The 134,919-nt window shown below is 32.2% G+C and overlaps 5 protein-coding genes and 2 long non-coding RNA genes across 13 annotated transcripts; 3 read left to right on the top strand and 4 right to left on the bottom strand.

Moving 5' to 3' along the window:
• Positions 1-2,620: 2,620 nt before the first annotated feature.
• Rab11 (RAS oncogene family member Rab11) lies at positions 2,621-18,005 on the bottom strand. Its single transcript, XM_088232147.1, has 6 exons — positions 17,729-18,005; positions 12,902-13,023; positions 8,602-8,834; positions 6,023-6,138; positions 5,507-5,648; positions 2,621-3,747 (listed from the first exon to the last, which is right to left on the bottom strand). Exons 1-5 carry the CDS (start codon positions 17,766-17,768, stop codon positions 5,515-5,517), a joined length of 645 nt encoding a protein of 214 aa, XP_088088273.1. The 5' UTR covers positions 17,769-18,005; the 3' UTR covers positions 2,621-3,747; positions 5,507-5,514.
• Positions 18,006-26,274: 8,269 nt separating this feature from the next.
• Positions 26,275-75,904, bottom strand: LOC148277950 (uncharacterized). 6 transcript variants are annotated; one of them, XM_088232132.1, is made up of 6 exons: positions 58,453-58,484; positions 47,062-47,268; positions 45,279-45,449; positions 41,220-41,443; positions 29,318-33,911; positions 26,275-28,134 (listed from the first exon to the last, which is right to left on the bottom strand). In XM_088232132.1, the coding sequence occupies exons 2-6, from the start codon at positions 47,198-47,200 to the stop codon at positions 27,230-27,232; spliced, it is 6,033 nt and encodes a 2,010-aa protein (XP_088088258.1). In that variant the 5' UTR covers positions 47,201-47,268; positions 58,453-58,484; the 3' UTR covers positions 26,275-27,229. The 6 variants fall into 6 exon arrangements, with proteins under 6 accessions (XP_088088258.1, XP_088088263.1, XP_088088259.1 ...); XM_088232137.1 differs by having other exon boundaries at positions 33,737-33,911; XM_088232133.1 differs by lacking the exons at positions 47,062-47,268; positions 58,453-58,484 and adding an exon at positions 75,620-75,904.
• A 9,224-nt stretch (positions 75,905-85,128) lies between these two features.
• On the top strand, positions 85,129-113,180 carry LOC148277948 (uncharacterized). Of its 2 annotated transcripts, XR_015823323.1 has the most exons (6): positions 85,129-85,708; positions 111,138-111,231; positions 111,694-111,900; positions 112,137-112,208; positions 112,295-112,363; positions 112,442-113,180. It is a non-coding gene; the product is annotated as an uncharacterized LOC148277948 (long non-coding RNA). The 2 variants fall into 2 exon arrangements; XR_015823324.1 differs by lacking the exons at positions 85,129-85,708; positions 112,137-112,208 and having other exon boundaries at positions 110,529-111,231.
• On the bottom strand, positions 96,092-102,668 carry LOC148277949 (glutathione S-transferase-like). The gene is made up of 4 exons (XM_088232145.1): positions 102,477-102,668; positions 98,943-99,083; positions 97,337-97,476; positions 96,092-96,405 (listed from the first exon to the last, which is right to left on the bottom strand). Exons 1-4 carry the CDS (start codon positions 102,601-102,603, stop codon positions 96,229-96,231), a joined length of 585 nt encoding a protein of 194 aa, XP_088088271.1. The 5' UTR covers positions 102,604-102,668; the 3' UTR covers positions 96,092-96,228.
• LOC148277947 (uncharacterized) lies at positions 108,636-115,335 on the bottom strand. The gene is made up of 2 exons (XR_015823325.1): positions 115,076-115,335; positions 108,636-109,697 (listed from the first exon to the last, which is right to left on the bottom strand). It is a non-coding gene; the product is annotated as an uncharacterized LOC148277947 (long non-coding RNA).
• A 3,671-nt stretch (positions 115,336-119,006) lies between these two features.
• Positions 119,007-121,677, top strand: LOC148277946 (glutathione S-transferase-like). The gene is made up of 4 exons (XM_088232138.1): positions 119,007-119,214; positions 119,746-119,913; positions 120,049-120,188; positions 121,231-121,677. The coding sequence occupies exons 1-4, from the start codon at positions 119,076-119,078 to the stop codon at positions 121,405-121,407; spliced, it is 624 nt and encodes a 207-aa protein (XP_088088264.1). The 5' UTR covers positions 119,007-119,075; the 3' UTR covers positions 121,408-121,677.
• A 1,565-nt stretch (positions 121,678-123,242) lies between these two features.
• On the top strand, positions 123,243-131,808 carry LOC148277945 (glutathione S-transferase-like). Its single transcript, XM_088232142.1, has 4 exons — positions 123,243-123,443; positions 128,773-128,943; positions 129,406-129,524; positions 130,906-131,808. The coding sequence occupies exons 1-4, from the start codon at positions 123,311-123,313 to the stop codon at positions 131,071-131,073; spliced, it is 591 nt and encodes a 196-aa protein (XP_088088268.1). The 5' UTR covers positions 123,243-123,310; the 3' UTR covers positions 131,074-131,808.
• The last annotated feature ends 3,111 nt before the right edge of the window (positions 131,809-134,919 follow it).

Here is a 134,919-nt window from a genome sequence, read left to right as displayed (position 1 = left end):
TGTTTAAGCAAGCGATTTCAATTCGCTGTATTATAATAAAATGTATTGTAATAAAATCTGGTACTAATTAACACGGATAATTTGAGTTTTACTGTACTGTGCGAATTTGTTTGTAAAAAAACAAATGTAATTTTGTTATCTACCATATTATATATTTCTAAAATTTGCTATGAACTGACTAATCAATAATCAATGTATTGACTGTTAAATATTTTTTATAAAAAAAACTTATGTTCATTTATTCCACAAACTGTCACTTTTCAATAAAACTATCGAAATACTGACAATGATGGCGATCTATCCCTAAATACAACCAACAATGAACAAATAGTTACATTTATCATTATCATTTCTGAAAAAAAAAACTTATTTCACAAAATCAAAAAGCACCTAACATTAAAATCACAATCCGTTGAATGTGGTTTTTGGCACTATTATAAACGTGAACGACATTGTTTAATGGGTGGTATTAATTAGTTCATCCAAAAGCTAGTACAAAAAATCTGTTTTAGGCCCTAAAATATACAATAACAAGGAAAATAAGGAGAGTTTAAGATTTTGAAGCGCAGATCTCAGCTCAGCAACAGGCACCAAAATCGACAGTTAAGATCTGCACCCCGGCATTCGAGCGCTTAATCTCTCCTCTTTTACTCATTATTTATTCTCTTTTCCTATTGAAGACGAGTATCGATATGAACACATTGATTACGGTGTGCACACATTTGTGCATTTCAGAAACCTTATCTAGCGGCGGGGTGCAAATGTTTATGCATTTCGGTTACCTTCCAAAAAACATATCTTAAATTTCTAATTTCTTCTGTCATGTTAGCTTTGCTGTGGGTGCGGCATGACACCTATCCGCATATATATATATAATGATATTACAAAAATATTATCGATTCTTTTCTGTTTCAAAACATGACTAAAAGTTATTACAACAAAGATCACTGCAAACAATGGGTTAGTTAATTTATAATACACCGATGAGCCAATAACACAAAAACATATTGACGAAATAACTTATGTTGATAAGAGGAGGTGTAAACTATTTCAACAGATTAATAAAACCAGATTGAGTTCATGAATTCAAATATTTTCATTATAATAGATTTGGCGTAGATACGTCTTTGTGTTATAGATAGACTAATAATCGGAAACATTTCTGTGTACTTAACTTGAAAACACATTTTTGTAGATATGTTTTTGCGTTACCTATTGACACATATTGCAAGTTCTACTTTTGTATCGATTTTTTTTCATTATTTTATTTTTCATCGCATACGTTTTAAAACGCTAATTATATAAATAACACCTTTTATTTTATTGGATGGTATGTGTTGGTGGTTGATGAATTTGGAAATAAACCCGCCGATGTAAAAATATCTATGCAATAGAAGTTGGATAAATAAATAAAATAAACAAGCCAAGAATCTGAAAAGAAAACTTAGTGTTTAGCACATTATCATACATCACCATTTTTGCAGTGTTGATATTTAAAAGATTCTTTACATTCAAATTGATAATAATTCTGAAGTACCTATCATACAAAGTACTAACCTTAATTATTTTTTTACATCCTCTCTCCGCAGCTCGATGATTCTCTTGAATGCCGTCAACAGAAATGCATGTTTGATTTTCAGTAAAATTTATTAAGAAAAATGCTGTTTATATTACACAAAAGCGATAAACTTATGCACCCAGCTGAATTGTGATAAAACTATGTACATACATGAATATTTAATGCATCAGATCCTGGCAACATTAATAACTGGTTTTATATTATTTACAATTATGTTTTTTTTTTCTAACTCGGAAAAAAATAATACATACTTTTCACAAAGCCAATGTACATAATAACATTTATTTAAACTGCATTGTGAAAATGAAATTAAGTCTATTTCCCACCACGAGCACTTTCCCCATCATACCTTAACTCTATTCAAATTATAAGAACTTAAAATAAGATACTTCTTTCAGCAAATTCAATATATCTAAAGATAAAACATTTAAGTAATAAAGTTTTATTAAAATTTTAACACAGTCTGTTAATTTAACTTTGAAATCACAGTTCATTGCGGCAAATTGTAAACATAATGTAAATCACGAGGCATTTAAAATTAAAATATTACGCAAATGGTGGAAATAAATACTAAGAAAACTTACTCAAAGCAGCGGACATTTATATTTGTAAAATAAAGGCAAATTGGAAGTATTTAAGAAGAGTGGATTTTAGACTAAATGTTATATCTGTCTATTGAATTTTCAAATTGAACACAAAAATTAAATTCAGACGGACCAATGATTTGACAGTAGATGGTTGGTCATGTAATGGTGAACTACAGTGGGGCTTTCTTTCTTGTGATATTACAATAATTTGCATTATTTCAATGCTATTCTTAGCTGTTAAATCTATTCAGAGCTGTAATTTTAGTGTTTTAGTACTAAAATCATCCGCACATTTCACGACAACTTTTACGCAGAACAGAAAATATTTTCTTTACTTACAAATCTGCGCAAGACGATAAAGAATAATGTGGTTCAAGGTGTGTTCTAGCATTGAAGCAACGGTGGGTTGTGTTTCGGTGTAAGGGGTGAAATGACAAAATAAAAGATAAAAACGTGACGTTAAAGCTATTGTCAGCTTTAATACTTTTATTTTAATAGTTTCAAATATAAATAGCAATTTACAAATAATATCCCGGCTGTCGTTACTCATCAACGAAATGGCAAAATCTGTACACTGGGTTATGGGTTCCGGGACTCGGTACAAACTGTACATTGGGTCACGGGTATCCGGGTGATAATACAATTTGTACATCGGGTCAAGGTACTTAGGCATCGATACAATATGTACTTGGGTCTAAGGTATATCTAAATCTCAAATTGTACAATCAGTATATTGGGTCTAAAGTGCTCAGAGGCACCAGGCCACTAATACAAGCTGTACATTGGGTCTAAGGAAATCCCAGGCATACAATATAAACTGGGTATTAGGTACCTTAACCAATAATGCATTATGTACACGGGGTCCTGAATACCCCGTCCATAAATACAATATGTACACGGGTCTCGGGTAATCCAACCATAAATAAAATCTTCAAAAAGTGATATTTTGTGGATCTGGCAGTTTGCCTCATGGATAAATTAAAATATAAAGTTTTTAATAATATTATGTTTCAATATAAATTGATATCCTAAAAATAACATAATTACAATAATAATCTTCCATTTCATATCTCCATTGGAACTAGGTTGCATTAGATAAAGTAGATCGAGTAAGGCCAGCGTATTGTTTAACTTTTATGACTAATAATATATAATCACACACTACAGCTGATTGGTGTTGCCATCGCTGTCCCGTTAGTGTACACGAGATGTAAGGCAGAGGAGACGCATGCCAGTACTAGCTCCTAGCGACCAGTAACCAGTAACCAGCTACTAGTGTGGTCAGCAGTGGCACGACCCTGTGTTCACCTGAGCTACTATTGAGTGGAACATGGAGTCACCTATCGGCAGCAACAGAAAGACAATACAATGAAGTGGTCGCCTATGAAATATGCGTGTTTTGAATATACTTCTGGTATTTTAATATAAATATGTCCTCTCACGTGTCACCTTTGAATTAATTTAATATTTGCGTTAGGATAAATGTTATATACTGAATGGATATCTACAGCAAACATCTTCATACTGCCCAGTCCATACGGGCACATCCATTCCTTAGCCCCCCAACACAATATTCCACAGCTGAAACAATTTATCACACAATTCAAACAACAAATTTTATTACTAATCTGAAGAGAGAACAAATTATGAATGATGGTCAGCCAAGAAATAACTTATACATGGTTACGATATAGGAAAGGGGCTATTCAGTTATGTATAAACACATACATGTGTATATTAAATAGTCCAATGTGTTAGTTAGGTCTTTTGAAAACCACACAGCAAATTATTTTAAATATTGTATTACTAATTTATATGCCATATGAACAAAAATAAACGGGAATTTCTCATTTGAAATGCCCGCGCTGCACCAATCGGTATTTTTATTTTGTAGCCACGTTGATAGCACTATTTTTGACAATCTGTCAAAGTTTGACGGCAATCGCATGCTCAGTATTCGGTCAGCGACTGTTCGAGTGAGCCGAAAAATTGCTGTGTGGCGATTTTTACAATGAATAAAAAATTGGCACAACGAGTGCGCCTCAAATTTTGTGTTGCTAATGAAATTTCATGTCAATCATTCAAAATGTTGGATAAAGCCCTTGGAGAATCGTGTATGTCGAATACACGGGCATACGAATGGTATAAGAGGTTTAAATACGTTCGTGAATGCTTAGATGATAATAAACATACTGGACATCCAGCAACGTCAAGTACCGAAGAAAACATCGAATCGGCAAAGCAAATCGTGTCGAAAAATCGATGTGTACCAATCCGAGAGCTTGCTGTGTTATTGAGCATCTCATAATTGAGATATTTTGGGTATGAAACGCGTCACACGCGCGAAACCTTATCCCAAAAACACAGAAGGAATGTGTAAGGACAATTCAATTTGTGGTGTAAACACAATAAAACGCTGTTTCATACAGCGGTGATTGTTTCAGAGTTTTTGGCCGAAAATTCGTATATCTCATCAGCCAAGCACCGTATTCTCTAGACCAGGCCCCTCTGACTTTTTTCTTTTTCCAACACTAAAATTGGCATTAAGAGGAACGCGCTTTGAGACAATTGATGCCATAAAAGAGAATTCGCTGCGAGATCTAAAGGCCATACCTTTGGAGGCCTATGAAAAGTGCATGGACACTTGGATTAAGCGTTGGCATCAATGTATCGTCGCAGATGGCGAGTATTTCGAAGATGAATTACAATTTTGCATTTTTTGGCCAAATTACTGTTTATTTTTTATCACAAGGTAGATATCTAGTTTTCTTTTTTCCCTTAGTTGAAACAAATTTATAAAATCATTAAGTCCCATAGATATATTTTTGTAATTTTTAAAGGTTGACACATGAATGTAAATGAAATTAACAGTTATTTATTTTTATTTCTTAGAATAGATGTATGGTAACAAAAGAAAAAGAAAAAAGGCTAAACTGCAAAACCAGCTTGACAGCAGATATGCTCGCATGATAACCGAGAAATAATCCTTATGCAAATAATATTAGATTATGATGCTCTATGAGCATCTGCTGCTATCAGCATTTACAAGAATTCATTTCCAGAATAGCAGAGTCCCGAAAAGCCATTTTGATTAAGTGTAGAGGCGCTTGAAAATCGGGGATTCAGAATCCTGAACAATCATTTAAAAAACCCCAACATTAAATAACAATTTCAGTAAACCAATTTGATATCGGATAAACGCAGAACTCGTTTCTACTTAACCATATAGTTAATAACTGTGTATTCGTTTATATATCTTTGTTTCATAGATAAGTTAATAAAAATCTAATTTATTGTGATAGGTGAAAATTAATATGGATATTGTAAAGCAAGTTCCTACCTCTTGTCCTACTGGCAACACTGACGCCGTACATTGTCGGCCTGCGTTGGTTTAACATCGATGGGTTCAACTCTTTCAGGTCGAATGACATCACCTTCCGGGGGGTCACGCATCTGCTTCTGCGATACGATCCGGTATATCTCTGGACATAAAAAAAATATATTATACACTAGCCGATATACAGATGAAAAACTTTTTTTTAATCTGACTGAAGATGGTTAAGTTTCTCTAATGACAACAATTATTTTATTTTAAATGGATTAGAAAATATTCTAAAAAGTTGTAAAATTACAACTAAATCGAAACATGTTATTTTGTGGGATGTTTTATTTTTGTGAGATAAGCAACTGGAAAACAAAAATCTAGAACATTGTTTGTATTTTTTGTATGAGTAAAAACAATCATGTCTTGATATAAACAACGAACTAGTCAAAAGTAGAACCCGAACTTTACATAAATGTGTTGTAGGAACATTCTATATGAAAATTGGTATACGTAAGTAAAATAATGGCTTGCCTGTGAGTATATTTTGAAAAGCAGTCTCCACATTAGTAGAATCTAACGCTGAAGTTTCTATAAAACTGAGGCCATTTTTTTCTGCAAAAGTTTTTGCTTCTTCTGTGGGAATTGATCTGTAAACAACAAAAATAAAATCACACAATAATTATCATAATGTTAAAATTGATTTATTTACTACATAGAAGATATTTTGTGGATTTAACAAAAAAAAATTCAGTAATAATAAAAACATTCAAGCTGACAACCTACGGAGAAATGACATCATCTTGTGGTGTATTTGCTAATACCGAATACTTCTTTGTAATATACTTTTTCATGAAGCATTTTATTTTGCAATATGTGTTAAAGGAATAAATAAGTAAATAGTAAATTGAGTCAGACCAAATACACAAAAATAACGACAGAGAAAATAATTCATCAATACTGATAAATATGCCATATTTTGTGATAATAAGTTATGTTGATTAGAACTGAGCCCACCACAAAGTTGTGTCATCACATTTTCGGACTGATCAATCACTATATGTGTATAGCCACAAGCCACACACTTCCTGCAAATAAGGTAAATCCGTAGTCATTGAGAATCAGGTACAACAGGTGATTTCACTCAGTTTACAAATGAAAGTAGCATCAAGTAACCTTTATCCTATTAGTTGTATTATTATTAGGTGAACATTAAAGAGGTAACATTGTTTAAATTGAGGAAATATGAAATCATCAATATACTGATAAAAACCCTCTAAATGAGAAAATTTCGGAAAACAAGTTAAAAATGCAGTTATATGCCATTTTTCAGGATTTATCAACGCAACCTTTAAATCCTCAGAGGCTTAGTTTTACAGGCGGTTCCTTAGTAGGTGCATAAGTGCAGTGCAATGCCGAGATCAACTCTAGCGGACGATTATCTCATATTGTCTACGCATGAGCAATCGCCACCGTGCATATTCTGTTTTGCACGAAATTCTATTATGAATTTGTATGAAGAATATCAGATCTTCTCAAATCGTGGCTTGAGCGAACTAGACTATGCTGCATACCGGTGAATCGTGTGTTAGAGGGAGAAGACAATGTACATACCCATGCACAGTCCGCGTCTGCGCAGAAATAAATTTTGTTTGTAATGTCACTTTAAACATGCGTACGGCCAGAAAGTTAGTGAGAATTTAAGAGACTTAGATGCATATAATGTTGGTGCATATAAAACAGCATGCAAACAAAAACAGGGGTGTATTTTGCATTAACGGCTATCATTGGACATATTCTTATTGCCCGTTAACCATATCAAACTTATCATAAACTAAATATTCCAGTTGACAAAATGTAAGGAAATGCACAGCCAGTGTTTTTGCCAGGAGCCGCCTGTGTTTTATCATGCATAAAAGCTCACTTAAAAAAAGTTCTTTAGCAGATTTTTAAAACATCTTAACCAGTGAAACAATTTAAAGGAATTAAAATGGTTTCATGAGTATGCACCATGTCCAATATAAGTTAGACCAGAAAAGACTTTTGTTGAGTCAAACATTCAAATAGATTTTTCTCAGCACAGGCAATAATGCATTTAGAGGGCTTTACCAGTATACCGAAAAAATAATGTTTTTGTTAGTGTTTTGGGAAGAACTTCAATAATCTTAATTGACTAAGTTTTTATATGGTGGAGGGTGGTTGGATTTCACTAAATTACTTTATTTTTATTTGTTTCCAATAGATTTTATTAAAGGCTATTTATTGTTAACTACATCTACTATGTCCCAATAGAAAAATTGACTTTAAAACACCATAATATATTTTTTATTTTAAGTCGCAATGAAATCAATAAATTCATTTCCACCTTGGTGAATTTATTTTTTTGACACATTTTATTTACTAATTACTTGCCTCACTGGGTAACCCTGTATCGAGGCAGAAATTAGGTACTCTTTTTTCCAGTTGAGTCGGTGGGTATTCAACGTCCTATTCGTATACTGTAAATGAAATCTTCCACTAACTGCTCCAGAACTTACCGGATGTGGATTATGGACTTCCATAATCCATCTTTTCATTTCCATTTTTTTTATTCCACGAGCTTCTGCGGCAAGCCGTTGAAGACTCTTAGCAATATGAACTGTTATTTTTAGCAAAATGTTCAAATTGCTATGAACCATGAAATATCAAATCAACATGGCTGAGCCATGTTAGATGGAGATTATCCTAACCAGAGGACGCTCCGTATTAATTTTCTAATTCACTAGTTTTAATATATTGAGTTTTTCTTCTGATATTTCTTGGTGGAACTGCATTTTAATTATAATAATAAAAATACTTTATAGTTTTATTCCACTTTTATTTATAATTATTTTATAAATTTTTTACCAGTGACCGGGTTTCGTCGTGACCGACATTGTCAGACTGGTCTTTAATTAAGTATTTTTATTATTATCACTAGTTTTAGATAGATTCCCCGGTTTTAAACACGTATTTTTATTTATGCAATAAAATAAGTAAATAGTACTAAATTGGAATTCAATATAACCAGATGATTTTTATAGAAAAATCATAAAGCATATAACTTTCTTTCAAAAACATAGAAAGTATCTGACCTTAGATGGCGCAAGTCAGACTTGTTTCCCACCAGCATGATGACTATGTTCTGATCAGCATGGTCGCGCAGCTCACGCAGCCAACGCTCCACATTCTCGTAAGTGAGGTGCTTGGCTATGTCGTATACCAGCAGTGCCCCCACGGCCCCGCGGTAGTAGGCCGAGGTAATGGCGCGATATCTCTCCTGGCCCGCTGTGTCCCAAATCTGAGCCTTGATGGTCTTCGTGTCCACCTGAAATCACATCTATAGATTAGTTATGTTAAGGAAAATAAATAAAATTAGTTACTTATTGTCACAGATAGAATTTTAGTATAAAAACAGATTTGTTGAATGAATATTAGTTGTTTTAATGAGACGTTCGATGTTATGGGAAATTGAATATAAAAAATATTTTCTAACATGCGTTAAAAATTAGAGCATTTAATTGTACGAGGATGTTTCTCTAAAATGTATGAAAAAATGAACTACTTTGAACGACGTCCGTATTTCTCCGAAATCAACCAATCATAGAGTAATGTGATACATTTCCGGTTTCCAGAAAGCCAACCCTCCAATCAGAACACCTCATTGTAGAGAACTAGTGACGTCACTCGCGAAATAATTAAAAAAATACAAAACATTAAAAAATCATAGCAACGATAATACGATACATAAAATAATTTTTAAAAATCACTGAACTTCCTCATTTACTGGGAAATCTCAACTTGGAGGTCATTACAGTTGTGGTGGTGTAGTTATAACGACAGACCTCTGATCCGTAGTCGGTGAAACTAATATGGCACCACAACCCAACTAAAATTTATATATAGGGATATGCCTTTGTCATATAATATGTGACAAAAATCATTAAAAAGTAATATCATAAACCGATTTAAATTTAGATTGAGGTATTTTTTTTTTTTTTCATAAGAATCACTTCACTTTCACAGATTTGTACTGCTTGTAGATAGTTCTATGCTGAAGGCTTTTAACAATAATATTTATTATAATGCGTTTTATAGTTTTATACTTCCAACCCCTACAAATGCCTTTATCGATGGTTGATCAAAAGACATCTTTCGGGTAATTCGTCTAGTACGTATGACAAGATAATAGACAAAAATAAATAATCAGTTTAATTAAATGTGAATAAAAAAATATCGCCATTATTTTTCAAATGGGTCTAACAGTTAAAAAAGGAATCACATTGTCACAAAACGAAAGAGTAAGTCTCAGACATGTGATCCATGGCCTGCAGCATCACAAACTAAATTCTAAACCTACTTTCAGAGGCTAATTTCATAATCAAAAATAAATCTTAGTCATATAAAACATACAAACTGATAAAGATCTACTTAAATTAGTTGAAATAGAAATTAATTTTCTCACATTCTATTGACCTATATTTTAAAGAGCAGTGTGAGGAAAATGAACTATAAAATAAGTATGCATAGAGAATTGATTACCATTTTATGCGCATATTGATTGGTGTTACGCTCTGTCGGTGTTCATAGGCATATGAAGATAATACACACATAAGTAAGTACCCATTACGCGTCTATTATCTTGAATACCTTGAACTTGGCATTGTGGTAAATACGGTGCATTTCTACACTAATAATGGCTCTTTCCTTTTAGCGGTATATATCCATGCTGCCATGCCGCATTTGTTCCACAAAACACGAATATTTACATTTGAATACCAAAATAAAAAAATAAGTGTTTAATGTAATTAAAAATAATATTCTAAATTTGTTGGAACAGAGGGAAAACGTTTTTGAGAAGGGAGTATGTAAGTCTAGGCATTTACAGGACTTATGATCTGTCATTGGCTGGTCAAAGTGGCCACTTTACACCTGTATAACATTAGCCATTCGGCCCATATTTAAACATTCACATTTCCTCAACTCTTCCACCTTTTGACTTTTGTGAAGTAAAGGAAATGACAAGAAGACAATTAAAATATGAATTAATTACAACTGTGACAATAATGAGACTTCATTCCAATACAATAAAGATTGATGATAAAGAAATCTAACCTCTGTGAATAGTTTATATATTATTGTGTTAGTAAATTACTTCTGAACCATTGTGGGTATAACAGTAAAAATAAATAATTAGCCTAAATCACAATTATAATTACTATAAGCAAATAGTTTTACTTTCTTTAAAATATGATTTCTTCATACTTGGCACACACTGCTCAAAATATCACACTGTAGTCAATCCAATTAGAGGGAGACATGATTATGTGAATGTAAGATGGCCAAATCACCACCAAAAAATAAATAATCCAATAAAATGGAAAATGGTCACAACCGTATAAGGAGTTGGTCATGTTATTCAGTAATGAGGATGTGTGGGTGTGTCAATACTAACACCAGTTTCTGTGTAGTTATTCAAGTAGCCTCCGTATCAGGGTTGTATATGTTGATTCCATAAAACAAAGTTTGCACATACCAAAATAGGGGAAAGAATAAATTAATCATTATTACATAACTGTTCGAGGACTTATTATTAGTGTAACAGTATCTGAAGTAATAAAGGCACGATAATCGTTATGAAATGTTTGGTGAAATGTCATAAATAATGTTATGAGTCAGGGCATTAAGCTGGTTCGTGTACATCTAATGAACTGTATTTTAAAAGTAAAAGGAAAACATTATAAATCGATGTGTTTGTCCAGGCGGTTTTTGAACGCATTAACCGAGAGTGCACTCATTACTTTCCCGGGAAGGCTAATTCATTGCTCCACAACACGGTTTGTCCGGAAGTTCTTTTTGGGGCGAGCTAATGTTTAAATTTAATGAATGATGATTATATTTCATAGTTAACACTGATTTTACTATGTTTATTACCATTATAGTTGCCCCTTTCTGGACTTACTCCATCAACTCTACGTCTTTCTTAAAATAGGGACTCCAGATTTGGTAGGCATATTTCAGAAGTGAACAAACATACCATGAATAAATTCTGAGGAACAAGTCGTGGGTAATGTGGGAGAAAGGTATAGAAGGGAATTGGTATATTTGACAATTTTGATAATATGTGATTCTCATTTAAAACCATAAATTATCACCAACTCTGAATTTTTTTGTGAAGTCTCCGCTGGTACTAGGTTTCCATCCACAGTATTATACTATGTTGGGAATTCTAAGGCCAATGTGTAGAATGGTGCATTTCTCAAGGTTCAGCGTTAGGAGCCATTCTTTAGTCCACTCCGATTAGGGTGGTCTCGAATTTGCTGGTGGCTTCTTGGCGAACAACTTTGTATCGTCAAATCAGTCGAGTAGAATAGGGCCAGTGAGTAATTCCTGAAGCACTCCGCTCAGAACTGTAAGAGGGTCTGAGAGATTCTACCCAACTCTCACTCGAAATGGTCTATTTGTTATCAAATCCTCAATCTAACACAAAAGTAAAATGTTCCAATTTGGACAAGAGTAGTTTTATTGGTACTCAATCAAATGCTTCCTCATAATCAAGCTATATGACATCTATTCTGTAGGATGATGTTTGTTGCACTCTTCAGTCCAAGTATCCATATAGAATAGGAGATTTGTAACCGACGATCGCCTTTTTCGTTTGCTTTTTTCTTTCATCCTGCAGTTGAAGATTCAGGAATATACACATATTTTCAATGGAGATGAAGCTGTTGAGAATATGGAAAACTACTTATAGGCAGAATGGTGTAAAGTGACCGCTTACAGACTTCCATATTCTAAACAGCTTCATCTCTGTTGAAAATATCTAAATATTAATTCATATTAAGTTGGAATAGGAGTGCTTATCTAAGGAAACACATCACAATTCAGCGGTCTAACCACTGGCTTATTGTACAGGGCTTCTGAGTTTGATACCCAGAAGAAGCTCTAGTGTTTACAGTAGTTTATACAAAATTTAAATAGGCTTAATTGTTTAATTAAGACCATTACTTTTCAAATTTCCGTACATTAGGAGTTCACATCTAACTAATACTAGTTTATAGAAAAGAAGATACATAAAGAGTTTGAATATTGCTAATTCATTTTTCAATTGTACAATTGAAGCAACACTATTTATAGGGACATTACTTCGAACAACAAATAATAATACAATACAGAATTCAGAAGTGAACAACGTGGAAAAAATTATAGCAGTTGTACAAATATAGTCCTAAATAAGTAAGGAAATTGCGAAACAAGAACAAGGTAAACATATTTACATATAAAAAGATACGAGACATGGAAATGCTATACATAATTGGATATTTCAGAATAAATGCGTTTTGTGTCATGTGTTATTCATGAAGAACAATATTTCAATATAATTTATAAGCTCACCTCTATACTTCTAGTCGCAAATTCTACTCCTATTGTTGATTTAGATTCTAAGTTGAATTCATTTCTTGTAAACCTAGACAGAAGGTTACTTTTTCCCACTCCGGAATCTCCTATTAGAACAACTGAAACAAAAAAAAAACAATACAATATTATGTAGATGGAATTCTTTGATCAGGGAATGTAAGGTGGAGTGTAGTATGAATATAACATTTACAACGCCAATCACTCGGATTGCCAAATATCCGAATCCTATGCAGGACTTCGCTGCTCGTAAAAGAGTTTCTTCAAGAAATTAACTTAGCTGGACATGTTTAAGTAAGTTTTTAATGTGATCTTAATTCGCTGTATTATTTCAAAAGCAATGAAAAATTTATCTTAGAGTAATTTTTGTGTTTTCTTTCCAAACATTGGCTTGATTTAATGGTTAATCCAATTATCCGGATTCCCGCATATTCATCACATTAGGTAAATTCTGGCACTCGTTAATCTGGATAATTTGTTTTAACAGACCATCTTAACGCATTTTATGCGAGCTTCGCTGCAATGTAACAGGTTAACATAACGAGCAAAAATCGATGAAAAATGTAATAATTACTACTTTTATAAAATCACCCTATCTCCTAATATATCAGTTATTTTTTAGTGAAATTTTGAATGCACACACCATGTATTGCTCATGATAATGTAACAAGAGATAAGAATAGAAGTCGAATATATTTATTACACGACAGTAAAATATATAGGTATTTGTCTATATTCGCAGAACGACGAACAAACAACAATCCATATAATAAAAAATACAATCCAAAAATGTCGCCATTCTGCTCACCATATAATAAAAATGTGTGAGAAGAAGATGGATATAATTTATCAACTCATTGATGAAACAAATCATCTTACGCACAGATTCTCATAAGAGCTGTGCAAGATTATGCGTGTACGTAAAAGAAATGACAGCTTATCTTGCTTTTTATAGATGTATGTGTACTTGGAAAATACTCGGACGAAATAATCGAGTAGATCTACCTTTCCCGCCTTTAAAGTGGAGCCGTAGTGTACCTTTCTCGCATAAAGTGTGTTAAGAAGACTCTAGGCTGATAATAACAATTTGATGAAAAAGAAAATAATTACTGTAAAGAAAAAAAAATAGACAGCAATAAAAAAAACAGCTACTTTGATAAGAATAATTAATCAGAATGTATTTCGTGAGAATTGCAGCAGCAAAACAGTGATAATATTATTTAAATATGTGCCAATAAGAAGTACAACAACAAATAACAGAGTAGTTAATATGTTAAGATAATATAAATATTGAAGCTTGTGAAATTCCATAAAGTATAAAATTTAGAGAGTAAAAATCAGTTAATACATATGGGCCGAACCTTAGACCTCTAATATAGAAGAGTTAATAGGAAATTTTAATCATAATAATAATAATAATAAAACTGTGAATATTTAATGTTTTTCCACAAAGTAAATGCTGAAACAATAAATAATAGAATAAACTTAACTGATATTAGGAGTTTAGCTGAATTGAATAATATCTCACCAGTGATAAGTAAACATTACATCTAACAATATAAACTTAGACTGGACAAAACTTGTAAAAATTATAAATAAAAGTGAAAATTTAGTAAGTCCTTTTTTCTCAAGTTTTATTTTCATTTAGGAAAGGGGTGCTGCGTTGGTTTGGACATGTAGAGCGAATGGACAGCAAATGAATGGCTAAAAGGATCTACGATGCGAATGCTGATAGATGCAGATGGACGAAAAGGAAAAATAGCATTATTTTAAAATGGCTGAATTTTATCAAATTCAAAAATCAGAATACGACCTTTCTCTGCCTATGTTTAAGAACTTGCTGTTTTAAGTCTTCTAACTAGAACTGTTAAAACTTTATTGATTAGTTAGTTTAATTCCAAAATTCTTTTTTTTTAAAACTGCAATGCTACTAAAACCTTCAAATTAGTGAAATTTGAAGTTTGGAAGTTCATTAAAAAAAAAGATTTAACGATAGATTGACACTTTAATATACTTAGTTTTTGTTACTGTTGAATCAATGAACTAAAACAGTACAACTTAGATTAGACTGAAATCAAATTTAAAACATAGTAAGTACTTAATCACTCAATAAAAATCTAAACTCCATAAACACTTAAAAAAATAAACTTTGCAACTTCGTAACTAGATTATAAAATTCACAGCTATTGTCTTCGAAGACAACTCATAACTTTTACATGGTAATTAAAAACAATGAGCCAAATAAAAACTGTGCTAAAATTAACATAAAAATTTAATTATTGCAAGTATTAAAGAGTTTAAAAAAAAACAAAGTTAGTTTCATATAACACAATGGGAACATTGCCACTAGATAACAATGTGGAGAGTAAAGGTCAAATCAATACAACTCCTAGAGAATTATATCTGGGCGGCTTCAATTGGAGACATAACTTTCAAAACAAATTTATTTATTGCGTTCTTAAGTAACCATTTCTTAATCAAATTAGCATACTAAAAAAAATATTAAACAAAAAATTAATTTTCATGTTCGTTTATCGGTATCCAAAAGTGTGAAACCAAATTAACACCAATATAAATAATCTTGCTCAAAAACAAGAGGTCAGTTTATGTTTTTGTCAAACTGAAAGTTGGTCAAAGATAAGTAAGTCAGCTTTAGGTTCCAGCCATAAAATATAAGTAAAAATTGTGTAGCTGACCTCATATAAAAAGTAGGGCAAGTGGAAAGTTTACTGTGAAGGAGAACATTATATTATAAAATAGAATAAATAAATATTTTCAAAGAAACCAAATAGGAAGCGGTGTACCAAAACAATTTTCGTTTATTTTTTTAATCACTAGGATAAAAAAATACACTTATTTATGAAATTTTTAAAGTAAATTCCTGTAAGTAGGTACTAGGTTTTTAATTATTTTCTGTATTATAATGCATAAGTTGTGCATGAATAGATGCATTTAATGATATCTTGATTGAAAAATGAAGGAAATAACAAAAATACTTACAATCTCATCTTATTTATCAAGTTAGAGATTGAAACCGTGACCTTATATATAATATTATGGTAGTATATATTATTTGAAGGGCACACAGAGCCAACGGGCTCATTCATTAACTAATAGAGAATTTTGTAGTAGGACGTGGACGGCCAAAAAAGACATGGCAGGATCAAATAAATCAAAATCTCAAGTCTGGTCAAGTCAAAAGCAGACACAACCGAAGGGCATGCATAACAAGATGTATGAATGTGGAAGAAGCTAGGAATGTATGTCAGGATAGACCTCTTTGCCTACCCCTACAGTAAAATATGGCAGTGGTAGTAGTTATAGTAGTACAAGAGAGCAAAATGAAGAATAAAAGCCATATTTGTGGGATATTGGGTTGGGTATAATAAAAGAGGTTTTCAATTAATGAAATATATATCCTTACATACAATTAAAAAATATACATAATAATAATAAAAAACAAAAACTTCCACTTTATGTATTTAACAAAAAATATATATGAACTAACAAAAACTGATTTGACTGTTTTTCGGCACCCCATGATTATTTCATAAAATTTTATAAGACAAAGGCATCATTTTGTTCATTTGAATGTTCCATTTTATTGAACTCATCCGGGAGAAAAAAATGGCATTGATATCTCGAAAAAAAAAATATGCAATGAGGCTGTTTTAACCGTGTACCCTTCATTTATTTAATTTGAAAATGGAATTTCAAATGTCTCTGTGGCATTTTATCATTAATTTTAGCGCGTGTTTGAGGAAAAAAACTCCTTGTCCATAAATAGATTGTTAGATACCCAATTGGTCCTTCAGAAGCTGTATGATTCATTTGCTCTGTAGTGTAGTGGTAAGTTGGTGTATTACACAAATAATTGGAGACTAATGGCTATATATTATGTATTACATGGCTGTTTTTTCAATACAATACAACTGTGAACCACTAAGTATTACAATAAGGGGAACAGAGTGGTTCATATCTCGAGTTTGTGATATTTTGAATAAATATTAAAGAGTGATACATTGACCTTCAATTTAGCTGCAGATTAAAAACATTTCTGATAGATCAGACCAATATAAAGAATACTTGGTAAATGATTATTAATATAAATTCGGTAGAGCATTATAAAGAATCATGTTACTTATCAGGAAGTCAACAAAATGAATGTTGCAGAAAAGTTTTAAATTACAAAGAAAAAGTCATTATCTTTATTAATACTTACATTTAATGTTTTTAACGTTAAATAACTTAACAATTAAAGAAAATTTGGAAAATGCCATTTATTCCGAAATAAATAAGACGCAAATCGTACATAATAATAAAAGTACCTATGAATTAACTAGATGCGTAGTAAATAAGATTTTTTTGACGCTTAGAGAAAGCAACATCTAAAAAGGTATTTTATAGTTCCAATGGGTCAGTAAAATATGTAGCAAATCAAAGAGAAAATCGAACTGATGACTAACTACATTTATCAGCTGGTGGGAATGACAAGCTAACGATTTTCAAGGTAATAAAATTCAGATGACAGAACGCCATTATAACAAAGAAACTGGTTTTATTTTGCGCAAGAATGCATTAATATGATTAGGACTATATGTGCGAGAAAATTTAACGTCAATGATTTCATTATCGCCGTCTGAAAACTTTTGTGTCCTCTTTGAGTAGTATTGACATTTCTTATAATCAAAGAACAGAGGGATATACTTCCGACGCGCCTTTTAAAATCAGTTGAGACTGTATTGTAGTGTTTATTTACATGTTAAATGGCAGCAAATATTATATTCTGATAATCATTTTACATACCTTTGAATAAATAATCGTATTCGTCATCTCGGGTGCCCATTTTGGATGTTGGAATTTACACCCTATTAGGGTGTTACGATCTTCGACACAAAGCAAATTATCAAATTAAGTAGTGAAAATGAGGAGTAAAATAAAAGCACAAATGTCTTGTTACACTATAAATATCATTTAATGCCACAAACACGAACGGATTCCACGGATGAAACAGAGTTCTCACAAAAATAATTCGTTCCTAAGTATTCGCAATATGGCGGCCGACTTTTACGCCCCTCACAAAGCGCAAGCGTCAACGTAGCGGCGTGATTTTAGTACTGACAAATATGTGTTCGTAAACGGAGCAAAATTTCATTACAAAAAATATAGTTCTGGTACTTCGGTTCATTATAAACAAGAGGGGTAATGAACAAGCAATAATTTTCCCTCTCCAGTATCTATATGTCTATTATAAATAAAGCAATGTTTTGTTTTTGAAATTATTATTGCTTATTAGTTGAGGTATAACTAGAGTCAATATGTATCTTTTTTGGGTGATACAGTGTGTGTTGGATTTGATTTTCTTTTCATTTCAACATCTAAGAATGGAAGAGAGTCGCTATATAGTTTGCTAAAGAAGAACAAGGAAGAAGATATTACCAGAGGAACTGCATACCTACCATATGTACAGAATGTTACTGACAGGATAGCCAAAGTGCTGAAGAAACATAATATTAGAACAACGTTTGGGACTGTAGGAAAAATGAAAAACCATTTATTGAGCCCAAAAAATAAGAATCCCCTGGAAACGGAAGCTGTTTTTTAAACTAAGTTGCCAAGGATGTGATAAAGTGTACAAAGGGCAAACAGGGCCCATAGCAAAGAAAAGGATTGACGAACACAAAACAGCGTGTAAATTCGGGCATCCTGACAAATCTGCAATAGCACACTTTATAAACACCGGACATTTTTTTGCATTTGAACCGAAATTCTTTCATAAACCCAGTAATTACAGTGCGCAAATAATAAAAGAGGCAATTGAAATACACAGACACCCAAATAACATAAACAAAGACGACGGGCTTAAATTAAACTCAACATAGTTCTCAGTTCTATATACTACAAAAATGAATAGAAATTTGCCTACTGCCGACTGCAGCACGGTACAAATTACTAGTACTTAAACACACACTTTCTTCTACAAAACACTCAGTTTACCGTGAAGATGGCTCCTGCAATGGTAGCCGAAACGTCGGAACAAATCCAACTCACACAGTATCAGCCAAAAAAGAAACATATTAATAACAGTGACCGTGAAAACCTTTGCACCTATTGTATAACTAGAGGTTCAAATTTTATTTGTGTAACTGTTATAAATTCTGTGTTAAGTATTTTAATTAAATAATTCATACTCATAAGAACCGAAAAAGCATTTTATGGAAAATCGGAGATAAAGCGACATTGCAATAGAACGTTTACCAATGTATCGCATATCGCGTAGCATGAAGGAAAAGAGTAGCGAATATGTAAGTGTCTTACACACTCTTTACGGCTCACTCTCGATACTATAGGTACACTTAGGAGTAAGAGAAGCAAGTTCACACGTAACATTCGTGATCATCAAAGTTACTAGTACTTTTGTCAGACCCCAGCTGGTAGCTCTCCGGATTTCACCCGTGTTGTGAGCATTTTTCTGAGCTTAGGGTTTTTTCATGTTTTTAGCAATGAGGCTAAAAATATTATCACTTTTGCCTGTTATTTTAAATAATTGAAGTCTATTAATATTCCGATTTAATATCTTTCATTTGCGCACGTATAGTCATTACACAGCTTGGAGACGCGAGAATGTTTTTGGCACAGTAAGAGAAGGGTGAAGGTAGGCAAATAAATAGGAATAGTTTTCATAACAGATTATTATTTTTTAGAAGCATCAATACACTTTAGATTCAAACTCACAAAATATTTTAAACAAGAGTGTTATATAACATTTATGTAATTGATCCCACAAAGTTTCAGTATATTTCGATTTAAAATTGTAACCATTCACATTAAGAATCTTAATTGTGAAATTAAATGTACTTTTGTGAGATTGATTTATCCCTTTTAAAAGTTACTTACCTATTTATTTTTATTCGATTTGCCTATTCTGTCGGATTGCATGTTTGGAAATTATTGGTTAGGTAAATTATTTAACCAAGTAATTTGGATTTTCGATGACAGGCTACCAAAAGAGGCAAATAGAAAAAAAAAGAAAATGTAATAATGTGAAAATAAATGAATAATATAAAATCAATCGACGCTCAGGCATAACGCTCCTTATTTCCCTCTAAAAATTAACACTCTTTTACGAACATGTTTTTGTCTACTGCCACGGATGTCTACTATCTGTCATCTGTTTTGTTTGTCATTACAATTTGTCATCATGGCAAATGAATAATAGTGGATATGAAATGTTCTATATTGTACATCTACTTTCTACAATTATCCGGATGATTATTATTCAAGGAGTAAAAATGTATTAATAATGAACAATATTTTGAGTTTGTCCAAATTTTTGTAGACTGGATCAACCCAAGGGGAGTTATCAATATTAATATATTACAACAGAGATGAAGACCATTTTATAGAAGGGAATATGGAAGTCTAGACATTTACAGGGCTTATAACCTGTCACTTTTTAAATTGAAATTTTAATTATTCATACAAATAAATATATATAATAAAAAAATAACAATGTATCCCAAACTATGAGGCCATGAGCCCTTTCTGCTCACCTATAATAAAAACCAAACTCTATGAGGCCATGAGCCCTGTGTTGAGTTGGGATACAACTTAATGGAAAGTGGAAGCATGTACATTATTAAACAATAGCAAAAATTATTACATAAATATACATTTCAATGAACATCTGGACAACACGCTTTATAGTAAAGTCAAACTTGGTTATCTCTAGGAAAACGGAACCGTCTGAATTAGCTCGTTATAAGCATTACTCGTTATACCAGATAAAGGTTTTTCAAATCTAATCGCCATTGCATATTGTCACTATTGAAAATTATAATAAATGCTTTCAAACATACCACTTTCTAAATTTTATATTCAGATAAAAACATTTGTATTTTTTCACAATGTTGACAGTGTGATAAGGATATAGAAAACTTTTTACACACACATATTTCGCGCCACATTCTATTTTACAAACAATTGCTGCTTTTTTGCAAATTAAAGCACTTCTGCTTGTTAGTAGTCATGTTTAAAATTCTAGGGTTAGGTTTTAACTTATCTGACATCACCCACTCATAATTTTTATTATGCATTGACTGTAGAACAAAGTACAAAAACATTGCAAAAACCCCCGAAACAAGTATATCATTCATAAACTACAAAAGAAGTGGTAAATTGTAATGAGGTGCCAAGTCTGCGCTTATTAAGTTCACAAAGCTTGGATGTTTTACATGCAATTTCAACCATATTTATGTGTGATACTTTGTCAATGTTGTCTGCGAAAACATCAATTATGTACCTTGTCACAAACGTAAACTGACCCCAACGCCCAGCGGCATCGGTAATAAGTTAGTCCCCCATTAGGATTTTATTACTTAGGTTCTTTTTTCGAAAATGATGTTTTTAAACAATTGACGAGTTTTCGCTCAACTGTTGACAATATTTTTGTTCGGTATATCCGAGAAGAAGCTCATTATAAAAGTGAATAGATGTATGGTGAAAATTACAAACTAAAATGTCCACTAAAGTTTCCTCATTATATCCAAGATCTCGCTATTTCTGTGATCTTTATAACCAAGTTCGACTGTTTATAAATCTATGCAATATCTCGCTGCAGTCTCCTGCAATGGTCTCTTCCCTTAGACAAAATCCGAGCTTGTACACTTCTCCTGAAAATGGCTTTCATTTTGGAGAACTTAATTTCTCTGAGCAAAAGTCATATGTGGTTTTGGTATTAAATAATTCAAATTACAGGAAAACCTCGTACGAGCATTGTTGGGATCTTGTAACCGGTGCCTTGTGGCTGGTTTAAGTGGCCACTTTACATACTGTGTAACATTCACCATTTCGGCCTATGTTTTAACATCTATATTCCTTCCTTATAGAGAGTCATAGTTACGAATGCCGAGCGGGGGGTCAGGGGGGTCGCTGAGGCCTCCCTGCGCACAGTCCACAAGAAGTGGTTAGTACACCCTGTCGCAAGGACATCGAATACGGTCACACGGCTATCATTGTACCCAATACATGTCATCTTAAAAAAAACATTTCGCTATCCAAGTGACTTGCTCTTCAAAGAATTCAGAGTACTGAATATTATTCAACAGTATATATTGAGAACGGTAGTGGTTACACACATAAAGAGAGACATTTACCCAAGCGTCAACCACAACCATAATACAAGATACTCTAATAGGGATCTGATACTAAGTGAAAGGGTCAACACTGTTCTGGCATCGAGACAACACTATAACGTAGGCAAAAAGGTCCATAACCTTTTGCCAGAATCGTGGAAAGACGGGAGTGTTGTCAAGTTACGGAAGGTGTTGACCTCGCTCTTTCATGACATTGGTCGTAGGGAGTCAGAAAAGTTGATGCATGCCACGGATTGGAGAACCTTACTGGATGTCAAAAATAAAATATAAAAAATAAAGAATAATTTAAAAAATATATATTTATAGATGACAACCATGAAGTTTCGCATAAATAAATTGTCTATGTTTTTATGAATGTATGTATGTGTATGCGCATGGGTGTATGTACGTGTGTGTGTATGTACATGTGTATATATGTGTATATTTATATTTATTTATTTATTTATTTATTTATTTATTTACGGACAAAGTCCATTATAAACATTACAATTAAAAGAAATTTTTACAAAGGAATAAAAAAATATAAGGAACAGAAATAAGCAGCAAAGACAGATGATAGATTTTTTAGATTAAGTAAAAAGCATAGGCTAACTATACAGATTCTTTAGCTGATTTGTAAAGAAAGACATCCTTACACCATAATAATCAAGATCTTGATGATCGTTCACCCGCCTGATCATTCTGGGCAAAGGCGACTGTGCACCATAATTGGTCCTGTAGTGACCGAGGAAAAGCATTTCATTATTTCTTAGTCTACGGGTGGGAACGTTAAAAAGAATCTTTTGCAAAATTTCAGGGGCATCAATGAGACAGTTCATAATTTTATACATGCAGATTATATCTGCAATGCATCTGCGTTTTTCAAGACTTGATATGCTTAAAAACCTCTCCATATCAGAATATGAATAGTCTCCTCTTTCCAATCCCATCTTCCATGCAATTTTTCTCATAAAACGATGTTGAACTGATTCAAGGCGCTTGATATGAACAGCATAATGAGGGGACCAGATTACAGATGCATATTCAAGAATAGGGCGAACTAAAGAGCAATAAAGTGTTTTAAGTGTAAGCATACTTTGGAAATCAGACGTAGTTCTATTAATAAAGCCTAAAATTTTTAAGGATCTGTTTACTATATTATCAAAGTGTTCCAGAAAAGTTAGTTTATTATCTAGGATCACTCCAAGATCTCTTATAGAGGTGACAATCGAAAGAACTTGGCCATTAAGTTTATAATCAAAAATAAAAGGATGTTTACATTTATGGTATGAAATAATTTTGCATTTATCGATGTTAAGTTCCATGTTATTAGTTTTGCACCAAGTATGAAATGCATTTATGTCTTCTTGGAGTCTGACACAGTCATCAATATTTTTAATTAGCTTAAGTATCTTGTTATCGTCAGCAAAAAGCCAGAATTTTGTAAAAGAAAAAACATTAGCAGCATCATTAACAAACAGATTAAATAGAAGAGGGGCCAAGTGGGCACCCTGTGGTACACCAGAAGTTACTAGGAAGCTATTTGATATGAAGTTATTGATTTTTACACTTTGTTTTCTATGTGAGAGGTAGGATTTTAAAAACGATAAAAAGGGATCTCTAATGCCTACAGCACGAAGTTTAGCACATAAAATGTTGTGATCAACTTTGTCAAAGGCCTTGGAGAAGTCTGTATACAGTACATCAGCTTGAAGATTATTCTCGAACGCTGTAAAAATAGTATCAGTAAAAGAAAGCAAATTGGTCGTCGTTGATTTGGCTGTCCTAAATCCATGCTGCTCCTCAATCAGCACATTTTTAAATATAGGTGTTATTTTTTTTGTAATAATTGATTCGAATAGTTTAGGTACAGGAGATATCATTGAAATGGGTCTATAGTTAGTTACGTTAGATTTATCACCAGATTTGAATATCGGTCTTATTATAGAAATTTTCCAAATATCAGGAAATACACTCGTTGTTAAAGACATATTAAACAGTAAAGACAGAGGCTTAGCAAGACTAGATTTACAATTTGATAGTAGTATTTCAGGAATACCATCTGGACCAATACATTTACCATTACCAAGTTTACTTAGAGCGATTCTGACATCCTCAGCTGACACTTCACAATTATTCAGGTCTACAGTATTAGTATAGCTAAATAAGGAAGACATACACATATATACATGTGTGTATATATGTGTATGTCTATATGTATATGAATCAAAATGTGTATCCGAATAAGTTTATATTTTGTTTGTCTGTGCTCTATATTAATTTGTTAAGTATTATAATATATTAAAATGTAATTGCCTAGCTTGGAACGGGGTATGTACCCTTGTTAGCTGGGCAAAGTGAATATGGAATTGTATTTTGATAAAGAGTGTGAATAAATAAATAAATAAATACTCAGTTTATAAACGGAACGTATAGTAAATCGCTTTACACCGGATGTAATGCCAGACAGCGCTAATCTTTCTCAGGTCCAATTCAACTGTCCTGTAACTAAGGCCCGTATCTTGTAAACCTGGCCAGTTAATAGTCCGACTTTACCGTGTTACTATGCTCGCAAATAGGATCAGTATACCGCTGATCTACCGGACCGTGTAGGCGAATGACCGCCGCGGCGAGGATAGGGATCCGAAGACCCCCCCCCTTCAATAAGAAGTATGCACGCACATGAATGGATGTTAACTGCTCATAGTGTCCTTAGAGTTCCAGCGCCACGCCCCTAAGAGTCCGACGCCAAACGGGGTGGTACGCGTAGCGCACTCATGTAGGGCTCCACCCCCCCTTAGTACTCATGTCGGCCACACTTAGCCACATTGTATGAGTAACTGTCAGGTATAACTACCTTACCTCATATCAAACTCCCGCCGCCGCAGCCTGATGCCCAGAAAATCCTTAGGGTTGGGTATGCTAAGCGGCGGTTTCCAAGGGTAAACCGCATGAGGTACACAGTTTACCCGAAACCACTCAATGACAGGTCATAAGCCCTGTTAATGCCTAGACTTCTATATTCCCTTCCATAAAATGTTCTTCATCTCTGTTTTAATATATTAATATTTGTTAATGGTTGATTTGAAATAACAACAAAATGATTTCATATCATTTTTATTATCAACAATCTAAATTCCGAGTACTTATTACGAAACTCTCAATTTACATAATATATTTTATATTAATACCTATTGTCAATTAATTTTATTTTCCACTTTAGCTTCTTATTAGAGTATCAGACGCTTCTAAGTGATTGTTGGCGTTCTATATTTAAGGCTTTTTCCATTTTAATCCCATCTCTTTTAGCTTTGCCATGTAGAGATAGATGACTGCTTTCTATGTTTTGTTTTATATTAAGTAGAAGCAGGCCTATTGGATTAGATCTGCTTTAAGATATCCTAATCCCGTGTGCCAAACAAGTTTGATACTGCACCCCAGCTTTAGGAGGTCGCTGTATTTGGTTGCGAAGTCTGTCTTTACTTTTTTTGAAAAAAAAGGCTTTATTATTATAAAATAAAGCAATTTTGGTGCAAACTTTGTGACCCTACCACTGGTCCATGACCCAACTCTTATGTCTACTTATTTTTCTCACCTTTAAAACTTAACAGTTGTCCTCAGTGTAACATATACGTCGCACTTAACAAAAGCTTGTTCACACATAATGATGTATATGACGCTGTATTAGAGTATTATGTTTCCCTTTGACAAATTTTAAGACTCGATTTTATGATTAAATTAAATTCTTTTAAAAGTCATGCAGTTAGAACAGTTACTTGAGTAACATGTTTGTTTGACGCGGGTTGTGCCCAGTGATGTGTCCATACAAAAGATAAAAAAATTATATGCATAAATCAATAAAGCAACACCTATTTTTCCAAGCGTCAATAAGTATGTGGGTTTTATACTTAAATCTTATTATGGTCTGAATCTTTGAGGGGCGTTGAAAATAATAAAAACAGCTTTTTTATAATTTTTATTTGCTACCAACGTACAAGGTAATTGCAACAAACTGATATTTTCACTTATTATTAAGTACTTATATTATATAATACTAAATTATTCATACATACATATTTAATATCACATAATACTACACGTTGCACCTCGAGTGTAAAACCGTAGTACGTACAAATAGTGTCGTTTTAGAGATAAGGGGTTTTGAAGATTTCACTTTGCTTAAAAAAAACTGGGTTTTTCAAATGTTATTTTTTAAAATTTTTATGCATTAATGTTTTAATTTAAACTTACTTCCCTTTTACACTTTCAAGCTTGTTACATTTGTGATTGTTTTGCATTTGAACCTCAAAAATAAGGAATTTCCACTTACTTTGGTTTTACTCTTATGGTACAACATTATCATCATATTATTTTCATTATTATAAGAAAAAATATTATTAGCAGTCTCTCATTGTAGGATGCTCGTGCTTATTGAATTTCTTCCATTCAGTAAGATAAAAAAAAACACTTTGGCAACTTTCATATTTTAAAATAAGTCATATTGAAACATAATTTTGGCATTTAATCAAGCTTTCTATCATACTCTTAAATACTTAGGCAGATACTTTGATGTACATTCAATAATACACTCGTTACTCTTATGCTAGCTACATCTATTGTATTATAGAAAATATTGCTATGTACTCAACAATTTGAAAAAAAAAATGACGGCAAATTTAGATACACATTCAATCTTTCATGTAAGAAAGAGCAATCAAAGATTTTTTTCAGACGGTGGCATATTTCTGTGGAGCATTACATCTGATCTTGACAATTTACCACATTTTAAGGTAATTACCACATATTCTTGGGGCTTGTAATGTGTCTATTTAATTATACATCATTTGGTAAATATTAATAATTGCAATTTGAATTTGATAAAATTTATCCAATGCTCATGTTACTTGAGAAATACCAAAAATATTTTTAGTTTTATATTAGTGATTGATATTTTTGAATAGTTATGGTATTAATTAAAAATCAAGATGTTTTTTGTATTGCGCCAATCATATTCTCAGTCTTCAATATGGATTTAATTTTGTTGAATGAAAATGTAGAATACATTCTACATTTTATTTTAAGTACATTTTTCTACTCTATTTTGACAATTATTGTTAAGCCTCAAACTACTTTTGATCTGATTTTAAGCCAAAACATGCGGAAAATTCAAGACTCAGACGCTTGTCATTAAGCCAAGCATAATTTCTGATTTAACTGGTGCACTGTTCCTACGGTTCTTCTGAACTTGTAAGAGATCTTTTCTTTGAATTAGTCCCGAAGCTACTGCATCATATCTTGCTCTGTATTTATCCGGAGCAGTTGTGGGTAGGTAGGGGAAATCACTGAGATACGTTTGGGCATTTACAATACCATTTTTTTTTGCGAAATCTTCCATTTGTGACACTGTATACTCGTAAGATGATAGCTGACTGAGGTTTTCCATGGATCGAAAAGTGGCCAGAACTGCATTTTTGTGAGGAATACCTTTGAAAGAGCCAATGGCTGTTTGATTGGATTTTCCAGCTACATCTTCAAATAATCCTTCAATTTGGAATTTTTCTGATATTTTAATCAGTTTCCCGGCACTTGCTCTAGCCCAGGAATTCCTACGCAATTCACATTCTGTATCGGATGTTGGAGCTGAAAATGCTTTTATTGTTGGTCTTTTGCGCCCTTTTACCATCGGCTGACTTTTGTTTTCCAAAACATTATTTAGATTCTCTTTCGGAATGTTAGGTTCAGTTCTGGATAATTCTTTTAAAAGTTTTTCGCATTCGTTGAGTCTCTTATCATTTTTAAGAATTATTGTTTTTGTTTTATGTTGTTCATCCAGATTTTGAAAAAAATTCTTGGCTTTAAGAAAGCGTTGTTTATACTTATGTGTGTCATTTTGGTCTTCTTTTAGATTACTATTTATAAGATCACTTATCTTATCAGATGGGAATTTAGGAGAGGGGAGTGGTTTAGCATAATCTTGTATTTTATCTTTTAGTTGCAATTCTGCAGGATTCCATTTTGTACTTGGAACATTATTTGAGATTGCCGAAAGAGAAGCCTTTGGGTTTGATTTTTGGGTACCTGAAATAAAAAAATATTAGTATTATTTTCATTTCTAGACATAAGAGACAAAATGCTCAAGTTGAACACTACATACAAGCTTTTTTCTTTTACTAACATAGTATGTTGTTTATTATTATTATTGTAAATATTATTAAAATATGTATAAATATAAAGTTATGTAATGTAGTATAATTATAATATGTATATGTGTGTATTAATATATATTATGTTTGTGTGTGTTTATGTATGTGCATGCACGGGTCATTCTAGTTGTGTCATTATAAGCTGTTTCTCTGTATTTAATAAATATTTGTATTTTTTTTAAACCAAATAAATAAAGAATTTAATTAATTGACATCATGGAATTACGTCTTTTAAAATATGTATCTGATTTTCCCCCTAATTTGTTCTAAAAGTATCTCAAAATAAGTTAATTTAATGTGTTAATAAAGTACTGTATGTCTTTTGATATACCTTCTAAAATATTTTGCTTCTCAAGCTATGCATTTATTAGTTGTCATATAAAATAGAAATCAAACTGTGAACAGATAGGGGTCGAATGTAGATTCACTGATTCAGGTCTGCAATACGGCATAGTCAAACATTAAACGATTGTAATGATGAAATAACTTATATTCACATATAAGATACTGGATAAAAATGCTTGGTACTTTTTACTTATTTATTTGACCAATTAGTGCTTTCACCCTCTAATTGGCATCTTTAGACTGGTCCGAATAAGTGGAAGTGTACCAAGTATTTTTAATTAGTAACTTATATGTAAATATAAGTTATTTCATCATTACAATGGAATTCCATCAAGAATTGTCAATAAATAGTTGAAATCAAATTGAACTATTGTATAAAAACGTATCCAAAAACAAAAATAATTATTTTCTCATTTTATTGTATAAAAATATACAAACATATTAGTCATAGTCATTGTCTCAAACTAAAGTAAAAAAGGCTGTAAAATGATCATCCACTAGATTTATTTTAAGATACGCGTTAATATTCAAATAGGATTCTCTATAACCACCAGCTCAATAAATAAATACAAATATAATACAATAATAATATGAGTTTCCTGGTTTCAATTTTTGCTTTGTAAATTCTTATAAATTTACTTTGCTCAGTTTGTGTTTAGCTAAAGCTACGCTGTAAAATACATATTTTTAACATTCTATGAAACTTAACCAACCTTCCCCGTTTTCGGCATCAGATTTAAAAGTCTCATCACATTCCTCTGCAGTAATAGATGTTTTAAATTCAACTTTCCAAGCATTTTCTCTAAAAGCATCTCTTTTAAATTCACTATTTGATACTCGGTTTTCAAATACTGCAACAATATCTCCAACTGGTTTGAATATTTGAATATCTTCAACATTTTCATTGTTGTCGGTTACCTTTTTTGATATTATTTCATCTGGTGATTTACCTTTTTGGCATGAATAATCTGATATTTTTTCTTGAAGGACTGGCTTTAGTTTTGGTTCAGCTGAAGGATTTTGTCGTTGTTGAAGTATTTGAAGGTGCTTTTCTATTCTTTCTTTTCTTTCTGATAGTGTCGGTATGTCAATTGATTCATCTAAATTAATTGTAGTATCTTCTTCACTGTTTTTATTAAAATCGTAGTTTACAAAAAAATTATCTTTTATCTTTTTCCGTTTGTCAGTTACATTTACCTCTTCCCTATCTATTTTGTCTAAAGAATAATATTTCTTAAGTTTTTTTACTTTTTCTGTATGCGTTAAATCCATTGTTTTGGATTTATGTTTTATAAACTTTTCCCTGGCATCACTTGCAAATCTTTCACTTAAAACTTCAATTTTTGCTTTTATTTCTGACACAGTTTTATAAAGATGGGTATTTTCATATTCAAGTATATTTTTTTCTTTTATGTCTCTGCATGTCTCTTCTGGTAAAATTATCCTTGATTTTTCCTTATTCGATTTAAATTCCTCATCATATTCCAATAAAATTAAATCAGGAGATGGACCGTTTAATATTCTATTTGAAGTTTTTACACAACTTGTTAGTATGTCCTCATCAATTTGTAAACCATCAGAATCATTGAATTTTTCAGTTTCATTATTATTTTTATCACATGGATTTATTTTGTTTGATACTATACCACAAAAAGGAGTTTCTGGGGTGGAAAATCTTGGAGTTTCTATGTCTACAATTGGTAGCGGACTTGAAATACTATCTAAAAATGAATCTATCCTCTCTGTCAATTTATTAAGATTGATAGGGGTCGGTTCATATTTATTACACACTGTTTTGTTTTTTGTCATATTTTTATAGAGTTCATTTGAAGACGTCAAAGCAGGAAAGCAGTCGTCTCCTGAATTGATTTCTCCTAAAAAATTACCTGTTTCTGTTCTAAAATTATTTTTATTTTCCCATGCTTTCTCGTTTATTGAGAATCCTTTATTATGTTTAGTCGGCCTAATGTACTCATGTGATACATTTATAATTTTTTGAGAAATATTACAATCATTTTCAATACTTTTGGTTTTTTCAACTTTATCATTCCAGTATTCTTTCCAGCAAGCTACGAGACTATTATGGCTTGATGCAGTTTGAAAATATTCATTTTCATTGGTTATTTTGGTTTTAGGTTCAAAAGTAGTTTTCCATTTGTCAGTAACGCTAGGTAGTTTTGCTAATACTTGCCGACCTCTTTTTTTACTGAGTGAGTCATTGCGTTTGATTAAAGGTGATGATTTTCTGGATAAAGCTCTATTTTTTTTATCTTCTGCGTTTTGAGAAGTCTTTATTTTATTATCCCAGTAATCCTTCTTTTCAGTCATTAGTTTTGATAATACTAATTTCTTAGCATTTGTATTTTTCCCTTCATCGCGGTGTTTATTGTGATTTTTATTGTTTCTTTTTTCTGTCAAACATTCTTGACCTTTACTAGTAATGTATTGATTAATTTGTTCTTTACATGAATTTATTATTTTCTGATTTCCAAAATTTGACTCATTGTTTGAAATCTGAAAAGATGAAAACAGTTTATTATTCACAACTACACCCTTTTCTAAAGATTTTAATATTGCAGCTTCAGTTGACAGATTCATATCTGCTTTAGTATCAGATGCCGAATCGTCATTAACTGTCAATGTATTTAAAGGCCTTTCTTTATTTTTGTGAAAACCCTGGCTTCTTAAAATATAATTTTTGTTATATAATTTTTCAGATTTACTTGCAGCTGCTGATTTTTCAAAAAATGTTAGTGAACCTTTTTTTTCATCATCCAGTATTGTTTTCGAGCACCTATTTTTAATATTTTTAGATTGATCTAATGTGTGTTGCGAAAAATAATTGACTGTTTCACCGATTAAATTTGTAAATTCAGCATCAGAATTCTTCCGCTTGTTGAAATGCTTGGAGAGCTTGTCTTCTAATTTAATAGGTTCATTTTCTTGATTATCATTATGTTTAATAGATTTCCACATTTCGTACTCTGCAGGGCCTGTTTGATTTATTAGTATTGTATTTTTTACTGGATTGTTATCAATTATTATCGCTTGCTTGTATTCCTGCTCATTTTCTTCTATGCAAAAAAGTTTACCTCTAGGTGAATTTCCATTACTCGAACTAGTTTTGTTTGAGTCTGGAAAACTGTTAACCTCGTCGATGCTGATATAAGCTGAATCCCAAATTTCTGAACTATTATATTGACTTCGAACAGGAGATTCGATTTCACTATCACTCTCAATACTCTCTTGGGTATCTGTTGACTCATTTATTTTTATTAGTCGTCTGATACTTACACCTCCCTTTTCAACATTAAAATCATGAGTACTGTTTTCTCCTAAGTTTATGGAGATATCATTTTTATATTTTACTTCCGATTGGTTACGTTCGTGAAAATCCTGATGAGGTAATGGTTCTTCATACATTTTTAGAATTTCACTGTCTGTCATCTGTTCAAAAGGCGTTTGGCGGAGAGGAGTTGCGAATGTTGATGAACCGCTATCTTCTGACTGATTTTGTTCAATTTCTCTATGTTTTTGCACTTTCATGTCGTATTTGACAAGTGCTTCTTCAAGATTTGAGGCTAATATTATGGAATCCATATCTGGTTCTAGAGGTATAGGTGTATGCAACACCCTAGTTGGCGTTACAGGTTCTCCAATATGAAACTCGATGGATGGTGATATTCTTCCATCAATCAAAAGATTATCTGTTACAGGTAAGAGACTTATATTCAATGCAGTATCAGTTTCTGGACAGTAACTATCAAGGAAACCATCTAAAGAGTTGAATATCTGATCATCGAGTTTATAGAGTTCGAATTCGTTAAATGTTGATGAATCCATGTCGTTGTCAGCATCTGCAAGTATTTTGATCACAGGTGTTTTTGGCCGCTCTGGCAATTCCTCTAACATTGGTAAAATTTCCACCGGGGGTAAACTTGGAACAAAAAGGTTTTCATCGTCCTCAAAAGATGATACAATTATTTCTATTGATGATCCAACTTGATAAAGTTCACAAGCATTGTTTTCAATACATGGACTTTCTTTTCCTCTGTTTATATTGGGGACATAATCAATTTTAGTCGAGGTCTCGTTATTACCGGCTGTTGTACTAAAGCTTGATAGCTTGCTTTTAAATTTCAGCCGAAGATCTTTGGCTGACTCTCGAACCGGTTGTTTATCCATGTTAGAGTTATTTTTAGTAATTCCATCGTTTTTAGTAAAGTTTACGATATCTGGAGTTGGTGTGAGTATTTTTTTACCAAGATTTTTAGTTTTTTTGAGAGATATTTTGTATTGGAATTCCTTACAAACTCGTAGAATAATGACAACTCGTTTTACGATAGCTTTAAAATTGTGTTTCATTTCAGATGGTTTAAGTATTGTAACGCTATTGTCATGTAAATCATTTTTGTATTCTTCTATCAAATCAGGTCGTTGAGTTGGTGAATTACAACTCAATAATCTATATTTATTAGTTAAATCTTCTATTGACCCTTTGGTCTGTATTAAAGCATCAGCATCTTCGTTAGATATTCTTTCGAGCCTTCCATCTTCAGTCAAAATCATTTTTTCTGTTACAAAGTCAACAATTCGGAAAACGACCTTCCTTTCTGGTTTTGGAATAGTCTCAATTACAATATCGTCGTCTAAGCTATCTATACTTTCTTGTTTTTCTATTGACCTGACTTCTACATTGACAGTGAAAGGAGAGCCAATTAGATGACAACCTTTGCTGATAAGTGAAAGTTCGTGGCATCCATCGACCGTCGGGATGAAACAAACTTTTACTCGGTCGTGCCTGATAACAATACTAACATCTATGTCGTTCTTTATTTTTGGCACGAAGTAACTTTTATGAACGTTGAGTTTGTCGTATGTTCTCATGTAAGAGGCGCCTTGGGCTATAGGCAATGGCACCGGTATGAAGTTTTGGCGGTTGCTGAGATTAAGGAATACGTTCCTGATGATATGAGCCTTTCCGTAGATAACTGGTACAACGATAGATCCGTAGCAATTTCCTGGCCCTTTAATCTGCAGGGATATGTCTGAAGGGTCGAGGCCTTGCTGCGCTGTAGGATAGATGTAGAAAGTAGCTTTCTTGTTCTTGGAAGCTGTGGCGAGGCCCATACCTCTGGCTACGTAGTCGAGGGTGTAGGCCTGAGCGTTGAGTAGAGGCGAACCAGTTCTGGACACTGGCGGATTCATGCGGTTGATGGCATCTCTTACGCAACACAGATAGTGCGTCAGTCGGCATTCTTGATACGTGCTCAAGGACTTCTGAGATAAATCCACCTTGGAAAATATCTGCAAATAATAACAAGTATTATGTGAGAACTCGTTTTTAATTAGATTGCATGTCTCCTAATTGTCAAAGTCATTAAACGCAATTGTATTTCACGCGACGAGGTAATAATATGTGAAAATTAGTTAGAAAAAAATGAATTGGATTTAATTTTGTTTTCAAAAGGACAATTGGCTTTAGTAAAAATAATAAGAGCTCACACGAAAAAATATTCAATAGACAGGACAATACTCTCCTGTCCCAGCTCAATACAACAATTTCACCACAGTTCAAATGCGGAGCACTGCGAAATGGATACAAAACATTGAGCGCGTTCATGGGGTTAAGGTTAATTCACAGTCCTACGGAGATAGCCTGCCCGTCTGTCTAGAACAATGTTTTGGTTCATTGTCCTGTCTTCCAAATTTTAGTTCACACTAGGATAATAGGTCCGAAGCTGGGACAAGACAGAATTGTCCTGTCCTAGTTTGGATTCGTGCGGATATTCCCGTATTTGGACTTACCGAGATATTTCAAAAATATCTTTCAAAATTTCCTTGTGGTAGGAGAAGAGGATGGAACGTCACAGACGTCGTGGCGTACCCACATTCATACAATCCTAGCTTTTCTGATATCATATCTCGCATGCTCTTTACTTTATTTTATTTATTTATCAAAAACGTACAAAAATTACAATACAAATTATTAAGTTCTACTGAACTGCATAAAATGCAGTTCGTCAGCAGGTGGTTATAGTTAAGTTCACATAATCTTATCTCTTAAATTCTATAACATATAAAAACTCTTATTGCTATGGAAAAAATAGAAAAATATGTACTCCTATTCAAAATATGTTACACGTACAAAAAAAAAAGAAAAACGCAGAAAAAATCATTGTAAAAAACCACGTTCCAAAAGCCAAATTTTCAGCGGACGTCTTTCTCTTGAGCCTGATAAGTTTTTTTGTTTTTTTAAAAATATATTTAATGGGAGCATATTATGCATTTTTTGTACATTGTACTCTTGTGTTATTTTCCCGTATATATTATTGAATTTAGGGAGAGCTAGTCCATCTACACTAGTGAGCCGAGTATTATATACATGCTCCAATTTATTTCTATATTCAGATAGAGACGCATGCTGAGAAACCAGCTTGGACCATAATAAAGCTCTAACGGATAAAATATTTATAGATTTATACAATAAAGATACTGGAATATCGTGTCGCTGACAGTGGAATTTTTTAAAATTAATAATTTGATCATTGAATTTTTTAAAATTAATTGTGACGATTTTTCACATGAGCTGTTTTTAGGGTTTGCTTTGTCTAATGAGGAATCTGGGTAGTTTTTGTTTTATTTGTTAATAGACAATCAAACTAAGCCAAAATGAGTAAAAAAATGTGTATCGTATAATCAGCGGATTTTTTAAAGCTTAAAATTTTGAAATTACTCCGCGTGTGACGTCGCAAGGTCTCTTCGGCTAGCTCTGCTGATTAGTGAATTGGCTTCCCGTAAACCGGAAATCTATCACAGACCTCTATAATTGGTTGATTCGGAAGAACTAGTAACGTCGTTCAAAGTAGTTCGTTTCTATTATTTTTTACCGCGCCTAGAAATCAATGTTTGTATCTAATTTCCCGTAGCACTGAATTTCCTCATTGGACCGTGTTCCATTCTCGTCCTATGTATGAATGTAAATTCACTGTGCACTCTAACCATATAATTTATTAAATAAATCTCTTTTTATAATAAAATAAAATAAATAAAACAACTTTGTTTTTAACCACTAATTTTTATTTTTCACCGACCGGTTTCAAAGCAAACAAGCTTCTTCGTCAAGGTTTACGTAATTAATAAATTGATTCCTTTTTTATTTTTATCTGTATGTTCACCTATGTAAGGAAAAAACGACTTGATTTATTAGGCCCACGTGTAGTATTTAGTGAACATGATAAAAATAAAAAAGGAATCAATTCATTAGTTACGTAAACCTTGATAAAGAAGCTTGTTTGCTTTGAAACCAGTCGGTGGAAAACTAAAATTTGTGGTTAAAAACAAAGTTGTTTTATTTATTTTATTGTGATGAATAACCACAAACTTAGTGCTTCAAATATAAACTTTATAAATCTCTGTTTACCTAATAAAATATTTCGAATTAAATCATTAGTCAATTTACACAAGTAAAATCGTTGAATGCGACGGCACAAAGGAATTAGATTATCATCTTAAAAAAACATTCAAAAGAAGGGAACTGTTTGGTAAATTAGAACGGTGAATGAAAATGTCAGAAAATGTCGACAGAGAGTAATGGTAGGAGAGAAGATATTGATTCATTAGTAAGTGACGACCTTTGACTTTTGTACTGTTAATCTTTAACGTACCTACTTAGGTAATTTATTGACAGGATAAAGCGGGAAAATGTTCGGAAAAAACCGACGCCGACGAAGCGCAAAAGAGACATTTCAGGGGGAGTTTAAAAATGGACAAATCTGATCGGCATAATTTTATAAATTTTAACACATTTTTGTTTTTAAAATTTACATTCCTCCGTGCTCATTTAGTTTTGTGTTTTGTTTTTCAGTTTGTACGTTGTAATTGAATGACATAACATGAAATCAATAATGTAATGCTGCCGTCAATCTTTAATATTCAATGTCTATTTTTCTTTCATTTGATTCAGACATTATTTTTATATCAGTAATTTTCTTTACTTAGGTTTTTAGTTTTTGGAATTCGAACTGTTAATTGCCGATTTAAAAATAAAATTTATTAATTTACAAATACTTTTTATAAAATACTTTTTTATCATATATTCTTTTATATCTTATATTTAATTTTTTAAATTTTCTTGTCATTGTTTTAAATTTTTTAAGTTGTTCATAAATGTTTTTAGTGTTTTATTTTTGTTATTTCTTCGTTTTTATTACAACGTAGTACTATAATTTTTATTATAATGTGTCAATACTCGTATATATTATAAATGTAGCTTTAAAACAAGTATTTTTATATCTAGTGAAGCTGCTATGATTATTTTCTTGTAATGCTGCTATGTTTAAAATATATATTTAAAAACCAAAATTTATTTACAAGTAATTCAAATAGATCAAGTCAAAGAAGGAATCGTGTGTTAGAAATACCACATTGTAAAACGAGGCTCGCACAGAGACATGCATATTTTATAGGCCCAAAAATGTTTAATTCTTTTTTTACTGATAATATTTCATTGATTCCAAACTTTCAAAATTTTTCTTCTTTTAAAAAACATGCACTATCCTGGATTCAAACTAAAGATATGAACTCTTTTTTTCTATGATTTATTTTGTTGCCCTTTAATAATAAGGAATATTTTGGTGTTTTTTAAAAAATATTTTTTATTTTCTTTTTAAATTACTATAAAAAAAAACAAATTTTCCTTTACAGAATATTTTATTTTTTCTTTCTTATGTTATGGAAAAATATTATAACTGTCCATTATTTATTATAGGAGCAAAAATTCATTAACATTTTCTTGTATACCCACGAACAGGCCATGCCTTTGTGGGATTTTTTGTTTACTATTTTTCTATTAATATTTATTTCGTTGATATGTAATTATGCTTTATTTTTTTAATATTCTGTTTTATTATTATGTTTATTGTAAGAAAACCAAAAAAAATACTAATAATAATTGCTATTATTATTTTCTGTTTTTCTTTATATATCCTATGTTTTTATTACTTTCGTACATAAATATTAATTTTATTTACAGACAGTCAAATATAAGTCCGATTGTAATTGCCCCTGGACCGGTATCTGAAGAGTAAGACTGATCACCTTACTCACGTAACGTGTTATGATCGAACTATGATGCATTTAGTTTAATTTACCTAAATAGTAGTTTTAAATAATAACCTATATTTTTTTTAACGTTCAGTTTTATTCAAAACTGTTTTAACACTTCATTAATATGTATTGTTTTCTTAGTTTTTTTGACATGCTCTAAATATTTCCATTACTATTTTTTTTTCATGACTATTTTTATAGCTGGTAATACAATTTTCATATTGTTTTTCTTTTTTAGACGTCTTAATTTGTAAATAACGGTTTAGTATTAATTTGTTAAATGTTATTAAATATTTGTATATAACCACTTACCGACTTTTCTATGTCTACCGGTTTCGAGACGTACCCGTCTCTTCGTCAGGACACCAATTTAACCAACGAACTATGGTGAAGGTGTATAGTGGGTTTTGCATGTTGGTTTAATTAGTGTCCTGACGAGGAGACGGGTACGTCTCGAAACCGGTAGACATAGAAAAGTGGTTATATACAAATATTTAATAACATTTAGTAAAATGTTTGACCACAAAGTGAATGCTTTAAATATTAATAATATATTAATTTGTTTTAAATGCTATAGGTATATTACTAATAATTTTTCTTACATGTATGTACGAGTATGTGATTGTATTTGCAACTAATATGTAAAAGGCGCTATGTGCCCTTTATTTAAATTAATTAAATAAATAAAACGCAGTACCCTACGCACCACTTAGTGTACAAAGGGAGAAAATGATGATGACGAAATTTGTGAACATATCTTAACAAATTGTTTTCCGCTTGAAGTAATAATTATATTAAAAATAAAGGCAGATTTTTTTCAAAGGACTACGAGTATCTATAGATAATTTCGTTTATCGATTTTAATAGACGAGACCTTTAGATTATTGGTTCGATTTAGAACACGCTAGATGCAAAAATGACCTATTTTAGTGGGTTTTTTTTCACTGTCCGCCTTGTGGTGCCGTGGGTCGGCACGTCGGATTTAGTTGACTACCATCCATGAGCTCTTAGGGTCGATTGTCAGTAAGGTTTATCAAGATTAATATGTACTGCTATTTGCTAATAAAAACAAGCTCATCTTATTCAAAAGAGCAACTTTGGTTTTTATGCCCCAATGTCCAGAATGTGTAGATTAGTCAATTCATCACAAGACTTGGAATTTTTTGGGATAGATCTTCCGGCTTTTCGTAGATCTCTTCGCGACTAAACAGTGTGGGATGAAGTTGGATTGGCATGGTTTAGCTCAAAGTTTTTGATCTTTCGTTTTTTTTAATATATTGTTATACTATTATTGTTTTGCTCTTGTTTGTCTTTGCTAAATAGTTTTATGTTCTTTTTGTTCAGTTTCTTACATTTATGTTTCTTTATGTAACTGTTGTAATTGGCTTAGGCCGTACATATATAATAAATAAATAAATTAATAAGCACTACGTAAATAGCATTTTTTTTGTTAATTGGTATGCTCTGCATAAAATCATTTTTCTTCCATAACTAATAATAAAGTGACCATAGCGAAATGAGATGCGCACTTCTATAATAATATTGATTTATCTCAGTCGTCATATAATCAGACGTCCACATATTAAAGATGCAATTTACATAAAATCACAATTAAAGTTAGACATGCGCTCATTACGACAATATTGACACGACCGTCCGTAATACGGGTTACACGGTCCAAAGCATGGCACAAAAATGCTAAATATCTGTGAATTTTCACAGCTTGAAATTAATTATAATGAGGAAATCTTAATTCCAATCTAAACGTCGCTTCGTAACCCAAATCACATTCGACTTTCCGATACCCAGGATACATTCGAGAAAAAATGATTTTTTCTTTACAGCTTGCCATTATTATTTATATATTTATTTTGAAGAAACAAACAGTCGACAATGAAATAATAACATTTAAAAAAAAATACGGTTTAAAGATAGACCAGCGAAGTTTCTAAATAAAAATTATACATATTATCAAATTGTGTTACAACAAAGGGTGTGTTTGTGTGTATTTGTATGAGAGTAAGTGGAGATGTGTGTTTATGTGTATTAGTGTAGGAGTAAGTGTTCAGGTGCATCATTAAAAAGTAAGTGGAATCGTATCGCAGCCAGAAATAATGAATCTTAATTCATTTTTAAATAAATTAAGGGGCATGTAAAATATATCAATAGATGAAAAAAAAAAAATACCATTCTCTCCGGTCACGCAGACAGTTTTCATCTCATCCATGCCAAATGTTATATAAGATTCCTTATGGGTGTTTATTGTATGCCTGTCTAGTTATACGAGTATGTCAGTAAATATAGGTACTTTTTACGTAAAAAAAATAGTATTGATTTGTTTTGTCATTTTTTTATTCATTACTCATTTGTGACGTATTACATTTTTTTTTATTGTACTTTTTTGATTCGAGATGAAAAATAAATATCCTAATTTGCTTCTCACCTCTCCGGCTCTCTAGGCAAAAAAAGTCAATCGGTAGTTCCGTTGGGACGTAAAAGAAACAAAAACAAAAGTATGGAGTATGGATTAGTATGGAAGTAGAGAGATGGATTTGAAGTCCTTACAGAAAATGACAAAATATCATTTTTGACCATTTGTGGATTTACAAATGAGATTGACGATAATAGCATCATCATAATCATTATTCCCTTTCCGCACCTAATGGTGCATAGGGCACTGCATTGGCACACCAATCGCAGCGTATCTTGATCATTTTTGTTACATAAAGGTAAGGTGATCAGTCTCACGCTTCAGGTACCAGTCCAGGGACTATGAAATATTTTTAGTGTAAAAACACCCTTTTAAATAAATATTTCATATCAGCCATGTCGGGAATCGAACCCGAGACCTCTTGCATGGTAGGCAAACGCGCTGATCATTACACCACGAGGCCGATAATGTAATGAATCAATAACTTATGATATCCACTGTGAAAAATGTGTATATTTTTTTAAACATTTTTTTCATTTATGAAATCATACAGTCTTCATATAAATACAAGGTACAAAATAACAATTAATAAAGTAAGACCAATTACAGATTTCACATTAATTTATTATGAATGCAGGAGGAGAGGGAGGGGAAAAACAAATCAATTATTATAAAAATAATGTTAAATAAAAAGTACATAAAAGGAAGAGGACATTGTATAGTTCCAACTATACTTTCCTCCATCTCTCTCTGCTTCCATGAACATTTATATTTCTTAGTAAAAAATCACAACCAACAATAATTAATTAGATGCAGGTAGTAGATGTTCGTATTAATAAGTAAAAATTAGCAGTTGAAATTATGTTTATATGATTTTTTTATGCTATATGTATGGATTTTATGTAAAAGTTGCTATTTTTTTTCCCAAATAAATAATAAAATGTTGCTAGATAAATGATAAATGAAAAGCTTAAAAATATGAAAAACGTATTATAACGATTACTTCTAAAATACTGATTTATAATAAAATGAATTTGATGTATTTGATCCAACGATTGTATTAAACAAATAATTACCGGAGTAACTCCTAAATATTGCTCTGCAAGCCTTTGCGCGTGTCCTATGTCCATCCCATCCTCATGACCCTCACAGGAGCCCGGGACTACGGACTCTATGACGTCACACAGCACGGATCCTTCCTCCCACACAGAGTCCAGGGAGCTGGTTCTACTGTCGCCGGGGAGTGTTTCTTGCAGCCATTTCAGAACCCCTTCGGCCATATTTGGCGAAGGGAAGAAAACTGGAAAAATAAATGACAAAGATACATTATCCAGCAATGCAAGTCTTTTCCAGTGCAAATAAGTAAGAGTGGTCGATAGCATAAATAAATAGTGTTGCTATTAAATGAAAAAAAGAGGTGTCGAAAATGCTCACTTTTGTCTACTTGACATACCATTTTGAAAGCTTGTAATTAAATATAATAATATATATGACGTAAAAGCAAACACAATACCAAAGCTCTAAGGTATACTGACAGAATGCATTAAGTCAACCGTCTTTATATATTTTAAATATTTTTAAATATAGGTGGAAGATATTGATTTCAAATCTTATGCAAAGCTCAGATTAAAGATTACTCTTTCAAAGCATTAAAAAAATAATAGAAATTGTTGGAGAAATAATGCGTCGAAAGAATAAAAAAAGCTTTTAATGCGATTATCGCGGAACTTGTTTTAATGAATTAATGCATTCTATCAGTAAAGCCTCAATATCTTGTGAAGCAGATTTTTTTTATTTCAAACCTTCAACATTTTGTTTCACATTTAGTGTTCATTTTTTAATAAAAAAAACAGACACTACTTATGTTAATACCTAATATATTTGATGCATATTTAAATAAAACGGTTTCCAATCGCAGCGTATCTAGATCATTTTTGTTACCAGTAAGGTAAGATGTCTTACGTTTCATTTGCCATTTGACAGTGAAATACTGTAGTGTTAAAACACCATTAACTTTTAAGTCTCGCTGGCTCAACAAAATACACGCCTGGCGATGGTGAGTCAGATAAGACCCAGTTTTAAAAGTCACATTTTTTGTCATTTTTGCGAAGTTTACAATATTAATTAACCATTAAAATATGTATTGAATCCATATAAAGACATAGGGTAAATGTATTATATTAAGGAAAATTACGGGCATAAAAATTACTCTTCTCATAATCGAGGATGTTCAATACTGACGTTCAATGATAACGGTATTGATAAGAAAAGGAAGATGGTCCGGACAGGGAAATTGTATTCTTCATCCGCCTAGACGTGAAATGGAAATGGTGGATGCAAAAATTTCGATAAATGAAAATGACAAGGGTGCGGATAGGGAAAGATGGTCCGGATAGGAAAATGATCATGAAAAAAAGGACGATGAATGGAAATGATGAGGATGCGGATAGGGAAATTGTATTTTTCATCCGCCGGGGCATGGAATGGTAATGATGATGACAAAAATTACGATGAATGGAAATTATGATGGTGTGGATAGGGAAACGATAATGGTCCGAATAGGGAAACGATGATGACAAATATGACGATAATGGAAATCATGATGGAGTGGATAGAGAAATGATGATGACAAAGATGACGATGATTGTGAATGATGGTGCTGATAGGGAAATGATGATGCCTTGTAAAGTAGGCAAGCGTGGTTAATGCTTTCAGGAGGCATCCGCAGTACATGGCCATGTCAACCGTATTGTTTTCAGTTGATGACAGCTGTCACCGGAGTTTGCTGCGTCCGTTCTACCACCGTACACCTAAGATTCTTCTGAGATATCTACTCTCGACATTCATAATTTCGCTGTTTTTTTTCAATGAAGAAGTTCAGTGGTTTTTTTTGTTTTTTTATTTGACTATTAAACTAAAAAAAATTATATCGTATTATCAGCGCTACGATTTTTTAAAGTTTTGTATTTCTGAAATAACTCCGCGTGTGACATCAGAGGTTCATTTCCGCTTATTCTCATTCAGTTCTTCCCATTGGTCCAGAAACAACAAGCAGACCGGAAATCTTCCATAGCTCTCAGACCATAGGTTGATTCATATGAACCAGTGATGTCATTCAAAGTAGTGCGTTTTTATTAAAATATTTTTTATTATTTTTTCCGTACATTTTCAAGAAACTTTTTGTTACAATTTAATGCTCTAATTTTTACCCCGCGCAAGAAAACATTTTTTGTATCCAATTTCCCATAGGGCTGAAGTTCCTCATTAGCACCCGTAGAAGAGAATATGTGTTATGCAGGCGTTATGTAGGCGGCGTTTGGTTTTCACTGAGTAAATATCCGATGTCCATGCATCCTTCATACTGTTGAATTTTTAAAAATATTATTTTTTTACATATGAGTTGCATTTTTTTTACCTTGCTTATAATATACAAGGTTTAATTTAATTAATACTGTTAAATGTGGCCCCTCCCAGCTCTTATTAAAAGCTGCCATTTTCCGTTACATATACTTACTCCCGGATATTTGAAACTCCCGACCATTTTGATGACTTGGTTTGACTGATAATATTTATAAAAGTACCTATTTAAAATTGCATTAAGTAAGTACCCCCTGAAATTTAAAGCGTACGTTATTTAAAATGCCATTACTGGTCAGAGATGCACTTGTGTTTAGAGAACCGAATGTAAACATCCAGAGATTGTTCTTCTTACTGTGGTAGATTTTTCAGCAAGATTGTCTTGTTGCCATTTCATATCCCCTCAGGGTATACATTGAATGAGGTGAAGTGAAGCGAGAAGACGATCTTTGGGGGGTGGAAAGGGAGAGAAACATCCCTTACGCCGTATTTGGTTCCCCTTTGTGACATCTCTAGCAGGAAATTGCACTTTTACGTTATTTCATAGTACGGCCGATTAATTCGGTAATGAAAATTGAAACAAAACTTTACTAATGGTTCTAGTAAAATGTTGTTTATTCATTCAAAAGAATCTCGTGTTATTGAAACAAGTGTTAACAAGATAATAAGGTAATTAACAAAACATTTATTTAAAAAATGTTGGTACATAGAAAACCAATCTTAAGTACACACTCCGTATAATTCAAATAAACGTAAATTAATGTAATATTTTTTAGTTCAAATAAAACAAACACGTCTCTCATACGTTTACGCACAAACACCGTCAAATAAAGTGATTTCGAAATATAAAAATTAAAACGAAACAGAATTCAGTAGATATTCACTAAAGTGATTTAATAAAAAGTATACCTAAATCGATTGTAAATAGTCAATTTCTAAACCTTATTTAGTTGATGTATATATCGCAGTCGCAAATTTCAAAAAGGAACTATATTGTAACGGTTCAATCGACAATTAGCCGTTTGGCATTTTGGCTGAAAACCACAGGCCATGGTTTCGGGTGAAAAACTTACAACTATTCAATACTAATAAAAATGACTTGATGAATGAATATAGCCAATGAATATTAAGCCGATTATATCCGAATAATTTTAAAATGATGAATTCGTATTTTTGTAATCTTCAAATTGACATTTTCACACCCGATTTGGAAAGTAAAATTTGTATAGCTGTGCTAAATGTTAATACAAAAAATATTTATACTTGCTACGCGAAGAATGGATGTCCGCTAATTCAACAACACGTCTGTATAAGAGAGAGCACAAAGATACAACCTATTACAAGGAAGACAGAGACTCTGTTCTGTGGCGGATGTTGTGTAAAATAGATTTAGTCTTCATTCGGTTGATGACAGTGATAGGGGACGCGCGCGCGTTATATGAGCGGCGTATTTATGATTTTTAATTTATTTTGCTATAACAGGGTTAAATAATATGTTTATTTGCACAAATTATGGAAAATGATTTATTAAACAGTATGTCTCCATGTTTTTTTTCTTCAAATGTCTGAATTTTTTAATGTTCCGTATTTTACTAGTAGTAACGCGATGATACATAACAGCACGCAAAAGGATTATTTACCACAGTATTTTAAGAGTTAAGAAGAAAATCCCCGAAGATCCAACTAGCTAAAATGACAAAAGTAAATAAATAAAATGGACTAAGTTTGTAATTGGTGGTATCGATTTTTTGTGTTTTAAAATAAATAAATTTTCTTACTGCTTCTGACAGTCTTATCACAGTGCTGCAGCAGCCGCATGATGGGGGAGTCCCTTCCACAGAGCAAGGTCAGCAGTGCAGCGGGCGCCAGAAACCGCAATGTGGCGCCCAACGTTTGTATGAGGGACCACATTCTCCTGCCGCCCTGGGCGGACCCAGCCACCGACAACTCTAAAATCAACAATAAAAACAATTATTAAATATGTAAAATATATTGAACATATTAAAATTTGAGTAGCGATCTTCTTTTGTCCGTTTCAGGGGATGGTTGTTGATTTGTATAATATGTAAGCTTTGTCTTCAAAGGTGCCAAAAATTACAAAAATCCCAATGAACTATTAATACTATCAATCAACTATTAATCAATAAATTCAAAGTAAATTTAAATAAATTTTTTGAACAAGTGTAAACACTGCATTCAATTTTAATTAGCATGAATGCATTTTTTTTGTTTTTCTTTTTATATCCCATGTGTTTTTTTTTCTTATTTACTCGTATATTCAAAATTATTTAAATTCTAATAAATAAATAACTATAACAGTGTAAGTCACTCTCCAAGCACAAGAGTTTTGGAGAGTTACAGTTATAACATTTACTAGATGTATAAAAGTAGATTTGTATAGAATTTAAAAAAACATGTACAATTTATGAAATATATTGGTTAATAATAAAAAGAGTACTAATTATCTTTTTAATAAAGGAGTGTACATGTTAAGTAATGCATTCTAAAAAATTGATAAAACCAAGAATCTATATAAAACTAGTGAATTAAAAAATGAATACGGAGCGTTCTCTAGTTAGAATAGTCTTCATCTAACATGGCTCAGCCTGTTCTAAGATGGAGATTTTTTATGTTTTAAAGTACAAGTAGTTCTATACTAATATAACAAAACAAACAAAAAAACTAAAACTACTTCGTTACAAATGCATTGCTAATGAAATGTAAGAATTTAATAATCATTCTTATATAAATATAAAGTATATATGTGTGTTAAGAATACATGATGTTACCTAAAACATATATAATAAAACATTTAAGTTTGCAAGTGAAAATTGTAATTTATTATATGAAAAAAAGACGAGTCATACTTTAATCGACAAATTTGAAATATCCAGTCACCGGTTTCATCGCTTTCGCGACATCTTCGAGACTGGAATCTTTATTAAGGAGTTCAATGTATTTATACAAAAAAAAAAAAATATCCTTACCTCTGTTTTGTATAAATATATTCGACTCCTTAATAAAGATACCAGTCTCGAAGATGGCGCGAAAGTCACTCGTCTTTTATTTATATAATAAAACATATACATAAAATATTAAAATAGACAATAAAAAAACAAATATAAAGTAATCTTATGCATAAATTAACTAGTGGGTACTCAGGTTTTTTTTACTTATGCATAATAATGTCTGCCTTAAAACAGGTTGTACCTAGTTAGGCAGACTGAACATAATCTCGAGAAATCTGTAACCTAAGTATGTATGTAGTAGATAATGAAATTGTAGTTTTTTGTTAATAAACCATGATTATTATTATTATAAAAATATAAATAATATGTGAACCTATTATATAAATTGATACGTTTATTTATCTACACGTATTTAAAAAAAAATATCTCGCTACACTATTTATGTGTGCAGTTATTTTTATTTGAAATTTTGTTTTACATTTTGAGTCCTTAATATTTGGCATTAAATCATTAAATATTTTTGAAGCAATTACATTATATTGTTTTTTATGAGAGTATTGTAAAAATCTTCAGGCTTTATTTCTGCAAATACCTTGTCCCTCAGCGTAAAGTTGTCTATACTGGAGAATATCATTTAGTGGATTATAATCATCGTCTTCAATTTCATCTTCGTCAGACGTTTCCAGTCCGATTTCTTCACTTTCTAGTTCATTCTCGAGCAAATCCTCCATTTTAAATTCTTCACTTACTCACGAACAATAATTTATCTACACTTTATTTACGTAATTATTGTTTTGCCCTTAGAAATAATAAGTTAAATGGAATTTAAATCTTCCAACATTACCTACAATAAAAAGTAACTAAACTTAAAACTTTTCCTAAAGCTCAATTATAAAATACAAAATAAAGTCCACTTCAACTTTTCGTGCTTGTATTGATCGCGTCAGACGTTTTGACGTTATCTTTCTAACCTTTTTGAGGCGATTTATAAAACGAGCTGGATATTAACGAATACCCCCAAAAAAGTTTAGTTTTAAAAACAAATTGGGACATATCACATACTACGAATATCGATAAAAATAAACAAAATGGGTTTAGAATAATTAATTGTATTTTCAAAATCAATATGGATATTGTGGAGAAATGTTTTCATGTATAAATTTCAAAATGTTTTTTTTTTTTATTTTTTTTTTCTTTAAATACGTCACTAGAAAAACGCGACATGTTTGGCCTAGATAGTTGTGACGCCAAAATTTGTGACAATGTTGTAAACAAATTTAAATGGTCAGGAGCAATTTATTTTTCATACATATATTTACATAGAAATATAATGACAAAAATACACTTTGGAAAAACACATTTTAAAATTAAGCAATAACATAAATTGGAAAAAATGCCCACAAAGACGTCAGCGTCTGAGCGTAGACCATTCTTTTTTAATTATTAAAAAGTTTATAGCATATAAATATGGTATGACAGGAAAAGAAAAACCTAATAAAAATGAATCGTGACGTATTAGGGGCGTGGCCATCGGAATGACCATTTTTGCGGGAATTCAATATTATATATATAAAAATATTTGTTATGCTACTAATAAGTAACATTTTTTTTTACTCGACTTAATAGACTATCAAATCAAGTCAAAAATATTTATTTTAATATGTTTATGTATCGTATTATACACTCATTGATTTTTTTTTTAAAGTTATGTGATTTTGTCCGACCGTGATGTCACAAGTTCTCTTCGGTGAGTTCTGCTGATAGATGAATTGGCTTCCCGTAAACTGGAAATCTATCACAGCACATTACCATTGGTTGATTCGGAAAAACTTGTGATGTAGTTCAAATTAGTTCATTTTTAGTATTTTTTTCATTCATTGTCGGAAATTTCGCTGTACAGTTAAATGCTCTAATTTTCTCGTAACACTGAACTTCCTCATTCCTCCCAAGTTAAGAACCAATGAAATAGGTGAACACATACTTTTCATCCTAAAACACACACAATTTACGAACTAACCCGTAGAAAGAGGTACTAATAATTATTATGTTGTTAACAAATTACAACAGGGATGGAGAATACCTTAAATAAGGGAATATGGAAGTCAAGGCATTTACAGGGCTTATGACCTGTCATTGGCTGGTTTAAGTGGCCACTTTACACACTGTGTAACATTCACAATTTTGCCTATGTTTGAACATCCATATTTCTTCAATTCTTCCATCTATTGATTTTAGTAAAGTCAAAGATGAACATTTGGACAAAATTCAAATATTGTATTATGTTGTTCCTTTATATTTTACACACCAATTGCCCTAGACGTCAATAATTGTGTGATTGGTGATGACTGATGCAAGACACTCAAGTTTTCCAAAAATCACGCATTAATTATCATGATTTGACGGATACTACCAAGTATAAATAAAAGGTTAAATATTCTGTTAAAGCAGAACATAAAATATGACCGATCGTTTCTTTTCAGACTCAAACTCCGCGTAATACTGATTAAATTGAAATAGAGAAATTATTTTTTTGCCAACGTGAAATGAAACGTTTTATCCATTCTCTGTATTGAGAGTCAGGCCAAATAAAAAAGGTCACGTTAATTATTACATAAAAAGTTAATTAAGATTAACTTAAAAACATTTTACAGTTTTAGTTTGTTATGTGATTGTATACTTTTAATATATTCTAAAAATAATGTGTGTGAATGCATAAAAATAATGTTACTATTGTTGTTATGTTTAGTCAAGTCTATGATCAATACTCAGGTCACGTACACGACATAATTAGTACAAATTACATGGTAGCTGTTTATTTTTTGTGATGTAAATAATAAAAAAAACATAAGTACTCAAAATTAATATTGTTAATCTGCATTCTAAAGAAATTAATTTTCAACAAATACTGTAGGTAGTATGTAATGTAAACCATAATTTGTCAGTTAATCATAAGTATTTTAAAAATGGTTGCAACAGAGAGGGAAAACATTTTTAAGAAGGGAATATGTATGATTTTTATAACCCCCTACAGTGGAAATCAAGTCTATCAACAAATATTTGGACATACTAAAAACGTTATTGCCAAGTGTTTTTAAACGTTTTATTTTAATTATCATATTACAACAGAGACTAAGAACATTTTAGAGAAGGTGATATGGAAGTCTAGGCATCTACAGGACTTATGACCTGTGATTGGCTGGTTTAAGTGGCCACTTTACACACTGTGTAACATTCAACATTCTGCCCATATTTGAACATCTATATTCCTTCAATTCTTTCATGTGTCAATGTTTGTGAAGTTAAAGAGCTGGAACATTTATATATGCGGGTGAGATTCATCTAATTGAATTATTTCACCTACATACTAGGCAACGACTGAAACTAACTTCGCAAACATCAACAGATGAAAGAATGGAAATAATATAGATGTTCAAATATTGGCAGAATGGTGAATGTTACACAGTGTGTAAAGTGGCCACTTAAATCAGCCAATGACAGGTCAAACGCCCTGTAGATTCCTGAACTTCTAGATTACCTTACCTAAAATGTTTTTCATCTCTGTGGTAAAATGTTAATACAAACAGCTCCCCAGGGAGTTAAATCCAGTCCTTGTCTACAAAAATTTGGACGAATTCAAAATATTGTTGTTTTATTTGAAATTATCACTTGAAATTTTAGTCTGTGTAATACTTTATAAAGAAAGCTAAATTTCTTTGTGAAAACTGCTTCGTTAAACATTAATCAGTCTCTATGTTATTTTTTAATCCCAGCAGTATTTTGACACTTAAAAACGACAACACGGCATAATTAAATTTTAATCCATAGTTATTATTTTTCTGTTTTAGTACCTAGCTTTAGCTTTTCCAATTATTTAAAATGAAATATAATTATAATAATAGTTTTTATTAAGTGTAGTTGACTTTAGTTAAATATGTCAGTACGCATAAGAAAGGAATAAATGTTTATCAGGAATGAATAACTCGAAACAGGTACAACTCGGCTAGGTTACTGAATCGTGTAGAGATAACGTTCCCTTATACAATCTCTAATCGAGTTTAATTGTATTTTGTTGATAGAATACCAACCAAATTTAACATAAAATCTTGGATTCTCACATAATTATTTCGATTATAACCGGTTTTCAACGCAACAAAAAATTGAGCAGAGCTGTCATAACGATGACGCGAGCGACGCCATTTTTAAATGTGATTTAAACAGAGGAAATACCTATAGCTAACTTTACTGACGGTTTCAATGAGATTTACATATTTTTTTGCGATAATCAGAGATTGTGAAATCGCTTTTTAACTTAAGTGCTATTTAGTAGCACATATAAGCTAATCAAGATTTTCAAAGAGATGGTGAAATGCTAACTAACTTTTATAAAATACTGTGGTAAAAGATCCCTCTGCAAACGGTGCCTCATGTCCAATTTTTTTACGCACAATTATACGATCAAAGATAATTACATATCACGGTGTAGCGATATTAGAGACTTAGGAATTATTCTTGATAATAGAGTGCTGTTCGGGTCTTATATAAATTCTATTGTTAAAAAAGGTAACCAAATGCTGGGCTTCATTTTAAGAATTTCCAAACCTTTTAAAAAACCAAATACATTAAAAAATTTATACAACACTTTTGTACGCAGTAATTTGGAGTTTGCATCTGTTGTGTGGAGCCCACAATACATAACAAACATAGAAAGGATTGAAAATGTTCAACGAAAATTTTTAAAATACCTAGATTATTAAAACAATAAAATGCTTTGTACTTACAGCCAATCTACCAAACAAAATGGGTTTTTACCCTTGAAAATAGACGCACTGTATCTGAATTATGCTATTTAAATAAATTATCAAATAATAAAGTAGACTCTTTTAACCTACTCTCCAAAATTAATCTTAATGTCCCCTTTCGCGTGACAAGAAATAAATATTTGTTCCATCTGCCAGTCTGTAGCACTAACAATGCACAATTCTCTTTCCTCTATCGTTCTTGCTCTAACTATAATGCTTTTTTTTCATCTATTGATATATTTTACATGCCCCTTAATTTATTTAAAAATAAATTAACATTCATTATTTCTGGCTGCGATACGATCCCACTTACTATTTAATGATGCACACTCCTGAACACTTACTCCCACACTAATACACATAAACACACATCTCCACTTACTCTCATACAAATACACATAAACACACCTTTTTGTTGTAAGACTATTGATTAATATGTATGATTCTAATTTTGAAACTTTGTTGGTCTGTCTTTAAACTGATTTTTTTTAAATGTTACTTTATCATTGTCGACTGTTTGTTTCTTTAAAATAAATAAATACATAAATAACGGGTTACAGTGAATCGTTTGCAATATCTTTGTGTGAATTGTACGCACACATTTTTGTTTAGTTGACACATTTTTTTATTTTCTTCTGCTACACTAGTTACCTTCGCGACATTTATTTTTTTACCTGTATTAAAAAATATATTTGTTTTTATATGGATGATATACTTAAAAGGTTAAATTTTTCCATTCGTTAATCAATGTTTAATATTTACTATATTTGAGTTTGTTGGGAGAGCAGCTTGCCATATTTTTTTATTTACGAAAACTGTCATTGAGTTACACTTTGAATCATTTCATCTTGGGTCCCAGTGGATCACTATTTATCATATAAAAAACAAACAACAAGACAGGCGCCGTGGCGCAGTTGGTTAGACGGCTACCTGTGAAACTGGCGTCGCGGGTTCGATTCCCAATAGTCCCATAGTGCAAGAAAATAGGGAGAGTATCAAAGCGGAGAGAGACGTCCATTATTGCAACCCATGCCCCAAATAAACTCGAAAATGTGATTTTTTATCTTCAAAGCCTGGTAGAATTAGGAATTTAAATAAAGCACTGCCAAAAAACAGTTTATTATTTAAATTAACACTTATTTGATTCTAATAGCATTATTAAGTGTATTTTAGTCTGATCCGCTGTAACCGTAAGGTCGATCTATTCTGGCCCATTTCTGGGTCACAGTGGATCAATTACGGTGGAGTGCGGGTATTATCCTTGACTCTACCCGATCAAGTTCCTCCAAGGTATGCTTGGCTACAACAGTTTAGAGACTAGAAGAAATGTGTATTTGACTACATATTTTTATCGATTGTTGCGCGGTATGATCGATAAGTCTGAGATTATGATGAGCATTGGTTTGTATGTTCCTGATAATTACCTATGACAAAGCATAGATTGTTTTATATTCCGATATTCAGGACTAACCTGCCTATGGTTACGCCTGTTGGAAGGGCTACCGCTATGCTGAACAACATCGCTCTGGATATTGATATGTTCCATGTATCCGAAGGGGTTTTCCGGAGCAGGATTCTCCTACTACTTTGACATGAGTCTCTTTTGTGTATTTTTTTTTCTTTTTTATAATATGTACGTATTGAATATATGTTTGTAATGTCAATGTTATTAAAAAACAAAACCATTACTTTGAAAAGTACGAATGCTAGTTTCGATTTTATCAAAGAGACCGGAATTAAATAGTATAAAAAATATTCATTCACTACCCCCCTAATCAAAGCATTTAGTAAAATGTTTTCTCAAAATTATAACAAGTCCATTTCAAATTAAAATTTCGGTCCTCTTATTTTCTTATCTAGGAAACGTGTTTTAAAATAACGGGCGAAGTTTTTTCAGAATGTTCCTCCGTGTAATTCATTCGTAACTTTTGTATGAGATACAAAGTTTTTTAATTTCACCCCGTAGCACATTAAATAATTAAGTTAAGGCAAAAGTTGTCGCAGTATCAAGGCGAAATTCGAAAATTGTGATAAATCACCAACGTGTCACCAAATACACAAGTTGAGGAACTAATGAGTTTTAAAGTGAATTATAGCGATATAAAACCTAAATAAGCTGAATTTTCAATTTGTATCTTATTATCAAAACCGAAACCAAAAAAAAATAAATGCACTGTGTTGGCGGAATAAACCAATCGTTCCTTGGCCTCACTGTCATAGTGTCCATGTTTCCGCCCCATATAAAAAAATAAAAAAAATACTGAAGTTCTGACCAATTTACTTTTTATCGCTTTCGGTATGCCTCTGTCCTTTTATATCTATTCCAAACTTGCCGTTGCACTTTTTGCCATCCCAGGGCCCCGATTACAATGAGAAGTTAACATTTATCTTCAATTTTATCTTCTAAGTAAAATAAAGTTTTTTGTATCAAAAGCAGATTATGCATACAATTTTTTCTTCTAAACATTTATTTATTTATTTTATTTATTTATTCAATTTTACAATACGCCCAAGGGGCATTTACAAAAAATATACAGTTAAGTACAAACAGAGTGCGTAAAAATTTAAAATATAAACAATGCTTTTTTGTATACATTTAGAAACAATAAGAAGCATACTGCCATGCAAAATAAAAAGTGAAACTTTACAATGTAAAAAAGAAAAAAGTAATTTTATATGGATATAATAAAAGTAATTGAATTAAAAAGCAAATTGTAAGTAACTTGTAAAGAATTCAAACAAAAAAAAAAACATTTTCATATACTTATAAGTATAAAAAAAAATATACAGGTAACTACAAACAAAGAAAGTAATAATTTTATAAATACACAACACATTAAAAGAAATAAAAAAAGATTTTATATACATGTAGAAACAATAAAAAGCAAACTGCAATGCAAAATAAAAAGCGAAACTTTGCATAAAAAAAAAGATTAAAAATATGAATATAAGAACAATGTTAAAATTAACATGTTCAATTATAGGTGAACGACAAAGATACTTTAAATGATCATGCAAATATACTCATTTTCGTACACAAATATCGGATTTTCTTCATGGATAATCGAAGATAACTCTGTTAACTTCCCATTTTAATCGGGGCCCTGGGCCTCGAACGCTATCTTCACCTGTATATATCGAGATAGTTACTTAACTTAACTTCTGTACTATCTGTATCTACCTCGGTATGTTCTACTTATTTGTTTTTGTAATCCATACGACATAGAAGAAATCCGCAACAGTTTTATACTAGTTGTCTGATGTTAAAAATTTAAGTCTCAGTAAATGTACATAAAATTATATTGTAAATATATAAGCATTATCACTCGGCCTCGTAGTGTAATGGTCAGCGCGTTAGCCTGCCATGCAAGAGGTCTCGGGTTTGATTCCCGACATGGTTGATGTGAAATATTTATTTGAATGGGTGTTTTCACACTAAAATATTTCACAGTCTCTGAACTGGTACCTGAAGCGTAAGACTGATCATCTTACCTTCATGTAACAAAAAATGATCAAGATACGCTTCGATTGGTGTACCAATGTAGTGCCCTATGCACCATTAGGTGCGGAAAGGGAACGATGATGATGATAATGAAGCATTATCAACAATATTTTGAGTTTGTCCAAATTTTCGTAGATATGGACTGGATTCAACTCCCTGGGAGGTGTTTATACTAAAATATTACAACAGAGATGAAGAATATTCTAGAGAAGGTAATATTTAAGTTTAGGCATCTACAGGACCTATGAGCTGTCATTGGCTGGTTTAAGTGGCCACTTCACACACTGTGTAACATTCACCATTCTGCCCATATTTGAACATCGATATTCCTTTAATTCGGTCATCTATTGATGTTTGAGAAGTTAAAGAGCTGAAACCTTTATTTATGCGGGTGAGATTCATCTAATTGAATTATTTCACCAACATGCTAGGCAACGCCTAAAAAAAAATATATTTTTTTTTCAATTGCTATACTTCTTCAAGGACCAAGTGGATTCATCAACAATATTTTGAGTTTGTCCAAGTTTTTGTAGACAAGGACTGGATTCAACTCCCTGGGGAGCAAAAACAAAACAGGAAATGTATTAACACCTTTTTTAAGAAAGTAAGAATGTGTTTCCATTGCGTTAGCTTGTCAATAAAAATATTCAATTTTGTATTTGAAGCACTAAATTTGTGGTTATTAATTATAATAAAATTAATAAATATAACATAACTTCGTTTTTAACTAAGTATTTTTTTTTCAGTTTTCTAGTATAGGTTAAGTATACCTTGATAAAGAATTGCGTGTAGCTTTGAAACCTGTCGGTAGTAAAAATAAAAAGTGGTTAAAAACAAAGCTGTTATATATTTATTTTATTATATAAATATCAATTATGTCCAATAATAAGAATTAGAAATTAATGTTTTTTTCAAAACTCGTGTAATTTTTTAATTCACCCTACTACTACCATACTATTACGAACATGATACCTTTAGGGTTAGGCAGAGAGGATGGACCCCCACACACGTCTATCCTGACATACATTCCAAGCTTCTCCCAAATTTATACATCTTGTCATATATGCCCTTCGGTTGTGCCTGTTTTTGACATGACCAGACTTCATATTTTATTTATCTGATCATGCAACGTCTTTCTTGGTCGTTTACGTCCCACGTTACCATTAATTCTCGCCATATATATATATCTGTTTTACCATTTTTTCGTCATCCATTTATTCTACACGACCAAACCATCTTAATGACCCTTTTAAATCTTCTCAAATACACCTATCTCAGATTTGCATTTATTTATTTACATACATAAGTTTATTGTACATTATTTGATACAACAAGTCCCAACTCCATGGGACTAAAAGTCCTGTGTTGAGGAGGGACGAGCAATTATATGACACATACACATGAGTATATCACCACAAATATAGGATTAAAAACATATAATATAATTATAAAAGATATTAAAAAATACGTGTATATGGCACATCAATATAGTAAACAGTAAACTCAAGCATCATTTGTAACCTTGTCATACATTGATTTTTCTTACATTCATCTAAGATACCGCATTTTATCATCATTTTTTATTCACTTTCCGCACCTAATGGTGCATAGGGCTCTTCATTGGTACACCAATCACAGCGTAGCTTGATCATTTTCGTTCCATTGACGTAGAAGATCATACTTCCAGGGACTATGAAATATTATTGTGTAAAAACACATTTAAAACTAAATATTTCACGTCAACCCGAACCCGAGACCTTTTGCATGGTAGGCAAACGAACTGACGACTACACCACGAGGTCGACCGCATTTCAACTTATCCATATTATAATAATATTATATCTACATTCCAAGTTGTCAGATACGAAAAAAACCTATTTTAAATCGGATTTTATTTTACATAACAGCCTGTGACGTTACGTAGACAAGTGTTTTTAATGTTAACATATTTTATCAAGTAATTACATATGTTGTGAATTGACATGTATTCAAATGATAAAATCAATACTTGTTTAGTGTTATTATTTAGGAATTTATAATATAGATGTATGTAATTTAAAATATGTTTGAATGTATAATAATCAATAAGAAATAGGTTATTCCGTTCACACACATATATATATATATATATGTAAAGTCAGTACTGAACATTAATTTATTTAAAGTCTTTTGATTTAAGTTTTTATAAGTAATATCTGTTCTAAATAAATTACCCAGGCATATGTGTACAGATACCATATACCCATATCATCATCAAACGGTTATTCGCATCTGATGACGCAAAGAGTACTGCTTTGGTCCTCGATTAGGTTTTGGTATCTGGATTATTTGTTACATGAAGGTAAGGTGATCAGTCTTACGCTGCACGTGCCAGTCCATGGACAGTGAAAATTTTACACCTTAAAAACAAAGGTTTTATATCGATCCTCCCAGGGGCCGTATTACGATGGAAGTTAACATTCATTCTGTATGTTATCTACAAAGTAAAATTATGTTTTCTATATAAAAAATATAATATGTTTACAATTTTTCTTCCGAATATGTTTAATTATAGGTTATCAACGAAGATACTTTAAATTTTTACACAAATATACAGGTTTTTGTACATAAATATCGATTTTATTTTACACCGTCTCGATATGTACCGATGAAGATTAGAATATAACTTAGGACATCAAGCAAAGGCAAACGCGCTAACCACTACAAAACGAGGCGGACTAATCTCTACTTGATTTAGTTTTCAGTATTTTAACCTGAGAGTAGCCATCGAGTAAAAAACATGATACATATATTACGTATGTAAAACACCCCATACCCATTCTTGTCTGAGTTGAGGTTTAGGGCTACGGGAAATGGACAGGAGAATGTTTTCTTACTCGCGGTAAAAATTAAAGCATTAAATTGTACTGCGATGTTTCTGGAAATTTCGTGAAATTTAAAAAAAAAAAAAACGACCTATTTTGAGCGACGTCACTAGTTCTTCCGAATCAACTGATGATAGAGTGTTGTAATAGATATCCAGTTTACGAGAAACCAATTCACCAATCATCAGAACTCACCAAAGAGAATAGAGTAATAATGTTTGGTTCGCGTCATTTTAAAAATGTAAGTGTAACGAATAATAACAGGCACATTACCAATGTACTAGATTACTAAATATCCGTAAAAAAATGGATGAACAATATTCACGAATCAAAAATATCAGACTTTAGATGAGCATTAAAATAGTTTTTTTTTCGTTATCTCTGAAATTGCAAATATGGTGATACAATTGGTCTATTCTAAGAAAATATTTATATGATGTATCCAAATAATTTTTCGAATTTAAACGTTTTTTTTTAGAAGGTTTTTGCAATACACAAAATAACGTTAATGAGATGAATAGTTTACTGTTACAAGCTTTTTTATTTGGCCCTTTCGGACTAGCCTTTGAAGTAAAATAATTTATTTTGTCATCACGTGCTAAGGATTTTGTCGTTTGACACAAGTGTCTCATTAAAGACATTGAAATACAAAAATTGACACTGTTTTGGTCAAATCAATTAAGTCTAAAACTTCGCCGCCAAAAAGGAAGATTTACAAATTCAACAAAATTATTTTTAAATCACGTTAACGGTGCAAAAACACGTAAAACTTGTATTTTAACAATATTTTCGTAAAAACAACACTAAAACACATTTACAGGTATTTTTTTTTGCCACAGCGCTTATTGCAGACTCGTATGAGACTAATATAGTTAGATATTTTTGATACTGATTAGATCAGATAAACGAATAAAGCAAATATGTTCCACTAAAAGAGATGGATTCAGAAAAAGCGGTAGTAAAAACATTAATCAATAATATAACTAAATGTTACTAAATATTTGGATACAACCACTTACCGACTTTTCTATGTATACATGTCTCGAGATGTTTTTATTGATCTCGAAATTTCGAGAGTCTTTAGACATTTTCAATACCGGGACTCTGGAGATGCTAGTATCGAAATTTCGAGCCCGCATGGAGCAGTACGATTCTAAACGCGCTGTAGGAAGTAAATAAAGCGCTGCTACCACATAATTTACAAACTATGATGATACTATATTTATTTAGTTTTACAATACGCCCAAGGGGCATTTACACAAAATATACAGGTAAGTACAAACGTAGTAAGTAATAATTTTAAAAAGTAAACAATGTTTTTTTGTATACGTGTAGGAACAATAAAAAGCATACTGCTATGCAAAATAAAAAGTAAAACTTTACATAGTAAAAAAGAAAAAAATATGGATACATATAAGAAAAGTGATTGAATTAAAAAGCAAATTGTAAATAGCTTGTTAAGAATTTAAACAAAAAAATATATACATATATACGTATAAAAAAATGGTATTAACAAATTAATGTTAAAAACAAATAAAAAAAAGTAGTTAACAGTAAGTATATTATAAGATAATAATGTAATATATGGTACACAAACATATTTGATACATTAATTTCAGAAAGAGATATTACATAATATTATAAAGAAAATGAAGGTAGCAATCACAGCAAAAAACACACTCGCCTTGTCAAAACTGCCTTTTTTTATTGTTGTGATACTGGATCAGTACGACACTGCTCTAATGGATGCTAAAGATGCACATATTTTCTCTTAGCTCTGTTTGGAGCATGATGGCTGCTGGATGCTGGTCGACTTCATCCATAACTAGTTGTTGATCTAAGATGATTTTTCTGTTATGTTATTATAATTAGTCTATTGTGATCTATATTTGGTGGTAAAGGGTTAGTTGGTATATTTTGTATTAATTTTAATAAAAAGTTTTAAAAGTATGCTACGATGTGATTTATTTACTATGTGCACTATTTTTTCATACGAATTATCGTTAATATCGAATAGTCTCGAAGTCTCTAAAAGTCTCAACAACTCGAGGTTTGGTCTTCGAGTCTAGTCGTTTTCTTAGGCTCAAATTTGTGTCCAAACTGGATGCCCCACTCATAAAACACATTAATAGAAAAACTCTGAGAACAAAAAAATAACAAGAACTTGGGATGATAATACTCTGCTCTACCATTGCCAGCCATGTGCCAGTGAATTTAAGAGGAAATGGACTCTGACTTTTCTTCATACAACGTATTCCTGTATTTTGTCCCTGGATTATGGCTCTAGAGCAGTGATTTTTTAACACACTATTAATATTTACCATTGGAAAGTCCACTCCTTTTTGCCTTTTGTTATAAATGATTTATTATGGGAACTAGAAACACAAAAAAACCCTAAAAGTACCGAATTTTATTTGCTTCTTCAGATTATCCCTAAACATTTGGCTACCCAATTTTCATCAGACCATGGAAAATTTAATGAAAAATTAGTTGTTTTTAACGTTGCTTTGATCGATTAATTCCCTTTCGTGCTGCTGTGAATATCCTAATCAATAGGGTCGGCCGATAATTTTTTTTCCGAATTTCGAAATGAAAGGGGTCTAAAAAGTTGCCTTTTGGATTACTCAGAATGCAAAAAATATCAAAAAAATATTCGATACTACTTTTGGTCCTCAATCAGAGCTTGAAGTTTTCGAAAAAGTCGATTTTTTGGAGTAAACCGGCTGTCATTTCGTATTTAAGTAAGAAAATCAGTGTAAATTAAATGTTATAATGTGCATTAAATCTTATTAAATAAGCATCTAAGGGCGAGAGTTGCACTTTGTTTTGTAATAAATAGGTAGCATTGTTTTAATAGGTCATTGTTTTCGTCAATATTAGCCAGGCGCTCGACGGAATTAGTTCCGCGGAGTGTAAACTTTTTCCATTTCGGTAGTTTTAAAGCGCGTTCGAATTTGTAATGTGATTAAGTTACTCCTTTACTAACACAAAATAATTTTATCAATATAGATAATTAACAAAATGTTCAGACAGTGATAAACCTCGGTTGAGGGCCAAAAGTAGTATGGAATATTTTTTTTAATAATTTTTACGTTCAATGTGATCCAAAATGCAACTTTGTAGACCCCTTTCACTTTGATGTCTAAAAAAATAAAAAACCTCATACATCATCGGCCCACTCTACTAATCAATCGTCTGACATCCTGTGATTTTTTCTCTTTCTCTCTATCTATGTATACCGAAAGGAGCTTCTTGCTACTATCCGTGGGCCCTGTTTTAGGTCCTGTCAAGTTCTAGAACCATCTATCAACCACAGATACGGTTATCAATACGACGATAAGGCTGATTTATTTGGTTCTGGACTTGATAGTTATTAAACGAGTCTGATTTATTTTTCTATCTCGCAATATAATTCTCAAACGTTTCTTTATGTTTGAAAACATATTTTTATTTTTCATATTAATGTAAATATTTCGTTAATATTTTTGGTGACTTTGTGTATTTACTTGTAACAATTGTAATCGTTAGGTATGCAACTTTATAATTTTTATTATGTACATATTTATACATGTAAACATATGATTTTTTTTCTTTATATTTATTTTCAATGTCAATTTATGTCAAAATAAATAAATGAGTTCACAGATTTGGTGGCTTCCAAATGTAATTTCAAGGCTTATAAAAAGTTAAAAAATAATTTTGGCAAATTGATTATATCCAATCAATGTAATCACAGTTAGTGAAGAATTCACTTCCTCATTTTCCCAATCTAATGAAGTAAATATTGTATGCCTCTGGATTAAGTTCTTTCAGCACAAAGATGCTAAGGCTGTAAGATTACAGAGAGCTCCCTCGGTCAGCTTTATTGTTTGGTAACGAGCATTTTTTAAATTAATGTACGTGGGCACCGCCATAGATACTCAAGTCCTAAAATGCGGTGTGCTGGTCAAGCTTTCGTCTTTGGATGGACGGTATACAAATATGATAGATACCTATTAATCAAAATTCTCACGACGCATATTCTCTTATGAAGTCGTATTGATTTTTTTTTGGAAATCTAACGCAATTTCCATTTTATTACGGTTGACATATGTTTTCTGTAAGAGAAATAAATATTTTTGTTTTATATTAATCTTTTACCGATGCCAACGCTTATGTCCTATGTTTGCCCCTGTACTTCCTACCACGAAGAACCTGAAAGTATCGATAAGGCTTATCGCAAATCATACAATACATTCGTGGAATAAATATTTGTACAATTCAATAATACAATAAACTCACACACTCTAAGATTAATCTATCGAACAGCTATTATTTTACATGTATAAGAAACAAAACCTTTTATATCCAATTTTATTGATAAAATAACATTAAAATAATCAATCGGTTTCTACGAATACATTATATATATCCAAATGTTACTGTGGTGCATGTCGGTGAACAAAAAAAAACGTATAATAATTACTTGTGTAAGCACATACAATCAGAAAGTTCACTATTTAAAAAAATATATATTTGATTAAGCAAAAAATATTTTTAAATATTTTTTTTTATTGTATTACCAGCGGTATGATTTTTTAAAGTTTGGTAATTTTGAAATTACTTCGCGTGCGACGTCACAAGTTCTCGTCAGTGAATTCTGCTGATTGGTCAGTCGGCTTCCCGTAAACCGGAAATCTATCACAAGACCGTATCATTTATTTATTTAACACTTTATATACATATAAAATTTATTTACATATAAGGGCGGGTATATTGCCTTAAGGAAATTTCTTCCTACCTACCCGAACCGTTCAGTTCGAGAAAATCAATCAGTACATAGACATATTGAATCTTACGATATTATACTAAATTAAAAACAAAGATTAACAAAATAAAAAATATAAAAAATTAACTCTATAAATGAAGAGAGGAGAGGGGATGGGAAGGAAAAAAGAAGGATAAAGGAACAACTTAAATATTTAGATAGTGACATTTCAATCTTGACTTGAATTTAAATAAAAAAGGGGGCGTCTCTAACAATTTTTTTTTTAAAGAAAAAGAAATATTTGCGTTCTTATGATTTACCCAAATATTTAATTTGGAGGGCCATTTTCAACGAGTTGTAAATAACTCACTATTAGAAAATGGGAATCAAGTTGGGGTAGAGTGGGATTCGAACCACAGACCGTTGGTGCGTGAGTCCGAGACACTGGCCACAGGACCACAAACTGATTAGTTAGTCTATTGTGTACATTAGTGGGTATATTATTCCGCAATCGAGCAGCTACTACTGTGAAAGAAGAGGCAAGAAAATTAGAGTAATGAAAGGGTATTAAAAGGGTTCTCGCGTTACTAGACCGAAGAGATAGTCCGTGTTGTGATAGAGGTTGGAAGAGCTCTCTCAGATAAACAGGCGAAGTGGGATTATGTTAAATATTGTGAAGAAGTCATACAATGTGAATGTTTCGTCTATGCCTGATACTTAACCACTGTAGTTGCGTGCGATATTCGGTTGTGTGGTCAAATTTGCGAAGGTCAAAGATATAACGGATACAAACATTCTGCAATCGTTCCAATCATTGATTAACTCGGAAGAACTGGTGGCGTCGTTCAAAGAAGTTCGTTTTTATTATTTGTATCATACATTTTCAAGAAACTTCACTGTTCAATTATATGCTTCAATGTTTACCGAACGCAAAAAAACATATTTTATATCGAATTTCCCGTAGCACTGAATTTCCTTATCGAACGATTTATTTGAAAACATATTGCTAGGCATACGTAAGTTAATTAAAGATTTAAACGAGTGATATCTATCTACATATGAATGCGTCATTGTTTTGGTTCAAAAAATGAAAACAGTTATATTTTGAGTAACCCAAATGTTTGTAGACTTAGCTAAGGAGCTATCAAGATTACACGTTTTTGCGAAGGGTTTCAGCTCTGTTCAGTAAAGGTTTCTTGTACAAAAATTGAGTATTATTACGTTTATATGTAATTTTGGTTTTTAAATATGCAAAAAATTACGATGGTATTGGGGTTAATATTTTTACCATGCGACGTGGGATAATTTATTTTAAAGGTTTAAAGTATGCATATTTTGAATTACCAGAAAACGAGACGTTACGCGCCTTGCGGGGCAAACGGCACGTATGACGTTTTGCTGCTAAACTTACGCAATGTTTATTAAAAGCGTTGTTGGTGGTCGTAACGCGTGACGTCAAAATGATGTTATGCTTATTGGGAGCCCTTTTGAATGTGCTAATTTTTAAACCCGAAAATTATAATTGAAAACTTGTTTTGAATACATTAATAGTTATATCATTACAATCGTGAAAATTCGCTCTGAATACACATTATAATGTTAACGTTATTCCCGGCTTGTAAAAATACCCTATTGTACAAGAAAAGGTTTTATCTATTTTACTCAACAAAAGTCAACAGTAACAAGAATTGAGGAAATGTGGATGTTCAAACATATGCAATGGTGAATATTACGCAATGTGTAAATTCACAACTTAAACTATAAGCCCTGTAATGCATAGAATTCCATTATTTTTTTTCCCTTTTGCAATAAATCTCAACTTTTAGGTAAATGACTTGAATTTCATTTTGCAATTAGCGGAAATCGAACTCGTGACACTAGTATCACAGTAAGCCGTCTAATCAACTGCGCCACAGCGCCAACAGTTGAAGAATGAATGTATTTTTATGGATTTAAAAGGTACCGTGATCAGTTTTACTTCGATGATTGAATCATTGTTTCTTGTCTTGTGTAATTTTTGGAGTCCTTGAATAGTAAAATGATAAAAACATCAACAAACAAATAAAATTACGACAGTTAATGCTCCCAATAAATAATATTATCAGCGGTTTTATAGTTTAGAGGAGATGTACCGAATATGGCATACATCCCTAATATGAGATGACGGTGTTTTTCAAAAACTAAGCAAGAACGCCCCCTATACCCATTTCCCCACCGACCAACCAGAACACATAAGTACCTTTACGCCCGTATGCCAGTCGCACCGCAGACAGTGACTACGTTTTTGTGCCTTTCCGATTTAATATTTAAGCACGTAAGTTTCCGTTTTTTTTTTCAAAAATTTTCTGGACAAATTTGTCAATCTTTTACTGATCGACAATGTGATAGTAGATGTTGAATGATTTCATAATTTTATTTATTTATTTTATTTTTATTTTTACTAGTGTACACGGCACAAATGCCTTTTATAAACATAAACATCAACATAAATACACTTAACATAACAGTGTTCTATTACAAAATTATGAAATTTAAAATAACAATATATCCATATATATTACACAGTTGTGTTGTACATTGTTCCGTATAAAAACTTTGCGATTTTAATATTTAACATACTTACGTAAAAAAAATATATCAATAATAAAAATAAAGATAACGCGGTTTATTCGAAATAGCAAAAATCATATATCATTGATTTGTTAATATTATTGCAATGTATTTTGAATGCCCTATGTATAATACAAACTGTCTCCTGATAAGAGCTCAGGGGTTCTCAATCGTTTTAAAAATAAAATATAAAAATAAATCAATAATAACCCTTAAACGACGACAATGCGACGCGTCAGTATGCTTTTGATTGTGTCTATTGGTGATTTAATTGAAAATTAATTATTTAATAATTAATTATTTCATTCGATACATACATATATAACCGAGGAATAGCGAAAATCTTAATCCAGTTTTAATTTATAATATTAATAGAAACCTATATCAAAGTTATTAAATGCAATGTGTAGGTACTAGCTACATATTACCGGAAAAGGAGGGTTAATAAACATAATTACAAATAATACTTTCAACTCCATGCATATATTATTTTATTTTATATGACGTGCGTGTCATATGTTTGCAATATTCATATTAATGATTACAAAATACTGTAGTACTATATGTAGAAAAAAAAGAAGCGCATGTTACATCACAGATATACGATGGATATGTGCAGAAACATTGTATATCTAGATTTTGCGTAAATTCCGCACCATAGGAAAACCTTTAAAACCACACAATTTTATCTGCGTTTTTTATATTAAAAAAATAACACAGTACTGGATGAACGATGTTTTTGTGTGAATTCTCATATACTTCATAAAAATTTTACAAAATAACCAAAAACTATTTGATTCAAATATATTTTAAGTGGCTTGAGGAATCCGGTTTCAATTCCTAGGTCCTGGTTAAAATGGAAAAAAATAACAGTTATTTTCAATTGTCTATAAAGTAAAATCAAAATATCTATGCGAAAACGTGTTTATATGTATGATTTTTTTTTTGAATTTTCGTCGTACATCTATAATAAAAGACGATAAAAAATATGTTTGACATACATTTTAAATTTTTCATACAAAAAAATAATATTAATTTATAGATAACTCTGTTAACTTCCCACTGTGAAACGAGTCCTGATCGAATATAAATAATCTAAACCAGTTTTTTAGCCTTAATTTTAGAGGTCTCTTGGCAGGTGGGAAAGATGGAAGGAAAGTTATGAAAAATACGCAACACCAATTGAGAAATAATGTTTTTTTATCGCAACTGGCGAGAATCTATCTAGCGATGTCAGATTCACAGTTGGCCGTTTAATGACGCGTGACATAAGAAACTGATGTTAGTGTAATGAATGTCCCGACGAAGAGACAGGAAGTCTCTAAATCGGTAGATAAAGAAGTCAGTAAGTGGTGATACTACAATTTTTTTATAACATTTATCGAAATGTACCAAAACTTGTTATAAATATTAATAATATTTTTTTTTTCCATTTTGATGAAAACTATTATTTACCTTTAAACTATTTTTTTGTGGTTCAACTAGCCTTTAATGATTCTTAGAAGCATTGCTACATTTTATATCATAAATACGTCCCTAAGATGATTATGGTAATATTGATACTGTAATGTGATCTTGTAGAGAAACATCATAATTACCTTGACATTGTGAATAAACTTCACTGTGTCGTACATTACGAAGGATATTGACGTTTACTGCATTATTAAATATTCCTTATGATGATTTTGCTGCATCGAATATAAGTAAGAATAGCACATAAAATACTGAAAAAATGATAGCAAATAACATGTATCTTCCATAGAACTAGAAGCTAATAGGCCAAAACGAAATTTGTTGCAACAGAGAGGGAAAACATTTTTGAGAAGGGAATATGGATGTCTAGGTATTTTATTTTAATATTTTAATAGTATAATTATACATTTTTACAATAAAAAAAAATGAAAAAATCACTTGTTATATTTTTACTAAAACTAAAATGACACCAAGCCACTTTTTGTAGCTTGTTGGTGAAGATTATATTTATACTAACTTAATATTATTATTTACATTTTAAAAACAATGAATAACAGATAAAAATTAACAGCCGGAAAGATCACAATAAACATGTTTATACAAATAATGATATATAATTTATTTTTTTAATTACAAGAAAATATGTGAAAAATTAAAATATTTACACCTAAGCATTCATATACAAACTCTTGATCGAGTAGCCACTCTCTTATTTTGCTCTTGTAACAATGTGAGTTAAATTTAAGTTCTTTTGGTAATAAATTAAAAATTCTAGGTACTAAATATTTGAGAGTTCTATTTCCATACTTATTACATACTTTTGGTACTACCAAGCCATCATTAGACGTGAAGCGTGTATTATGGTTATGTTTGAGAGGAAACTTGAATGTATTACTATTAAATTGTTCCAAAATGATGCAAAGCCACAGTAGTCCTCGAACAGGCAGAGTTTTGATTGTTTTGTACAGGAGATCATTATTACTTCTTTGTTCGTAAATCTCTGCAGGTACAATTCGCTTAAGAGTACTGTAGACCATGTATCATTTTAATATTAGTTTTAGTCGAATGTCCCCACAGGGCTTATGACAATTTGCACATGCTTAAAACATTGTTGATCTCGATTTTTTTACTGAACTTTAAAGAGCGTAACTCCAAAACCATCGAGGATATTATTAAGTTTTGAAACTTAAAGTAAAATAGTTTTCTTAAATATATTGATACAGATTACATAAACATACTCTGATACAAACATGTATTTTTAATCTTTTTTACATTTTTAAATTTTTCTTTTATAGATTATATTATGAATATATCATTTTGGATTAATTTCCATACCTTGAATTATGTTTATTTTGTAATTTTTTAAAACTTTTTTTTACCCTTTTAATTTGTAGTGTGTCATAATTTTTATTCTTCGTTGTAAATAATGTTTTAAATTAATATATAAAAACGTCCGTAAATAAATATTGTTATCTGCAAGTCCAAAAGTCTGCAAAATGAGTTTTATTTACAAAAACTCGTTGGGAATATTATATAAAATGATGTATAGTATGTTTTCAATGTAACTGTTTTTTTTTTTGTGTAAATGTATATCTTTGTTATTAAAGAAATTGCGCGCCCGCCCCCCTCGCTTCTCCCCTGCAGAAGTAAGCAACCATTTGTTCTTTTTAATATTTAATTTTTACAAATTTTCTTCGTTCTAATTATTTTTTTTAATATGCTAATATGTCTTTTTGCCCAAACTGATCATCATGGTTTCAGATGAGATGTTTAAAGAACCCCTGTATATGCATATTTTAAAATTGTATTTACTTTCATTACTTATGTTTATTAGAATTTCAATTCATATTTTTAAACTATTCAATATTTTTATTTAAGTCGTACTTTCGAATCTTATAGGGCACATATTCCTTTGTGTGCTCTGATAATAACATTGAACATTTCTATCGTATATTTAATTTATAAATATTGTTTAACAAATCACTTGTCTTAACCTTAAGTTTGAATTTAGTTTTTTTTTCTTCGTAATTGTTTTTTTCTATTTCATAATATTTTTTCATTGCCTTACATAAAATAGAATTTTAGGACGTCGCCTTTTTTTTTCCTGTTTATATTTCAGTATACACTAGAAGGATATCAGAATTGTCTTGTTTATATGGCTGAAATATTTATTAGTCTACTGAATTCATAATTATATTTATTATTTATTCAACTCAAAATATTTGTTTTTTTTAATATCACTTCTTTCAAACCAACTCACAGAAATTCAAAAAAAATATATATTCAATTTGCACCTATGCTAAAAATTGTACTAGCAAAATGTGAATAAAAATAAATGAATACCGATACCAGTCTTTAACGGGGAAAATGTGATAAGGGAAAATGAATAGAGCAGAGATTAAGGAACAGAAAGGAAATGTTTCTTCAGACGTGATTTAAAAAATGTTTTCGTAGAAATCTTTGATAGTGGAAGGGAGATAATTCCACAGTCGAGCCACATAGACAGTTCGTATATGAGCTTAAAGAGAAGGAGGAATTGTCGATGAAAATTCAGAGAAAGCTTTGAGAATGTAAACGAAGGTGTAAGCCGTGCTCGGATAAGCGTTTTTTTTGGAGCGTTAGGGCTATGAAATACAGCGAACATGGTAATTGCCTACAATAATGTATTAGATTGATTAAATATTTGATTTATTAATTACGTGAGAGAGAAACAAAATTTTACCTTACGATGGCATCAGAGAGCTGCCGTCGAGAAAGTTGAAACTCGGAAATTTTTGCTCCGTGTTTCAGGCAGAACTCTTTGCGATCAGAGAAGCCCTGGTCTATGTTTTGAAGAAGCCACCAAACAGATGGAAGAAAATAACGATATTATTTTTGGTACGTGTATTTTTTTGGACATACAACTTAATTTAACTTGGAAGAGTCTTAAATACATAAAATAAAGTAATATGCTAATTAAAAATATTTAACTTCAATATCAATACATAGATGGCGCTCCAACACGCTAGTGAATGGTTTCTCATTTAATAACATATGTACAAAAATCAAAAAAATGTTACTTGTGTCGATATTCGCTAATAAGCGGAATGGGGAATGTTGTAAAATACGTAAAGTGGCCACTTAACCCAGCCAATGACAGGTCATAAGCCCTGTAAACGCTCGAATATCCATAATCCTGAATTTGAAAAAATTCTACCTCATCTCTGTAGGGATATTAATAAAAAAAAGAAAATAACGATCCTGACAGATTGCAAATCTGGAGTCCATGCAATAACTGACCGAAATTCGGTAAACCCTATTGTAATGGACATAAGAACAGATATCCAGAATCTACGATGCAGACAACAGGACGTGTACATCGGCTGGATACGAGGACACTGCGGAATCCTTGGCAACGAAAAGGCTGACGAAGAGACTCGGGAGGCTACGTTTAAGAAAACAGCCCCCGATTTCGCCGATTTTCCGCTCAGTTTTGCCAAAAATCTATTTTTGCAATCTTTTGCAAGAAATCTAATTTGGCGGCCTCCGTGGTGTAGTGGTCAAGACGCTTGACTCACACACGAAAGGTTCCGGGTTCGATTCCCGGTGAGAACCCAAAAATTAAAACGTGATTTTTCTCAAGCCTGGGCGTTCTGTCATGTAATTCACCACTGTAATTGGGCCTCCTGGCCTGTTGTGGTGCAAAAAATAAAAAATAAATAAATAAATGGAAAATAAGAAGCAGGACCCTTCAACTCTGGAACGATCGCTATTTGAGTGACAACCGGAAGTGTAACTTAAATGTTTTTCCCTACAATTTTTCATGCCTATGATTTCAGAAAAATGCAAAATGCTGGCTACGAGCTCACCCAGATACTTACGGGTCATGGTGGCTTCATGAGCTACCTGCATCGCTTCAAGCTCTCAGAGATCGACAGCTGCCCATGCGACGATGAAACTCCTCAAGATGTCCTTCACCTGTTGATGCATTGCCCCTTTTTCAGCTTTCAAAGACAACAGCTGGAGGCGCGATGCAGAGGCCTGGGTGAAGATCTATGCGACATCCCATCGGTGATAGGTAATAAAGAACTCACACGAGAGGTAGTATCATACATGATAAATATAGCGCAGGAAAATAAAATAAACCAAAGTAGGGAACAAAATGCCGAACACTCCTCTAGTGGAACGGAAGGCCTGTTGACTATTGCCTACAGGCCGGCTTCTCCTGAAGAGTTTTAAGTGGTTTCCTCTCCACGTGAGCAAATGCTGAGAAGTTCCTGATTTTCCAATAGTTTAGATAAATTTTAAGATATTTAATTCCAGAAAAATTTACTTTTTGAAATATAAACCTTGTATATTATAAGCAAGGTAAATAATAAAGCAACTCCCATATAAAAAAAATAATAAAAATAATCTCCTCTACAAAACAAAAATGTAATAATGGAAATAACGAATTGTTGATTTAACTAATGAGTATTGTGTTTGTTGGCTTTTACGTCATGTAGGTAATTCTAAGGCTTCAGATATTTGATATTCGCACATATGACGTCATAGTCACCGGTTATGTTTGAAGGTAAATACGCGGCATATCGTGTTATGTCATAATTATTATAGAATATTGGGTAAACTAAAACTACAAACACATAATACTCGTGTACCTATTTTATGAAAATTTAAATCGTTATTGGATAAAAACACATTTTTAATGTATATGTATGCAGAATATGTAAATATAATGATAAACGTATCTTCATAATTATTAATATGAAATTATATCATTTATGCATAATTGAAATAAGTAAAGAAATTTAACTATTTATGTAGTTCTGAGACACATTTTTTTTAGCTTAATCATTTGCCTAAATTTCTACACAAAACTAAAAAAAATAATTATTTATTTTGAGTAAATCTTTAGTTAAGATTTAAATATATCGGTTTCCACTAGAAAATTAGAATAAATATACAATTTCATAAGGCTTTGATTTGTTCTCCAAAACATATTACAAAACTAAATCTAATATTAATCAAAAACAGTACGAAAAAATATATATGGTTTTGAAAACGACAAATAAAATATTTAATAATATACTTATAGTTTATTTGTATGTTTTGACAAAACAAACTAAGTTATTTATTAAAGTATACGACCAGTGGCCATTTAGAAGAAAGATATCAATTACATTACAGATTTTAAAAAGTAGACAAAACATTATACACTATTTTAATATTATATATAGTTAGCACAGACGTATAGCTTGCACATGGGGGGTGTTCTATATAACTAATACAGGCTCGATCCCATCGATCTTTGTTTTTTAAGTATATCATATTAACATAATGCAACAGAGACGAAGAACACTTTAGAGAGGGGAATATAAAAGTCTAGGCATCTACAGGGCTTATGACCTGTTATTGGCTGGTGTAGGTGGCCGCTTTACACACTGTGCCAAGTAAAAGTGTCGTTGAGTAATAGTATAATGATTAAATGCGTTGAGTTTTTCTACTGACATTTCTTGGTAGGACTGTATTTTAATTATAATAATTTTAGAAATAAAATACTCATATACTTTCCACACTACACTATTCGAATTTATTCAATTAACTGCCGAGAATTTCGCTTTCAGAGGATCACTTAATTACCTTCGGCCCGAGGACATGGCATTCGAAAGAACTACCTTCCACCTATACAATTTAAATATATATGTATAATTCAAATACTTTTTTTATATAAGACTTAAATTAATTATTAAATTATATGTTTGACATCTGTTTTTATTAAATACATTTAAACAAGACGTAAATTCATGCAGTTGTAATTACTTTATCATCATCATTATTATTCTCTTTCCGCACCTAATGGTGCATAAGGCACTGCATCGCTACACGTATCGCAGTGTATCTTGTTCATTTTTGTTACATGAAGGTTAGATGATCAGTTTAACTCTTCAGGTACCCGTCCAGGGACTATGAAATATCCAAGTGTATAAAAACACCTTTTTAAATAAATATTTCATGTCAACCATGTCGGGAATTGCACCCTAGACCTCTTGCATGGTAGACTAACGCGCTGACCGCAACACCACGAGGCCGACTATTACTTTGTACTTAAAACATTTCAATTCAAACTATTTTTTTTATTTACTTATTTATTCAGAATCTTTATCAAAATACAATTCCATGTTCGCTTTGCCCAGCTAACAAGGGTACATACCCCGTTCCAAGCTAGGCAATTACATTTTAATATATTATAATAGTTAACAAATTAATATAGAGCACAGACAAACAAAATATAAACTTATTCGGATACACATTTTGATTCATATACATACAGACATACACATATATACACACATATATATAAATATACACATATATACACATGTACATACACACATACGTACATACACCAATGCGCATACACATACATACATTCATAAAAACATTGACAATTTATTTATGCGAAACTTCATGGTTGTCATCTATAAATATATTTTCTTTTAAATTATTCCTTATTTTTTATATTTTATTTTTGACATCCAGTAAGGTTCTCCAATCCGTGGCATGCATCAACTTTTCTGACTCCCTACGACCAATGTCATGAAAGAGCGAGGTCAACACCTTCCGTAACTTGACAACACTCCCGTCTTTCCACGATTCTGGCAAAAGGTTATGGACCTTTTTGCCTACGTTATAGTGTTGTCTCGATGCCAGAACAGTGTTGACCCCTTCACTTAGTATCAGATCCCTATTAGAGTATCTTGTATTATGGTTGTGGTTGACGCTTGGGTAAATGCCTCTCTTTATGTGTGTAACCACTACCGTTCTCAATATATACTGTTGAATAATATTCAGTACTCTGAATTCTTTGAAGAGCAAGTAAAGAAATGTTTTTTTTTTAATGACTCGGATTAGAGATTTCTGTGCAATTGCTACAGGTTCAAGGGCGGTTTTTGTGCAAGCTGCCCAACCAATTAGACCGTAAGTCAACACAGAATTTGCCAGTGCATGGTATAGGTGTTTCAAGTCCGGGACTTAAAGTATATTTCTAAGTGGGATGAAAAAATGTATTAAGCGCTTAATTTTTGCAGTTATAGTTTCAATTTGTTCATTCCATCTCAAATACTGGTCTATAATTATTCCAAGATATTTTATACTTTGAACACTACTCAGTTTTTTGCAGTTGCAATTTACCATCACTGAACAATTATGTAGTTGAAGTTCGTGAATTTCATTAGGTTGCCCGGCGGAAGTTGCACTAAAACGTATGAACTTTGTTTTATCCGAATTTAAAGTCAACAGGTTTTTATTCTAGGTCTTTTATTCCCATAATTACATAAAACCATGATTTACAACTCTTGTTTGCACTTGTATTTAACATTTGTTTAGTCTTTCACCAGTCTTATGATTAATGGTGGGAAGAATCGAATTAAAATAATCGAAATATTCGATTATTAAAAAGATCGAGACATTTCGAAATGCTTACAACTAATCGAGTTCACTCGTACTAATCGGAAAAATAATCTACATATCTCGAGTGAATTCATTCGAAATGGTTTTTCGAGACAATCGAGATATGAATTCGATCCTGACATTTTGAGACAATCGAAATATGAATTCTGACATGTGGGTAAACATTCACAACTTTTAACATTTTTGTGTGTCGTATCATCAGCACTATGATTTTAATTTTGATTTTATTTTGAAATTACTCTGCGTGTGACGTAAAATCAAAATAAATAAAAAAATCATTCTTTCATATAAAACTTTTAAAAACAATTCATAAAATACTAATAAAACAATAAACAAAATATGCATCGAAACAAAACTACCACTGTAATTCATCAAAATTTAATGTAAAAAAATTATATATCAATATAAAAACTAATTTTGCATACACTACTTAAACCTAAACAATCCAGCGTCAAAAATGTCGATCTGTGGAAAGTACATCTAAGCCTGGTGGTCTTAAATGGCAGAATTAAATAATAAATAAATAGAAAAACAATATTTCGATTTGTCTGAAAACGTCAAATACCTTTGTATTTGAACAATATTACTTTGGGCATTGACATTTTTCACGTCTGTGAGGGAGTATTTCGTTACAAGATTCTATTACTTTTTTTTAACATATTCTCTGGATATTATGTAAACTTATGTGTTATTTTTATATATTCCTAATTTTACCTTTTAATTTCCATTATTTTCATATGTATGAATTTAAATACATATTTCATTTTATAATGTAGGTACATGGTGAATGAATAAATAAAATTATAAAATTAATTAAAGTGAAAATAGTCTAATAAAAATTTTAAAAACTCGATATTTGCGCAGTGTATGGTGAAGATGCTTTTTTTATTGACTTATTTGTTGTAAAATGATGAGAAATAATACTTTATTGACGGTGTCCTGTTGTTTTCTTCATTTGGAAAAAACGGACACCCAAAACAAAAAAAATATATGAAATCGTAGATAAAGTAAATTAAACATCAATGTATTATGTCAAAATGTTTGTAGACAAGGCTCTCTGTAGCGATCCAAACTGAAAGTATTCCAACAAATAGGGAAAAATTTTTGAGAAGGGAATGTGGAAGTCTAGGCATTTATAGGGTTTATGGCATTCATTATTCCGCATGTTTTCATATAACATCCGCATTTCCTCATCTCTTTCATCTATTAAACCAGCCAATTTACAAGTTTATCAAATTACCGTAATGAACATAGGCTATTGTGATTCAAGAAATACAGTTTTTGCTGCCATTCATGTTTGCAATATGGTCATAAGGATGAATGACAATATTCGAAAAAAGCTCTTCATATAATTTGCCAAACACACATAAAAACGGGAGTCAAAGACGTTAAATTAAATGAAAAATTTTAAATTTCGTAAATTTAAAAATTTAAAAGAGTAACTCGTTTACTGTCAAAAAAACATTTTTTTTTTGTATGAGTGAAACTGATAGGAGGACCCTCGGTCTTTAGAACGGTTTCGGGTATGTGAAGGAATAAACTTTCACTATTAAACCAGACAAAGACAGGTCATAAGCCTTATAAATGCCTAGATTTCCACATTCCCTCATCAAAAATGTTTTCTCTGTTACAAAAAATATTCCAACGGAGATCTAGCCTTTTTACAAACATTTGGACGTACAAAAATCATTATTTTAAAAACTCACTTATTAATTGAGTCCGATCATTGCAGGCCACCAAAAGATTTCACACCACTCGTTTCTTCGAATTATTTCTTCTCTAAAACATATACACTTAACTTTGAGCTTAATTTAATTCCGCAAAATTAAAATGTTATTTGTACAAAAACTTGAAATGTTTTCAAGATGAAAACAACACAACTGTTTTGTTTTTCAATGACTTTTTTATGGATAAATATTTTTTATTGAACGTGACAAGGTTAGTAAGAAACCGTTGGCGGTTGTTACTGTGATGAAGTATTGATGTTGACTGGCGTATGTAAAGTAGTTAATATTCCTAGTGATTGGTTTTTTATTGTGTGTTGCAGCTGTCAAGCCATTGACAACAACTTAAAAAGAAGCCTCACAATCTTGGAATGTTTTATGCTTTCCGGAGAACTTATTTTAGAACCTACGTTTGCTATGAAAATCCATTTATTTATATACAGAAATACTTTCAGTTTGTAGCTTTAATTTGATTTATTTTTTTTTATTTTTTTTTATTTGGGAAATCAACAGTTCTACATACATATTTTTAGTAAACAAACAGATATAGTGTATAAACTCAGAACTAATAACAGATTTCCACATAGTATACAAAGTAAGTAAAGAAAATATATTACATATCAAATAAAAACATACAATTTATACATATAAAAATGTTATTTTCATGTACTCAATAATCAAAGATTTTTTAATATTTATTTTAAGAACATTAAGTTACTGTAAATTGGGCGGGATAAGGACAAAAATGCTCGAAGAGAGGATAAGGAGGAGAGGGGAGATGTACATATTTATTATTATAATGTCTACTAAGTTACATAATACATTTTTAGTGTAAATTTTAAATCTGACAGAGTGATGTTTGTGTAATCTATATTTTCAAATTTTGTATTGTACATTGAAAAAGTCCTACGAAAAAAAGCATTTTTAACATACGATGTTGTACTCATTGGTACATGAAACAGGTGGTACCGTCTACAAATCATGGCTGGCACATGTATTATTATTAAACCAAGCAGCTCTGTACAGTCAACCATTCCTGTCATAATTTTGTAAAGCAGTAGTTAGTCCGCACACACTCTGCGGTATTGTAGAGAAATGATTCCATGTAAGGTGGAGGCAGTGAGAGTAGATACATAAGAAATACCGGTTTTGTATTTAAGGTACTTTATAAATTTGTTTGGAATATTTTCTATTCTACTTATATATATGGCATACTGGGGATTCCATATCTGAGAGGCGTATTCCAAATGGCTTCTGACAAATGTATAATATAATGAAATAAGGGCCTTTGGATTGTGAAGTGTTTACTCATTCGAATTATGAAACCTAACATGCTCAATGCTTTGGAGGTAATTTTATTGATATGCGATTCAAAAAGTAGTTTTGAGTCTAAAACAATCCCAAGATCTACTTAGATGTTTCAAAAATAAGCACAGTTCTTAGTTTGCACAGAACAGACGCCGCGCCGGTTGGTTACACGGTCAACTGTGAAACTGGCGTCGCGGGTTCGATTCCGAAAGAAAAAAAAACATGAAAGATTTTTTTCTCAACTGATCAATGTGTTGTGGTGTATTTTCCATAACTTCTTTCCACATTCTCTTTTTCCCACCTTCTGAGAAGTCTTAAAAATAGAAACTTATAAATACTTTATATAAAGCTAAACTGGCAGTGCACAACGCAGTTTTAGTCCCAACACTTATGTATGGAAGAGAAAAACATGGAACTGGCAGAGGAAGGATGAAAGCCAAGTGAACGCGGTTGAAATGTGATCTCTTCAACGAATGTGTGGGAAATCAATGTATCACAGGGTTACGAATGATGAAATCAGGCGAGAGTGTAAATCTGAGTCAAGTATAAATGATAAGATTGAGAAAAGGTCTCTGAGATGGTTTAGTCATGTAGAACGAATGGACGACGAAACAATGGTAAAACAAGTATTTATGGCGAACGGTAACGTGAACGGAGGACGACCAAGGAAGACGTGGCATGATCGGATGAACCAAAATCTTAAGTGTGGTCATGTCAAAAGCAGACAGAATCAAAGGGCATGTATGACAAGATGCATGAATGTGGAAGGAGCTAGAAATATATGCCAGGGGTGCTATTCTGAACCACTCTCGTGGCACGAAAAAACAGTTTTTCTCGTAAACACGAGATAATACGGAGCGTTTGGAATACCAGTCTAGGATAGACGAGTGTGGAAATGGGAAATGGCGTGATGGTAGTAGTATAAGTATTAGTAAATTTATTTTTCAAATGTCCCTTGGGTCTAAATGTACTACTATAATAAAATAATTTGTAATTTTTATTTACGAAGGTATTTTTATTAAGGTACATGTTTTGTAACATAATAACTTATATAAATGCATATATTAAATTTTATAGTTTTTATATTTTTAAATAATGTCACCTCACTAGGAAGTCCGTGCCGAATGATATGTTGGACATATTTATTATTTGTTTTTATTGCATTAAACACATTTTAGTATAATCTGATTACTTAATTTTTTAAGAAAATTCTGTACTATATTTTGAATAATCCCACATCGCCTTTTAATTTGAAAGAGTTCTTTCAACCTCTATCACAACACGGGCTATCACTTTGCTCTAGTAACGAGAGAACCCTTTTAATACGCCTCCACGCTCTAATTTTCTTGCCTCTTCATTCACAGTAGTAGCTGCTATTATAAGATTCTGCACAATTACTTGGAACATGTCAAATTTTCCCAAACTGAACGGTTTGGGTAGGTAGCAAGAAATTGCCTTACGGCAAAATGCCCGCCCTTACATGTATTAATAAATATTGTATATGTATACAAAGTGTTAAAAAAATAAAAAAGATTACATGCCGTCTAAATAAACTCTCGAATACTGGAAACGTATGGAGCAAATAATAAAGAATTATCACCACTGCCTTCAAAGTCAATACTTAATACTGACTTTTGGTTTGGATCTCTTCTAATTACAAGACTCGTTCTTCTTCTTTTTCTTCAGCCTTATTCTCTCCACTGCTGGATAAAGGCCTCTTCTAAACGTCTTTATTCGTTCCTATCACCCGCTTTCATCATCCACGTTTTACCGGCAATGGAGGCAATGTCGTCGACCCACCTTTTCTGTGGCGTTCCAACACTTCTTTTGTTTGCCCATGGTCTCCACTTTATTATTCTAGGTGTCCACCTGCCATCATTTTGTCTCGCCAAGTGTCCTGCCCACTGCCATTTAAATTTCGCTGCAAGATCCATGATATCTACGACTCCGGTTCGACGCCTTATTTCTTCATTTCTTATTATGTCTCTTAGCATCTGTATTTCCATGGATCGTTGCGTGCATTTTAATTTCTGGCTACTTTTTTGTATTATAGACGACCTTATTTCCTTCAACCTTTCTTGGAATGGAATCATCTCCCATTCACCATTAAGAATGTTACCACAGTATCTCTGTTTAAATCACGTCTGAAGAAACATCTCCAGTCTCTTCCTTAATCTCTCCTTCTTTCCTGTTTCCTCTTTTTTACTTTTTACCATTGAGTAATGGTATTGATTTGATATAATTTTTCATAAAAACATTTCTTTCTATTTTTATATACGTATCTTAAGCTTTTTTTTCTTATAAATATCTTTTATTATATTAGTTGGTTGAAATAAATAACCATTTGGGAATAAGCCCGCCAATGTACAATTAATATTATGTACAAAAAGTTTAATAAATAATTAAAAAAGAATGTAAAAGATTTATTCCACAAAGCAAACAGTTGGAATGTAGAGCCTGTGATGGCTGTCTGACTAAGGCCGAGGAGAAAACGAAAGGGATAAAAAACAGCCTTTGTACTTTTTTTTTACAAAATATTGACCTTACCTTATTTTAAAAAGTTGTTTCATTACAAACTTTGAGAAGAGTGTCGTGTTAAATCTGTTATTTAAAAAACACATAACACATAGTATTCAAGTACCTAATATTTCTATTAGCAATTCAAATTCACTTAATTTTATTTCCTTTCGTGACGTATTTGTGTATAACAAACTCATATTTTATTATCATTTTATAAAATATTTTTTCACTGTTTTGACCATAGAATTAATAATAGTCCAGAAACCGCATACGCACATCAAACAAAAGGCGACAAAACTACTCATAAATGGTATACGTTTTGACCCATTGCTTTCTTTGTAGACGTCGCTCACTACGCAACTCCTGATTTGAATTAAACTATGCCGTGTTGTGTCCTTTTATAGTGTAGAAATACTGCTAGGATCTTAAAGAAACAGGATGCAAACACATTTCACGTGTAATTAGCAAATGAATGGGTATATAGCAAATGCATTACTTAAAAATTTAATTATTTTTCCATCTATCAGATTGTCGAAGAAACAAAATGAACATTTCGTTAGTGTTGCCAGGGTACTATTTTTTTTACCCTACTTTGCTCATCTAATGAGGGAACTAATGAAAATTGGATCTCGGATTAAACAACTCTATGGTGGACATTTGACCGACATTATCTTTAAAACATCAAATATTGTTTGATGAAATATTAAATGAATACATGATATAAAAATATTCGTTTAATGTAAAATAAAACTTGTTTTATATTTTATGTTTACAGTTCATTAATTCAATTACTCTTATTAAATGACCCTTTACTTATCTACTATGTTGTGTCAATTAATATTTCCGCGAGCATAATAAAATTTTAGAGAAATTTACGGATGGATTTTTTTTTTACCTTACATTTGTGTTATAAGAAGGAAAAGAGAATAGATTGAGGAAAAGAAAGGGGTCATAAATAACGAATGGAGGACGAAAGAATGGTAAAACAAGTATATATGACAAAAGTAAACGGTAACGTGAGACGAGGACGACCAAGGAGACGTGGCATGATCAGATAAATCAAAATCTCAAGTCTGGTCATATCAAAAGCAGATAGAACCGAAGGGCATGTATGACAAGATGTATCAACGTGGAAGAAGCTAGGAGTATAAGCCAGGATAGACGTGTTTGGCGGACCATTTTGTCTGCCTACCCCTACGGGGAAATGGCGTGATGACAGTAGTAGTAGTAGTAGTAGTAGTAGTAAGGAGATATATTTTTTCAGGCGTAAGTTAAATAGCGATATTGTAAAATCATATTTGATAGTGGATGGGAATTGAATGTCGATCCACAGTAGAGCGGCATGGACACTATATGAGTTAGAGAAGAAAGAAGAGAAGTAAGAGAGTGATAGTCTCTCCGCTGTCTAATTTTGAGCCATTTTAGTTGCCCACGACTATCAGTAATGTGGTCATATTTCCTAATACCAAAAATATACATATGTGTGTATTTTGAAGTCGTTCAAGTTTATCGAGTTGCTTACAGCTTAAATAAGTCTTAGAAACATCAGCGTAATCTGTAAATGCGTAAATGGTTAGTAGTAATGTTTGTACGGGCGAGCGTTTGGTATTAATGGGTAAGAATTTCTGCAACCTTTTAAGTGAGTGTGGACGTAGACTGAAAAATATTTTGTGGCTTTATTCACTAAGTATCGTTAATATTTAGAATCGGATCAAATACTTTCATAATCAACTATTATGATCGTCTAGAGTACTTTCATATCTTTAGTTTAGAATTCTGAAGGATTTTGGCTGGTTTGATATTCTTGCACAAATTAATATCTAACTGTATAGATGCCCATGATATCCTTGCTCAGATAAACCTTAATGTACCTCGCCGTAACTTGCGTACCAATCCTGTCTTTGCTGTGAGAAATTATAAAACTAACATAGGATTCTTTTCCCCTCTGCCAAGGATCCTCAGAAAAGTGAAAGAAATCTCACTAAATGGTACTGTTGATGTGTTCCTACAGCAAAAGCAGGCATTTAAGAAGCAAGCGGTGTTGTCTCTCCTGACTCGCGATGTCAAACTTGCCATACCCGTCTAGATTATGCCATATGCATACCTTTTGTTAATTAAACACTTTGTTAATTTAAGTAGATTTTAAGAATTTTAAGATTAAGTATTACATATTAATGCCAATTTATTAGGGCTTACTTAAGCCTGTTGATTGGCTTAAAAAAAATATGAACTCAGTTGTCTCGTTCTTTCATGTCTTCCTTCCCAGGAATCGAACCCAGGACCTTAATAATGGTAGGCAAACAGGCTAACCACTACACTAGGAGGAGGACTTATGGGCTCTTGATTTTTTTAAAATGATTTTTACCTGAGAGTAGCTATCCATTCAAAAACATTCGTTCAGGTTTTTGGTTTTATTTCACATACAAAACAGTATTCTCAATTCGCCTGAAAAATGAGCCAAATCCTTAATCATAATATTATTATAACATATCTAGTTGTGTTGTTGCAGGGTTGACTAAATTATTTGTTTAAAAGGTGGTTTTACACTGCAATTTTTCACTGGCACCTGAAACGTAAGACTGATCAACTTACCCTCATGTATTTTTTAAATATTTTAAATGTGAGTTGCATCATTCTTTCACCTCGCTTGTAATGTACAAGGTTTATATTTACTTCAAAGGGATAGTTATTTATTTGTTTACTTCAAAAAAAATAAATTATTAAATTAAATTAAATTTACTTCAATGAAAAACTTTGTTTAGTTATTTAGTTGATATATTATGTAAGGATTGGGTGGAAGGTTTCGGCTGTGGCCTGTTTCAGGAGCCTCTCCGCATTTGCTCTAGTGACGAGGAAACCACACAAACCTCGTCAGGAGAAGGCGAACTATTGTAATTCGTCAACAGATCTTCTGATTCACTTGAAGAGTGTCCGGCATTTGGTGTCCTACGATCATTGATACCTTTATTGCCTTTACTATATCTATCATGTATAATGTTACCTCTCTTGACAAGTCCTTATGACTAATTACTACATGAACATCGTGCAAATCCTCATTTAGACTTTTGCATTGCGTCTCTAGTTGCATTCTCTGCAGTCTAAAAAAGTGACAAAGCATCAATAGATGGGATACATCTTGGAGAGTAACATCATCGCATGGGCAAGTGTTGATCTCAGATATCTTGAATCTGTGTAAATAGTTCATAAATCCGCCATGTCCTGTGAGGATTTGTGTAAGTTCGTATCCTGCACGCTGCAGTTTCCTGAATTCAAAAGCATGGTAAATAGATGGAATACCCTCATATATGACAGATGATACGCTGCATCTGTGTACCAACGGAGCGTCCTATTCACCACTAGATGCGTGTGGGAGTAGAAGGGATCAGGGCCGCATGTTTAAAATAAATAATTGTGAACATATTATTCTTTTCGGAGAGAAAACTTAATTTAACTTTGTGGATAAAATTGAAAATAAATGTTAACTTCCCATTGTAATCGGAGCCCAGACCTATTTTAATAAAGAGTAAAGACCAAGAAAATTAAGTTAACAATGTTTGATTATGTCCAAATGCTTGCAGACTGGCTGGATTTCCTCCCTAGGGAGTTGTTCATATTTAAATTCATTTCAACAGAGAGGGAAAAATTTTTGAGAAGGGAATATGGAAGTCTAGGCATTTACAGGGCTTGACCTGTCATTGGCTGGTTTAAGTGGCCACTTTACACACTGTGTAACATTCACCATTCTGCCCATGTTTGAACATCCACATTTCCTCAACTCTTCCATCTGTTGACTTTTGTGAAGTAAAAGAGCTGAAACCTTTATCACGTGGGTGAGATTCATCCGGCTGAACCAAATCACCTACTAGGCAACGCCTGAAAACAATTTTTCAATTTTTATACTCCTTCTTTTACCAGGTTTGATTATGTCCAAATGCTTGCAGACTGGCTGGATTTCCTCCCTAGGGAGTATATATAAATTCATTTCAACAGAGAGGGAAAAATTTTTGAGAAGGGAATATGGAAGTCTAGGTATTCAAACATGGGCAGAATGGTGAATGTTACACAGTGTGTAAAGTGGCCACTTAAACCAGCCAATGACAGGTCATAAGCCCTGTAAATGCCTAGACTTCCATATTCCCTTCTCAAAATTTTTTCCCTCTCTGTTGAAATGAATTTAAAATTAAGTTAAACAAAATGAAAAATTAGGAACTCCCAAATTAGAATACAGGCAAAATTTTACACTTTTTTGGGTGGTTCAGCTTTTTCTCATTTCCCCTACATGTTGAGTGCGGTTCAAGTTTCCCTGAATACCCCTAAGTTTTATAAATTTATGAATCAAAATGGCCCATTCCACATGTATTGTCCCAATCCATACTTATAATTTTCTTTCCTCGTTTTATTTATTTAGTTTCTACTCGCAGGTATTTTTTTTGTAAAAAGAAATAGAATGGAGATCAGTCAACCTCATGGTGTACTGGTTAGTGCGTTTACCTGCCATCAAATAAGTAAAATAATTTTAAAAATTAATTATGATACGATAAAAATCAATCCACCCTATGTCGTTTTATCGTGCCGGTGTAATTTTACTGTGGTGTAAATGTCAAGTGTCTCGCATTACCGAGAAAATGATTGCTTCACTGCATTGTTCTATCAGACAATTATGATCGTTTATGAACGATTTATGCGCCGGTTTTTTCTTTAATTGGCCTTTAAGTGAGAATGAATTTATCTGCAGCTGATGGTGCGAACATCAAATGCAATTTAACTTGATTAAGCTAGCAAGAATTCAAGAAGCAAGCGATGTTATCACTCCAGGGCTCCGATTACAACGGAAAATTAACAGAGTTATCTTCGACTGTCTGTAAAGTAAAATCGACATTTGTGTACGAAAATGAGAATATTTGCATGAATATTTAAAGTATCTTCATCGGTAACCTATAATTAAACATGTTCAAAAGAAAAAAATGAATACATATTTTGCTTTTCATACAGAAAACTAAATTTTACTTTATAGATAAAATTGAAGATACATGTTAACGTCTCATGGTAATCGGAGCCCTGGCTTAAAGATAACACACTTGTAATGTCTGCCTAGACCTTGCCATGACCATGCCTACTGTACTTTTAAATGGTTTCTAAGATTATTATGATACTGTAAATATTGCTTAGGTTAAGTTAAATCATTACACCATTAATGCCAATCCATTATTGTCCATTCCATACTTCCATTGTCCTTAATGACATTTAGTTAATACTATCACTATAAAATCGCTATTTAGAAATGGATAATGGAGATAGGATGCGCACGGATAGATTCACTGTTCAAACCATATTAAATCATGTTTAGTAAGGAAGTACATTAAACTATTTTATTTTTACAAATGATTTTTATTGTAATTAAAAAAAAAATAAAACAAAAATATTGCAAGAATCGACGAATACTGACAGAAGGATGGAACCGGTTTCATAACATGATTTTTTGGTTGGCTTTGAATACTTTTATTTTTCAGAAGGTAAATCAGAAAAAAAAATCCTGCGAAGGAGTATTAAATTAGTGCTGTACTTGCGTTGCATCTATGCACACTTAAATAAAAATGAAATTTTCTAACATATAGATCTTTTTAAATCTTTATTTTTTAAAAATAAATATGTACATGGTAAACACAATTGGACAAATTATTATTGAGATGATATGCGGTGGCAGAGCAGAGGAAACGCAATCTGTCTTATTATTATTGATTTTTTATTTTATTCATACAAACGTATTCCCGTATTTTCTCCCTGGATTATGGCACTAGAGCAACGATTTTTTACACACTGTAAATTTTTATCATATTACGCTTGTTTACATATTTTTTGAATTTATTCATTTTTATTTATTTATTTATTCATACAAAGATACATATTACAAAAAAAATAACGTATTCCTAATTCGATGAGGCCTAGAGTCCTGTGTTGAGTTGGGATACAACATACTCGCGCTCAGCATCCGTACCGGCTGTGCGTGGATTATACGTAGTTTCTCTCTCCAATCGTAGCTTAAAATTCGAAATTAAATTGTTAACTGTTAAACAAACATTGCGTTAGTGTTTATAAGTGGTCGATGTGTAGACAAAAAGTGGAAAAAGAAGACTATTCATTTTAAAGCATTATTTTGCGCTTTATTCTTACTAAAATATGTCACAAGTAGTGAATAACGGAAACTTTTAAACAATAGTGCGCCTACTTTAAAATCATAAAAAAGTATATGAACCCATTAAAATCATATTATCAGTATTAATTTGTGATGCGAATGTACCAAGACCAACTATCTGAAATACTGCCTCCCAAGATAAATTACAACAGTGCTACTAAAAGTGAACTTATTGATAAATACTCAATAGACTGAAAATATTCTTTCCAATATACTCGTACATACAAAATGATACGTCAATCCTCAAACCACTCTCATACACACGTTTGTCTAATAATCATGTAAAAAATAAATAAAATTGAGCGGGAATTTCATACTCATTATAAAACGAAATAATACAGGATAAAATAGATACAAAGTCGTTGGCACATTAGGCCTCTTTCCCACCTCCGGCAATTACACGTGGACCGGACCATCTTCTAGGAATTTAGCAAACAACATGTGTTTGCACTTGTGCGACAGTGACTAGTGACTACCCAAAATCTACGAAAGCTACCCTTCGGATATTTTTATCTGTTATGTTATCATCGAACACTTTACAAATTTACTATTATGCTCAATGTTTGTTTTTGTAAATTTATTGATAATTTTAAGTGGCCAGAATTTCACTCGTCCATGCACTTTGTAGCTGCAAGACAATGAGGAATTTCAGTGGTTTTTTTCAAATGTTTTATTCGTTAATAGACTGTTAAACTAAGTCAATTTTTTTTTTTTTAATTTTTACATATCGTATTATCGGCGCTACGATTTTTTAAAGTTTTGTATTTCTGAAATAACTTCGAGTGTGACGTCAGAGGTTCATTTCCGCTTATTCCCATTCAGTTCTTCCTATTGGTCCAGAAGCGACAAGCAGACCGGAAATCTTTCATAGCTCTCAGATCATAGGTTGATTCACATGAACCAGTGACGTCATTTAAAGTAGTGCGTTTTTATCAAAATATTTTTTATTATTTTTTCTGTACATTTTGAAGAAACTTTGCCTTACAATTTAATGCTCTAATTTTTACCCCGCATAAGAAAACATTTTTTGTATCCAATTTCCCGTAGGGCTGAAGTTCCTCATTAGTAATCTAGCTTTTATAGGTAAATGTTTTCAAATATCCAAATTTAGTAAATTAGGTTCCAGAATTACAACCGTCCATGCGCTCAGTAGCTGCAAGACTTGTTGTAATCTAATATTCTAATTTTTATAAATTTGTTTTTTATTGATTTTTTTTAAATATCACTAAATCTCTAAACTTTATTGTCAAATAAAAAATAAAAAATGTAAATAGGGGCTAGATTTCTTATTGTCTATGCGCTCTGTAGCTGCAAGACGTGCAGTAATCAAGCTCCTGTATATCATAATTGGAAACGAGGAACAAAAATCCCAACCGTCCATGCGCTCTGTAGCTGCAAGACGTGGTGGGATATTTATTTGATGATTGAGATGATTTTCACAAAAAATATCCAAATATATATACTGGATAGTGGAAGCATGCATATTATCAAAGAATACTAAAAATAAAAATTATCACATGAACATAAATTTTAATTAACATCTGGACAATATTCTTAATATAGTATAGTTTATGTTTATTTAATTATATTTTTTTAATAAATTGTTTTTTTTTTTTTTACATTTTTTTTGCACCACAACAGGCCAGGAGGCCTAATTACAGTGGTGAATTACATCACAGAGCACCCAGGCTTGATAAAAATCACATTTTAATTTTTGTGTTCTCACCGGGAATCGAACCCGGAACTTCCCGTGCGTGAGTTAAGCGTCTTGACCACTACATCACGGAGGCCGCCTTATGGGAACTAGGGCCACACCAATACCCACAAAAGCGCCCAGTTTTGTTTGCCATCTTCGGACGTAAAACTTAGATTTTGCCGATTTTAGCTAGGCAAAAAAAGTCAGGCTTGCGGTTATCTTTTACCTATTCATTAAATTTCTCAATCTCCGTATTTTGAGTTTAATGAACACCCTATCTCAAATTGATCTAAATCGACAAAATTCATGGAACGCGTGTAATTATTTTGCAATATTTTGTTTATTCAACTAAATTAGTTTAATTCTGGAGAAATCTTTTAAATTTGCTTTAAATATCATTTAGAAGAAAGACAGGAATTCGCTCCAAAACAAACGAACCAGCCAAAAGCCAGCTAACTTAAAGGGAAACTTTTCTGTGTCCATTACCAACATTATCAGAAAAAAAAGAAACGTACATCACTAATTTAAAAAAAAACTCGCAGCTTTTCAATTTACGTAAGTACCCACGTGAGTAAATATATTAAATTTTGTGTTTATTTGAACACCCAGGCTTATGTTAAATTATGTAAATTTATTTAAAATAAATTTCCTTAAACGGTGATTTGGAATATAAATATATTTATTCGGTTATAAAAGATAAGTGCTGCCATCTAACGGATCAATATAAAATGAATTGTTCGCATTTACAAGTAATCACGACCATCTTTTTTAGATAGCAAATATTTTGAAATTATCTTTATTTCACAGTATTTTAATTTTTGGCTACGTGTAACAGGTGATAGGGATCTGATACTAAGTGAAGGGGTCAACGCTGTTCACTGTAGGCAAAAAAGGTCCATAACCCTTTGCCAGAATCGTGGAAAGACCTCCCGTCTTTGCGTTGTCAAGTTGCGGAAGGTGTTGACCTCGCTCTTTCATGGCATTGGTCGTAGGGAGTCAGAAAGGTTAATGCATGCCGCGGATTGGAGATTCTTACTGGATGTCGAAAATAAAATATGAAAATAAGGAATAATTAAAATATATATATATATATATACAGATGGAAATCATGAAGTTTCGCATTATAAATAAATTGACTATGTTTAATGAATGTATGTATGTGTATGCGCATGGGTGTATGTACGTGTATGTGTATGTACATGTGTATATATGTGTTTATATATATGTGTATATATGTGTATGTGTGTAGTGTATGTATATGTATCAAAATGTGTTTACGAGTAAGTTTATATTTTATTAGTCTGTGCTCTCTATTAATATGTTAAATATTATCATATATTAGAATGTAATTGCCTAGCTTGGAACGGGGTATGTACCCTTGTTAGCTGGGAAAAGTGAACGTAAAATTGTATTTTTGATAAAAGGTGTAAAATAAATGATAAAAATGATTATTTTCGAATTTTAAATGGCTAAAAACTGTATAAGCAATAAAAAAATAATAAATGTAACAAATCTACGCTGTCAATATTTCAACAGAGAAGGAGATTTCGGGAAGGATTTTTTTGTAAATACAGAAAAATGAATATTTGCGTTCTTAGGATTTACCCAAATATTAAAATTTTGGGGGCATTTTCAGCGAGTTGAAATAACTCATAATTGGAAAATGGGAATCAAGTTGGAGTAGAGTGAGGTTCGAACTCGGACTTCTGATCCGCGAGTCCGCAACACTAGCCACGGGATCACAACCCTATTCAGTATGGAAGTCTAAGAGTTTACAAGGATGGCATATATTTATAAATTATAAAATATTACTTTATTCACAATTTCACATCATAATATTTTTTATCTTTATAGCAGTTGAAATATTTTTGATTAGTTCATTCTAGAAACCAACAAAATCACCATTACAATAAACCAGAATTGAATCTTGCAGAATTCGCATCTATTGTCCTTAAAATGTAAAACGATTAGAATGACAGTTGTCAGAAAAACTGACGACATAACTTTGTAGTAACGTCTAAGGAGTGATTTATATTGACACACGAAAAATCATTCGTATTTGGTAAGTTAATTTATTTTTTCAATACAATTCTTGACATATAAATCAACATAAATATTTAAAATCAGTATAATAAAATAAATAGAACAACTTTGTTTTTAACCACTAATTTTTATTTTTCACCGACCGGTTTCAAAACAAACAAGCTTCTTTAGTTAATTAGTTACGCAAACCTTGACAAAGAAGCTTGTTTGCTTTGAAACCGGTCGGTGAAAAATAAAAATTGGTGGTTAAAAACAAAGTTTTTTTATTTATTTTATTATAATGAATAACCACAAAGTTAGTCCTTCAAATATAAACTTTATATTTAAAATCAGCTTTAAAACTTTAAAAAAATATAAATAAACCTAATTATTAACGACGTTCTTACAAGGTCATATCATTTTTCAAAAACGTTAGAGATGGACAAATTGATCAATGTAAATTGATCGAATAAAAAAAAGTTCGTTCGATAATGTTTGCGAAAAAAGTATAAATGTCTTATTTTTGGTGAATATATGTCTTAACACACTATAATAGGCTTGTTTTTGCGTTTCCGAAAATCAATTTTCGGAAACAGAATTTCATGTTCGCATGAAAAAACTGATCAAATCAATTTGATCGGTACATGGTCAGTGATCAGTAATTTCACTTCACTATTGATTTGAGTTCGACAGCTGTCATTCTAATCATTTTACATTTTAAGGACTAAACACACCTGCAACAAAGATTTCGATATAGGCATTTAAATTACTGTTGATTAAATAATCTCTCTCTCAATTTGATATTTTTTTTACCAAATCTGGCCATAAAATATTTTTTACTGGTTTGACTATTACTCACTTAACCGACATTTTGAATCGCATTTCAGCGTTCCACATTAATGATGTAATTTGTGTAACCTTATGTACATAGGAATTGTACCGTGCCACAGTATAATATAACTTATACATCTAAACAGTTGAAGTGCATTGTCGAAATTATGTCACTCATGGGTTCAGGATCACAATATCACACTGTGACCCTCATACATTATTCTGATTTTCTGTGTACTCTATATTTTGCCTACTTTATTTAATGATGGATCGGTTGAGTTTCTAAGATGCCATTTTTTGGCGGTGTTATTTGATGATATATCTTTGCAACCCATTTATACTATTACTACTACTACCATCACGACATTTCCCCGTTGGGTAGGCAGATAAGATGGATCGCCACAGATGTCTATCGTGACATACATTTCTAGCTTTTTTCACATTTATACATCTTGTCATACATGTCCTTTGATTGTTTCTGATTTTCGCACGACCAGACCTTTGATATTTGTTTGTCTGACCAGGCCACGTCTTTCTAGGAATTCTTAGTCCTACGTTATCATTAAAAAACCAGTAAAAAAAGCAGTGAAAAAAATATTCTCACATCTCACAACATCTTCGAGATTTGCATTGGTTAAAAAGCCCAGAGGTAATAAAATACAAGCTTTGCTGGACAGTATTCAAATCCCTGCATGAAATGGCTCCAAAATATCTATCGGACCTTTGTATTAGGGAAAATACATGTCTAAGAAAATCTACTCTTAGGTCAGCATTTGATTCAGCAAGAGGAAAACTTGTCGAAATCCAGCGCTCCCTAAATACGCCCGGCCCCTCTGCCTGGAAACAATTGCCTTCAAACTTACGAATCATCGACAGTCCCAGTCAGTTCAGATCCCAACTAAAATCTCACTTGCTTGGACTATAATACCCTCAATTTTAAATCAGGAAATATAATATATCACTCTAGTTTAGTTAGAATGTAAGTTTAGGTATACAATTATAAAGCACCCTTGAGGTGATTTTTTACAAAAATGGCCATATATAAATCAGCCAAACATGATTATTATTCTCGTCATATTTATTTGTTTGACCATATTTTCATCATCCATTCGTTCTACATAAGCAAACCATCTCAGTGACCCTTTCTTGATCTTATCAATTATACCAGTCTCAGATTTGCAATCTCGCCTGATTTCATCACTCGTAACCCTGGCATACAATGATTTACCGCACATTCATTTAATATACCGCATGTCAACCGCGTTCACTCTCCTTTCATCTCTCTTCTGCCAATTCCAGGTTCCAATTTCATACATGAGTGTTACGACTAAAACCCCGTTGTGCTCTGCCAGTCAAGCTTCGATTGACATTTTTATTGTTAATTACTGTGCCGAGTGCGCCAATTTTATTTTGTTGCCCGCATTCACTCTCCTTTCAACATGTTATTATACTCTTCCATCTCTTGAAAACATGCTTCGGATACACAAATACTTATTCTTGTTCGAGACATTCATTATTCACATTTATTATTCACTCAGTAACTTCACTTCACCTTTCAAATACCATTAATTTTGATAGCTTTCGTTCATCGCCAATTCTCTCTCCAGGCATCCATCATACATTCTAGAAACTAATTGTTGCACATCCTCCTTGCTACTTGCTAAAAGAAATGCATCGTCAGAGTACAACGAACAGCTTACCCAAAAAATTTCCATTTTCGCTCCAATACTGCGGTATTTCATACAATAATTGAGGGCCGTTTTAACAAAACGAAATGTCTACAAAATGTAAATTTTTCAGGAGAAGGGTTTTTCGTGTTAAAAATAAAACCATTATGATTTCTAAAAAAATAAAAACCAAATTTTATAGATATATAAAATCCTTACACATTTACTAAAAATCAATAATGTAGAATCAGTAGAATTATTGATAAAAATGTTCTAAATTTAATATCTACATATTTTTGCGATAGGAATGCATGGAATATAAATTTATGTTGGGAATTAAATTTATTTTCTTCTGCGTGAAATCATTTTAAACTGATTATTTGTAAAATAATACATCTACTGACATATCTAATTACCTATGTAAATATAAACATTTAGGTATTTACCTATTATATATTTTTTACATACATAATAGCACAAATAAAATGATAGCAAAATATATTTCAAATAATATTATTTTTTTATTATTATACACCAGGCCAGAAGTTTCTTCACATTTTCTTTTTTCTCGGCCGAAATTATGTTTTGTTGGTGATTTTTTTTCGATTTTAAAAAACTAAACACCCCAAAAAAGTATTTAGATATTTTACTTTGTGAAAACTCTATGAAGTGTAGATATTTTGTTTTGATAAAATTCACGATACTTGAACCGCTACAACTTCGCACATATATCGTTTTTTTTTTTATTTCACCAATCGATAGAGCTTACATGGAAGAACCCATTTCGATAAAAAAACGCATTTGGTTTTTTTTTTTAAATTTCACTTTGTGAAAACGGTTCTCAATTGTCCATGTATAGATTAAACAGTTACATGTTACGAAAATAACGTCAAAATAGTATCAAAGGGAATCGTATCTTTTTAGTACGAAATTTCTATATCTAAAGTATCTTTACGTCAATTAATACTAATCAGAAATCTAATGTAAAATATCCGGTGATAATTCAATATAAATATTAACCACGCCTCGGAAATTGCCTGAACTACCAATCAACAACAGTCACACCTTTACTTCAAATTGGAAATCCACTGGCATCAAGTATTGAAAACATAAACGCTCCCACATTGAATTGAATTGAAAGACGTACATGATAAAATAATTCTGACTTTTATGGAGATATTGTCGAAATTATTCGGTTTGGTAATTTACTTCATTAGAAAGGTTGTAAAGGACTCGAAGGCAAAACCATTTTTAATGTTTTTGAGTGTTGAAGAATTTCTTGCATATAACTCGACGTGCCCCACGTAAAGTACTCAAACTGGATTATTGACCATCTAAGATTTTTCGTTTTTATGTTGTTATATTTATTTTATTTGTAAATTTATTTAAAAAAATTATATATATACTTAATAACAGCGAATCTATATAAACCAATTAATGTAAAATGAAAGCGGGATGTTCTCTGTTTATGATAGTCTCCATCTAACATGGCACAGCCTGTTCTAAGATGGAGATTTTCTATCTTTAGAGCAAAAGTAGTCCTATACCAAAAAAACAATAACATAAAAAAGAAAAACTAAAACTACTTAATTATAAATGCCTAGCTAATCAAATGTAGGAAATTAAAAACCGTTAAATATAAAGTATATATATGTGCCAAGAATACGTGTTACTTAAACATAAATAATATAGTATAATATATAATAAAACAAACATAAAGCAATGAAATACATGAAAATATAAATAATATGTTTACCAATTACATAAAGTACTATGTTTTTTGATTTACATATATTTTTCCAAAAAATCTCTCACTACACTATTTATATGTGTAGTTATTTTTATTTTAATGATCCTTTTATTTTATATGATCAAACACATCAAATTTATATAATCAAACACCACCAACGAATTATTCCGCAAAAAAATAAATTTTTTTTCCTGCGTTCTGAGAGGAGTATAGCGATTCATGAATTGTTGACGTGTATTTTGTATCTGTTTATTTCACAAATGTCAAAGCAGAACTAACATTTGCCACCATTTGCAAAAGTCATGGCATCTTCCGATAAGGTGATGACTTTCGCGCCACCTTATATATTTTTTTTTATTTATTAACGGACATTGTCCATATATACAATTAAAGGGTTTAAATATTACAATAAAAGAATAGTTGAAAACATTTTAAAAAAAGAAAAGAAGCGTTAACAAACATAAGGGACATCGAGACAAGATCTGGACTATTTATTTAGTGCTCGTTTAAATCGTTGTAAACTTAAACCAAAAAGTCCAGATCTTGTCTTGAGTTAACAATACGACAAAGACGGTTCATTGGAGAATTAAGGCCATAGTTTGTTCTATGCTGATAGATGAACAGTACTGCATTGTTTCTCAACCTACGAGTCGGAATATTGAATTTTACTTGTCCCAGTGATGATAGAACATCGATTATACCATTTAGTATGCCGAACATATATATGGAGTCAATATTAGTTCTACGTTTTTGTAGACTAGAAATATTTAACATTGACTCTTTATCAGCATAAGAATAATAACCTCTCTCTAGTCCAAGCATCCACGCTACTTTTCGAAGCGACCGATGTTGGACTGATTCAATGTGATTTATGCGATTGACATAGAATGGAGACCAGACCACGGAGGCATATTCCAGAAGAATATATATTATATAATGACACATAATTGAAAAACGTATAAAATTCAGATACAAAGGTTAAAACATGAAGAAAATACCTTTAACGCTCTCCATGCTAAGTATGCAATAGATTTGCAGATAAAGCACTTTACGTAGCGCAAGTCAAACTGATTCATGTTTTATTGCACAAACAAACACGCACGTGTAACATACCTATCATCACCTTTCCGCACCTAGTGGTGCATAGGGCACTTAATTGGTAAACCAAATGCAGCGTAGTTTGATCATCTGTCACATAAAGGGTTAGGTGATCAGCCTAATGCTTCAGGGCCCCGATTACAATGGAAAGTAAACAGAGTTATCTTCGATTGTCTATAAAGAAAAACCGATATTTGTGTACGAAAATGAGTATATTTAAATGAACACCAAAGTACCTTCGTCAGTAACCTCTATAATTGAACATGTTTAGAAGGAAAAACTGTATGCATATTTTTCTATTCATACAGAAAACTTAAATAAAAATAAAATTGAAGATAAATGTTAACTCCCCATTGTAATCGGGGCCCAGAACCAGATGCCAGTCCTGAGCCACCTCTAATTAAAAAAAAAACCAAACTTTTGTAGACAAGAACTGGATTCAAACCCTTTGGGAGTCGTTTGGTGTAAGTCTTTATAGATTTAAAAAATCACTAAGTTAGACTAGATCTTGTCTAGAGGTAGTATTTTTTTTTTGTCCTAGCTTTAATTTTATTTAGTTGTATTTTATTTTATTGGTGCCTGTATTTATTATAAGAAATCGTATTAGCCATCGTTAGAATGGACTGCATAAGTCCATCAAATAAATAAATAAATATTAGTATATTACAACAGAGATGAAGAACAATTTATAGAAGAGAATATAGAAGTGGCCACTTAAACTGTAAATGTCTGGACTTCTATATTATTCTCTAATAAAAAATCTTTTTCTCTGTTGTAACATATTCATGTAAAATATTTTTAATAAAATAAATTAAGAGACAAGAAGAAATGGATTGCAAAAAACGAACAGCACAAATAAAACTACTACCATCACGCCATTTTGACCACCACACACGTCTATCTTGGCATATAATCCTAGCTTCTTCCACATTCATACATCTTGTCATACATGCCCTTCGGTTCTGTCTGCTTTTGACATGACCAGACTTAAGATTTTGTTTTATCTGATCATGTCACGTCTTCCTTGGTCGTCCTCGTCTCACGTTACCGTTCGTTTTCGCCATATTTACTTGTTTGACCATTCTTTCGTCTTCCATTCGTTCTACGTGACCAAACCATATCAGAGACCCTTTCTTAGTCTTATCAATTATACTTGACTCAGATTTACACTCCCGCCTGATTTCATCATTCGCAACCCTGACATACACTGATTTCCCACACATTCGTCTAGGAGATCGCATTCCAACCGCGTTCACTCGGCTTTCATCCTTCCTCTGCCAGTTCCATTGTGACTCAAAAACTAAAACTCCGTTGTGCACTGAACAACAAAAAAGAAAACAAATTAAAACTAGGTTTAGAAAGACGAAGATTTGAATAATGATTTATTTTAAAATTGGTTTACGGTTAATCGATTAGCAAAGTTTAACTTGTTCCGTAAAAGTGGCCGAAAAAAGTATAAAATGGGGTTTAAATAAATGAAACAGTAGCCGTGACAATGTTTGGTGTTCAGCCTTCTATTACAGAATTTCTCCTTTTACTAATGTAATCACGAATCGCCGGAATTCTTCCAACATCCTCAATAAGCTTCAGGAGGAATGGAAAGGTTCCGTCAATCAGAGCTGATCCAAAATAAATTTCCAACGCTTCCGTGACACCGAAGAAGAATATGTCGATCCAAGATAACTAGAAAAAAAAATCATTTTAAAAATTATAAATCTGCACTCTGCGTGGTTTTATTAAGCTAGGGTTTCCTAGGACAGCGGTGCCCGTATTTTAACGGCCGTAGTGAACGGTGATGCGGTGGATAACCGTCGTAACGGTGACTAGAGAGTGGTTTCCTACGAAAACGGTGTTATCAACGCCATTTAACACCGTTTCCCTAGAAAACCACTCTTTAGTCGACGTTACGACGGCTATCCACCGCATCACCGTTCACTACGGCCGTTAAGATACGGGCACCGCTGTCCTAGGAAACCCTAGCTTTAGATAAGAAAATTAATGATGGGAACAATCGAAATACAAGCATTCGAGACACGCAAATAATTTAATTTAAACATCGAATTAATCGATTTTTTTACCGTGAAATGTCAGAAAACGGACAAAAAAAACGTTGCTGACATTTATTTTAAGCTTTGGGGGTAAACATATACATGCGTAATAACAAAGTACTTCAAAATAATGATGGGGAAGTTCAGCCCTACAGGAAATTGGTATAAAACATGTTTTATTACGCACTTTAAAAATTAGAGAAATAAATTGTAAAAATCTTGAAAATGTAAAAAAAAATAATTTAATTAATAAAAAAAAAAACGAACATTTAAGAGAAGGTAATATAAAGGTAGTTAAACCAGCCAATGACAGGTCATAAGCCATGTAAATTTCTAGACTACTATATTACCTTCTCTTAAATGTTCTTTATCTCTGTTGTAATATGTAAATATAAACAGCTCCCCAGGGAGTTGAATCCAGTCCTTGCCAACTCAAAATATTTACTATAAGTTACTTACAAATAAAGATCTAAAAAAGAAACGGGATAGTTTTTGATATCCGTTGCCTTTGCAAAATTGAGTATACTCGTAAATTGGCTATTAATTCAATCAAAATTTTGCATTACCTTATTAGAAAAATGTCCTGTATTAGCTTTTACTGCGTTTTCCATGCGATGTAAGTAATATTGAGTTATTTCTTTAATTAATTGTTTCTTCAAATCTTCTTTCTTAGCTTTGTTTGTTTCTTGGTACCAGGTTTCCGATTCTGTAATATGAAAAGTGCAAAAATGGGTAGTTGTTCCGGTCAAATATTTCGTTTATGACCAGTGCACAAATGAGTAGAAAAAAAAACTATTTTGAGCATATTTTTGGCGACAGTACGTTCACGGAGACTGGACCGCTGTGCACGTGCAAACCACGAGCCCACTGCGTGATATCGCATGATTGATCCATTTCGCACCACAATAAAAATCTACACGGTATGATAAAATACAATACAAAAATTAAAAATGGATGGTGGATCAAAATTATTTATTTATTTAATGCTTGGCAAACTCAATAACCAGTACACTATGAGACCGATTAATCTCAGGTCGATTTCCTTTTGCAGGATATTTATCTAAGAGTACACGCAAAATTTAAATATTGATTTTGATATAGTTATCATTAAAATCACGTTTTTAATTTTTACTATATTATTTTATTCGGGTTGTGGTCCGTGGCAAGTGTTTCGGACTCATGCATCAGATGTTCGAGGTTCGAACCCCACAGTATCCCAACTTGATTTCCATTTTCTAATAGTGAATTTTTCACAATTCATTGAAAATGGTCATTAATTATAAAAACGCAAATATTTTGTTTTTATATTTTAACTAATTTTTTAACCGATGCGTTTTTATCTCTTAAAAGACTGTGATAAATAATCCCTTTACGCGCGGCGCTAGTAAAAGACGGATTATTCTAAAGTTCAGACATTTGAAAAAAGCACGGAGACATACTGTTTAATAATTCCCTTTCCATAATTTATGCAAATAAACATATAATTTAGCCCTGTTACAGCAAAATAAATTAAAAATCACAAAACACCGCTCATTTTACGCGCGTGCGTCCCCCATCACTGTCATCGACGGACTAAATCTGTTTTACACAACATCTGCCACAGAAAAGCGTCTCTGTCTTCCTTTTTATGAGTTCTATCTTTATGGTCTCTCTTATACAGATGTATTGCTGAATTAGCGGACATTCATTATTCGCGTAGCAAGGATAAATATTTTTTGTATTGATATCCAGCATATTTATAAAAAATTTACTTTTCAAATCTGGTGTGAAAACGTCCGTTTGAAGATCACAAAAAATATAAGTTCATATTTTTTTTTAATAAGAAAGATTTATCAAGTTTTATGTCAACTAGTGTGACATCACAGCTACACAAGAGTTATTGGTATTTTTATTAAAATCATTAACTATGGAGTTTTATAAAAAAAAACCTAAATATTATCAAAATTTAAATAGGTACAAACGAATCTAATAATTGCCAATCCACTATAATTTTACCGTGCCGTTTAGATTAAGATAAATGTATTAAATAGGCTGTTCTCCGTAGGATATCACGCGGCTGGTTTGTTTATTTGAAAATTCTTGTGATAATGAACAGACTTTACACCAATATCGTCTTAATTACTAATCCACTATCACCTTTTGTATGTTTATTAGATGCAATGATAAACTCACTTTGCAACATTTCATAAATGAAAAGGGCCATTGTGTCAAGCTGAGCATCCACCCAGTGGTCTCCAGATATTAGTCCTGCGGCAGCTCCTATCGATCGCGCTACAGCAACGGCATGGTACAAATCTGATAATCCTTCTTTCTCTAGGACACAAAACAAATATTTACTTTAAAATATTTCAACTTTTACAAATGACGACGTATGGATTTTATGTAGAAATAATATATATATATATATATATATATATTTTATTAAACTTTTTGTACATAATGTTATTTGTACATTGGCGGGCTTATTGCCAAATGACAATTTCTTTCAACCAACCGATAAAATAATAGCTTTATTTTTATAATTCAAGTTACAGAACATATTTAATAGAAAATAAAGATTAAAAATCCAAAGATACATAAAAATAGAAAAAAACGTATTTATCAACAATATTTTGAGTTTGTCCAAATTTTTGTAGACAAGGACTGGCTTCAACTCCCTGGGGAGCTGTTAACATTAACATATTACAACAGAGATGAAGAACATTTTAGAGAAGGTAATATAGAAGTATATGCATCTACAGGGCTTATGACCTGTCATTTGCTGGTTTAAGTGGCCACTTTACACACTGTGTAACATTCAACATTCTGCCCATATTTGAACATCTACATTCCTTAAATTCTTTCATCTGTTGATGTTTGTGAAGTTGAAGAGCTGAAACCTTTATTTATGCGGGTGAGATTCATCTAATTGAATTATTTTACCTACACACTAGGCAAAGCCTGAAAAATTATATTTTTTTCAATTTCTATACTTCCTCATGGACATTTTTTTTTTTAAATTTGGACAAACTCAAAATATTGTTGATAAATCCACCTGGTCCATGAAGAAGTATAGACATTAAAAAAAAAAAATTTCATGCGTTGCCTAGTGTGTAGGTGAAATAATTCAATTAGATGAATCTCACCCGCATAAATAAAGGTTTCAGCTCTTCAACTTCACAAACATCAACAGATGAAAGAATTAAAGGAATGTAGAATATGGGCAGAATGTGTAAATGTTACACAGTGTGTAAAGTGGCCACTTAAACCAGCCAATGACAGGTCATAAGCCCTGTAGATATTACCTTCTCTTAAATGTTCTTCACCTCTGTTGTAATATGTTATGAACGTATTTGTTTATAAATTACCTTAAATCAAAAGTATTACTCAATGGTATAATATAATAAGTATATATTATACTGGCCATTCAAATAAATTTTAATACTTACAAATATTATCTTATCGTGGATTAAGAAGAGTAATCAATGCTCCTACAAGAATTTCAAATAATAAAAAAACTTGATAAGGTTCACCACTTAATGATTAAAATTGAAATGGTTGCAGTATTTCTTATCTATAATTGATCACTATTTAACAATAATTATGTCAATTGAAACCAAAACATCGGCCTCGTGGTGTAGTGGTCAGTGCGTTTGCCTGCAATGCAAGAGGTCTCGTGTTTGATTCACGACATGTTTGGTGTTTTTACACTTGAATATTTCATAATCCCCGGACTGGCTCTGAATCTGACTGATTATCTTACCTTCGGATAAGAAAACATAATGAAGATCCGCTGCGGTTGGTGTATCAATGCAGTGCCCTATGCACCATTAGGTGCGGAAAGGGAATGAAGAAGAAAAAAACAAAACAAGCTAAATTTATCATCTAGAAGGAAAAAAATAAAACTGGATTGAAAGTTCTCCATGTTGAAAATGAAATATTAAAATTAGACAACTTTGAAATGTTGGAAATTGAAAAAGCGATTCATAATAAGAAAAAAATTATAAATAACCAAATAAATAATTAACAAATTGCAACAAGGATGGAGAACACCTAAAATAAGGGAATATGGAAGTCTACGCATTTACAGGGCTTATGACCTGTCATTGGCTGATTTAAGTGGCCACTTTACACACTGTGTAACATTCACTATTTTGCCTATGTTTGAATATCCATATTTCTTCAATTCTTCCATTTGTTGATCTTATTATTATTATGATTCCCTTATTTTAGGTATTCTCTATCCTTGTTGTAATTTGTTAATCTTAATGACTCCCGAGGGGGTGAAATCCAGTTTTTTGTCTACAAACATTTGCACAAACTCAAATACTGCAAATATATATTTTTTAAATAGTCCACTCATGTCTAGTTTCGAACGTATCCATCTCACATTACCATCCTTTCAAAACAAAAAGACTTGATTTCTTAGTCTCATTGAAACATACTGATAAAATAAAATAGGAAAGAATTCATTAGTTAAGTATACCCTGAGAAATAAGCTTGTTAAGCCTTGAAATCAGTCGGCGGAAAAAAAAATATTGGCTAAAAACAAAGTTGTTTTATTAAATAAAAAAAAATATTTAACAGACTTGTTAAATAATAATATATGAAATTTGAACACTGTACAGGTGTACAGTCCTCCTTAGAACAGATTTCCCTGGTGAGGAGAACTCTTAAATTCATTTTGGATAAAACAATCGATATCAAAATTAAAAAAATATTTTTTGAAAAAAATTATGTTTCGTTATAAAAAAAAAACATATTTTTTCATTATAAATTTAAATTGTTTCTATTCACTCATATCAAATACACACTTACCCTGTCCCTAAACCTACCCTCACACCCATATACAATCACACACATATTCACATACCTACCAAAACCACACTCCACTTTTTTACACACGCATCCTCACACAAAAAAAAAACTCGCACACATGCACTTCTATGAATTATATCTAACTTAACTGGATTTTTATAATTGTATTTATGTGGAAAACCGATTTGGCTTTATTTTATGTTTTTTTTATAATGTTGTGTATATTTTTTTGTATTGCTGTTGTTTTTCTTAATAAACAAAAATTAAAATTAAAATATCAAACCATATATACGTACAGGTTATAATGGAAGCAATAAATACAAATTGTGGAAACCAGAGAGTGAGAGACATGACAGTTGTCTATGGTCAATGGACAACAGTGTTCAATGGACCTACATAAGAGCGCGTAACACGTCACTAAAGTTACTTACAATTTTTGGTTTAGGTATTACACACGAAAATACCGAGGTTAAACAAATAATACTTTAAAGTGAATTTGAATACTGGTGGAGGCAGAGAAGGGCGAATGACGTGTTGCGCGCCCTATATTGGTTCATTGGACACTGTGGCCATGGACAACAACACAACAACACATCCTCGTCTATCACTCTCTGGTCCCCACATTTACTTGATATAAATGTAAAAAGATGTTGATTGAAAAAAAAAGTTTTATACACCGAAAATTCGAGTAACGACAGATGCATTTTGATACGAAAAGAAACATATTAAAGTTATGAACTAGAAATTGAACACAATATGGGAACAATTGAAACAGTAAATAATTACATTACAGCTGCAGCTAATGTAATTGTTTGTTGATGTAAGTTATGTTAGGTTGCCTCCAGTAGTTGCGGGTAGCTTCTATAGTTTCAAAACATTATCATATCGAACTTTAGTGCAGTCACAAACCTTCGTCTTCGAGCCATTTTTCCACTGACGCCTTCAACTTTCCTATTTTATCACCTCCAAAATGTAACAACATCCTGATGCTTTCAGCTGCGCCATGTTTACCAACTTTTTTATCAACAGCAGTCATTTCAATAACACGACATTCGCAATTTCTAAACAAGCGACCAGCTCTAGCACAAAACAATATCTAACAAAGAAATAATGTTTGCGAATCTGAAAATACGTTTTGTTTGTTTTCTCTGGGTGATAGAGAACTACATACATGTATATAAAAGTGTGTTAGGTGTTTGCATATCAATGTCAAGTTATCTGGAACTGAAAAATTATTGTTACCAAGACAATGAGTACTTATCAATTATTATTGCTTTGATTAACGATTGGTTTTTTGACCCGGAACGGGCGGCGTGGCGTATCGGCCCCCAACTGGTCATAATTATGCGATTTTAAACGAATTATTTGTAGCAATAATTAATAACGTAATGTTTAAATATGTGAATTTGCTTCCGTTGAAGCTAGCATATTATGTCATAACTAGAGTCCGGATAATATGCAACATAAAAAGGCTGAAATCTTGTCACCTATTTATAATGTAAATATATAGATAATTTAGAGAGCCCGGAGAAATTTCCTACAATATACAGGATGTTCTTTAAACCCTGTCACATCCGAAACCACGATGATCAGTATGAGCAAGAAGACATATTGGCACATTAAAATTAGTTTTTAGAACGGATAAAATTAAAATTAAAAACCAAATGGTTGCTTTCTTCTGCATGAGTGAAACGGGGGGGGAGGGGGGAGTCTTATACACCACCAACAGTGCGGCCGTGCCCCCCTCGCTTCTCCCCTGCAGAAGTAAACAACCATTTGTTTTTTTTTCATAAATTTCATTTTAAAATTTGATTCGTTCTAAAAATTAATTTGAATGATAATATGTCTTCTTGCCCATACTGATCATCGTGGTTTTGGATGTGACAGGGTTTGAATAACACCCTGTATATTAACTATAAGATTTAAAAATAAAAATTCAAGAAATATTTGCGTTCTTATGATTTTACCCAAATATTTAATTTTGAGGGCCATTTTCAACGAGTTGTAAATAACGCACTATTAGAAAATGAGAATCAAGTTGGGGTAGAAGGGGATTCGAACCACAGACCTTTGGTCCGTGAGTCCGAGACACTAGCCACAGGACCACAACCCGATTATGATGATTATTATGATAGATATATATATGGGTCTACCCCTTTGCAGACTATACACAGATTTATTTTTATTGCAAACCAGGCGAGAGAAGTGTGCTTGTCAATTAAATTGATGGGTGCGTCGAGAAAATAGGAAACCGGATGGCTGAAAACAGACATTAAACCCATCAAAAACGGAACAACCATGGGTGATTTCAGCCGGACAACATAATTTGATCCAGGATACGGCCCTACCCAATGTAGGGAGTACCGCTTTACCCACCGTTAAATTACTGGGAGTTTTACTGAATTCTGACCTTTCTCTCGACGCTCAAATTAGTAGAACGATAAGTTCATGCTTCTACCAGCTGAGACAAATTAAATGCATACGCAAAAATGTACCGGTTGATGCCGCCCGTCAATTGATAAATGCGTTTTTAGTGTCTAGAGTCGATTATTGTAATGGTATCTCTGCTGGTCTACCGATGAACAAAATGACTCGCCTACAGTCTGTATTGAATGCTGCAGTGATACTTATTTTCGGAATCTCTAAGTTTAGTCATATCACTTCACTTCTTCGGGAATTACACTTGCTACGTTTTCCACAGAGGGTCGAATACAAACTCTGTTGGCTTTTGTATAAATCACTGCACAACTCTGCTCCAGAATATCTAAGGGAACTATGCATTCCAAATGAACTAGCTGACAGGCGTCTCACGCTTAGATTAGCTACGTCTACGGCGAGAGGAAAAGTTATTATACATCTACGCAAACAGCGAACTAAATTTAGTGAACGCGCATTTACGGTCGCAGGACCTATGGCATGGAATGCTCTCCCAGCAAAGGTGCGAGGCTGTGAAAGTAAAGTGATCTTTCGGAAAAAACTTAAAACCCACTTGTTCTCTAAATTATTTGAATAAACCCGTAGCATGTGACAACAAAATGAATTGTTTTAATTAAATTATAAATTTAAAAGCTTCAATTAAGTTTATTTATCTATATAATCTCTACGTAAAGCGCCTTTGAGGTATTATATTACGGAAATAGCTCTACATAAGTTATCCATAATAATAATAATTATTAGATATCATATGACTTATAATTAGAAAATTGGTCCTCGCTTTCAACTAGACGCATAGTAGCTGATGTTGTTACACTGCATAATATTGTGAGTGAATAATGTTATAGATTGTCTATATTTCCATGCTTAGTAAATAAAGTAAACCTAAGGATTTCATTTTAGACCACCAGGACTTAGATCTACTTTCCACACAAAATCTTTTCAAACAAATTATGCTCTGCATTCGTGAGATTTCATCTAAATGACAATAAATTTAATGATCTTTTTGATATATTTAATACTTCGCCTGCTTTGATAAAATCAAAAATTATATCACGATACTTTGTAACAACTAGGTTGCGGACTTTTGAATAACTTATATTGTATCTTTTTAAACATGTTTTTTTAACTTTACTTTTTGACCTTTGTGTAGATGGCTACTGGTTTGTAAACTATACTTTTTTTTATTATTATTTTATTTGTAGTGTAAAAGCCCCCCGGGCATTAAATGTATATAAAAAAATATGTGTATGCAAATATGGATGAAAATACACTAGCATGTAACAGTCGCTAACAGCCGACTTTTGTTATTTTCAATTACCGATTTTTTACTATTCAATTTTAATCGCTTTACTAACCGAACTTCTTTTTCCCCGAGTTGCAAAAGTCTTCTTTTTTTTATTATTATTTTTTTTAAATACGTCATTTTATATACATTCACTTGAATTCCCGCCATGTGCAAACGCATTTTTTTAACTAACTCATTTAAAAAAAAAACTTGAGCCATAATAGAATTGGAGTTAAGGTAGAGCGGGGGTTCGAACCTCGGACGATTGATCCGTGAGTCCGCGAGAATAGCCACGGAACCACAACTCGGTTCTAACAACTCGTATTTATGTATTTGTTTATTTTGAGTGAAAGATTTCTTTTTTTTAATAAAAAACTTTTATTTGAAATTTTATTTATTAAATTTTACGGATTACATACATTTAACAAAACATATTTTTCCTTTTTTAATAATTCATATTCTATTGTTAATGATAATATTTTTAACATCTTCTGTAAATGTTGTCTGAGTCTTTTGTTAAGCTTTGTCTGGTAGTTTATTGTATAGTCCCTGGTCTATTAATCTCGTTTTAGAAAGTTGAATATGATATTGTTCTGATATTCTCGACAGGCGCCGTGGCGCAGTTGGTTAGACGGCCAACTGTGAAACTGGCGTCGCGGGTTCGATGTTTAAAATTATTTGATACAAAAATAAAATCATAATATAGTAATACTAAAATAGAAAGCTGTTTTTGCTCGGGTTCAAAAAATTTACTTTTACTATTTACTGATATAATAGTTGATAATTTATTTTTTATTTATTAAACTTTTTGTACATGATGTTCTTTGTACGTTGGCGGGCTTGTTGCTAAATGGCAATTTCTATACCAACCAATAAAATAAAAAATTTATTTTTATAATTCGAGTTACAGAACATATTCAATAGAAAAATAAGATTAAAAAGCTAAAGATACATAAAAATAGAAATAAACGTATTTGTTTATAAATTATCTAAAATCAAAACTATTACTCAATGGGAAAAAGGAAAAAAAGAGGAAAAAGGAAAGAAGGAGAGATTAAGGAAGAGAAAGGAGAGTTTCTTTAGACGTGATTAAAACAGAGATAATGTAGTAACATCTTTAATGGTGGATGAGAGATGATTCCACAGTCGAGCCGCATGGACACTATATGAGTTAGAGAAGAAAGAGGAATTGTGGATGGGTATTAAGAGAGTGCCTTGAGAATTAGAACGAAGAGGTAAACCTTGAACTGATAAGCGTTGAAATTTTTCACGCAGGTATATAGGAGCGTTAAGACTACGAAGTACATTAAACAGAAGTGAGAGGGAGTGATAATCTCTCCACTGTCTAATTTTGAGCCATTTCAGTTGCCTACGATAATCAGAAATGTGGTCATATTTCCTTAGACCAAAAGTGTACCTTATGCATGATTCTGAAGTCGTCCAAGTTGATTGAGTTGCTCACAGCTTAAATCAGTCATGTAAACATCAGCGTAATCTAGAATGGGTAGTAGTAATATAGTTGATAGTTGAATAATTACTGGTTAATATTTTTTAATTCATTGGGGAGATAATTGTAATTTTTTGTTTCTTTGAAAACAAAATTATTTTTAGCGTGACTTGTGTGGAATTTAGGAATTTCGATATTATTTTGGTATCTTTGCGACTTATTAATCTTAAATTCGTTTATTTTTCTTCTTTGTAAATTTGGATAGTATAATTTATTTTGTAAATTGTGTCTACTGTATGAACTTTAAATAATGAATATATGGCGGCCTCCGTGGTTTAGTGGTCAAGACGCTTGACTCACACACGGAAGGTTCCGGGTTCGATTCCCGGTGAGAACACAAAAATTAAATGTGATTTTTCTCAAGCCTGGGTGTTCTGTGATGTAATTCACCACTGTAATTGGGCTTTCTGGCCTGTTGTGGTGCAAAAAAAAAATATACAAAATATAAAAAATTTACAAAATAATATAGATTTTCCGTGTTGAATGTTGAAGGTTTTTTAGTTTATATTGCTGGTTAAAACTACGCCACCTTATATAATTGTCACGCAAACGAGAACGTGCATCCTGGAAGAACTGGTAAATCATTAGCGACTCTTCGTGTCTGGACTTGTCGGAGTAACTAAATGGATTAGCATAATGCGAAATCACGTATGTATGTGTAACGTGAATAGGTTATATGCAATGAAATCCCACATTTTCTGCACAACCTAACAAGATTATAATAGCATGATACGGATTTGCTAAAAGTATGTACAAGGTTAGTGGGTCATAATCATCCAACACAGTTATGCAAGAGGCAGCCAGGAATTTTTCGGAGAATACAAAACGATTCGTGTTTTCACCCTCGAGCATTCACTAACTAACGCAGCGAAGAGCTAATGAGACTAAAATATATAAAAAATATTAAAATTTGAACCAGTGAAAATTTCGAAAAGATTATAAAAGAAGGAAAAAAATGTAACTTGGGTTCCATTTTTTAACCAATACGAGTACACTGCTTCACGCCCTTCAAATATAAATAAAAAACATATCATTTCGATGACCACTCTTCATATTACTGGCTATTTTGATAAATACGGGGCTAATTTTTAAAGTTATGTTCCCAAGGGATTCTGCAGTTAACTGACAGCTACGTCATTAGGAGGCCAATTATATTTTGAAGGTTGAATGCCCAATTGATAAAGAAAATGGACACCAACAATAGAAAACTAAAAGAAACAACTGTACATACAAAAAAACGAATAGATTAACGACTCATTTAAATTGGCAACTTAAACCAAGTAAGAGCAGGTCATAAATCCTGTAAATACCTAGACTTCCATATTCTCTTCTCAAAAAATTGTTGTATGCTGTTAATATTGATAATTGCCGAATGTACTCTTACATGTTGTTTGGTTTATGTTATGTATGTCGTATTTGTATATGTATATGTTTTTTTATTTTTTTAGTTAAAAATAAATCTTTGCGTTCTTCTGATAAACCCAAATACTTCAATTTTGGCGAACATTTCCAACGAATTGTAAATAATTCACTATTAAAAAATGGAAATCAAGTTAGAGTAGAGTAAGGTTCGAACCTTGGACCTCTGATCCATGAGTCCGCAACACTAGACACGGGACTGCAACCCAATATTGAGTGTTAATGTAAGATGGGCACCAAAAACCAAACAAAATAGTAAAGGTTATACGTCATTCGAAAGAACACTTTCTGCTCAACAAGATATTGTGTTTGCTTTTGCGTTACATATCTGATAATTTTATTTAAATTATTTATTGACAATTCTTGATGGAATTCCAATGTATTATATTTACATATAAGTTATTGATTAAAAAATACTTGGTACACTTCCACTTATTTATTTTGACCAATTAGCGTATTGTGTAGCGTGAAAGCGACTACATCATATCTGATAATATTTTACTACAAGCATTCAAAATGGAATGTCAAGTGAACGAAAGAGAGCACGTTCCAGACCTTCTTCTGTTCACGTTCAATAGAGGGAATAAAGCTGCTCGCGATATTTGCGCAGTGCACGGTGAAGATGCCATAAATTATGGCCCAATCTTTTGTAAAATAATCAAGATGAATATATAATTTACTAATTTGTTGTAATTTTTTGTTTTTGTGTTCAAACGTGTGCTAACACTTTCTTCCTGGCGCTCTCCTAACTCATTACCTGGGTAGGCTGTTGGGGTCGGCTCTTTTCTCTCTTAGGCTGTACAATCTTCGATTCCAGGTGTCTCTTTCACTTAGGCAGTTTCCCTGCAAGATTTTGGAACATTGCGTTCTCCAGGATTCCTTTGGCATTCCTCTGGAGAACCGTCGGGGAAGATCCACAGACATTATCTTATTTACTGTATGGTCTGGTGGTCTCCGTCCTATGTGCCTGTACCATCTCTGCTGTCTCTTCCAGCTTTCTCTTTATGTCAGTGACACCCAGGCTATCACGAGTGAGTGAACTATTAATTTTATATTTTAATGATACTCCTGCCGACCACCTGAGCATTCGTATTTCTGCTGTTTCTAATTGTCTAGAGTAAGAATTGCACATAGTGCAGCGTTTGGAGCCATAATCGCCGGTCGACAATAGTCTGGTATACTTTTCCTTTCAGATTTAAATGTATTTTTGGGTCACAAAAGATTCCTGTTACTGTTCTGAATCCCATCCATCCCAAACCTACTCTATGGTTGAAATCTGCTACGCAACCTCCATTTTTGTGAATGAGGTAGTCCAGATACTTAAATGAGTAACAATTAACTGGTATTTCCTCATCCAGTTGCATTGAAGGAGTTGCCGCATTTGTTTCCTCAAACGGCAGGTACAGATATTCTGTATTTTTCCTTTTCAATTTTAGGGTATCCACCAGTCCTCCAGGACCCTTCTCCATCTTTCCAGGATGCTCTGTAAGTCACAATGATTATCAAATTTATGATGATTAACTTATGCCAACACTCAATACGAAAAATCTGTAAAATCGTTCATGCAGTAAATTAAACGTCAATGTAATGTTTGCAGACCAGGCTGTCTGGAGTTAACAATACTGAAAATTATCGCAACAGAAAGAGAAAACATTTTTGAGATAGAAATATGGAAGTCTAGGTATTTGCAGGGCTTATGACCTGTCACCGGCTAGTTTGAGTGACCACTTTACACACTGTGTGACATTCAACAGTCTGCCTTAGAAATTACTAGATTTCTATTTTCTCCTCTCAAAAATGTTTTCCCTCTCTGTTGCAATAAATTTCAATCACGACATATCCCTTGGGAGCGGAATCCAATACATTTAAAACAATAAATAATTTGCACATTCAAGAATCCTATATGGAATTTGAAGTACCTACATAAAATATTTTTTATGAATGGTTGCTTTTTGTATAACTGGGTGTTATTTGACAAAAAAAAATTTAATACAAAATTATTCAACCAACGCTAAGAAGGTTTTCCCACAACCATCGGCATAGATTGAGTTCTAAGCATAATTTTAAACGAATTTTAGTTAAATAATAAAATATATTTATTATAAAACTCAAGTTAACTTAGTTAAAGGTACATTAATTCAATTACTCTTCTTAAATGACCCTTTACTTATCTACTCTGTTGTATCAATCAATGTTTCCGCGTGTATAACAAGATTTTATAGAAATTAACATTCGCTATTTTAAAAAAATATAATTATCTTACATTTGTGTTACGGTTATATTTTGCGCAATCTGGCAACATTACGTGGCGACTTCAAGCATGCGCGCGGCAAAAGTGGTGCAAAGTGGGGGGATTTTCGGACACAGTCCGATGTATTCAAATATGATTCTACGCTCCTTCTGGACTATTCTTAATTCCATGAATAGACGTTTACGTAATTCAGTCAATTTATTTCTAACTTCAAAGTGCGTCACTCTGTCAATTTATTTAATCTAAAACAAATGTTACCAAAATTTACAAATAGAAAAAGGATCTTGCGCATAGTTGAACAGCCTTAAAGTTGTCCGCATAGATAACCTAAAATATTTCAAATGCGTTTCTTTGCAAGCATGTAGGCATGAAATTTAGACCTCTTTCTCCCTTTACGAGCGTTTAGACCTTAGAGTATATACATATAAAGAGGGATAACAAGACATTTTACCAATCCAACGCATGTTGCCGGTTATAGCGGACTCATTTTTTACAATATGTTCTAAATGAGAGAAAGGGAGACAAAAAAAAATCTGTGGGTACGGTCCTCATTTTTTGTTTTGTAGTCGATTTTCGAATTCGTGCGATGCTCGTTTTTGACGTACGCGGCCAGTATTGCTTCGAACTGTCAAACGCTCCGTCGGTATTTTGATGATTGTTTATCGTATTTAGTGCTAATTACATCAAAATTCATCATGCCGACTTGTGCCATGAAAGGATGTTTAAATAGAACTGGAAATGGGAAAAAAAGGTTCAGTTATCACAGGTATTTATCAAATATTATAAATTTTCACATTAACACGTTTTTTTGGTAGTTTTCAACATAAATGTACCACTACTTTTTTACTATCATTTGAACAATTATTATAGCATTTGTTTCTGTGTAATTCAAATACCTTATACTTTAGATTTATGTATCGTTTAAATCAAAATATTTCTCTAAATGTTCAAGACATGCAAACTCGATGACCTTTTACCGAGTCAACCGACATCTGGAAATAATTCTTTCTCTTTTTATCTCACTGAAAGAATTTGAAATATTCGTTTATTGAATGTAACTAAAAGAGATGACAATACATCTGCGCCAATTTTGAATGGTATTTTTATGTTATTTATCAGGGCTGTGCATTTATTTAAAATAATACGTAAATACTTAAATGTTATTTATATGTGTAATCATTTTATCATTTAATTTATAAGCATATAGTAGATGAAGGTTTTTTTTTAGATTCCCGATAGATGAAATAAGGCGAAATAAATGGATCCATGCGACAGGGCGGAACAATTGGTCCCCGGAACAAGTAGTGGAAATAACAGTTGGGTCTGTTCCAACCACTTTCTATCCAATAATTATGAAAAAAAATAATCTTGGGTACGTGTAATAAATGGTGCCGTACCCATCATGTTTTCAAAAACTCAACCCGCTGTTGATAGGGTAAATATACATTTATTTAATATTTATATACCATAAAGTCGAATAAATCGACGTGCATGCATGCCAAGATGTATGAATGTAGATGAAGCGAGGTCCGTATGCAAAGACAGAGATATATGAAATTTTATCTTCTCATTTTTCCCCAATTCACCAAATCAGAAGTGGCATCTTCACTCTATCCAATTTGCAAATATGCAAGTTTAAAAATAAAATTTAAAAGAGACTACTGTTTTCAGTTCACAAATCAAACAACGAATTTAGAAAATATGTTGGAGTTGAAGACCCCCTGTAATCCAGTTTTTAAAGATGTTAGTTCATTGAGTTTTGCGCGTAGGTACTAAAATTAAACTAATTCAACTAAAACATAAAATTTATCAAAGATTCCTGTTTTCAGGTCACAAATATAATGAATTCGGAGAATATTTTGAAATTAGAGACTCCGTTCCATCCATTTTTCGAAGATGTAAGTTAAGTTTCGCATGTAAATCATTTTTATTATTTTGTCAAAAACATCAAATTTAATCCCGATTACTGTTTTTAGGTTACAAGTCAAAAAAATAATTCAGATACTATTTTGGCAATGGAGAACTCATTATATCCAGTTTTCAATGATGTAAGTATATTTTATTTTGCATAATATTCAACCCGAATTCGTTTTTCAATTTGTAGTTTTTTGTTGAAAAAGGAAATTTATTTTAGATAATTCCCGTTTCTTCCATCACTGTAAGGGCGCCTGAAGTAGGCGCACCCAGAAAATTAGCTTTAATAGAACAGTTAAATCTAAGAGATAAGAAAATTGTTGAATTGCGGAGAAAAGTGTCAACGTTGCAACAGTCAAAACGTCGATAATTAAAAAAAATTGCGAACTTATCATATGTTATTCAGGAATTAAAAGAAATGGGACATGTTCAATGTGAAGGTATTGAGATTTTATCATCAATGGACGGGTCTAACAAGGATTTTTTAAAACGGCAAATTTCGAAAGCAAAGGGACTTCATTTAGCCAGGAAGTATACCCCAGAGCTAAGAAAATTTGCCATTACCGTACATTTTTATTCGCCTAGAGAGTATAACCATGTAAGGGAAACATTAAACACGTGCTTGCCTCATGCGAAAACACTTTCACATTGGTATTAACAAATTTATGGTGATCCCGGCTTCACTCAAGAGTCGTTTGATGCCCACTTGTGATGGATGAAATAAGCATCCATAAGAAATAAGAAAGAATTGGACAAGTGGAAATGGGATACGTTAACGTTGGTGGTAATTTGGAAGAAGAAGAAATACCCCTTGCCCGTGAGATACTAACTTTCATTGTAGTTTGTATAAACGGATGGTGGAAAATACCAGTTGGATATTTTCCGGTCAAAAGTATAACGGGGGAACAAAAAAGTATGTTGGTTAAGCTCGGGTTTCCTAGGACAGCGGTGCCCGTATTTTAACGGCCGTAGTCAACATTAATGCGGTTGACAGCCGTCGTAACGGTGACTAGAGAGTGGTTTCCTATAAAAATGGTGTTGATAACACCGATAAAAAATAAAAACACTCTCTAGTCACCACTACGGCGGCTGTCCACCGCATCACCGTTCACTACGGCCGTTAAGATACGGGCACCGCTGTCCTAGGAAACCCTAGCTTTACTCAATGTCTCTCTTTGCTAAAGGAATGCGGTATTCGTACAATTTCTTTGACGTTTGATGGCGCTGCTCCAAATACAACTATGGCGAAGCAGTTGGGTTGTTCGTTTGAAGAGCATAATTTAAAACCATATTTTTTCTATGAAAATGAAATTATTGTGGTTTTTTTTTACCCATGTCATATGCCTAAATTAATAAGAAATGCACTGGGTGACAAAAAATTGTTTTTAGACAGTAATGGAGGTAAAATTAATTCGGGTTTTATAGACATATTAAAATTTTTCTTAACTGTAGATTATTTTGATATATTACTTTCTCACATGTTAGACCAGTCCCCGCTAGAGAATCACGCTGTTTACTTAATTAGGGCAGTTGCTTCTAAATATTTAGATGTCAGGCTTCACTTTCTGGCTTAATCAGCGGTACAACCTGCCGTCAGAGTGAGACAACATTTCAACAAATTGGTTATCTTTCAAAATCAATAAACTTACTTTATTGCATTTTTACTTTTTTTTATAATAGAATATTTGTTTATAAAATTAATTAATAAACCTCACAATGTCATTTATAACGTTTATTATTGCTTACTTTTATTTATTGAAAATGTTTTTAGTAAACTTGTTACTAAATTAAAATAAACGTTTGTATTGTACTCCCTACGAATCTCTGTAAAAATTCACCGAGAGTCATGCATTTGTGACAACCCTGTTTTATAAACATCTGGAAACGAAAAACGTCTTCACTAAACAAACGACCACGCCCCCTTTTCAAAAATTCTTACAAAATTTGGAATAGTATGGACTCCAAGATGTATGACTCTAAGGTTTAGACAGTGAGAAATCATACACCTCGTTTAGAATAAAGCTTTAGACGACAAATTTTTTCGAGTCTATTTCATATATACATAAAGGTCAAATTCCCATCCGCCATTTAGTGGAGTGTTAAACATGGGACGTCCTTAAGAAATAACATAGTGTGGGTTTATAAATATTTTTTTTTATTATTTCATTTATCAATTAACAGGTAAACAGATGAAATAGTACACCGTGAGTCGGACTAATCTCCACTCGATTTCTTTAAGCAAAATTTTTACCCGCGAGCTGAAACTAAATAAATAAAACCAAAAAAGAAAATAAGAAATAAGTATCCACCCACCGATCCATCCTAATTTTACCGGAAAAACTGGATTGGCGCGATACGTACTATAATAGCCCCGCCACACTATGCTCCTTGCGCTGCTCATGCTCATGCTCCTCGCGCTGCCGCCCTCTCGCCCGATGCTGCCCTCTCCGCCCACACACTGCTCTACTCGCGCAATTAATCGCACTTGTCATTTGTCTTTGCTAGACAATGGACGATGAAACTGTGGCAGCGTGCGCGCTATACATTTTTAGTACACCTAATTATATCAATGTATATTAATATGGAATAATTAAATATTTTAATGTTTTTTATTTCTTATAAAATAATAAAGTACCTTATAATCTTTTACAGAATATTTTCTTTTCTCTTTCTTATACAACACAAAAATACTATACCTGTCCATTTATTACGGGAGCAAAAATTCATAATAATTTCTTGTATACCCACGAACAGGCCAAGCCTTTGTGGGATTTTTGTTTACTATTTTTTGCTTTGTAATTATCTTAATTTTTTTAAATACTTTGTTTCACCTCTTATGTATATTGTAAAAAAATAATTTTTAAAATGGCACACAAAGAAATATACATCATTCGAAAATGACGCGTGCATCTTGTGTGAGCGCTCGATGCGTACTGCGACCGCGCGATTATGTGGCTACCGAATCGCGCTCATATTGCCGGTCCTTTGACTAAACAGACCCGTACATGACAGACTCAATCGTTAATTTTAGAGGCATTAATTCAGCGTTGCCAATACTACCGATTTTTTGGTAGATCTACCGATTTTGGGAGCAATCTATTGATCTACCGAATTCTATTGAAATTCTACCGACTTCTATACATTTCCTTGTTTTTTTTTCATATAGCAAAATTTCAATACAAAGAAAACGAATACATATTATAATAATTTATTGTTTGTTTGCTCATTTAGGTTGCCATCTGTTGATTGTTAACATAACTGTTTATCTATCGTACATAAGTATATAATAAATGATATATTAATGAAATATTAATTTTTAAATATAAAATATTGTTGCATGTTAAATCATGACCATAGAATTTCATGACATTATTGAAAAGTGTATATATCTTTGTTTTTCTTATGAGAAGAAATGTAAAGGGATCACCTTTCATATAAAAATGAGAGAAATGGTTGTTCTTCAGTTAATTATCTATTTTCAATTTAAATTTAGTTGAATCATTATTTTAAGCAATTCGTTCAGTACTTCAGCAGTTAGCAGTTTTAAAAAACTTTAAAATATTAATTATTTCTTTGTTTGGCAATTTTGTTTGATAAAAAAGTTTGACCAATAATTTAAAAAATGACCAGGGCCTCAATTATGATGGGAAGATAAAGACGTCGACGGTAAATTCCCTCTAGCGGTTAGAAAAGATATACTACCGACCTCCTACCTTCAAGTTTTGGGTAGGTACATCGATATGAAACAAGGGGAAGCGTACGTACTCTAAAATGACATGGTTTCAGTATGACGTCATATTTGAAGATAAAAGTCTTCCGACCGACTACAAAGGTATACTACCGATACCCACCATCAAGTTTTGATGTAAGTAGGTACATCGGTTTATACCGGCGGGTCTAGAACCCCTCGATACGTTTATCTACGCATTAGAAGTGTCTTAAATTTGGTTCCACCGAGCAATTTTTCCTTTAATAAAAAAAATTATAAAATTTAATAGATTTATTAATCGTTTTGAGGTTGACACTTTTTTTCTTAAAAGCCTATTCAAAATATGAGAGCAAAATAAGTAAATTTTGAAGTCGAATTAAATTCCGACATAACTGTCAGTTTGATAAAATGAACGCCTAGATGTGGAAATAATGTCGCTTGGTTCTGTCCTATTAATTAGAGTATCTAGGCATTAGAAAGTTACAACTAAAAAATAAATTTAGTTTTTATATTTTTTCATCTGTTTTACTATCTTTCCGAGTGTACATACGTATCGAGGTGTTAAAGAAGCCGCCTTTGTACTCAATCGGTAGATACATACAAACGATCGTTAAGTGTACCGTCTAGGTGATTTCCAAAAGTCATACAAAATTCATGTTCAAGTGAGCATTTTTTGCTTGAATTGGGATTTATTGGAGTTTATAATCGCTTTAGGTAAGATACAGATAGTACCTACAGAAGTTAAGTATACCGTCTCGATATAGACAGATGAAGATAACGTTCATAATCGAGGCACTGGACATAGAGAGATAGCGAAAAGCCACCAATGTCATAGCCTCTATGCTGCAAGACGCTTTTACCTGCAAAAAAAACCTATTTATGATTTATGCAGAGTCATTGACAGGCTTACAAAACACAATACTTGAATTCTTACAGAACGGGTATTAATATACATAATTGAATATATTTTATGAAAATACATTCAACCGATGTAACTTTGTGCATAAAAACATGCATACATAGGTAATTTAGAGTAATTTCATTAATATTTATGCCTTAAAACCTTGAAGAGTTTATATAGTTACACAAAATACAGTAATTGTTGAAATAGAAATTAAAATATCAACATAACCTCAAAGTAATAAAACATAATTTAACTGTATTCTGGGCCAGTTTTGCAAGCCGGAATCAATATATTTTGGTGATTCACATACTGCAGTCCTTGGTTGGTTTTCAATTGTCCATTTATCGAGCGTTTTCGACTATTTAAGGCAACGGTCTTAGGCCAAACGGCGCATTAATTTTGAACGACTGTCAAATTTATTTTGGCCCCCCTCCCCCCCTCTGCACCCCCAAATCTACCGAAATCTACCGATTTATTTTTCTGAATCTACCTATTTTCGCTTGATCGAGTCTGGCAACGTGGTAACTGCATTAATTATTCTTTCTGTCACCACTTATTTTGTAAGATTTTTCTAGTGTCGTATGTGATTTCTGCGATTTAAAAAATACCGTTTTTGTGATCAATACTATTTTCAGAAGGTAATTATCATTGCAGTTTTTGTATGGAAGCGGCCGCTATGCTGTTTTTAGCACAACACAGAATTGATCTTACTGCACCCAAAACCACCAATACCTTCACAAGGCCTTATTCTTATTATTTAAGGTTGGTAGGTCTCCAGTGATATGCAAGCTGCGGACGTCACTGCGACCTGTGAAGATCTATTATGACGGGTCGCCAAGCATAATTCTCGTCTTCCAGGGCCACGTCTTTAAAAGGCCTGTGTGGAAGGCGAGAGTTCTCATTTTGCTAAAACTCCTCTTTCAAGACCAGATCCGTAAAGTATTGCGATAGGTAGGAGGCGAGATCACTAACAACCTCAGGTTTAACCAGTGGTCCCCCGAGGATGCCGCTTCTTTCATGATGGAAAGCATCACAATCACATACAATGTGTATAGGTGTTCCCTCATCTGCACTGCAGAACCTACATCTAGAAGTTTCGGAAAGGTTCATTCTAGCATGGTGTTTGTTTAATATGCAGTGCCATGTGAGGGCTCTAACGATAACTCTCACTTGATTTTGGCGGAGCTTTATTAGGTCAAAAATATACAGAAAATGTATTGTGTATCTATAAATTTTATACCTATTTTCTTCTTACTTGAGGACTAGGTCAGAGATAGGCACATATATTTATATATTTTATAGAAACACACAGTCAACAATAATTAATGTGCGTAGGTACTGCAGAACCTACATCTAGAAGTTTCGGAAAGGTTCATTATAGCGTGACAGTAAGGTGTTTGTTCAATCTGTAGTGCCCTGGAATTGGTCTAGCGATAACGCTATGATAATTGTGATTTGCTCTACGTGTGAGCGTCGCAAAAATGTTCCCAGAAAAAAAAAACATTTTTACCATGGAGTTTGTTCTTTAAAAAATTAAATACATCTTGGTATAAAATAAATAATATTTTTCGTGAACTCGCTCGTAATAAACGCCGTCGTGTATTAATTTTCGCAGCGCTCATGTTGAACTGCTGCCGAATTTTCGTATTATCCCAGCGTTCTGTCCTGCGCGGTTTTGGCTGTTCACGGAGCTGGGACAAGCCGATATTGTCATATCTATTGCATTGTTCATATGCAAACGACACTTAATTATTTATCAAGCGGTAAAAAAACGCATAATTTAAACAATCTTTTGATAAATTTATATTTGAGTACAGGATGAACATTATACTATCTCTATTGTTCAATAAGATTCTGGTATAAACCTACAGAGGTCAATTAAAACTGAGACTGATTACAAATAATACTTATTATTGCATAAAAAACAAATCAACAAAGAAATAAAACTGGAGATGATAATGGCGAAGATGTGATTACTTCAAATATAAATAGTGGGTTCGCAGAATGAATCTTCAGTTAGTGGAAGACCATTAATTCAATAGCTCTGATCTTCTTGAACTATTTGTACAACAGAATCTTCAAAATGGCTCCAGTCTACAAGTTAACCTACTATGACTTCATGGGGACTAGCGAATCCATCAGGTACATGCTTACCTATGGAGGAGTCAACTATGAAAACGTCACCGTGAATCAAAAGACCACCTGGCCATCAATGAAGCAGAGTAAGTCAATCCTTTTTGATTTATTTTGCTTAATTTATTAGGAAAAAGAACAAATTTTCACATAAAATGCATGTAAAAATGAGAATAACATAAACCGAAATTGTAAAAAGGGTCAATATACATTTTTCAGTAAACAGTCGATGATGTAAATAATTTTAATTAAAATATGAGAAATGTAAAATTCGAGAAATTTAAAAAATAAGATATTTTAAATGTTTAGAAATTGCTTCCGCCTCTAGGCTTAGTTGAGATGTTGAGATGGCTGCTATTTATTATAATATAATATTTTACGGTCCGGACTGGTGCCTGAAGCGTAAGGTTGATCACCTTATCATCATGTAACAGACGTTAGATACACGCTGCATTTAGTGTACTAATGCAGTGCCCTATGCACCATCTGGAGCGGACAGGGGTATGATGATAATGATTTTGATTTGATACTTTCGAGTAGGTTTTTTAAATTTTTGCATTTGACCGCTCACAGAAAAAGGGAATATCAGATTTTTTCAATCAATCAATTTAAACTTTTAGATGTGCCATTTCACAAGTTGCCCATGTTGGAGTACGAAGGTAAAGTGCTGAACCAGCCCTTGGCCATCGCCCGCTTCCTCGGCAAGAAACTCAACCTCTTCGGCACTGATGACATCACCAACGCCCAGATGGATACAGTTGCTGAGACCGTTTACGAATTCTGGCATAGTGAGTACAAATTTAATTCTGAATTTCAAAAACATTTTTTAGAATGCTCGTAGCTGATAAGATAAAATATCATTGGAACCAGCGACGTTGCAATTTTTCCGAATTTAAAGCTGATTCATTATCTTCATCCTACAGAGGTTCTTGAATACTTCCGCGAGACCGATTCCACCAGGAAAATGCAGTACAAGAAGGCCCTGGAAACCGAGATTTGCCCCGTCTACCTGACCCGCATGGACAAGATGGTGGAGACGAACAGCGGATACTTCTTCGGAAAGGTTCGACATCACGCTTTTTCTATCAATTTTTCTTAATCCCTTGTTTCTGTTTAAAATCTTGGTATACGTATCAGATGCATTAAGGTCCGAGGTTTGAATCCCACTGCACTCCAACTTGATTCCCATTTTGTAATAGTGAATTATTTACAACTCGTTGAAAATGACTAATGGAATTTGGTAAATCCATCGACATTTTGAAACATAAACATGCCCTAAGCCCTCAAAAATGACATTCAACTCATGCCCAAACGCTCAGTCGTGCCTGACGCATATTTAGTAGTTCGTCGACCGTTAGCTAGGCGTGACGTTTAGATTCGAAACTAAAATGCCTACTTGTGTCATGAAAACGTGTAAAAACCATTCGGATAAACATTGTAAAAAGGATTTTCATAAGTATTTGTTCTTGGGTGCAAACAAAGCATTTAACAGTTAATATAAAAGTATAAATATTGTTTTTTATAAACGGCAAACTGTGCATAGCGGTGCTATTGCGAAGTTCTTATTAATTAAGGTAATGCACTGATAGGAATACGTTTTTGAAATATAATAAACGTGGGTTAATATTATCTTTGCATTTCTATAGTCCAGTGAAAAGAAAAACATTGGTCGTAAAGAACCTGATTGGGATCTACCAAAAACAAGTGTTGATTGTTAACGTTAAATACATTTTTTTTAATGGACCAAAAACGAGTATCTTTTAATTTTAAGTAGCATATGGATGCTCGTTGAATGCAGCCCTGGTGTAAATAAATAAACTTAGTTAACCATGGGTACGTTTTCGTGTCACTACTTTTTTAATTATTATACTCTATAGGGAATGTCTATGTCTATATATATCAATGGATAAATCATAAGAATAAAAATATACTCTTTTCTACAAAAAAAGAAAGTAGTTTTAAATTATGCAGAGTAACCAAATAATTTGAAAATTGATAAATTGAACGAAATATCTAGAGTTTTGTACTAGATCGAAATTTCACTTTTGGGCCCCCAGTTACTGGATTGTTAATCCATACCATAATGTTTTATTTCTTGATTATAGCTAACCTGGGTTGATTTCTTCTTCGTCGGTATTGTTGAGTCTACCATCGCCATGTGGGGAACTGACTTCCTCCAGAGCAAGTACACTCACCTTCACCAGCTCATGCAGAAGGTCCACAGCCTTCCAGCCATCAAGGCCTACATCACCAAGAGAACAGACTACGATCAACGCGAATGACAACCTATCTAAAGCCAAATAACTGATCCGTCAAATAATACTTCTAATCATCACCAGACTCAACACCATCAAGGTGACGATAGCTGAAAACACCACCAGAAACCTAAGATCCAACCGAGACAAAAAATTAAGATTTTCGTTCGTTGGATTTTTCGCAAAAATCGAATTCTTTTTTCTGAACATCTAAATAAAATTGCTACTTGCAATTTTGAAAAGAATCTCGACCAGTACTGAAATAAATATTTCCCAATAAATTTCTGTTTTGATAAATCTTGCTTCTTATTTCATATTTTTATGACCATCATTTTGAATTTATAAAACATTATTATAACTAAAGATTGGCATTGTTTACAGTAGGTACTTGATTACGTGTATTAGAGGCATAATACGATTAATTACAAAACCTTGATTCCAAATAATTAAGTTCTAGCTGCATCATTCAAATAAAACAACGTACTACATATTTAGTATAAGGTTTGATGAAAAGGGCACAAATAGTAGATAATCATAAGCTTTATTAAATGTTAGTAAATAATTGCACAAAACCACTTAGCGAATCTTCTATGTCTACCGGTTTTAAGACAAACCCGTCTCTTCGTCAGGACACTAATTACACTAACATGCAAATCCAACTATACACCTTCACCATAATGGTAGATGAACAAAAATATAAAACCAACATGCTGATAGGACACATAACTACTACACTAACCTGCACTGATTATAATTTTAAAGAAATGTCAGTAAGTGGTTAAACATAATTATTTACTTACATTTAGTAAAATGTTTGGCCACAAAGTTAGTGTTTTCAAATAATAATTATTAATTGATGGCGTTTTTTTAAAAATGTTTATTTATCATCATCATCATCGTTCCCTTTCCTTAAATTTTTTTGTTACATGAAGGTAAGATGATCAGTCTTACGCTTCAGGTACCAGTCCAGTGACTATGAAATATTCTAGTGTGAAAACACTTATTTTAAATAAATATTTCACATCAACCATGTCGGAAATCGAACCTGAGACCTCTTGCAGAGCAGGCTTACGCGCTGACCATTACACCACGAGGCCGACAAAATGTTTATTTATGGAGGTAAACTTTTCGCATCCATTTTCGATGTATCTTTAAATAAATGTTCAAAATACCTTATAAAGATTTGAATTGTTTTGTTGTTCAGCCTATTAAATAACGATATTTTTAATTGAATCGGCATTCACTTGGTAACACTTTATTTTAAATTATCATGAAAAGAGAACTTTGTTATTAGTGTTAAACAATTTTTATTCTTTTACAAAAACACTACTACAGTTTCGGGAGAGCACTCCTCCCATCAACGGTTGATATATGTAGTGTACTTTAGATAACTATCCACATCCATATGTATATGCTAACAACTTAGATAAGTGGAATAAAACCCCCCTGCAGTTTCACTGATTAATTTGTTTATTTTTAAAGAACAAAATTTGTGTACCACTAATAACAAAGTTTTATTTTCATAATAATTTATTTTACATTTCAGAAAACGACAAAAATAAACCATAACCCAAAATAAATCAAGAATTAAAAAAATATTTGTTGGTACCAAAATTAAATTAATCCATCAAACGTCACGTAATAGTAATGTTTTAAAAGATTTTTTTATTTGTGAAAAAAATACTACAAAAAGATGAACGAGTTTCTACTTTTACAGGTCACAGAAATATTTCTAATATTTCCAGAAATTATTTCTAATCTCCGAAGATTAATCGAATCTAATCTAATCGAACTATGATGAAATAAAATATGCGAATCTTATCTTGGATTTTTTTATTCATTATTTTGTCAGTAGTACACGAAGAACATATAAAATAGCATGTTTCATGTCATTTTTAATATTTAATAAAAAGTGTTTGAATAATTAAGTATGCCTAATTACAAATTGACATACTTCAACATAAAGGGATTGGCAGAGCCAATAAGATTTATTTTTGCTTGGAGTGTTGTGGATTTTGAAGATATCAGAATTGATCCGAAGGATTGGGCCTTGCATCAAGCAGGTATGGTTAAATTATCACAAACAAATTCTGAATTATTGTTTAAGTACATATTTATTTATTTATTTTAAAGAAACAAACAGTCAACAATGAAAAAATAACTTTTTTAAAAAAAATACGGTTTAAAGACAGACCAGCGAAGTTTCTAAATAAAAATCATACATATTATTAAATTGTGTTACAACAAAAGGATGTGTTTACGTGTATTTGTATGAGAGTAAGTGTAGATAAGTAATTATGTGTTTTAGTGTGGGAGTAAGTGTTTAGGTGTGTAGGTGTGAGCATCATTCAATAGTAAGTGGGATCGTATCGCAGCCAGAAATAATAAGTCTTAATTTATTTTTAAGTAAATTAAGGGGCATGTAAAATATATCAATAGATGAAAAAAAAAACATTATGGTTAAAGCAAAAACGATAGAGGAAAGAGTGTTGTGCAAAGTTAGTGCTACAGACTGGCAGATGGAATAAATACTTATTTCTTGTAACACGAAAGGGGACATTAAGATTAATTTTGCAGAGTAGGTCAAAAGAGTCTACTTTATTATTTAATAATTTATGTAAATAGCATAATTCAGATACAGTGCGTCTATTTTCAAGGGTAAAAAATCCATTTTGTTTGGCAGATTGGCTGTAAGTAAAAAGCGTTTTATTGTTTTTATAATCTAGGTATTTTAAAAATACTAGTTGAACATTTACATATACATATTGTAGCTTTATTGTTGAGTTTATAAAGTCTTAACGAAGATGTTCGTGTTGTACGTGTAATGTTAAACTCATTTTTTTCTTACAAAATTTGAGTTTGTCCAAATGTTCGTAGACAAAAGACTGGATTTCACCCCCTTGGGAGTCATTAAGATTAACAAATTACAACAGGGATGGAGAATACCTTTAATAAGGGAATGTGGAGGCCTAGGCATTTACAGGGCTTATGACCTGTCATAAGCTGGTTTAAGTGGCCTCTTAATGACTCCCGAGGGGGAAATTCCAGTCTTTTGTCTACGAACATTTGGACAAACTCAAATATTGTAATGAAACGAACTGGTCCAAGAAGTTTAAAAATTGAAAAATTGTTTTCAGGCGTTGCCTAGTATGTGAAATAGTTCAGTCAGATGAATCTCTTCACAACAATAAATGTTTCAGCTCTTTAACTTCACTAAAATCAACAAATGGAAGAATTGAAAAAATATGGATGTTAAAACATAGGCAAAATGGTGAATGTTACACAGTGTGTAAAGTGGCCACTTAAACCAGCCAATGACAGGTCATAAGCCTTAAGGTATTCTCCATCCCTGTTGTAATTTGTTAATCATTTTTTTCTGTTTCCGAGCGGATAAAGAATATTGTTCTGTGTGTGAAAAAGAACCACGAACTTGGACGAGTGTTTTCGACTTGATTACTTGCTCTCAGATGAAAATCCTGAAAAGGAAATCGATTTGAGATGAGTTCGCCTCGTAGTGTAGAGGTTGGTGCGTTGGCCTCCATATTTGAGGTCCCGGGTTCGCTTCCTGGCATGGGGACGTGAAATATTGATTTTAAATGTGGTACAAGGCAACATTTCAATGTTCGTGGACTGACACACCCGTGTAACAACATGATACGCAGCAATAGGGTATGTTCACAAGTCGGGAATAACGCCAAAAATATCATATGTGTGTATTTAGAGCGGATTTTTACGATTCTTATAATGTAACTATCAATGTATTCAAAACGATTTCTCATTTATTTTCGGGTTTAAAAATGAACACATACAAAACAACGGTTCTCAGATGGCATCATTTTTCGGATAATTCAAAATATGCATATTTCAAACCTTTGTAGTAAATTTATCCGACATCGCACGAAAAAAATATTACTTCCATTGCAAAAAAAAAGTGAAAAGACCCTATTGCATCACCGCACTTGGTGCGGATGGGGAAATTATGATGATGATGATGATAATGTGAATCTATCAGTGGCGAACGGTGATTTTATTTACAGGTAAGCTATAAAAAAATATAATTTATTTGTACCTAAATAGTTGGTACATAATAATATAATGTTAGTTATATGAACTATTGCTATTTTTTCTGTGGTTCTGTGTGATACAATAACTGTCATCTATGAAATCAACTCAAACGACGTAACTTCGTGACATATTGTATTAAAAATAGCATAATAAATTCAGTCAGTATCAGGTATTATCATTACGATTAAAATGTAAATGTAATGAAACAATGTTTGAAATACTGTTTTCCAATTCGAGAGCCTTGTAATCTGCAAGTTTACTCTGGGAGAAAAATCCCGCCACTGGGTTTAAGATGTTCAAAATACTGGGTGTTCATTAAACCCTGTCACATCCGAAACCACGATGATCAGCATGACCAAGAAGGGGGAGTCTTATATTGGCACATTAAAATAATTTTTTAGAACGAATAAAATTTCAAAAAATTAAATATGAAAAAATGCAAATGGTTGCTTACTTCTGCAGGGGAGAAACGATGAGGGGGGAGGGGGAGTCTTATACTGCGCCGCGCTCCTCCCACTTTTCCCCTGCAGAAGTAAGCAACTATTTGTTTTTTTTTTAAGTTTTCTTTGTTCTAAATATTTTTTTAAATATGCTAATATGTCTACAATAAAGTCTTCATTTGTCCTTCACACCCACCGCCATCGCTAATGAGAGAACCTAGATAAATGAAATTGTTGACTCTTTCTAAGTTGCGCAGTAAGGATAATGGCGCTACTTTATTAGCTCGATCAATGATCATAAGCTTAGTTTTGCTCATATTCATTGAGAGTCCCAGATCTAAACTAGCAGCATATATTCGGTCAATTAGTTCTTTCATTTCAATCTCTGACGATGCAATGAGTGTGGTGTCATCAGCATATCTTAGGTTGGATAACTGCCTTCCTCCAATTGTGAACTTACTTGTCCAGCCGTTAAGTGCCTTTCGAATGATATATTCACCATATATATTTAACAAGACGGGAGACAAAATGCAACCTTGTCTAACACCTTTTCGAACTGTCAAGTTATCTGATAGTTCATTGTTAAAATTCACAATTGCTGAGCTTTTATTGTAAAGTGATTTTATCAGGCAAATAAGGTGTGCTGGTACCCCCATCTCATTGTGGACAACCCATAATTTGCTCCAATTTACACAGTCAAAAGCTTTTTTATAATCAATGAAACAGAGAAACAGGTTTGTTGAATTCTCTGCTTTTCTCAATAATTTGCCTGACATTTAAAATCTGCTCACGCGTCCCCTTTCCCTTAACAAAACCTGTTTGCTCCTGTGAGATTTGCCAGTCAAGGAAGTATTTTAACCTCAAATGTAAAATATGCAGTACAATTTTACTTGCATGCGAGGTGAGTGCAATCATCCTATAGTTATCACATTTGGCCGTTGAACCCTTTTAGTGTAGTGGGATGAAAACGGATTCAGTCCAGTCTTTTGGCGCCATGTACCAGTTTTCCATATTAGATTACAAATTGTATGTATTGCCTGGTAACCTCGGTCTCCTAAATGTATAATAAATTCAGCGGGTATTCCATCTGATCCGAATGCTTTATTGAAGAAATGAAGACATGAAGTGAAATACGGCGACGTGTTGGTATTGCCAAAAGTGCTATGAGTCGGCTGGTGAAGATCTGGAAGAATCGCAGTATAACCATTAACACCAAAAAGAGACTACACCAAAAGTGTTCATGCATGGTGTGGAGTGTTGGACACTGAGGGAATCTGAAAAGAAAAAAATCGAAGCTTTCGAGATGTGGTGTTGGCGGCGAGTGCTGTGGATTCGGTGGACGGCCAGACGTACGAATGCATCTATTCTCCAGGAGCTGGACATAGGAGAAAGGTTGATATCCATGTGCGAGAAAAGAATCCTGCAGTTCTTTGGGCATATTTTCACGGGAGATTCTGATAGTTTGGAGAAAACTATTCTCCTGGGAAGTGTCGAAGGGACAAGGTCGCGTGGACGTCAACCGACAAGATGGAGCGGTACAGTCACTCAGTTATCAGAATCATCACTGACGAATGCCTATAGAAGAGCACAAGACCGTTCCAGATGGAGGGAGACTGTCCACAGACGAGCCATGCCTGGAGTCAGGCGTAATCACCATCCTCAGACATGAGGCTCGGATTGAAGAGAATGTGTCTTCTTGCCCATGCTGATCATCGTGGTTTCGAATGTGACAGGGTTTAAAGAACATCCTGTATAGTACACTTTTTTGTATGAAGAAATAAGCTGGAGTAATCGGCAAGTTCCTTGGCTCATTGCTAGCGCTAGGCGCGCATAGTGAAAATAAATATGGTGGCAATGATTTATAAGAAATAGTAATTATTTGATAGTTTTTCTGTAAAAAAAGTTACCGTAAAACACTATTATGGGTAGTCAATCGTAATCGGGTAATCGTTTCTAGACATGGTTCACCCTTGAAATCTAAGTATTGCAGTAGTGCAGTAGTATTTTTTAAATTATTTTTTTTTTAAAAGGAATAACTCGCTAAGCCTCTATTTTAGAGGCTGGTCAGCAGGTGGGAAAGAGGGGATATAGAAGGAGGTAATGAAAAATTTACCACAACACCCAGACCAATTGAGAAAAAAATCTTTCGTGGATTTTTTTCTTGCAACTGGCGGGAATCGAGCCCGCGACGCCAGTTTCACAGTCGGCCGTCTAACCAACTGTGCTAAGACACCTGAAATAAAAAAACTAAAATTAAGTGGTGGTTTAAACGCCAATATATTAAGCCCTCTTAAAGTAATTCTAAACAAACCCTTAACATTTAATACGGAAAATCTATTAAAAATATTAAAGGTTCATACAGTAGACACTCTTTATAAAATAAATTATATTATACAAATATATAAACAAGAAAAAATAAAAGAATTTGAGATGAATAAGTCACTCAGATACCAACATAATATTAAAATTCCTAAACTTCACACAAGTCATGGTCAAAATAGCTTTGTCTCCAAAGGTGTAAAAAATTATAATAATCTTCCCAATGAACTAAAAACTATTAAAAATAATATATCAATAAATAAATTTAAAGTAAATCGAAAGAAATTTTTTGAACACGTGTAAAAACTACATTAAATTTCAATTATTATGAATGTATTATTGTTTTATGTTTTTTCTTTATATATCATATGTTTTTATTTTTTCTCATGTACTGTGTTTAAAATGATATAAACTCTTATAGTAAACAATAAACAACTACAACAGTGTAAGTCACTCTCCAAGCACAAGAGTTAGTCTTTTTTTTGTCAATTGTTGACGTAATAGCATGGGATTGTGCTGCTAATTCACACATGTCAAACATACTAATAAAAAACTATTTTATCTTCAGATCAGCCGTTTGGCCAGCTACCCGTCCTTGATACAGGAGATGGATTAATACTCACCCAGTCTACAGCTATAGCCAGATATCTTGGACAAACATTCAGTTTGGTTCCAAATGATAACTTGAAGAACGCCCTTTTAGACGCAGTTGTCGCCCATTTGATAGACATTCAGAAGAGTAAGATTAACCTTTCATTTTCTGAGATTATACGTAAAATCAAGATTGAACTCTGAAATTTATATAAATTATGAGGGGTTTCGTATGATTAAAAATATTGTGGCCTCTTCTTTTATTTAAGTAAAAAGCATATAGCAAAATAAATTTTTTACAATAAATTAGGTGTGATATTTAATTAAAGCAATAACCACTTCAGAGAACACTAAATTAGTAAACAAATAACCCATATTTTATGTTTTAAATTTCAATAACATTTTTTTGATTCTGGAATGAACTCCCTAAGGATGAGCTTGATGCAAGGACAGTGAATGATTATAACAAATTAAGTATAAGCTGCCTGTCTTTTATTACTGTTAATAATTATACTTATACATTTTTCAAAACGTGATATTTTTTACTTAAGTTGATTATTTACTGTGCATGGCTACCTTCCACCTTAATCCTATTCTTTATATTTTGCAGAACACCATCAGAACGTGAAGAATGGTATGAGTCTGGAAGAGTTTGAAAATACCATCATCCGATATTATTTTCAGAAGTTTGAGGCAGTGACTACGGATGGATGGTTTTACGGCAAAAGTGTGAGTGTTATAAGTTTGAATTATTTCTAATATAATGAAACAAACAGTACCTCGGAGAAAATTGCACATACTAGAGGTTTCAATATAATAAATTAAATTCAACGCCCGGCCGCACTCCGTACAGTCCGTACCGTGCTTCACCCTAACTTCAAATCTATATCCATAATACCTACCTACTCGTATTATAATTTTGCAAGGAAGAGGTACATACACATAGTACGCACGAAATCTCCCCGGCCCGCCTCTACTACACCTCACACCTCACACCGCGCAGTCCATTGCGCTGTCCATCCGTATCTTGAAATCAAAATTTTAAACAGCACGAAGTCGTTATCGTTACCGTTATAAAAGAACACTAAAAACTGAAAGTGTACCCACAACGGAGTAGCAAATTAAACTGAAACAGTGTAGCCTTTAACACATGAAAAAAAAACGGAAAAACTTCACCGTTTTATATAAACCGTGAGCCTACACAGTTTAAAAACAACTGCGTTTCAAAGAAAGCCTATTTAAATTTTACTGGGGTGTTAATTTTTACGTTTTTGACTCATCTATCCTAACTCAATACGATGTTATCGAAATTTACATACATTAATGAGGCACTAATTCAGCACACAATTTCTTTAAAAGGCCGACCCTGCCGTTCGTATTAAAGGAATGCAAAGTTTACTATATGGCTCAATTTTAGCGTAAGCTCCCATTAACAATGTAAGTAAAGAAACCCGCCCAATTTAGACGTGCATCCAATAATTTGCGCTGACAATTTATTGTAGATAATTTGTTACAAAATTGTAATTTATTATAAATGTTGAATTAATAAATACGTACATATAATACACATATAATCCGAATGAAAACGTAGTTATAGGAATAAATGAAATTACATTTTGTGAATTTAAAGGTCTATATTTGCATTTAATAAACGTTTCAAGCTAAACATTTTATTATTCTATAAAATAACGTTCGTATAAAATACATTCAATAATAATTTAAAAAATTAAAAAACGATTTAGAAATTGTATTTTTTTGTTTCTTAATTAACAAAAATTGAGCAACGAAAAAAACTTTTATATTTTTTATTCATAACATAATATTCAATGCGATATGGGAAATGGGAAGCTAATAAAAATATTTTGATACAATCAAATTGAGAAATTGGGGGGTCAAACACTGCACGTTGTTTTTAAACGTCTTCACGAAACAGCTTAATTTGTGAAACAGTATGGATATGCAATTCTTTAAATCAGAATTAATATTCGTCAAAATCAAGTACAACCTTTTTTATCCTACACCTCGTGTTAATATAAATACGTTTGTCCCATGCATAACGTTTACTATTTATATAGCTCATATAAGCTGATAAATATGCTTTTTATTATAGCCATCTTGGGTGGATGTCTACTTTGCTGGCTTCATTGACACAATGGAGTCCAGACTAAACAAAAAGTTGCTAGGCGAATATCCGAATCTGAATGGAATCAAGAGAAAAATTAATGAAAAACGATCAATGCAGGAATATTTAAGGGAACGTCCGTTTTGCAACAAATGAAAAAAAAAAGTTTCAAATATTGTTAATCATCATATTTTTATTTGCTTTCGTATTTATTCTTAATTAAATTACCCAAGTTTAATTTAATAATTTTTGCTCTACATCTATTTTTTTATTTTTTTAATTCATATTTTCCACTTGCTCACACTAAAAAAAACAGAATGTAACATTATTTTTTTTTTTTTTTTTTAAAGTATTTATAAATGCATCTAGACTACACCATAGATTTCATAATGCATTTTAGATTTAGTATACCCACCCACGCACAAGCCATGCCTACGTGGGATTTTTTGTTTTTATTTATTTATTTATTTTATTGAGTAAACAAACAGTATGTACATAAATATTTACAATTTCTTTGGGACACTGATGCAAACACAAAAAAAAAATTAAGACAGTAATATAAATTATGTTAAATATAACACATGTAAAAGATAAATAAAACTCTAAAAATGTAATAATACTCTTTCTGAAATTATTTTTTCAAATATTATTTTCTAATGCATATACAGTTATTTAATTTTTATTATAATATTAATTTGTAGATAACACTTAAAAAAAGATTGTATTTAAAAAGGAAAAAGGAAACAAAGATTATTTACGATTTGCTTACTTATTTACTATATATAGCAACTGTTTTTTTTAATGCGTATTTTTGTACCTAACTATTAATGTTACATTAAATCCACATTTTTCTCTTTTGTATTACGAAAAGTTTTTACTTTTGACTTTGTATTTCTGTATGCTTTTTTGGTTTCTACTTGTAAAAATTAAAAAAAAAATGGTTTCGTTTCAAAATTATTATTATGTTTGTGCTTACCTGAATTTTTAAAATTAATGAAAAAATATGTACATATTTATATATTATGTAATAAAAAAAGTAAGAAAAGGAAATAAATAAATAATTTGTATATTTGGCAAAAATACTGTATTTGATTTGTAATAAATAATTTTCGAAGCTTTGATGTTGGGAAAAGAGATGTACGTATATAGGAATTTTTTAAGACTTTCCCGATAGAAGAATTTTAACACAACCTAACTAGAAGCAATCACCTCATTCATTGACTGTCTAGATTTGCTGGAGTTGGTGTGTTTCCGTGTACCTGGTCGACATACTTGCCTTAGATCGCCTTTTAGTTCAGCAAGTTCTAGAACCAGCTATCGGATGCACTCGACTATCCCAGGCTTCACAGATATGGTAACCAGAATGAGAACAAGGCTGATATTTGGTTCTGGCTTGATAGTTGAAAAACGATTTTGATATGATTTATTTTCTTGCAACATAATTAATAAACTTTTCTCTATGTTTGAAAATGTATATATATATATATATATATATATATACAATGTTAATATTTTAAAGGCAATATATACAAATGAATGTATGTATGTTTGTGCTTTATAGACTCAATAATTACTGGACCAATTTTCATGGGATTTTTGTTAAATAATCTAATTGGCGTGAATACGGTTTGTAAATATTTAATACCTTCAAGATGTTTATCAGAAAAAAAGTTTGAAGCGAATATGTGTTTTTAAACGATTTTTTAGGGATGCATTCGACTAAAATGCACATTTAAAAAAAAATTGAGGATGTTGTTTTTTTGTCCATTCAAAAAGTTTGTATTTTAACGTTTACAAACAACAATTATTTTTAATGGATATTAAATTGATTAATTTCCACACAATTTTTTTAATTTCCATATATTAACTTATTTTACATGGATTTTTAGTGACGCTTAAAAAAAATTAACTGACATTTGATACATTTTTGAAAAACGGATTCTGACACAAAATGCACCACTGTTGGTAAGTAGAGCAGAGTTTGACATTTGCAAAAAGAATTGTGTATTTGAAAATTAATTAAATTACGTTTTGTAATTCAACCATTAACAAGTACCTAGGTACCTACTTACATTCAATATTTGAATATTAATAATTTTTAGTTTTGGAATACAATCATAAACAAGTACTTAGGTACCTACTTATCAATAAAAAGTATTTTTCCAAGGTGATAATAGGCAAGCCAACGTTCGGGCAGGACAACGTCTGTCGGGTCCGCTAGTGTAAAATAAATGAACGAAATATTAAAAAATTCCCACCTATTAAAAATCTTGGTGTGTAAGTTTAATTTATTTCAGTTTTTAGGGTTATTCATTAGATTTATGAACACGAATGGACAGCGAAAGAACGGCTAAAATAATATATGATGCGAATGTTAATGGATGCAGAAAACGAGAAAGACATCGCACGATTTATGAATGTTGAGAAAGCGAGGTCAGTATGCAAAGACAGAGTGAAGTGGTGGTTTATCCTCACTGTCTATCCCTACGGGGAAACAGCTTGATAGCTTGTTTGTTGTTTGTTTCGAGCAGTAATAATTCAGCTGAATACAAACAAAATAAACATTATGTATGCCCAAATGCTATCAGACAAGGCGGTAAACGCCTTTACTTCCAAATTCCTTCTCAAATTTTGTTTCATCTGTGTTGCAATGAATTTTGAGGGAATGAAATCCAGCCTTGTCTGCAAGCATTTAGACTTACTCAAAATATTGTTGATGAACTAAATTGTTAAAAAAGTATTTCCAGGCGTTCTCTAGTAGTTGAAATAATTAAGTTAGATGAATTCCACCTGGATAAATAAAGTGGGTTTCAGCTATTTTGCTACGCAAAAGTCAACATACGTAAAATTTTATGGTTAAACATAGGCAGAATGGTGAATGTTAGACAATGTGTAAGTGACCACTTAAACCAGGCGATGACAGGTATCATTAGCTTAGTAAATGCCAAGACTTTCATATTTCTTTTTTAAGGTTTTCCGCCTCTAAAACATATCGTGCCCAACAGGGCCGCGATTATGACAGACTATCTTCAACGGTATATACTAAGACAGTATAAAATAATAGCGTATTTATGTATGAAAGTGTGTATATTTGTATGAAAATTTAAAGTATGTTCGTCGGTAACCGGTAATTCAACATGTTTAGAAAGAAAAAATGTAAACATATATTTTTCACACAGAAAACTTAATTTTACTTTGTAGATAAAATTGAAAATAAATTTTTACTTCCCATCAGAATACGTATCCTGGTGCCAAATCGTTATTGAATATTTGGAGCATCTCATTTCCAAGAATAACCATATAGCTAAAGCTCGTCCGAATATTCGGTACATTTTTAGTATTTCATAAGCAAAATAAACAAAAGTCAATTAGAGTACAACTCTACTATATGGTTCCCTTTTCGAAAAATCATATAAATAATGTTGAAAGAGTCCAACGAAAATTGTCAAGATACATTAAATTCAAACTCATATTTCTATAGAACAAATTAACTACATGTCCTTGTTAAACTTTTTGAATTTACCTACTCTGGAGGATTGCAGGAAAATAACTGACCTAATATTTTTATATAAAATCATAAAATCATAAATTCAAAATTCGATTGTTACGAACTCCTAGATTTAATCAATATTAACATACTAATACGTAGAACGAGACAAAATAGTCTACATTATTGTCAACCTTCTCAAACTAATTATCTTTGTCACTCACAAATACAGACTAGCAAACGAATGTATCTCTCATATCGACATTTTAAACTCGAGTCTGTGAATTCAAATCATCTATTTATAAATATTTTATGATGTTCTATGGCAACGATTAACTAATTATTTGCAAAAGCTAGTTATGCTAATGATCTGGTGTTTATTCATTTTATATTTTGTATGCTGACATACATAAATTCACCTACTGCCTCTGCAAAAACGCCGTGAAATAGCGGATATAATTTATTTACTTAAAATTGCCTCTGGTTCAATTGACTGTCCTGAACTACTTTGCAAA

This window comes from Micrasema longulum, unplaced genomic scaffold (assembly GCF_059751315.1).
Source record: "Micrasema longulum isolate JH-2025_06_02 unplaced genomic scaffold, ASM5975131v1 h1tg000952l, whole genome shotgun sequence".
In the NCBI taxonomy this organism is placed as follows: domain Eukaryota; kingdom Metazoa; phylum Arthropoda; class Insecta; order Trichoptera; family Brachycentridae; genus Micrasema; species Micrasema longulum.
The sequence above is the reverse complement of the archived record's forward strand: the minus strand, read 5'-3'. Positions and strand labels throughout refer to the sequence as shown.

Coding starts and splice junctions, on each gene's coding strand:
- Rab11 (XM_088232147.1), bottom strand. CDS start 17,768: ATGGGCACCCGAGATGACGAATACGATTATTTATTCAAAG. Junction 13,024..17,728: donor ATACGATTATTTATTCAAAG/GTATGTAAAATG, acceptor TTTTTGTTTCAG/TTGTTCTAATAGGAGATTCC. Junction 5,649..6,022: donor TTTTCAAAATATACTCACAG/GCAAGCCATTAT, acceptor TTTTATGTCCAG/AGATATACCGGATCGTATCG.
- LOC148277950 (XM_088232132.1), bottom strand. CDS start 47,200: ATGGAGGATTTGCTCGAGAATGAACTAGAAAGTGAAGAAATCGGACTG. Junction 45,450..47,061: donor ACTTTACGCTGAGGGACAAG/GTATTTGCAGAA, acceptor TGTTGATTTTAG/AGTTGTCGGTGGCTGGGTCC. Junction 41,444..45,278: donor TGATAAGACTGTCAGAAGCA/GTAAGAAAATTT, acceptor TTATTTTTCCAG/TTTTCTTCCCTTCGCCAAAT.
- LOC148277949 (XM_088232145.1), bottom strand. CDS start 102,603: ATGACTGCTGTTGATAAAAAAGTTGGTAAACATGGCGCAGCTGAAAGC. Junction 97,477..98,942: donor CATTTATGAAATGTTGCAAA/GTGAGTTTATCA, acceptor TTCATATTACAG/AATCGGAAACCTGGTACCAA. Junction 96,406..97,336: donor CAGGACATTTTTCTAATAAG/GTAATGCAAAAT, acceptor TTTTTTTTCTAG/TTATCTTGGATCGACATATT.
- LOC148277946 (XM_088232138.1), top strand. CDS start 119,076: ATGGCTCCAGTCTACAAGTTAACCTACTATGACTTCATGGGGACTAGC. Junction 119,215..119,745: donor CTGGCCATCAATGAAGCAGA/GTAAGTCAATCC, acceptor TTAAACTTTTAG/ATGTGCCATTTCACAAGTTG. Junction 119,914..120,048: donor CGTTTACGAATTCTGGCATA/GTGAGTACAAAT, acceptor TTCATCCTACAG/AGGTTCTTGAATACTTCCGC.
- LOC148277945 (XM_088232142.1), top strand. CDS start 123,311: ATGCCTAATTACAAATTGACATACTTCAACATAAAGGGATTGGCAGAG. Junction 123,444..128,772: donor TTGGGCCTTGCATCAAGCAG/GTATGGTTAAAT, acceptor TTTTATCTTCAG/ATCAGCCGTTTGGCCAGCTA. Junction 128,944..129,405: donor TTTGATAGACATTCAGAAGA/GTAAGATTAACC, acceptor TATATTTTGCAG/AACACCATCAGAACGTGAAG.